This window comes from Hippichthys cyanospilos, chromosome 7 (assembly GCF_059441005.1).
Source record: "Hippichthys cyanospilos isolate Australia breed blue-spotted pipefish chromosome 7, RoL_Hcya_1.0, whole genome shotgun sequence".
NCBI classification, from domain to species: Eukaryota; Metazoa; Chordata; class Actinopteri; order Syngnathiformes; family Syngnathidae; genus Hippichthys; species Hippichthys cyanospilos.
This window is the reverse complement of record NC_142375.1, coordinates 11465866-11610044: the sequence shown is the minus strand read 5'-3', so window position 1 is coordinate 11610044 and position 144179 is coordinate 11465866. Positions and strand designations below refer to the sequence as shown.

General features: G+C 39.6%; 4 protein-coding genes across 5 annotated transcripts in view; 1 reads left to right on the top strand and 3 right to left on the bottom strand.

Annotated features, from left to right (window-relative positions):
- Positions 1-27404, bottom strand: part of adgrl3.1 (adhesion G protein-coupled receptor L3.1) — a 168895-nt gene extending 141491 nt beyond the window's left edge. The window contains exons 1-2 of the mRNA XM_088419286.1: positions 26817-27404; positions 4701-4781 (exon numbers count right to left, since the gene is read on the bottom strand). The gene's annotated coding sequence lies outside the window, so the exon portion shown is untranslated. The remainder of the gene's footprint in view (positions 1-4700; positions 4782-26816) is intronic.
- Positions 27405-31040: 3636 nt separating this feature from the next.
- On the top strand, positions 31041-83398 carry LOC148421061 (multiple PDZ domain protein). Of its 2 annotated transcripts, XM_088419459.1 has the most exons (43): positions 31041-31231; positions 32154-32251; positions 33258-33424; positions 35088-35309; positions 35534-35602; positions 35737-35859; positions 37957-38040; positions 38229-38333; positions 38807-38909; positions 39001-39092; positions 43133-43346; positions 43714-43788; positions 44296-44375; positions 44744-44890; positions 47482-47667; positions 47772-47933; positions 48362-48571; positions 50063-50224; positions 54001-54124; positions 58491-58689; positions 62297-62530; positions 64943-65110; positions 67086-67263; positions 67535-67645; positions 67737-67802; positions 68127-68198; positions 68664-68763; positions 72142-72350; positions 73140-73231; positions 73313-73442; positions 74554-74628; positions 74718-75002; positions 75131-75214; positions 75451-75644; positions 78485-78632; positions 78713-78784; positions 79670-79793; positions 79917-79960; positions 80120-80242; positions 80527-80631; positions 81675-81769; positions 81917-82040; positions 82441-83398. In XM_088419459.1, exons 2-43 carry the CDS (start codon positions 32239-32241, stop codon positions 82585-82587), a joined length of 5517 nt encoding a protein of 1838 aa, XP_088275585.1. In that variant the 5' UTR covers positions 31041-31231; positions 32154-32238; the 3' UTR covers positions 82588-83398. The 2 variants fall into 2 exon arrangements, with proteins under 2 accessions (XP_088275585.1, XP_088275586.1); XM_088419460.1 differs by lacking the exon at positions 68127-68198.
- A 4019-nt stretch (positions 83399-87417) lies between these two features.
- Positions 87418-95666, bottom strand: tyrp1b (tyrosinase-related protein 1b). Its single transcript, XM_088420148.1, has 9 exons — positions 95581-95666; positions 94161-94519; positions 93533-93641; positions 92623-92836; positions 92011-92215; positions 89418-89585; positions 88175-88354; positions 87816-87962; positions 87418-87733 (listed from the first exon to the last, which is right to left on the bottom strand). The coding sequence occupies exons 1-9, from the start codon at positions 95592-95594 to the stop codon at positions 87528-87530; spliced, it is 1602 nt and encodes a 533-aa protein (XP_088276274.1). The 5' UTR covers positions 95595-95666; the 3' UTR covers positions 87418-87527.
- A 2063-nt stretch (positions 95667-97729) lies between these two features.
- Positions 97730-103385, bottom strand: LOC148421059 (uncharacterized). Its single transcript, XM_088419175.1, has 7 exons — positions 103322-103385; positions 101957-103009; positions 100581-100874; positions 100112-100226; positions 99674-99784; positions 98794-98807; positions 97730-97875 (listed from the first exon to the last, which is right to left on the bottom strand). The coding sequence occupies exons 1-7, from the start codon at positions 103383-103385 to the stop codon at positions 97730-97732; spliced, it is 1797 nt and encodes a 598-aa protein (XP_088275301.1).
- Between the last annotated feature and the right edge of the window lie 40794 nt (positions 103386-144179).

Sequence of the window (144179 nt, the reverse complement as noted above, 5' to 3'; positions counted from 1 at the left end):
CACACACACACACACACACACACACACACACAAATATATGCACACACGCATACACTGACTTCAGTTCTTTCCTCCAAGCCTTCAACTTGGACCCTGCACAATCTGAACCATTCCTCTAGCAGCTGGAGGGACCGCATTGACTGGCAGGGTTTTCAATATGGACCCCATTGTTTTAGGACAAAGGCCTCTCTACTCAAGGCAAAGGTCATATTCTTGAACAATAAGCTTGCATTAATGGGGACTGATGGCGGGGGAGCAAAAAAGCATTTACATGTCTGTGAGAGTGATCCAATAAACTGAATGTAAGGGCTGATAGAGCTGGCCTTTGAATTATAATGGAATATAAATGCTAATATACAGTGCACTCACCGACCAAAACATTAGCCTAATTAGAAAGCCTTCTCGGTATGAAGCGGAGCGACACTACAAACCACAATAATAAACTAATTGTTAATTAATATCTTGCTGTCAGTGTTAGTAAAAAAAAAAAACTGAACATCATCTCGTGGCAGAATTTCTTTTGTCTTTTGATTGTCAGGGGCTATTTCAGTTGTATGGTAAACTGAAGGCCACACTAACTACTTTGTATATACATTTTGGATTTAGATTATTATATGCAGTATTAAGGACATTTGTGTAGAAGATGATATTTTTTATAACAGGTGTTACCTGTTGCATTTTGAATCACAAGGGGAATATGTTTAAATGGCATCAATTTATGTATTAGTCATCTGTGTCTATCAAGGTCAGATTTGGACTCATGAGAATTCTCATACTTACTGAAAAAAACGGATGGTGTCAAAAAGTGGGTTCTGACTGATAAAGTATCAAATAAAGTTCTCATGCTTGTGCATGCCGAACAGGAAGCACATGCCTCATATCCCAACATGACGACAGATATGTCCCCTTTCCTGTTGTTCTTTCTCTGCTTCATTGTCTTGGTGAGATGAAGCATTTGTATCTCAGAATTAGATTTCAAAAGAAGCATGCCGACTCATGTGAGAGCCAGGAAGGGAAACATTAGGGGTGACGCACTGAACAGGAAGTTCATTAAGCCATGCGCCGATGCAAACCCACTCATACTCAATATTAGGACACCACCATAATACCTAATAACAAGCCACAATAAAATATTTTCACAAATACTCAGTTTTGATTGGCACTATCTGTGGTATTGCATTAATATTATTAACGTTAAGCTAGAAATTTGAAAACATTTCAGTAATTCAAAGTATAAGTTGTCAAATGCTGTGCATATAACCTATGAAACCTGTCTTTAACTCAGTTATAAAAATTCTAATAACCTTGAACAAAAAACTAAACACATGAAATGAACTTTTCTTTAAATTCATGAATGGTCACACATATTCCTTTTGTTCGAACAAAAGATGTTAATAAGGATGTTAAGGCTGCCTGCCGATACCCAGGAACAGCAGCATCCTCTGCCATCAATAAATTGAATGTACAATTCATCAGGCCGACTCTAGAAGACAGTATTTCTAATTAAAAAGGCGCTCGTAAATCCGACATTTTACAGCCCTCGCTCAGCTTGTAAATGCACTGTAAATAAGTTGCACTGAGTGGCTTCATGGACAGATGAAGGCCCCCTTTTTGCGCTTTTAACTCCTCTTGATGCCGTCAAGCCACTGCAGGTTGACTGAAATGAAACCGATATCCATCCATCCATTTTCTAGAGCCGCTTGTCCTCACAAGGGTCGAAGGCTTGCTGATGCATATCTCAGCCGACTTTGGGCAGCCGGCGGGGGACACCCAGAACTGGTTGCCAGCCAAATGCAGGGCACACAGACACAACCAACCATTCACATCGAAGGAAATGTTTTTGTTTCTAATACACCTCACATGCATGTTTTTGGAGTGAGGGATGAAGCTGAATTGCCTGGAGAGAGCACACAGGCTCAGGGGGAACATGCAAACTCATGTAATTCCACTGGACTTGAACTGGGGTCCCTGAAGTGTGAGGCAGACCACTGCGCCACTGAGCCGCGATGAAACCATTACCGATGCAGTTTTGTGTTCTGTAAATCTGTGTCTTTCGCACTGGGCCACTGTGACCAAGCGACAGCCACTTGATGATGATCATCCTCTCCACGCCACGTGACCAAACTCGGTAATGTGGCCTTTACATTGGACGTGAAAAGCGTGGCGATTCCTAATCCAGCATAACAACATCTGCAAACAGGCGCCTCAAACATCTGTCACCAATTATCATATTGGCTGAGTCGCTTCTAAAAAGTTAACAACTAATGAACATTTATTGCTTGGCTGTCTGTGCTACACATGGCGCAGCTTCTGTGTTGTTTTGCTGTTAAACTTGTTCAACTCAATTTGTTTCTTGCTGTACTTTCATCATACTTTGTTAAAGTTGCTTTATTTAGATGTTGAAAAACACTTCCGTTTCCAAACAGAGGGAAAAATAGAAAATCGAGACTGTTCTATTGTATGTAACGAGCTCTGCACATTGCATGCTATTTTGTGTACTCTCACATCACACTGTCACATCTGATTGCATTACCAGTCTGAGAGGGCACATTTGTCGGGCCAATTAGTGCACTTTCTGCACAGATGGAGCCCAGAGATCTCCAGAGAGAACAATGGGTCAAATTCGGGTCCTTAAAAAAATATCATCATCATGCATACAGTAGCTTCAGCAAAATAAAAAAAAAAAAAGTATACCAGGTGCGTGGGTAGATTCTCGTGACTATGCCCCCAGCCAATGCTGTGTGTGGAAAAACCATTGTGACTCATTCTCTCAGTAGAGTTTAAAATTATGATGGATAGACATATTGTGAGTTTGGCCTGCTGTCTCAAGAAATACGATTTTGGATTATTTTTGTACTTAAAATGATGTCATTTCATGTAAATTGAATTTTTGTTTTCAATTATGTGTTTTTTTACGATTGCTTATGATTTTAACCTTTAAAGATTAATGCCAAAATGAATATTGATGAGCATCTGTGACACAAATTATTGTAAAATTACAATAGGGTTTACAGAGTTTGGTTAACTTAGGTTGGTAATGGTTAACTTTGATATTTCTGACTTGATAATATTAAAATGCTATTTTGAAACTTTGCCTGCACAGTAAAAAAGATGCAAGTATCTGTAGTGATCCATTGCTGATTCATCGCATCTTGAAAATGGAGTATGTTATTTGATTGTACAGAAATGCTCTTTTAACTCAGTGTTGTTTTTTTTCCCCCCAAATTTGCCAAAAACTCAGCAAGATCGGAGAAAAATCCAGAGCAAAATGTTTATTTCTACCAGTATGTACTTTTATTAGTATCTATTACAGCAGGGATGAGTGTAGTGTAGCAGCAGCAGTAGACAGGTTGAATATGGACAATACGCACGCAAGATGGGAAAACGTCCATTAATTTCAGATCGTCAGAGATAAAGACAAGAAGAATATAGTTAGGAACACTTTGTGTGTGACATCTAAAGAGCTGTCCACTTCGCGAAATAGTATGGGTAATTTGACAAACCGTTTAGAGAGGAGCCATAATAATGTGAAGTTAGCGAAAAGACAACACACGGAGGATTGAGAGCGGGAATAAAACAAAGCAGGCAAAATTATCGTTCTCTCGCTCAGGGATGCCACGTCTACCTCAAAGGGTTAGGCGACTCGTGGCGGGCTTTGTCGTACGTAGAAGATATGCTGTGATTTTCCACTGCAGATTGGCCAGCGTTTAGAAATCTTTTCAGCGGGATCCTATCGATAATAGTCTTTGAATTGTTCTGATCAATGTGTATCAAGATGAAGCATAGAAAAACAGTACGTTTAACATAACGATGATGTAGGCTAGTGGCTAACGTTAACCTCCCCACCGAAAACATCTATTCTTGAATTTTCTGACCCCAATCTAGTCAAGTGAATTTGATTTTGACTATTAACATTGAAATTGTGAAACGGATTGTTTCTGCCTAAAGCATGAATAATGCATCACTAATGCTGTGAAACTAAGATAATCAAGGGATTAAAATACAAAAAACAAGCTTCTGTACCTTCTCGTTAAATGTTTACAATACAATACAGATTAGATTATTTGTACTGTTTTTAGGCTTAAACCAAACTTCCACTAGATGTGTACTGAGCATAATGAGCTACATTTAAAATGTTAAATCCACATTTTTAGTTATGTTGTTGAGAGTAAAAGTAATGCAATAGTAGTGTAATGGCTTACATTTGAAATACAGTAGTGGAGTAATGTAACAAAATTACTGTACTTTGGAATGACAGTAATAAGTAAGAATATATATATATACAGTATATATATATATATATATATATATATATATATATATATATATATATATATATATATATATATATATATATATATATATATATATATATATATATATATATATGATTTTGTATAAAATACTAGAAGAACGACACACGATTCTAATAATATGCTAACAGTATTAGCAAAATTGCTGTGACACAATAAAATCATAGCATAACTTGTAGCTCAATCATTGGAGCATGTCCTGTTTGTGTTGTGATAGGAAATGTTAGCAATATTTGTGATGCATCGACTGATCATTCAGCTGCTAATTAAACCAGTAGTGCTTATATTTCTATACAACTTCCTTTCAAATTCTCAAAAAAAAAAAAAAAAACACACACTCACACAAAATGATCAATCCCATGGTCACACACACTGTCGCATTCCTACCTGTTATAGCACACTTTGCTTTGTCAAAGTGATATAAATGCCCAGGGAATCACATCTCACTGGCAGCTGGACGTCCAAGTCCTGTAGAGTGAGAGAGAGAGAGAAAGAACAATGATAAAGCAAAGAGATAGTGGGAGGTAGAGGAGGTTATTGGAGCTCACTGAAGTTAAGCTCAAGTCATTTTTCACAACAGAGACAGAAAGCCATAATGTGAAGTGAATATGGTGTGCACTGTGAGAATAATGGCACCCTCCAGATTGTTTGAATAGCCATAAGCCACTCAAAGTCAAGAAGCACAAGGCCATTTTCTCTACCGATTGCTTGTTTAGGGTTTGCAGAGATGCGTGTGCACAAGGTCCTTGTGTGTCGGCATTCCCTGCCATTAGCGACGCCTTAAGTGACAGGGTATCAAAGTCCATAACGACGTAATAGCCTATCGCCACGCTGATGCTTTATCTCTTGCTGGGACAATTGAGTTAAATGAGTGCCGTTTCTCTGACAAACACCAGAGTCCATTTTTCAGTCAGTCAAACTGTCAGTTCTTTTCTGAGCACACAAAGTAGCATTTATTCAGTTAGGCTTCTTTCACATCTGTCGCTTGCTTTCTCCAATACAAATCATTTTCTGGGTTCAAGTCCACCTTTGTTCGGCACGTGATCATGCAGTCGACATTTCAAGGGAAACCACACAATGCTCTATTCTCTATTTGGTCACAAGACTGTAAACAGGAATGTTTGCTTTATTCACTAGTGAGTGATAAGCAAAGAAAGCAACACAAAATGGAACCAAACGGATGTTTGCTGATAAATGTGAACAAGATAGCAGCGTACAATACACCGACAAATTGCCGAGTGCACTTAAAAAGCACGACTCAAAACACATTATGGTCATTTGTGTGGTGATAAATGTGCTGCTATCAGACCTTTAAAACAAAGAATGGAGCAAATGTTGATATGCTCCAGCAGACACATACATCTAATCAGTATTCTATTCTGATTTTTTTTTTTTTAATGTTATCTGAAGTGCAGAGCTGTTGATGCAATTGTGAATGTTGTGCACCAATGCCTACATTCTGCATCAGGGATTCAAGGAGATACTAGCTACAAAGCCGATAATGGCAAAAATGTATAAAATTATAAGCAGGCTAGAGCTGACTGAGGTCAAATGGCTTTAGACATGGGATGATACAGTATATTGCGATTTAAGAAGTTACGGTTATTTAAAATCGTCCAAGTCTCTCCAAACCTGTACGTTTTTTTTTTTCTGTTCCGTGTCATCTGCCTGAAAGGGCAACTTTTCCTGGTTTGTCATCTTCATTACCATATTAAGTTTGTTACTCTGGCTAACTACAGCAAGTAACATGGCTAACAGGTTGTCATACGCTACTTTCACACAGCCTTTTATGTGCTATCGCAAGAGGTAGGACGCGAGCAGTCTGTCAAGCTAAAGTGTGGGTCAGGAAGGCGGACGAATTCCTTTGCCCTCCTCCAAGCAAACAAAGTCAGCTGTCTGTGAAGTTTTCGCCTTTCAAAAATGAGCAAGCAACACTGGGAGTGAGCTATGAGCTTGTAGTAAGCGAGCGAAAGCGAGACTGAGAGGTTGTTTTTGTGAGTTTGAGTGAGTAGGGTAAATAGTCAGTGTAAAATGACAGAAATACACAATGTACTAGTAATCGATACACATAGTAGTTAAATGACTGATTTGATCTTTTTTAAAATATTGTTATTTTTATTCTAGGTGCACATATTTCAGTAAAAATGATGTGTTAAATCTGGATTGTGTTAAAACTGGATGTGTTCAATCAGAGAAGTCAGAGCAAAGCCACTGTTACTCATTGAAGCCTTGTTTTGATTTTTATGTACATATATTTGACAATTATTTTAATTAAGCATGGTTAATGTTTGTTATAACAAATCTTGTACTATATATTTTGTTTAAAAGTAAAACCGTTTTTATACTGTATAAAAATGGCAATTTGACAAAAATACTTTAAAATTATGTATTTTAAAGCTGTATTTTGAATACAGTACCGTGATACCGCAATACCGTGATATTTTTGCCCAATTTACCTTACCCTTAGAATGTAAAGTCCCTTGCCTAGATGAGTTTCACATTATATGCAAAAGTCACTTAAATGTTTTTGGAACTGTACCGAGAACACCTCTCACTTGCCGATTTGATCTGCACTAGAGTTTGTGTGTTGTGTTCACATCTGTCCATCTGAATTGCACAGGGTGGGAAAATAAGACGGAGATTGAATAAAATGAATGTGAGGATAGCCGTGAACTCGTGGTGTCGTTGATGTATTAAATCGATCAACGACATCCACCTTCCTATTCAATAGATTTTACTTACTACTGAATAGACAACATTTAGTAGGAAGGCAGCAAAAAGATTTACCACGGCTTCAACATGATGGGAGTAAAGAATAGCCATGATTAATGCCTAAACTCCTTTCATTAACAGCGAAGTGAAACGTTGCAGTCACATTTGCGGCCATGCGGCGTTCGTTTGCAAAATGCGACAAGACTGCTTACAATGAGGACAGGCCGGTTGAATTCCCTCGATTGTTTGTTATTGTGCGCCATGCGCGCCGGCTTGGCATTCCAGAGCGGATTGCGTGGTGACGTCATGGCACAGCACGAAGTGACAGGGAGCGGTTACATTTTATTTTATACGTAATATCAATTTAGGGACATATTATATAGATTTAAATCATAGTAAATGAGAATCTTGATTCTGATGAGAATAGATTTTTTTGGCCCACCCCTCATACCTACCCTTTCATAGCAATCATTATACAAACCTTCTAAATATAACCCATAGGAGCTGTGACCAGAATAGAGATGACATCAGAGCATTGATTGAACCATTAGTGATTGAGGTAATTTTGAGGCAATGCCGTGACGTCGCTGCTATTATTCTGTGAGCCGTGAGCTTCTCTGAGCTCAACTTTGACCATCTTGCAGGAAATGTCAAATTTAGAACTGCATCTCTAAAACAATTGAGCCTCAGAACACAAATAGCAAACACGCACACACACACTAATGATCCACCCTTTATCTTGTTTTGATTGATAGTAAATTATCTTTCACAGGTGGCCATATTCATATTACCGCAATACTAGCCAATTTGCATTGGCTTATGATGCAATTTTAAGGTCTTGTTAATCACTTACAAACTATCACATTGCTTAGCACCCTCCAGCCTTGTTGATTTAGTGTTACTGTATGTTCCATCCCAAAACCTTCTGTCACAAGATTCCTCTTTATTGGTGATTCTGAGAGCCAAAAATAAGTACGCAGGTTCTGTAGCATTTTCTATTCGGGCTCCAGTGTGAATGCCCTACTCAGTGAGAGAGGCACTACGTCGAGAGAAATGTTTAAAACCCGATTAAAGACTGACTTTTATACACTTACAAATGTTTGACTGCCATTTCATATTTTTCTTCTCCCGGCTTGGTCAAACCCAAATTGGATGCCGCTACATGGACGGGCATCAAATGACCAGAGCAATATATGAGATGGGCTACATGCACAAAGTTGATGCTATCTAGATGGACAAACCACGGCTGGTTTTGAGAAGGACCTTCTTCTCTAAAGGTGTCATCCTGCAATGTTTCATCTTCATAAGGGACTCTTATTATTCTTGTGTACGTTGTTTAGTACTGCACTGTTACCTTACCAAGGCATCCACTGCAGCCAGTTGAGCCTTGGAAGGTGATCTTCTCCCACCTGCAGCCCCTTCACAAACCTTCTTATTTTTCCCCATGAGTTTTGTTGTTGTTGTTGTTTGTCTTTGCCCTTGTGCAGATTGTTGTGGACTTGTGACCATATCCTGTTATTTACATTTTGCACATTTGTCCATGGAGCGTTTTGAAATGTTTAAGATGGGTCTTGCCTCATAAAAGCTTTACTGACAGATGGTTCCTAAAAGGATATGTTGACACAAAGTGCATTATAAAATCATGTTGTATAAATTAAAATTTGCATACATTTTAATTCAATTAAACTTAATAGTGAAAATACCCACCCATTTTGACATGTGCTCTAATCAGAATTGATTCAGCACTTTCTCAGTCATTACCTTTTTGTCCATCACTAACTCAAAACACCATTATTCAACAGAAGAGCGAGCCAATTAAGACAGGCTTTCATTGATCGTTTAGAAATTGCCGGCTAACACCAAGATTCACATTCCATTAAACCACACAACGGCACATACTTTGACATCGGGCAGGGACAGTATAATTACGGTGGTGTATCAATACAGTGCTGTGAGAGATAACAATGTGATATATTGCCAAATCGATGTTTTGTCCCATTCTTAATAAAAACATTTTTATTGCATACAATGTGAAAGCTTATCTCTCAGCATCTTAACAGATGTGAATATCCACACAGCATCACTGCCGCAACCTTCATGGAGCTTTCCAGCAGGGCTGTGCAGTAATTGTGTCTATTAGGCAGTACAAGAGGCCATGAGCAATACCTTTCTGGTTGAGTGGCCAGAGACTGCAACAAAGGTTGCCTTCACTGTCCACAGTTTGCGCAAATGCACACATAGCCCTAAATACACATGTCTTGTACGCCCCATGATTGTATGCATGAACTTGATGATGGAGAAAGTGCCAGGAGCAAGAAATCAGTGAAAGAAATGAGTAAGGCGTGAAACCCCCAACCCTCCTCCATCCTCACCGCCCGCCCATGCAGCATCTTAATTTGTGTCTGGCCTCTCTCAGAACACAGAATGCATTATTCACACTGAGCTGGTCAACAATGCTGGGATCAATGAATGACGAATGGAGGAACAGAGGTGGAAAGAAAGTGATCTAAATGCGTAGGTGCGAAAGGAACAGGTTGGTACAAGGCATGAAATGAGATTTTTCATTAGGACTCGTTTGCATGGGGGGCTCGAATGACTAGATTAAAGCTGCAGCCACTGCAAAAGTTCATGCATACATTAGTTGAGCACTGTTGCTTGGTTTGCTGCCAGAAGAGAAACACTTTAAAACAGTAGTACTGTACTTCAAATTTCTAAACAGAGATGTCCTTAAACCTTTCACAATTGCTTAGTTTCAAGACACGCCTCTTTGTCTTTGTCATCCACACTACTGTTGGTGATTGTTGATGGCAGATGGGTTTGTTGTCCGCCATTTGCTACTGCACACTTGCAGTCAATATACCCTAACTTTAAAAACAATGTATTTTTCCATAACCACAACCTTGCCCTAACCTTAACCCCATTGCACAGTTTCTTTAGAAAGAAAGATTAAAACATACATTTCTCCAGGGTTTCTCAATAATAAATCTAAAGGTCAGTTTTTTTTAATCAAACCAATGTGAGGATGATACATCGTCTCAATTTTCCCATTGGTCCCATTTGCTTTCCCAAAGGTCAAAGTCTTGTGGTCCAGAAAAAATAAATAAGTCACAGGGTTGAACACTTTCTTCGATTACAGGTCAGACAGCATGTGAGGATGGAAAACGTCTAAAAACACACTCACCTTTTCATTTACCAGAAAACAAGGGCACCGGGACTTTAGCTCAAGTGACACCATTTAGATTTTTCACTCTCAAGTGGCAACAATCTGGATATGGGTCATGGAAGCGTGAAGAGAATAAAATGCCTGGATCAAATCCATCTTTTCAATGTACACCTCAAATAAATGGAAAATAACAATGACTGGGCTTTTCTCAAAGTAAAAAAAAAAAATCTGTTACTAGAGGCAGTGGTTGTTCTAAAATTCCATACAACCCTCATTACTCACAAGTTCACTATTTGTAATTACGATAACTGTACAGCACGTGATACTGTTTCATGCACAACACCCTTTGGAATTATGCCTTCGACAACGGATTCCGCTATAAGATACCGAAAACTGTGTGGATGACGACTGCACACATGTGTCACACTCTTTTAAAGGGTGCGGTCATGTTTATTATGAGGCCACCACATTTTCCCTTTGCTTGAAGAGCTAACATACACAAGGGATAAGCAATATGGACCAGTAATGCGTATATGTGGCAAAGTCAAGCGTAAAATTAAAGACTTGTCAGTGTGTCCCAAATTAATATGTGAAAGAGTGAAAGAGCAAGGGAGGGTAGTGGTGTGATTAAACTAAAAAGGCTTGATTTGTCCAGTGATTGTGACTCAGTGAACTGTAATCAACAGCACTCAGCACCAATACAATGAGACTTTTCAATACATACCCACACACAATCAAATCAATCCCACTCCGGCAATAAATTTTACAGACAGCGGTATTGGACTATACTTTTTTTTTTTTTTTTTTTTTTAATCAATTAATGAATTTATCAGGGGTCAGGCAAGACCTGAATCTTAACTATCCAGCTTCACAAGGCATTTTGGACAATTATTGGTTCCAACTTAGCATAGTTACAAGACACATTTGAAATAAAGTGCCATTACCTTCAAGTTTTTGAACAGTGAATCACCAATTTGACACCCCATCACCACTGCCATTTTCTCTGAATTTGTACTAATATGAGCACCTGAAGGCACCATGTCATACCAATCCTTTAAAAATCCCAATTTAATTTAAAAAAATATATAGCTGTTGGGGTCCAATATAAAGTACAGTGAAAAAGTATTTGTCCCCGTCTGACCGTGACAACCCAAAGATATATGGAAAGCAGTTTTTAAACCAATGAAAGTGATGATTGGGGAGGGTTCAGACCTATCTGACCCTGTGTGAAAAAGTGATTACCACCTGAACAACTTGTGCCGCCTTCTGCAGCAATAACTGAAGTCAAACATTTGTGATAATTGGTGATCTTGTTTCAGGCATGTGTGGAGGAATTTGGGACCACTCTTTTTACTCTTTTTTTATTTTGCACGTATTGAGATGAGAATCCTGACTTCAATCTGAACAAACAATATTTTTGAGAGTCCTGACTTCAATCTGAAGAAATGACATTTGTGACATTTTGATTTGATTGGTTGAAAATTGACAACCACATGTAACGGATGCCGTGTCATCTAGCATACATCTGGGCAAAAAGCCAATCAGGAGGCTCGGCGTGTAAACCAATTTCTCACATGTTTAGAATGTGTGTTGGTCCTAGAGAGGTACTGCTACAAGCCTGCAGGCCACAGCGGTGCCCATCCGTCTTGGTGTGACACTATCAGCCCCGTTGCAAAAAAACACTCAGGTGGCGTAAATGATGATATTACACAAGGCAGAAGATACGTCAGGGGGACTGTGACGGGCACGGGCACATCCCATGTAAAGGGCCATGTTTGATTTTATCTCGCATGACCGACTTGTCCTCAGTTAAGACTAGAACACTGTGCTTATTTTAACATCACCTGCTGCTAAGTGTTCTAAAAGTAACATCGCTAATTTCATCACAAATCTCTTATTTATTAGTTAGTCAAAGGCGATTTAACCTTAGGCCCAACAACGTGCTATATTTATACTTCAGACAAGCACAGGAGCTTGAGTGGCCAAAGCCAAACAACGCAAATGAATATCAAAGCATTGATCATGACTGCATCTGATAATATCTTTGTTCCATCGTGCATGACCGCCTCGCCATCCTCCTCATCCTCAACCAATCACAGCGCACCATCAAGTAAGCTCCCAATCAATACTCCCTGGCATATGTTCTCCCTCTCAAAAAGCAGGGAATGAAAATGCCACCGTGTCGATTTCCATCTCAGGCGTGCCACCATCCACCAGCACGTAAATGACATTTATTGTTATTTTCTCCAATTCACTTTTAAATGACATAAACATAAGTTTTATTTTGGATCTTGGTTAAGACTAAAAAGAACCAGATGTACAGATAGAAAGAAGATGTATGTAATGCAGTTAGAATAAAAGCCCAGTAAGCAGGAAATTTAAGAGGGGCCTGGGGATGATGGTATTACATCAGGTCCTGATTGTGGACTATTTGCTGAAGAAGGAAAAAGACACGGAAAATATCAGAGGATGCATTTGGGTGGATACACAAGAGGCAACACAAAAAAAAAAAATGGCATTGCAGCACTTTGTAATAAAGGTAGCATTACAACTGCAGCAGTGTAATTATGCTGAGCATGAGAACTGCAGTACATTTTAAAACATGTTTACGTGTAAAAAATGAATGAAAGCAACAAATATATTCAATCTGATTCAATTCTGTTCGATTGAGTGGGATTGCAATTCAATATGATCTGACTCAGTTTGAAACAAAACGATGTATCGCAGTGTTTCCTCTACGTTCATTGGAGCTACGCCTCGCCGCTCCTAAATCGTACCCACCGCTGCAAGGGTTGAACGATATATCGTTTTGAGACTAAAAGTGTGACCTTAGACGGTGCCATTACAAGATCCTTTTATTTTTTTGGGAAACTCATCAATAAGTTCCATATTGCCAGAAATCAGTTCTTCAACGCTTGGCGCTAACCTAGAGTGTTTCACTGCAGCAAGAACTTCTCATAAGTTATATATTAGTCCAAGGCCAGCAGCAGTAAACAAGCTGTGTCGTCCGTACGCATTTCACAGTGAAGACAAATAAAATACCCTAGAACCAAGTAACGCTTTTAACCAAAGGCAAATGAGGGTAATTGCTCATGTAAAAGGCAGGGTCAGGAAATAAGCCAGATCAGTGCTTTGGTATACTGTAGCTTTTCCACCAAAGTACGGCTTTGGGGCAGAGCGCCAGTAGCTTTGAACAGTAAATTTGTAACAATATTAATAAATAGCTCATTGTTAAAATTATACTGGCTACTATGATGACTACATTAGCAATTTAGCATTGCACGAAGAGCAAAGGCCAGCCATGACAAAAAGTCTGAGGACAAAACTAAATTAAACATCATATAAATCACACTTAAAATCATTTATTTTCTCAAAAATTACAGTGCGGCTTTTGACAAGGTGTGTCTTTTATATGGCTGTCCAGATGGGAAGTTCTTGTACTGTTCTTGTACTGTATCTTTTAGAGGTTTGATTCCCTTCATGTGCATCTAATAGAGGGATAAATATGTTTGTGACTTTTCTTTTGTTTTGTCTCTTTACACATATTTGAATAAACTTGTCGGTACTGTAATTGTGCAATTTCCCCAAACTCTATCTCTCCGACAAAAAAAAAACAAAAAACGATTTGATACATATCTCGATATTTCAAAGTGGGACAGGTTCTTTTCTGACTCTTGTTTCCCTCATTGATAAGAGACGCTGCTTTATAACGCGGCAGAGAGAGATTTATGCCCACAGCCCTGTCGTGACCTCATTGTTCATTGCCCCATAATTCAAATCTGCTCTGCTGCGTTGCATCACATTGTGGATGACTCATTTCCAAGCTAAACAAGGGGGCCCTCCTAAGCATGCGATTGTTGAACGGTCGAGCGACGCAGCTCGGAATTTCCCCCATCAATACTGTGGCGATGGCCCAAAGTCACGTGTTAAACACACCCTCACGCGCGCACACACACTAGAGTGTGTGTATTGTAAATGAGTAAATGACTACCATCAAAGACAAAAATAATCATCAGACCTTTTGAGTTATCTTCTGACAATCACTCCAGTCTTGAAAACTCATTCTACATACAGCTCCCACATGGACCTGTGAGCATATGTGTCTATGTGTGTATGCGTCACTATGCACAGCTGCTCACCATGTCTCAAAGGGTGTTTTTTTTCTTTCCTCTGCTTTTCAATGTCTTACATTCCTTTGTTTGTAAACGTGTTTAAACATTGGATTTTCAGCTATTGTGAAGCACAGCGTTACCTTGTGCATGAAATGCACCACACAAATAAAGCTGCCTTTTCTTGTCTTGTTAAGAGAGAAGGCACCTGATCTATACCACAATGATGAGCATATAGAGTCTCTAAGAGGAAAGGTATGTGTTTGTGTAATTCTACTGAGCGGTGACAGTTTAGAAAGAGAACGATCAAGATGAAGGGCAGACAGAAGAGTGGTTTGAATTGGTGAGCGTGAGTGAGTGAGTGTGAGTGAGTGAGTGAGTGAGTGAGTGAGTGAGTGAGTGAGTGAGTGAGTGAGTGAGTGAGTGAGTGAGATGGATTATAACATGCTTTTTATTCCTGAAAATTTACAGAAAAGCTCACAATTGTTGTTTTGGGAACTTCTGAGACATGGTAATAACGTCAGATCCAATTTTTTGAATAAAACAGGATTATCACAAAAAATAAAAGGATGTTGACCACTTATTCGAATATACCATAATTTAACTTTTTAAAAGTCATCAAGACTGCATACTAGCCATCTTTCCTCCATTACTCCCTACAGCCACTGCATGAAAAAAGAAAAGATCTTCACATTACAAAGAAATATTTTGAGGACAGAATTTTAATTTTACTTACTCATACAATGAAAACAACCTTGTCACATATAATGATGGATGTGAAATATTGATAAGCTTGACAATTTCAGTTCAATAACAATAAAAATGTGGACATTCTCACCAAAATGATTTAAGACTGATGTGGTGTGGTAAAACTGATGATCACAAAAATAAATAAATAAATAAATAAATAAATAAATAAATACATAAATAAATAAAAGCACAATAACATTGTCAATTTCAAATATTATATTTGGATCATAAACTATACCCATTAAATTTGCTATCCCTTGAAATAAAAGTTAAAGGAAAATAGCTGTATATGGCTTTGAACTAGGGATGGACGATTGATCATGATTTTCATTTTGGCTTCTCAAAATAATTAAAACACTACATTTGAAGAAAAACAATTAACGTGCTGAACCGTAGGTTATCCGTTTGCAAGTTACAACTTTAAGAAAGCACCTTGAACATGGTGCGTGTCCAAGTGTGTGACGACCGTTATTCTACCCTCCCTGAGCGTCCTTTAAAGTGTTTAATGACTCCCCACTTGGAGTTAACACTAAAACAAAATGCACAACAAAAACATTTACACAGACATTATATATTTAAATACAAAACATACTTTGTTTTAAAACATCATGTTTGCAGTCAATTTAAAATCCCATGGACAGGTTTATGCGCAATTAGCATTAAGTTCAGGAATTGATATTCCTCCAAACGCCAAATATTTCCATACAAATGATGTAGGAACATTTACAGAGGAGTAACATGACAATACTTAAAGGTAAATATTGTTCCTAATATATGGAAAAAGATAGCTCAATAAAAATGACTCTACTATTCTTATCTAAATGGAAGTATTAGGGACGGGTTGCGATCTCATACCATGAGATCTCACAAGACTAAAACGCCACAAGATTTGTCCTCGCTGCACTGCCCCATTTTTTTTTTTTTTTTTTACTGGCTTGTTGGACCACCGGTGGTCCAAAGGTGCTTAGGCGTATCAGCTCTTCACTCACCAAATTGGTGCTTCCTTTACATCTCATAGAATAGAATAGAATCAAAGAATTCTATAATGATCTATTCCATTCTATTCTTATACATTAGACTTACAAAAAACATGACACGGTTGCTGTTGCTACTGAACACTACAGTATTGACCATATCAGGCTGTGTCAAATGCGTTTTCTGTACTGTATGTCTGATGTCACTTGCAATTAATAAAATTTTAAAAAGAGAAGAAAGTTGTCTAAAATTTAAGTTTAAAAAATGTTGTTCATCAAAAATTTATAAAATGTGGTCCTTCTTTATTAAGTAGAAATGTGTTATTTAATCTTATTTGTTAAGTGTTAAAATATATATATTTTATTTTTATCTGACTACCACAATACTCAATAGAAATTTCTCTTTCATCTGATCCAAAAAGTTTATCACCCTTTGGCCTCGGCCCGCGACGCCCACAGCAGACATGCAGTAAAAAAAAAAAAAAAACGGTTTGAAAAATCTCTAGTTCTAAAAGAGTTCGATGACTGTGCAATATGGAGATCAGCTTTAAAATAATGCTTTATCTTCTTTATGTCATTTTTTTTTACATAATTATTCAGTATTATTAGTAGATTGAAATCAGTGTCATTGGGCTGAATATAGTCTTTTGTTTATCCAAACATCAATGCTTGTAGTTGATTGGGCAATGCATCCCCACAGATGTTGTTTAACAGTGTGATTACAGTTTCCTGTTGAACAATACAACCATTGAGCAGGATTACGACATGTATCACAAGCAGTTGTGCACACACAAAGACACACGCAGACACACACAAAACACACAGACATACTTGTACACAGCTCGGTGAGGAGAGAGCAAGCGTCTGGCCAACAGTTTACATTCCCTCCAAACATCTCAAAAGATGGAGTGTTTTTCCAGGATTCCCAACAGTTGAACACTTTATGCTGACTAAGACATCTTTCACTTCAGGGTCAGTCTTGTCAAGGCCATCGGTTCGGTCCATTGAAGTCAGAGTCCTGAGATTATAAAGCCGGCTACCGAGTCGTGCGCCCCTCTTTATCCAGCCAGGAGTCTCTTCTGGTTGCAAAGTAATGGCGTCATGCGCTCACACTGAGTGAAACCTTAATGGGGTTGAATTATGGACGTGGCCAGCTTCACACGTGCGAAGAAAAGTGAGTTGTCACTAGAGTTCTCTGAGGGGTAATGGATGCTCGAAGGAAGAATGTGTTAATACATGACCGAGTGCTTTCGCTGGGTGAAGAAGACCATCGAGGATCTGTCCTCATTAATTCAATACGGCATAGAGATGTCGCTCATGGCTTGAAAAGGAAGCTTTTGAATTAGGTTAAAGTGGGGTTCAGACTGTGAATCGGAACCATCATCGCATTAGGGCGGTAAGGCTTTGAAATCCAGCCTCCCTTTTTCTCATTGGCATTTTATATTATAATCGCAGCATGAAGTTAGTATTTTGCAGTTTAAGCCAAGGGTGACTATTTATTTATGCGGGAAGGTTTGTTGTCTCAATGAGCAAAAAATCAACCTTCGCCTTTTTGTCTCTCAGGCTCAAACATTTATCTCGACGCGCATAAATTAGCTGAATAAAGCACCGGAGCCGAGGAAGAGCAGATTCTTTAAGAGATTCTTGATAAAAGTGATTTTGTGGAAATCAGCCCCTCGGTTCTTTGTCAACATATTGAACTTTGCAGCTCTACTAACCCTTGACTAATAAAAATAAAGCTTGGCAGGCATTGAGATAGGACTCTTATCTTCTCATTGATTTATTTTATCTTTTCAAGCTCACAATCCCATTGTGCTTTTTGCATCTGTCACTCATAGCCATCAATCTTGTGTTGAGCTTTTTTTTTAACTTAGTGAGTATAATGAAAATAATTTGCCCTTGCCCAAAATACTTCTCTGCAAAAAATAAACAAATAAATGCTGTAAATAAAGGACTACTATTGCAGTGCTCGTATACGAATGCAGAACAACCTCTCAGACTTAACGCGATCCATTTCCTGACGCTGATTGTCCAGATTTACCCATAGGAAATAATGGTAATTGAATTACTCCAGTCAAACGTTTAGCTTCATTAAACCTTTAATAACCTACAGGCCTGGTTTTTGAGTTACGTTTAACTACTGCAAAAGGGTAGAGATGTAGCTATGGAATAATATCTTTTTATTTGTCGATCCTTCAAAAAGTTCAAGTAGAATTTCGAGTATGTATTTGGCTAAAAATAAAAAAAAAACAGTTTTTGCTTAGTGAAAAAAGTTTTCACAGAAGATCAAGTCCAATCCATTTCCAATTAGTTTTCCAACATTTTTTTTTTTAATGTGCTTAGCATCACACTACTTTTTTGCGCCTCCTTCTCCTCCTCTCCCCATGAATTTTGGTCTATTAGACAAATTTGCCTGCCAAAACAGCACATCTGAGTCAGTATGGTTTGTTAAAATGTGATCAGTAGGAAGAGCGACTGTGTCAAGGTGTCAGCATCCAAGCCGTCATTTATGTCTATCATGCCAGCCCATAAGGAGCACTCAAGCATTGCTAGCCAGGGGCTCATTTATGCTAGATGTCGCTATAACTGAAGCCTGAGCCAGCAGATAGCACTGGTAACATGTTCGATATGTCAATGTAGGTGTACTGAAGTCATTGTTTTAGTTGCATTATGAACCTGATTTAATAAGAGCCGATCGGAGGCAACAGTCGCAGTGGAAAAACAAGTCAAGCTCTTATGCAGCAACACGCTGCCGGAAACAACTTCAAAATATAAGCGCATCATATTTTTTCGTGAACTAATTTCTATTTTTAAGTTGACATTATCATCGTGTTTTGAGTGTGTTTAGCAATACTGAGGTGTACACTAATAAGTGAGTTAGTTTAAATGCCTCAAGCATTTTGTAAACCGGGGTACTCGAATTACTTGATGACTCGTTTCAACCCGACACATGTAATAATAAATTAACCGCAGGAAGAGTGCAGACCCTTTCAAAGATCTTCAGTGTGTTATTGTGAAAATCAGCTCCAAGGTTTTTGGTCAACTCAAGCACCCCCTGAATCATAAAATAAAGTTCAGGAGAGGCTTAGAGAAGTCTCTTTAGCATCTTATTGATTTGTTTACACTTCTTAAGATGAGAAACATTACAATGTGAAAAATCACTGCTTTTCCAGACTTTCCTATAGGGAACAATGTATATCAAATGCTCCACTCTATTGTCAAACAGTTGCTCTCAATAGATACATCTTAATACAACTAGAGTGGTTTAAATAAAGTACCTGTGATAGAACTGTAAAAATAATTTCATTTTGCTACTATCTAATCTAAAAACAGTAGGACCCTAGAGCCCATGTGTTTGATAACATCTCATTGCACAGAGATCCTGTGTACTGTTGTGTGGTGTCATCTATGAAAACACATTTGAACATTACCTGCTTTTTTCCCCTAAAATACAGTATGTTACGCCGCATGGTTTGAGAATAAGTTTTGCATCGCATTTCGGCAAAATGCGACTGCCATCTTGCCACGTGTTTTATATAAGGCCACCATATGTTTGCAGTAAGTGACTCCCGCACTTTCCACATATGGAGACTCTGTGCACTAATGTTGCTGGGGGTGGGAATTGGTTCTGAATTCCATATATGCATTAACAATATTTTACTACTTACATGAGTTTTCATAGACTTTTGATGCCTGATTTTATACCTCTTAAACATCACAACTACTTTGTTTATTATAGACTATTCACGGGCCACTTATGTATAATGTCTACCTAACATTCCGCTGACAGTTTCCGCTCTTGTCACATTCAGTTTGTGTTACAGGCAGCATCTATAGGAGGACTCAAGAGCAAGACAGGCAGTTCAAAAATATATGCAATATATCCAGCCAGTCTGTGCATTATTGGTTCCACTGTGGGGCTGTTGTGACGCACACAATACCAGAATGATGTTATGATCTAGCGGCGGCATCAAGCACATCCTAAATCCCAGACTCTGTACTGTGGCGACAATGTGGAGAGAAGAAAAGAAGCAGAAGGGGAGAGGAAAATGGAGCATGACAAACTGCACTGCAGCAACTCGCTCACTTCACTCTTAGTTACTGTAATAATGAGTTGTAGCTTTGACGCACTCCCCTAGTATGTCAAGATTGAAAGCCGTCACCAAATTATTGCGTCAGGGTGAGATTCTGGTCCAGGGTAAGGCCCCACCCAACACTTTTTACGGTTCCTGCGGTTAGAAAACATATGGCGAATGCAGAACGCCTAAATATGGTCGACAAGCTCTTGTGCTTACTTCATGCCTCTTCGTGTTTATTTTCATGCTTCCGAGCTTGAGCCGTTACTCCAGTATTCAGTCTCATTAATAATACTCAACAATCAGCACCAGACTCAGTCCCAAAACCTCTCAACTGTGAGACCCTGCTGCTTTTTATTCCAATTAGAACTGGTATTGGAAATTTTTCATTAAACCTGCTTGCTTTTTCCCCTTCACATATTATCTTGACCACTAACCAAAATCTATTGACTGCTGAAAACATGGTTTTATAGAATGCGGCACAGCTAAACGGCTTTCTACTGGAGTTCACGACTGACTTGCTTTTGGAGTGAGTCATACTTTTTTTCGCTTCCATTGGCCGGGAAGCAAGTGAGCTGTGTTCACACCCACAGCGGCGCAAACATAAACTAAAACGTTAAGAGAAAGAACTGTCCGCCCATGCTCACAGTAGGATACTTTGTGCTAGACCTGAACTTGCCATGAAAAGTGGAAAGATCAAATTAGTGCCAGCATTTCTCTTGTTTGAATTTTGCCATGCCAATTAGGCGATGGTTACAGCAGATCATTGTGTTAATCAATTGATAAATACATCTATAATAGATAAGTAATGAGACATAAATTCTGCCTGATTTTGAAATGCGCAAATGAATTTTAATGTTCCTCATGTCTTGTTCGCTTAGGGACATGTCAACAATACTGCTAGGAGCTAGCCACTAATGCCAAAGACTTGTGCCATAGCCCCACAATGACAGTGTAACGAATTTGCTCGTTCAGTGGACCCCCGGGTTAAGGCAACCCTGTCTTACATTTTTTTTCATGTTAGATGTGGAATACTGAGTTTTTTCATCCTCTCTTCAAGGCATTCATCCCGCTTTACGATTAACATCAACAACTGTCACTCAAAGGTAAATGAATCCTCCATATATTTTTTATTTAAGATGTTATTTTATTGTATGCATGTATACTACACATAAGTAGCACTTATTATACTATTTTGATACTAATTTTTAATATGTATATACCAGTTTTATGCTTTTACCTGGGGTTTTACACACATTAGCTAATTCACATAGGTTTGGATTGCCCGCCATACAGTGAATTTGCTTTACGATCCCAAATGTAGAACGGATTAATCTTGTAAACCGGCGGCTCACTGTATTTAGTTTTTTAGATTCACTATTTTTTTCTTTTTTTTTTTTTTTTTTGGGGGGGGGGGTGGGGGGGCTCTGAAGGAGTCATATGAGTATCACAAAGTGTAAGTGAGAAATGTAAAGAAAGGATATTATGTGGGCTCAAGTGACATCACGGTACGTCGTAAAAAGTCCTGTTAAGAGGCTGAGATTGACTGTACCGTTGCATACCAGCCAACTTAGAGCACTGTTTACAATTACTAAAATATACAAAGCAAGCTTGGCATATAATTGGTATATAATTATGTACACAGTACACAACAGGCTAAAGATGCCCAGTTATCATACTGATCACCCGATGTTGTCCATGTCCAAACAACAAAAGCTAATCTCATCTTTTTCACAGAGGACTTTGACTTTGAACGCCATTCCTCTCTGAGTTTCGCCGTTGGATAAATCTGGTTGAAAGTGAGTCATCAGAAATGCTCCAAATGAGCTGAATTTACGCAAGAGCATCATCAAATCAATGTGTATCTATACGTATAAATACATGTTAATGCCGTCGACAAAGATTTACTTTGGGTTTCAATGAGACCACAAGGCAAATGACTATGAATCTTTGATTCAAATCACAGGATGCTTCTATTACCAGATATAATATTGTTATATCACTCTCCACACTCCTAACCAAATATTGTGCAGCATTAACAGCGCTGAAACAAACAAAGCCATTAGCCAATGAAGTGGAACACTCTGAATGTGCGCAACCATCATAATTTGCACAGTTTCCCTCAACACACGGCTCCATCTGCATTGTGAATCACAGCAAGTGAAATGAGTTAGTGACCTAATTAAAAAAAAGACATTAAGACCAACAGGAAGAAGAGCAGTCCTTGCTTACTGTACTTGGTTGCAGTCATTTCTAGTGCATTGGCCAGTATTTTATAGAGAATGCTACACATGCAGTACATCACTAATAGAAACATTGCTGCTGCAGTCCATGACCTAAGATGCTCGCTGACACGCCTTCACAGTGTAATATGGCAAAGACAGTTGTCATTCTGTATTCAGTCAATAATAATCAGAACCGCTGCTATTTTAAGGTGTGGTAAACAATGTAAATATACACTATACATGACATGAGGAAAGATATAAATAGCTTGTCAAAGAAAACAAAGAGTTTCTGGATTAGCATGGCAAAATTACAACAACAAAAAAAAAAACTCAGATGAACAGATGAACCAACACTTTTGATTGATCGCTAACTTATTTAGACATGTAATAATGAATTAAATATTTGACAAAAAATTGATTATGAAATTAATCTCCAGCTATTTTAATATTTGAGTCAAAAGACCAATTGTTTAACTTAAAATTGTCCAAATCCTGTGATTCTTCATCTCAACAGAAATTAAACTTTAAAAGCAGAAAAAAAAAAACACGTTTGCAAGCCTCTGCTTCCATTTATGAAAACAACAACCAAACCAGTACCTTAATAACTATCAAACCAGTTAGTGAGTACAAATATTATCTTTCTCAAGTGAAATCGCTTTGCTGTTGTACACGGTAGTTTTATGTCTACTTTTTCAATTAATCAATAAAATAACCAATGGAATTATCTATTCTAAATTTGAAAATGATAGCCCATTCAAAAACTAAGCATTTATTTATTCTTTTATTTGTTCTTTTATTTCAATGAAAGAAAGGACTGTTGAGATATTTTCAGATGCAACTAAACCAAAAAATAATAATGTCAAAGTCACTGTTGTGCAGAAAAAAAACATCTTTTCACAAAAAAAAAAAAACATCTTTTCTCCTTTAGTCCACCATAGCTTAGTGTCACTCAAATGACCTATTTTCAATGAGCGATTACTAGAGAACAGAATAAAGTAGAACCTTACTTTCTTTTTCTCGGTAAAGAATGGGATCCAATCTTTCATATGATGCCACCTATGTGTACAGAGTCAAACAATACAATATTCTATCGGCCTTGAAATCTGTGTCAAAATGCTCAAAATCGGCAGGGGCTGCCTTTTTGGATAACTCCTGGCACTGAAAGTGTTAAAAGGACTTTATGCAAAAAGCTTTGCACTGTAATTATTAGAAATCAGAGAAATGAAGGACTTTACACGATCAGCTCACTCGCCAGGAATGGGCATGATAATTGATGAATTCATTAATTGATCATGTGTCAGTTGTGTGAGCTGTAATGCTGTTTAATCATGGCTTGGATCAACTGAGGCAAAATGGAGTAGAGATGTGTGGTTTATTCTGTCTCATCGAATATGGTGTCAAGAGATGATGCTGTATCTACCACTGACCGGGATAATTCTGCTCCATGTCACAATGGGATGGTAACTGGAGTCCAGCACATTTAGTAAAAGCAATGTTTAAAAATAACAGCATTGAAATTATTTTGTCAAATGTTCCACCAAATCGATGACCTCTTCCAAATCGATGACACCAAATGATTTTGAACGGCTTTATTTTGTATTTTTTTATTTGAGCAGCTATATGAATATAACTCTTTATCATGTCTTAGTTACACATATGTGGTTCTAATCACATGAAAATACAATTACAATTTTGTATCAAGTAAGCAAATCAACATAGGCTAACCTTGAACAAAGGGGTTTTAGAAATGTTAGATTTTACTTGATTTTGAAGATATGTATTCGGTTCTCTAGATAAGAAACCAAACTGGGTGGGACGTGACATCCTGCTATAATGTGAAATAATGCTTCTTTCCCTCACGAGAATGGGCTACTGGCAACGTAATCCCCATCAATGCAAAAATGCAACTCAGTCATTTGCTATTTTGAAAAAAATGCATTATTCTACACGCTGTGCTTACGGGACTTATGCAAACTAACCCTCCTCCAAAGTACTGAGCAAAAAATTAGAGAAGGTCTTTTAAAAGAATTGTTGTTAAATTAGATCTCGATTATCATTATGCAAATAAACAATCTCAGTCGGTTACAGAATATTTGACTTTCTAGATCTCTTTCTTAAACAAGTGTATCTCTTTTTTTTATTATTTCATGTTTTCTAGCATTGTGAGGTTGAACAAAGCATGCTCTGTGACAATACACATAATTATGAGTGGATTAAACATTTCAGGGGAATATGTGTTTTCTTAAAATGCCATTAAGTTTGGATGATGATGTGCACTTTGGAACAAAAAAGGGCTCACGCTTTGTATTGCTTTTGGAATGGATGGAAAATATATCTTTTTGAAGGATAATATCTGGCCGCTGCAGTTGGTGAAACTGGTACTAAATTGTATTAATTGCAATGGTAATGACATCATGATGCTACGCGGAAACAGATTTAATGCAAAAAAAAAAAAAAAGCATTATAATGGGTAAATGAAATAGAAATGAAAGAGACGCACTTTAAGATCATTTACCATACAAGTTTAGTGTTTCTTTTTTTTCCTGAGGTATGACATCATGCTGCACTGTTATGCTGTCAAAGAGACGTTTGTACAAAGAAAGATAATAGAAAAGGTGACCTTTGTTGGGCCACTTTTTTTCATATTTTTCTGTTCGTTAGAATGATTTTGTGGCATGTATTAGTTTTTCTATGAATAAATATGAGATGTAATTTAGATGTGACATCATAGGGCCTCCTCTTGGCTAAGGTAAAATTAATGGAATCCTAAATTTAATTCAGTTATTAATTTGTAATTTTGTTTTCGTACAAATTAAGGCAAAGTACTGTGAGTTCACTTTAAAGTCAGGCAATTCAACGATGACAGATGACTAATCAATAATTAGGTGCTCTTTTAGGTACAATTTATGACATTATGAAGTGGGTAATTGCTTGTATTTTAGTTTGGATGGTTTTACAGATTTAAGCAAACAAGCTATCGGAGTTGACATCTCATGAGAGCAATTTTGACATAGAACTCTCCTCAATGTAGCTTACAACAATTTTGTAAAACAAGCAAAGCGGTGTGATTAAAAGAAATTATTTTTTGGGGGGATTGAATGACTGATGATCATTTTATGAATTACTGTATAAAAATGAAATTGGCTCTAAATGCAACATAGAATCATGCTGCTATGAGGTATCATATCATTGTATGTTAAATGTAATAACATTACATATGAAATACAACACTGGAATTAGAGAGGTAGGGACAAACGAATGTGATGCATGGTAAGATCCCTTTGACTTTAACAGATGTGCTCTTGACAGATGTTTTAGTGATATTTATGTCATCCACAAACATAATGATGTCCTCTGAGATGTACAGGCATGCGCTTCAACAGATGCTGCCAAAATGGCAATGAAGCAAATCTACATAATGACAAAAAAGAAGAAGAAAAAAAATAACAAAGAAGCTGTAGCATGTAAAAGCCAAAGCAGAAGATATTCACAAGCACTGACCATTTGCCCGCCGGGGTTGCTCACCTGCCACATTTATTCCTTTTAAGCTGTTGCAATGACAGACGAGTCAACACATTGTCACCTACTCTAGGCTTCGCACCTTGTAACACACACAAATAATTTGCACACCAAGTCCAAGCTGAGAGTCATTTGAATGCTGAGTGTGGATGGTCAGTGACTCACAAGGGTCAGTGCAAAAAAAAAAAAAAAAAAAATCAAGCACACACTCAGGACAAATTTCCATTGAGGGTCATACAAGGGTGTGTTTGCTTTCCAATCAACATTTTCATACAGAAAGGACTCTGATAACACAGGTTGTTATGTGCTGACGATAAAGAGCTGTGAAAAAGGAAGGGACTGTGCACCTTTGATAGTTTTCATCAAGGTCATTTACAACCCAGGGTGCCTCCTCAGTAAATAACAGGCATAGCTTTCACTCATGAACCCACATGATTGACACGCTGGCCTGCTGGTTACTCCTTTTGATTACAAAGTATCTGCATTGACTTATGATTTTAAGACTCGCGTGTTCACCAAAAACAGCCTTACAACATTCCAATATATCCAAATGACAGCCCGCAAACATGGGAGAAATGCTGAGAAGATGAAGACTGTCTGTCATCCATCACAGCCACAGAGCCGTGCATATGCACCCTGCAGTGAGGCAGACACATGCGGAACAGAATAATAATCTGCAGGCTCCATCCTCCACTGGAATACTGTATTGTGATTACATTGTTTAGTTTTGAGCATGGTGGTATCACCATCTGACATTAATACAAGCTCCTGGGTGGCTATATCATAGCTACTTTAGATTATACTCTCCTACCCCTCCACCCCCACCCCCTCCAATCTAATGGGGGACCGGTCAAGTCTTGCCTTGCAGGCCACATTCCCATAAGCAAGTCAGGGTTGTCATGCCATTCTCATTGAGAGCTGCGCACAGGTTGATATGAAGAGCCGCATATTGAACCGAGGAAATGAAAAGCTTACCGTGTCACCAACAGGAGCACATACATACACATCCAGTGCACAACTAGAGGGGAAACGCAGCCCTCTCTCGTACAGTCCTTTGATGCAAAAAGGTGAGAAATGACTGCACTTGACTCCGGCTCTTCTAATAAAATGGGGGGTAAAGAAGGGATTTTTTTCTTGTCTTTTTCTTTTTTTTTGCAACGCAGCAGTGTGGTAGCGTGCTTGGTATCCCGAGGCACGCGAGAGGAGGGATGGATGGAAGTCCGCTGGAGTGTGCAGAAGAAGGAGGATAGAGGCGTATTTCTTTCCGCCTGTCTCCTCCCGTCCTCCCTCCCTCGCTTTCTCTCTCCTCTCTATCCCTCGTTATCTTCCCTAGACGCCTTTATCGCCTGCGCCGACTTTGCTCCACGAGCGCCAAAACAGTGCGGTCGGGTCAAGTCACTTGCGGAGGGTCATCTATGACAAACCAGTTGGGTTTGTGTTTTTTTTATTTTCCGAGGAGCCAAGTGGACGTTCGGTGGATGAGAGCGTGTAGCCCGGCGACGTGATGCTCGTGCGGCAAGGCGGGCGGGGGTAAGCTTGACGATGGGTGGGTGGCTTGTTTTAGGAGGGATGGGGAGGTGGTGATGATTTCTGCCAAGGGGATGCACACGGAAAGAAAAAGCGAGAAGGAAAGAGCGGCGCGATCAAGTAGGCTATCTTGTGGAAAACACGGAACTGGATCAGACTCCGAGATGTCTAGAGTTAGGGCTCCACCTACCGTGTGTGGACACACAAACGCACAGGGAAGGAGGAGTTGAAAAACCAGAACAAGAAAAAAATCTTCCTCCCTCCGCAAAACTCGAATGACCTGGTATGAAGAAGTCTGGTTCGTTTGTGTAGTACTTTCGTTTGGAAAAAAAAATAATGATAATAATAATTAAGAGGAATTCAACCTCCAAAAGTTCTTTTCCACTAGTCTAAACAGCGAATACTGTTTACTACTGCAATAAAGACTGAAATATCCCTCAAAGGTCCACTTGATTGGGTTGAACATAGGCACTCCTGTAATAGGTCTGTATGTAATTGTTTGTTTGTTTTGTCGTATTGTCGGATACCACAAAATTGGGAGGAGTCAGCGTGATTCCAGACAACGTCAGTGAGTGCAGAAATAAAGCACGTTTGTCGCATTAATATCTCATCTAAAACATTGAGCAATTGCCACCAAAATTCATATTCCTACTCTGGCCCACTTCAAACTGTGATCATTTTTATAAAAGATCTACATAATACTTGGGACTTTTGGAACTGCAATTGTGAGCTCAGCTGAGGAAATACATTAATTTAGGTGACAAAATAAAAAAAAAAATAAAAAAAAGATGTTTACACATTGAAGAGGATAGGTGAAGGAATGAGTGTGTGGACTTTGGTGTCGATTGGTTGTAATTTCCAAACATTTAGGGACGATATTGTTTTCCCTACAGCCTGACAGCAGTTCTCCGGCCTGTATGCTAACTCCTGCAACTGACTAGCTAGCACTTGAACATTCCACTGCCATGGTTGCCCAGGCAACTATCAAGCGCAGGTACAACCAATGTTATCGGGATTAAATTATCTTCTTACCAAAGAGGTAAGCGCCCATGCAGCTGCTGCTCATTGGAGCCTTGAGTGGAGGCTTCTCCCCTCTAAAGAAGTGCACCCTTGTAGCGAGAGCTGATGCCGCCTGTTAAGTCGATGTTTCAGTGTGGCCGAGTCTGGTTAGCAAGCTGTGACATGCCTCAGTGGTCTTTGTAAGATTTTACTGCTGGTGAAAAATCTATAATCCAGCACGTATGCAGGGATGCAGGGAAGGACTTATGAAAATATGGACCACCAGACCGATAGCAACGGGGCCGACTTGACAGCCAAGTGTGGCCGCTGTGAAGGCACTATTTTTGGCTGGTGCTGCTCATTTCCACTGTCTGAAAATATTTCGACTGATATCTTTACTCTATGTACATTCTCTCCGCTAATAGCGAAGAAGCAATGTGTGAATTGGTGCATCCTCCCCGTCTGGATATATGGATCTTAACCTGTCTGCCTACTCACCTTCACATTTTCTCATTGTCATAAAAGTCAGCAATAGGTAGGCAGATCACTGCGATATTTTAAGAGGTTGAAGAGGCCTTTATTAGGGATATCGGCATATGTTTTTACGGCTAATTCAGCATAGATTTTGGACAATATATGCAATTTAAGTATAATGATTTCCATTGGAGAAATTTCATCAGGTCCCTGCTCTGACTATAATGGCTTTAGGGGACATTTTGGAAGTCATCTGTTATTACTGACTTTACCTAAACATCTGTCCATCTAGTCATTATCTAAACCGCGTATGCTCCCCTGAGACGCCGGCGTGCTGGAGCCTATCCCAGTTGCCTTCGGGCTGTGGGTGCAGCATCTGATTGCTGATTAAAAAATTATATAAACTGAGCTTGTTAGTGAAAGAGGGACAATCTCGGCCAAAGTGGCCATTTTGAGAAGAAATATGAATGAAAAAACTTGAACTTCAATTGTTTTTTTTTTTTTATTCTTGTCAGGAGTCAACCATTTTGCCATTTACTGTCAACTGAAAATAAGAGAAAAGTTGCTGAGGGCTCAGGTGATGTTTGAAACCTGAGCCATGATATGTAAGCCCTGAGCAATTGTGATGCAATTTTCAGTCAACAGCAAGAGGAATAATAGCCATGCTTGAGATAATTAAAAACGGCTGGATTTTGCTGCTTGATCTCAATTCCACAAATGCATTATTAATCAGATTGCCGTGTTTCGACAAGTCAGACCATGTAGCAAATAGTAAATAAAAATAATAACGTATATCCTTACAGCAATGTTTGGCTTAGTAAAACCAGGAGAGTATTTTGTACAGTCAAACTTTTTTCCTTCTAATCTAAAAACCTTGATTTTACTGCAGAAATACTTGATCAATGTACAGTATGTCAGTCAATGTCTTACAATGCAGATCAAGAAATCTGATTATTTCCAGCTTGTGCTTTGTTGCCTGCAGCTAATTTGAAAACAGCCTGTGTGTGTGCAGTGTAGTCCCCCCTCCCTCTTTCCTTTTAACACACATTATTGAACAAACTGGAACTAAATTAAGACTGAGACTGTCCTGTATAAAACAACCAAAGAGCTTGTTTTTACATGCCCCAAATCACAACCAATCACTATGTTTTGGATGTAAGTTAATCCTGTCTTCATACCAGTGGAAAATATCGCTCCCGAAGCCCAAACCTTAACCGTATATCTATGTATTATCTTTGTCACTTATCCTCACGAGGGTCAGAGGTGCTCTGGTGTTTGTTCCTGCTCTCTGCGGGCAGTAGGCGGGGTACACCTGGACTGCTTGCCAGGCAATCACAGGGCACACTAATACAAACAACCATTCACACTCACAATCAAACCTAAGGACAATTCAGAGTCCAATACAGCTTCCATGTATGCTATTGGAGTGTGGGAGGAAGATGGAGTGCCGGGACAGAACCCACACAGGCATGCGGAGAACATATAAAATCCACACAAGAAGGCCAGGGCTGTGATTAAACCCTCACCTCTGAGGCATACATGCTACATATACATACATGATTCATATTTCTGTTACACTAAGCTACATTGCATTTTGCTACTTTGCAATTTTTTAAAAAAGTTTTGTTTTGTTTGAACTGAGAAACTGGCTCCATTTCACCAACTGAACACTTTCTGTGGCTCCACACAGTCAAGTTTCCAAAGTGACTCATTTATGTGGAGCAATGCAGAGTGATACTCTTTTGTTATATAACTATTAGGTGATACCGTTGGTCAATATCAAAACCTGCACAAACGTTTATTATATTTTATTTGATGTTCATTATCTTATTTACGGAAAGAGTAGCTACATCTGAAATTCCTCACTATTACTCAGAAAATGAGAGTCCTTTCACTTAATATTTATTCTCATTCAAGTAATTATTTGCAGGTCTCCTCTATAGAATAGAATGGAATAGAATAGAATGTTGATGAGCGTATGACGGACAACAATGTCTTTATTGTCGTTGTATGCAACGAAATGGGTTAGGGGTTGGGGTTAGGTGCCAAAATGCTTAATATATTTAGGCAGCGCTCCTCTCAGCTGTGCAAGTGTACCTAATGCTGTGTCCGATGAGTGTCAGGGCAGAGGATCAGTGGCCGACATGCGCACTGGTGTCCTGTCAACAAGGCTGCAAAATTTAAAAAAAAAACAAACGGTTTCTTCTTAGATAGTGGTCACGTGCATTGCGTTGTCATCAATTGTTTGAGGGAACTTTGATGATTTATTTCTTCCCTGGTGTCTCACAGCGGAGTGGAGAAACAGCGAACGTCCGGGACCTGTTGCGCTTCCCCCGACGTGTCTCCATGAATCTTTACGGAGCGTCCATGATGACCGTCTGCTCGTCACGGTAATGGACGGAACTAGATGCTGTCTGTATTTGTCATGTCAAATTATTAGCTACCGCGCGTATTTAATTAGTGTAAATGATTTTCATATTGATGTTGTCTAGTCTGCATCGCCTTGTTAAGAGAAAATAAGTTGGAAATAAGCCGTGAAGGACATATACGCTGCGACGTTTTTATCTGCTGCCCTATGATTAGCTTTTCAATGAGACGTTGTCATTGCCGACTGAACCCATTAGTGCACACTCAATGGTCACTTCATTAGGTACACACCCATTCAAATCCAATACAAGAACTGTGTCACAAATTCTAGATTTTTAAAGCTGAAAATCATGCAACACAACATACTGTATGCCTGTAAGTGTGGGAGGTGTTAATGTAACACATCATTATTTGATTTATTTATCATTGATCCAACTAGTGTTTCTAATCTTTATTTCAAACACTACAAACAACTGATTCCATAAAATCAGACACAATGGAGTACTACAACCTTTTGTAGTTATAATTCAAACATACAATTCATTCTGTCTGTACTAGTGTCCAAACTGAGCGTGACTCGGACATATTTGTACTGTGCAAATCTACCTGATATCGTGACCACCCCAGTGAATATATAATTATATACAGAAGACTGATGGGAAGGCAGTATGTCGCAGTTAATTACCATCGAGGGCTGGTAAACCCTATTGGAGATTTAAATCCCGCTAAAGAGCATTAGTTCACAAGCCATTCGCTTGTTAAAAAATGATAATGGCAAAGGAAATGAAGTGTGTTGAAGAACAGATGTGGAATGCATATTGGACGCATTCTTTTAATTATGAGGGGAAGATGCTTCTACGTGTACTTGCAATTAATTGCAATATAGTTCTGAAATATACTGGCACGTTTGGCACATCACGTGACAAAAGTATGTATTCTTTTTAGGTCTTAAAATCTTAGATGCCAGGCAGGAAATGGCATTTGACTGAGACTGGGTCACCAAGAAAGCGCTCAACGAAGCAGATCTATAATGGAGATCATGGGTAAGAACATTAAAGTCTTCCAGACAAGACACACATGCTCAATATAAACATATTTACAAGCTAAGGGGTCAGACAAGGATGCATTAGTGAAAAGTTCCATGTGCAGGTGGCATAGGGCTCAGTGTCAAGATGCTCTCAACTTTGGTGTGAAAAGTTTATAGTGTCTTAAATCTCTGCCATGTGCAATTGCTGAATTTGTGGCTTATGCGCATTAGCTACTCCTTCACTGAATACACTAGGCCAACTTGACCCCATACAACCTTTCAACAAAAGCCTGTTAGATTTTGCCAAATTTTACAACTTGAGAGGTTCTATTCTTTCTTGAGTATAAGGCGGCTTACGTAATTGAAAAAAGTCAGAAAATATTTTTTAATCATTATACAGAAAAACAGCACTGCAAAAACAATTTACTGACTAATGCAACGATCTAAATTAAGACAGTAACATATTACTTTTACATAACAGAATACATAACACAAGTGACAGAAAAGAGTTTGTCAACCAGCACATTATTTCATTAACATATCATGTAATTTTAGCAAAAGAACAACCCCCCCCTTAAAAATATATATAAAATATATATATAAAATATTTATTAAAAATGTATATATATATATATATATATATATATATATATATATATATATATATATATATATATATATATATATATATATATATATATATATATATATAAACACACACACACACACACACACACACACACACACACACACATAGTGAGGCGAAGTCTTGCACGTTTTGAGGCTAAGATTTCTATATCCCTTTGGTCAGTTTCACTATTGTACCTTTGGAGTGTTTCTATTTCAAGGTCACACTGTATAATCCTGATAAATACAAAGCTGGGCTTCCATTTTTGCTATTCAAATATGCCTGATATTGGTATTAAGGACACAGTGCAGCTCTATGGCTAACTGCAAAGTCACCCAGGAAAAACCTTGTAGCTGAATGACAGACAAATTAATGATGTACAATTTCTGTGCAGATACTCAGCGTGCCTTGGAGGCTGTGGAGCGACTCCAAGCCAAACTGAAAGAGCGAGGGGAGGCCCCTGCTCAGGAGAAACTCAGCCTGCTAAAGACGGTCCTTCGGAGCCCCCTCTTCCTTCATATTCTCAGCTTACAGAAGGCTCAGCGGAAGCCCCCAGCCAAGGTACGGCGCGAGCTTGAGCGTGTGGGTGTGTTTGGTGTACATTGAACGGTATAGAAGGAGCTGGAATCATTCCCAAAATACTGAATGCAGGAAGCAAACCGGATGAGTAATCAGCTTACCTTGGCTTACCACTAAAGCCTGAAGACAGAGAGAGGGAGTGAGAAGGAGGGGCAAAGGAAGAAGTGCTTATACTGTATGAGATGTCAAGGAGTTTGAAATAATCACATAGAAGTTTCCGTTTGCTGTTTGTGAGTGGGATGTGACCCTTGGTGCAAGTGGTACTTGAAGATAGTTTGCATCCTATATACTGCCTTGTAGCATGTGAAAGACACAACATAATCAAGGTTATGTTGCTTGGCAGTGTATCAAGGTTTGGCAAGTGTGATTAAGCCTTAGAAGACTAACACTATAAGACCAACACAAGCATTATTACGTTACGTCAGTACATTATTTATAAGGTTTGGTGTCTTGAACAGGAGTCCCTTGTCAGAGCTCAAAAATAAATTTGATCAATATCAGTTCCAAATTTTATAGCAATAATTCAACCCTTAATCCACGTCTATTCCCCTGTGGCCAAGCTTTTGCTGCCACCCAGTTTCCAAGTGTGAATCTGTCTGTGTGCGGGCTTTTTTGTCTGTCCTTTGCATTGGCAAAGTCACCTGTGAGGAGCTTCAGCCTCTGGGGACACTTCAGTGCGAAGACATGGAAATAAAACTAATTCAAAATTAAACATCATACAACCATTAATAGTGAATTTAACTATCCAAAATGAACATTTTGTGGGGAACTTTATTTGGGAAAATGTTGACTTTTTGGCAGTTCAGAATTTTTGTCACGCAAATATAATAAGCAGAATGATTTGATTTTCAAATGGGGACAATGTGAATCTGTTTTGTTGGAAGTGTGTGAAAAATGGGGATTTGGGGCGGTATTGTAATGATAGAATTGTAGAGGTTGTGATCAGTGGGATTTTTTCTTAAGTAAGGTGAATCAAAATGGCTGAATGATATGTTTAGGGGAAACTTGGCTTCATTGGGAATGAACAGGAAATTTTGGGGTGAAAAATTTTAGTAAAACGCTGACTATTCGGAACGAGAAAAATACTAGCATCCATGGCGTGAATTTTTGTAAAATGTTGAAATTGGAGTGGTGTTTTGGATGAATTATGTGAAAGGAGATGCTTTTCAAAAAATGTCAAGTGTGTAAACAGGAATAACATAAAATTTCATTTTAATGCTTGCAAAACTCCACAAAAGTGACTCCAAATGATAAAGACTGCTGTAAAACATGTAAAGTGTGTATTTTTGGGCAGGTAAGATTGTACATTGTACCTTGTTGTGGCTACTTCAGCGGGCCTTACTTGACCACAATAAACCGCTTCTTTGTTTTCTTGTTGACTGACACTTTAATTTTCAAGGATACCTTACTCCAGAATGGCTAAATAAATAAAGATTTCTCCTGTGGTTCATTCTGAATGATTCTACCCTTCAGTTTCACCCCACTCATCCTATTCCTCCCTGTCTTTCTCTGTGTGTTCTACAATTAATGTGTCAGTTTCCCATTCTCCCTTGCATTGATCAATTCTCTTGTTTATCCGTTCTTTCAAATTTACTCCCTATACCTTTAAAATCTATCTCACTTTCCCCTCCTCTTTCCAAACCAGGGGAAGGGTCTTTCCAAGTCGGTGTCTATGAACTGTGGCAAGTGCCAGGGTGTAGCGATGGATGCCACAACGCTAATCCACAGCGACTCCTACACATGGGCCATGGAGAACCAAAGAACTAGCAGGTCGCTCCACAGGGACGGAAGCATTTCCTCCCTGGACTCACAGGATTTGCCCTTCTTAGACATCTATCCAAACAACTGCATTCACACTGAATCCCAGGTACCTCAAGTGTGCGTCATAAGCATGAGTTTATTCATAATAATGGGGAGCAACTTACTCCCAAGGTGCTCTCTCAATGAGAAGATGAAATGCATCGCCTTTCAAAAATGTCAATTTGTTAGAGAATATCACTTCAAATGACACAAGCATTGCTGGGTATAAAGCTTTGTGATGGTGCTCGGCTTGCTCGATGTCACTTCAGGTTTATTTATTGTTTCTTTTAGTACTGCACACCACCTCGAATATCCCGATCCATGTCTATGGGGAGGAATCTAGCAGCAATTGCGCATGAGGTAAATCTCTCTCTCTCTTGCTTGCTCCTCTCTTTTTCACTTTCTGTCTCTCTCTATCTTTATATACACACAATGTTCTGAGATTTTTTTTTTTTAATATCTTCAAATGTTTTACATTTCTATTCTTTTATTAGAGGCGTCACCTGGAGATCATAGAGCTGGCCAATGATGGAAAGGGGCTTGGCTTTGGTATTATTGGCGGACGGAGTACAGGGGTCATGGTCAAGACCATCCTGCCTGGTGGAGCAGCTGGTCAGGTAAATGGAAAATAACTGAAAAGTGTGATTTGCAAATTTGCCAGCTGTGTTGGAACCTAGAGTCAATGATACGATCGTAAGTATAGCTCAATGTAGGTTCTCGGTCACAGCACAAAGATAGAATGAAAGACATCTACTTGGTTATCTCACATATTCAATCATTGATTGTCAGAAAAGCACCAGGACTGGTGTCAAAGAAGATATACTGTATTTCATAATCAAACTGTCTTCCCCTTCGAAATGATCCCACTGACGTTTAATCCAGATTTAGAGCCTTTTCTACCACATCTTCATTCATTCCTGAAAGGATTCTTACAACATTCACCACATTTTTTTTTTTTCATGGCCATCTTCAAGTTGTCCTCATTTTCAAAGTGGGTAACTTTGATGCCGTCCTCTGGCTTGGGAGAGGAGAACAAATCACACTGATCAAGGTAGTTGAGCAGGGTGATGTTTTACTCGGCCAGGAACTGTGCGATGCTCAAGGCATTGTAAGCAGGCATGTTGTCATGTTAGCGAGTCCTGACCTCTTGGAAAGAACGTGGTCAATAACTTTGAAGATGAACTTCAACTGTCTTGCGTTCATTGACCTTAACTGCGTCGTTCATGTTCCTAGCTCAATCAGTGCTGTAGATGCATATTTGCAGAAGGCATTATACTCGATGATTCATTCCGACGCAACACTTGGATATCATTCACATGTTCTGTGGTTTCAAATGGTATGGGGTGAGTGTAAAGACAACAAATAGAAGACTTTGCAAGGAACGGAAGGAAAGAGTAAGCACTTGTCGACTCCACTACATTGGGACACTCGTTCATGCTCGAAATCTCCTCTTTTGTTTTTGTAATTGTTAAATTGTAAAATTATTGACCGGACCGAATTATTGTTATATTTACACCATCACAGAATGGTCTGGCCCATCTGTCCATTTTCGAGATCAAATATGGTCTTTCAGTACTGAGCCCCTGCTCTAAACCACTAAACCCTGCTACAGTATTGCTGCTGCTACAGTATTTATTACACTGCCTCAAACTCAGGCTTTTATGGCTGCAAGGATATTTAGCCTATATTTATACAACAGACTCATGTTCTATCGTGTTCTATCATGTTCTATCATGTTCTCTATCGACACAAATATTCAAGTCATGGTCAATTAAAGGAAGTATTAGTAGCTAAATGACTCATTCATCAGTGGTGAGTCATTTTCATTCATTAAATTTAAATGTAATTTAAAGGAGCGATTTGATTATATGGCGTTTCTGTCTCATACTAACTAGACAGACATATAGATTTTCTATAATTACAAAAAAAGCCACATCCGAGCAAGCTTCATAATGCTCTTATAATGCAGCATTTGAAGTGATAGCCTGCTTGTGTTTATTTGATGACATTTTCAACATTTTGTAAACGGTTTCAGCACTTTCATTCGGAATGTGCTACTTTTTTTTGGACATTCAGGCATTTCTGTTTGAACCCTATTCATTTTGAGTAGTAACATGCATACATATAATGCGATATGATGCAAATACTCTATACACTAGTTAAATTATGGATACTGGGTACGCCATACAGATTTGTTCTTCAGTAGAGGAGCCACTGATCATTATACATACAGTATGTGTCATCAGTCATCATAGAGTCACTGATCATTATTACTCTTACAATTCACAAAATTAGCAGGAGAACGAAAATATAATCTAAAAAAAGCTGATGAGAAAGTAATAGAGATGACTGTAGGTTTGCCACTATAGCGTGCAGCCAGGATAATTGCTTCGAGCCCCACCATTTTCTATTCTCATGAAAGACTCACTAAAACAGTTTCCATGCTGTGGGGTGACAGTGCTAAGTACTGTCCCACTGTGCCAGTAAAAAGCCTCTCAAGCTCACCAATTAAGACCAGGCAAATGAATCTAAGGTTTTGATGTAGCTAGTTGCGATGGTGTTTGAGCTCATTTAAGCCAATATTCCACCACTTCCTCCTTGCCGTTGAATACAAATTTTCTCACTTAATATTCAGCGCTATACAAATTAACTGAAGCACCAGCACCTTTAATGAATTAAAAAAAAAACTTTGTTGTGATTTTTGGCACCCCAAGGATAAACGTTTGCGCAGTGGGGATCAAATCTTGCGCATTGGAGACACCGATCTGGCAGGCATGAACAGTGAGCAGGTGGCCCAAGTGAGTTGATGGATGGATGGATGGATGGATGGATGGATGGATGGATGGATGGATGGATGGATGGATGGATAGATAGATAGATAGATAGATAGATAGATAGATAGATAGATAGATAGATAGATAGATAGATAGATAGATAGATAGATAGATAGATAGATTAATTATTCACCACCCATTTTCTGGCACAGGTACTACGAAATGCTGGTAGCAAGGTAAAACTCCTCATCGCCAGGGACATCAACAAGGACAACCTTTCCTCTCCTGTCCTTAGCCAGGAGTCCTTGGATGGTGAGGTGTGTTAATTCCAAAATGTACTCAATATAAAAGTCTGCCCCAGGATAATAATACCAAGGTTTGATTGTGTAAGCAATGCACTTTATATTGTTGTTGTTTGGAAGTAATCGGGAGAGCTTTGTCTTATATTTTAATGTCTTTATTTGGTTTCTCAAAGAACACTAGAACAATTTTGAGAAATTTAATGTTGATTGGACACAACGTTTGAATTCCTGTTATCTCACATTCAACCTTACTCGACTTTCAGTGTTGTCTCATTTAGCATGTGAGCGTTTTGACACTACCTAAGTGGGGCAAATAAACACCTCAATACAATACATTACAGTTTAAAATTAGCGGTGTTTTAATTACCATATTGTTATAACAGTACCTTTTAAATGATGTTAAAACTGTTTGCTATGATTATTATCTAATTAGACTGTGTAGGTGTTGTGGTGGGTGTATACAATGGTGTCTTTCTGCTTCTCACCAGCTCTTTGACTTGAATGATGACTATGAGTTCAGTGTGCAGTTCACTAAAAACAGCCGGGGGCTGGGATTCACCATTTCCAGCTATATAGGCGACTTAAACTCAAGTAATAAAAGTTGTTTCGCATTTGAAAATAAATATAAACACAGCCAATAAAGGTGGTTTTGTGTTAAGCTTTTTTTTATTTTTCTGCTCAGTTTACAGTGCTGGTGTGACAGTGAAGACCATTTTGAAGGGCAGCAGTGTCGACCAAGATGGGCACATACACATTGGCGATATCATCCTGTCTGTAAGTTTCGGGAAAAAAAAATCTCTTTTTTAAAAATTGTTATGCACAGTAAAGTTACATAGAGTTTCCCTGTTTTAATTGAATGAGTTCAGATTCTTTGGGATTGATAACTAAAGTTTCGCCTACTAATAATAATAAAAGTAAACAAACTGAAAGACGCTTGTACCTCTTCACCAGTTTGCGATAAGTTCCTTCTCTTATTTTCATGATGGTTGGTCCCCATTCAATAGTAGAAAAGATCAACTTTTTTATTTTAATGTCCAGAATTAACCAGTGCAAATGAAGTCACAAGTTCAGCTTGTTATTTGTTACAGACCAGGATGGTGCCTTAAAGAGAGTATGTCTTGGGAAATTGACTTTTCAACTGTTTGTATACAAATAGTTATGTCTCTGGAGTGCCCTCTCACCCTTCAAGTGTGAAATTAAACAACCAAGTAAATCTTTTGTCAGCTGTCATTTATGAAAAACGTCTCCTGACCTTGAATGAAATGGTATTGTGACAATAATTAAATTAGCTAGTCGTGCAATTCATTTGCAGTTATTATGCATACGGCTGAGCCTTGAGGGAATCTCAGACTCTTCAGTCTTCCAATAACACTACAAAAAAGTGAGTACATTTGCGACTTCCTTTTTATGAGATACTGTATCGCCATCAGGGAGGTTGGAAAAGTTGCTGCATTGTATTTAGATGTCATTCTGTTGGACTGGTTATCATGGTAACAAAAGTAATCAAAAGGTTTGCCTCCCCTAAACTAAAAGATAGATTTAAGTGTCACTACTGCATGCTAATTGTGGTTTATTTATTTTTTTCAGTGAGTATTTTAATGGAACAATGTCAGAGACCTTTTTTAAGATACATTGGTAAAAAAGACAACATAACACAATGTGTCTCTTATGGGTAGTTTATTTCTGGCAGTACTTGGGTCTGCTTTGAGTGCTTGTACACACTTCTCCAAAAGAGATTTTGCATAGTCTATATAGAGGAATAAGAATGGGGAAAACAATTAAATGTTCTTATGGGCTCTCATTTTTGTTAGGGCCCTTTTGAATGTGATATTCGTGTGTGTGGCACGAACATCAAGAGGGAGTATAAAACATTGATAGGTTGGATGAAAAATGTAATGGGTCCTGCAGCGGGCTGACTGATATGGAACTAGAGCCGATCAACTGGGAATGTGAGAATATTGTTTGAAAGCTTTAACAATGTGGGTTGTGGTATAAAGGATCAAGAGTAACTGGTCCTACCACAAGTCTCGGGTGGCCGCAATTCTTTGAGTGTGCACCACTAAAAGTATTCACACTGCTTCATTTTCTTGTCTTTCGCTTGGGACAGCAGTAGGTTCATTTGGAAAGACTTTTACCACAGGGACTAAGCCTGGGGAATAGAGTGTCACTAGTTCAAGATTAAATCATGGAAGTTGGAACCTGCTGCTGAGATGCAGGTTCATTTCCAATGGGTCTGCATGAGAACTTTATGAAACCCAGTCATTGTCATTAATTTTAACCCGAGTCATAAGTTGCCTGTGTGCAAGTTGCAAGTAAGTCATATCCTTTAAGGCTGTATATCGTGGTATTTTAAACTTTCCATTGTATATGCATACAAATGATGGCATCTTACCTTTGGCACATTGCCAATTTAATTTCTTATGAAATATAAGAGTTTTTTTTTTTTGGTAGTGTCTTTTTTTAACCCGAAAGTGAAACATCTCATTGACTGAAACCGCACCTCAAAAAACTAAAATAACATAGGGGTATGTAAACATATGTGTGCAACTGTGATTTTACAATCTCAAAAAACTCAAAAGTAGACAGTATTTCACATTGAGAAATGTAAGAAGTTAGTAGCAAAAGAAAATAGCCCCAATGCAAAAATGCTTAATTTCTATACAGGATCTGGCCTCTCCAAGGGGCGCAATTGTGGGAATAGATAACTTTCATTTGTGCTTTTAGTGAAAATCCACACTTGTGTTGGTGAAGGTTCACGATGCATTGCCAAACTGCTTTGCATTGCAAAATGCTTTCAGCCAAAACTGCATATTTGCGACTTTTACATTTTCTACAGAAAAACCTTGAACTAATTAATGATTGGTTGTTTACTTGGCCAAGTAGGTGCACAATCTCTTCTCCACAACACTGGTGTGAGAGTAAAAGATAATGTAGGCTTGTGTTTATTCAGCAGTCTACACGGATGGTATTGGGGCAATGTAGAGCTGGTGCGAGGACATTTCAATCAATTCATCAATTTAGAGTCACAAAACAACACTTTGTACACTTTGAAGATTTAGGTTGAGTAACATTGCAAAATAGTTAAAATCACCAAAAAGCTAAATTTTCAGGATAGTTAGTTTAAAGTTATGAGCAAGGCCAAAATCAAGGAAGGGAGGTGGAAGTGGCAGTAGTGTTTGCAAGACACTGTACTGTACTTCATCTTGCACAACGCCAAACGAGTCGTGCGCTTCTCATGTTCAATGCAACTGAGGGATAATGGCAGGATTGGCCGGGACTTGGCAGTTTTTGTCCCACTATAGCATGCAATGAATGGCACAAGGGCCCCATTACACACAAAGTAAAGTATCAAAAGACATCCATTATTAACCACAAAGCAAAAGACTGAAGCCAAATTTCTCAAAATGAAATTAGGAAAACATGTATAATGTGTTTTGACAAAACAAGGCCTATGTCGGGTATATTAGTTTTGAGATATTGACAAAAAATACCTTATGGACAGACTGACGCGCAACATTTTTTAATCGACAAGCTAGCAAGAGTGTCCCTGTGAAGCTGTCAACAAAAAACCCACACCTTGAACGTTTCACCAGTAACTTATATACGCAGTGTATGATGTGACCCACCGGCACAACATTGAACAGAAGCCACACAGACTTAGAGCCGTGTGAATTTTATATACTGTATCAACACAAACATACATGCAATATGCAACATAACTGCACATGCACTTCCTTACATTGAAGTAGATCACCACGTCATCCAAACATCAGCGAAAAATTCAAATGTAATTATTCATAGGTCCAAGGCCTCCTTCTTGAGCAAGTCTGTGAGTCTCTAGTTTTAATTAAATGATTTAAAAGATGCATTAAAGATGCATTGCAGTGAATTTAGAGTTGCCGTTTGCTGGTGTTACATGAATGCAGCACATGCACTATGGTGTCACAGAAGGACCATACTTTGGACACATACACCAAGCGAGCGAGAGAGCCTGCAAATACAAATACAATTTGCCTTTGGTTTCAGTGCAGAATAGCATGAAACCTACAAAAAGCAAATATGTCAACACTGGTTAGATACCTTAGGCTTCCTCGAACATAAAGAAAATGAAAACATACCTCACACCAGTCAAGTAGAATGCAGGACAGTGATCTAAGCACACAAGGATTAGCAAAAGGCACCAGCATAATGCATTCAGTGGACCATCCGCTATAGAAGGAAGCCACAGGCAAAGGTAAACTCTCGTTGTATCGCAATGTCTTTGCTGGCGTTTTCTTTTGTAATGGTAGGTGAACTCAAATGTATAGAATAACTTGTCATCCTAACTCCAAACCGATAGGTGTGCACCGTCATGAAACTTGAGCTGCGTTGTGCTGTGTTTTTTTTTTTTTTTTTTTTTACTATTCATGTCAAGCGATGTCATCCAAACTACCAATGCTACCTTCCCGATCGAGTCGTTGGCCGTGATTGACACACTGAGCACCCCTGCTTCATGTCACCACATTCACAATTGCATCATTTTTTAATAGTCTGTGTAATCTCTATCTTGTTTAGCATTTTATTGTCCTACCTTTTTACCAAACACCTGGAATGTACCTTCATAGTATGCCTTTGCTGTTACAGTAAAGTGAAGTCTTGAGTGGTTTCATTTTTTTCATGATTTAGGTATGATATTTTTATATACTTTTTACATAAAACCTAGTTTGACCCTGAAAGTGACTTATTTTATTTTTTTAATAGGAAGAGTTACTGTCTTTTTCCTTGAATTGTTTCATTGTTAATTTCAGTCTCATCTCTGTGTGTCCGTTTCCCAGGTGGATGGGGTGAGCCTGCAGGGCTGCAGCGAGCAGCGTGCAATGGAGGTGCTTAGGCGTACAGGCCCTGTCGTCAGACTGAGACTGCTGAGGAAGGCTGTCCGTCTGAGTCACATCTTGCCCCCGGCCCCGCCGCTGCAGCCTCTCCGACACTCCCACAGCTTCCACGAGGGCAATCCCTACAGAGTGGGACTAAACAAGATTTATGAGACAGGTGAAATGTGGGAAAAGCATCACATACTTGGTTTATTTTTCACATTATTGATTTTATTTGATGGTGACGCATGGCCTACTGGCAATTTCTAGTTATTCCTGCATTCCTTTTAAGCTTATGAGGTTCGGTAAAGGAAAAAAGGCCACTTGCTATTATTGAACATGTACAATATACAGTACCGACATCCAATCTAATCTTTACTCGTTTAGTCATGCTAAGTTTTGCTTCATCCTGTCAGGGTGATTTTTGTACATCCGTTGCATATAATGCATTTCATCAAAAAATATGGGTGTTTATTAAGTGTAAATTTGAGTTCATACATTGTGTGTTTACATGCATGTTTACTAAACTCCTTGCTTGCTCCCAGGAATATGCTCACTGCGTGAAATCTCCCGGCGTGCAGCCTACGCCAATAGACGACCCCGACATGATTCAAGAAACGGTAAGCTCTCGCTTCCTTCTGCTGCACTGCAGTCTGGAAGTGGATGATGAGACTCGCTCTGATACTCTTAAGTAGGCTTGTTGAAGAACGATGTGGCGGCAAAGCATGCTCTTTGATGAGAGTCTATTTATAGTGTTGTGCAATCATGTGTTTATCCAACTTATTCAGCTCCTTCCAGATGATTTGCCTCTTAGCCTGCCTTCATACACGGTTTTATTTAGACAGCGATCTTTGGGTTTGATTGGGGAGCTCTGTTAAATAGGCCTTGATTGCTGTGAGGCATTCAAAGTTCAAGTACAAGAGAATATTTGTTGGAGAGAAATCTGATAGTGGTTGTGATAATGCACACTTCAGTGGCTTTTGTGTGTTGACATGCATTGCCCCAAGGTCAGATATTGTCTTTCCTGTATTAAACAGTAATGACAGTGATTTCTTTCCCAACTGATGTGAATACGTGGTCCTGTATATTTAACTGTTTTAAATATTGGCTTGTGTCTGTGATTATAGGAGTGCCCTTGACACCAGCAGAGGAAGAAGACCTTAGGATGAGGTGGCAACGTGCAGTTGGACCAAGATATGAAGTCATAGTATGTCTCAGTATTCAGTAATCAAGTTCAGTTAAGAAGAAGAAGACACTACAATATAAAAGTATTGATTTTGAGTTTGAACAGCAATTTTACTCTCCAGTGCTCTGTCAGTGTTATGGTGAAAACACGTTGGTGCTGCTAAACATAAAGGCATGGCCATTCTATTGATTATAGGATAGTTACTGTAAGTAGGCACTAAAAAAACTTCCATAACATTCAAATTTCCATCTTTCTGCGTACATATCTAGTATTACAATGTGCGGCTTAGAGTCTGTGACATTTTTGTTTTCTTCTCAATTTTTGCTCCTGCAGTTTATATGCAAAGTTATTATAAACATTTTAATTTTTTTTTACTATTGCTGTGTTAGGTTTGTCAGTTGGAGCGCTTCAGCGAAACCAGTGGCCTGGGCATCAGTCTGGAGGCTCGGGCCGGGCACCATTACTTGTGCTCAGTTTTACCCGAGGGTCCAATTGGACAAAGTGGCAAGATCTTTACTGGAGATCAAATACTTGAGGTGAGGAACTTTAACTTGAAACTAGACTAATAATTCATTTACTGGCCGTCCTGCTGGACGTGAATGTTTAAAAACTGGATTTGTGGATGATAGATTGATTAGCTTGCCTGGTTCCAGGCACTGAGGTCAAGGTCAAGGCCAATGAAAGTTGTCAGCCTCAAACTCAATTGGGATGTGTTTCTCTCAGAGTTCCTGACATTACGATTGCAAGTTTTTTTTTTTAATTTATTATTTTTATTACTATGAGCATTTCATTTAGGTCAGCTTTAAAGAGCACAGTGCAACAACCAACATAGTTTCGCTTAAGGCGGCCAAGTGGTAATAAGAAGGTGGGTGTGAGAGTGCCCTGCATTTCTGCACTCAAGGGGTGGAGTATTCTCTCCTGCGGCTGCTCTGAGCAAGTTCATGAACCCACACATATTACTCGTCCTTCATGAAGAGAGGTTTGCTTGTTAAATTTGTAAGGAACTTCCGGTCTCCAAAACCATGTGAATACTACAGCTCTGCAGTCCAAGTACAGTGATGCTTTGCTACAACATAGCAAAGCTGACTTTGTTCTCCAATTTATGAAACCAACCCTGCAATTTTTGTGGACTAGGATTTTAAAGAGAGCAACTCTACTCTCTTGCCCCAAGTATGCTGATTTTTACACTAGATATAACTCTTTAGTTTCAGTTTTGATTGCACATGTAAACATTGCTTAGCATTTGACAATTAACCATATTACCTATGACATTTTGATGTGCCTCTCGTTCACATATATAAAGGTACAGTCTCCAAGAGGTTGAACACATTCTATGAAATATGTCAAGACAGGTTCCAGGACTGCTATCATTAAAAAAATATATGATAATAATAATATCCAAACTACAGACTGCAAGTTTTGCCTTTAAAGTAATCCTCCTTAAGTCTATCACACTTTTCCGTCCTTCTTTATTACGCCTTTGTGCAGTCTTGAAAGGATTTTTCTATTGTTAACTTCTTGATGTTGTCTGAGGGTTCCAAAAAGGGCCCCCCGGTGACACCCTTGAGCTTTGGAAATAGAAGACAAAAATCACAGTGCCAGTTCTGGTGAATAGGATGTTCCAGCATGGCAGTGTTCTTCTCAGCTACTATAACTGGGACACTCAGGACATTTTAAGATTGTGCTTTATCATGGTGAAGCAGCCATGAGTTGCTGTGTCGCAACTTTTGTATCTTCTTGAGCACTCAGCTAAGTAAATGTAGCAGGATCTCTTTGCAGAAATGTTGTTTAATTATCTGGCAATGTAGCAAGAATACACAGGAAATGCACCTTCACATCGAAGACCACCATCAACATAACTTTGACATCATGTTTTCTTCAGCCTCGTATACGAAGATTCATGACTCATCAGCAGTGTTGACTTTCCCTGGAGTCTGGTGGTATCATCCCTCAAACCTTTCCTTGCTAGACAAAATGACATATATAGGCATGTATACGGGTGTGTGAGGTGATGGCTGCACAGTTATACAGATATATGCTTATAATTCAATTACATATTCCAGTGCTCATTTTACCTCAGGAAACTGTTGAGTCCCCAGGACCCACAATACAAATAAGCTATGGGTCCCAACAGAAAGGTGATGGAAAATCGCAGGACGAGAAAGTACAACCAAAAAATTAAAACAGTACATACATACAAGACTAATTACTCGGGCTGGAATACAAGACCGGGAACATGTGGAATGGCGAGGAATAACCCGGCCCCCGGCTGGTGACTCCAGCCCCTCAAGATGTTTCCATCTTGAGGGCGTGGCGTCACCGGTTGCACACCTGTCTCCCATCTGTCATGAGGGGCCTTTTAAGTGTGGTCGGAGCAGGAGACGACACCGGGTTATTCCTCACCATTCCGCATGTTCTCTTTCTAGTCCCGAGATTTTTCCCTCACTGTGTTACTATTATTACTTTTGTACGAGTCGTGCTGCTGGCTCCACCCCCTTTATTTGTACTTTGCACCTTGGCTGAGTTTTTGGTTCACCACTAAAAGCAAAACAAAGAGACAATTAGTTGGGAGACATAACAAAAATATGTTTAAAACTAGCAAAACAGAACATACCCATATAGATACAAACATTCTTCCATCCCTCCATCCATCTGTTTTCTTAGCCGCTTATCCTCATAAGGTTCGCAGGCTCGCTGGTGTCAATCCCAGCTGCCTTCTGGCAGCAGGCAGGGGTATATCCTTACCTGGTTGGCAGCCAACCGCAGGGCACACAGAAACGGATGCTCATTCAAATACAAACACTGCTAAATACAATTTGTAGTGACCACTATACCTACCATGCATGTTTTTGGGAATGTGGTAGGAGAAAGCCCGCACAGGCTCGGAGAACACAGGGAGAACTCCACAGAGGAAGGCCGGAGCCGGAATCGAACACATGACAACTGTATGTGAGGCGGGCTTGCTAACCAGTTCTCCACGTGCTGCCCATCGATACGACCATAGAAATTGTTTTGACCAAATAAATCAGATTTCCTTCACCTGTAATGCAGTTTGTGTGTGAGCATGAAGTAAGAAAAAAAATACTCTATCTGTGGGAAGATGCACATATTCTGATCTTCCTTCCAGGTGAACGGCATCCCTCTCATTGGAGAGACACATAAAGAGGTTGTCAACATCCTCAAGGAGCTGCCCATGCATGTTTACTTGGTGTGTTCTCGCATCGTACCCCCTGCCATCCCTGACAGCGATGAGGAAGAAGAGGATGATGGCCAACTCACCCTGAAAGAGCTGCTGGCTGAGTTCAATGACAAGGTGAATGCAGGAATGGGCAGGCGTGTGTTTGAGGCAGATGAAAACAGAGAGACTGCTTTTTATTCCTGCAGCAGGATCATTATGTTTTCCTCTTCCTCTCACAGTTGGACCAGGGCTGCGTCATTCCCTGTCCTACGGCTGAGGACATCACAAAGCGCGGCGTGCCCCCTATGTCACCTCCTCTGGCCATGTGGGAGAGAGAGGCGCAGGTGGTCGAGCTGGAGAAAGGGGAGTCAGGATTGGGCTTCAGCATCCTGGACTACCAGGTAATAGACAAGGCCTTTAGCCTTTCTAAAAATAGATCAGACAGTAATAAGCTGCAGTCTCACAACAGAGTCACCTCAGTGAAGAAAAGTGAGAAGGCAATCTAGTTTGCATGTGGAAGTCCAAAAGAGAGTTCATCTGATATGTGGGGTAGAACTTTTTAATAAAAATAAATCTTAAACCCCAATTGTACAGTTTTAAAAAAATTGCGTGAGAGACTTTAAAACTATGATCAAAACAACCCAACCCAAGTTAGCTATTCCCATGATTGCCCCCACACATAACGCAATTAAAAATAAAGATACATTGGGAGAAGTTCCTTTTGCAGTTCCTTTTATTATGTCTGTGTTTGTATAAAGAACATCAGAGAGAAGTCGTCTGTCTTACATTTTAAATCCATTGTATGGTCATCCATATGCTTGTCTTCCAGGATCCGGAGGATGCTACTAAAACAGTGCTGGTAATCCGCTCCTTGGTACCGGGGGGTGTCGCTGATCAAGATGGCCGCCTGCTCCCAGGAGATCGCCTAATGTTTGTAAATGAGACCGACTTGGAAGGTTCCAGTCTGGATTATGCAGTGCATGTCCTCAAGTCCACTGGTTATGGCCCTGTGCACATTGGTGTTGCCAAACCGCTGCCGGTAAGTCCAAATATACAGTCCATGTACTGTATATTCGAAAATAAAGTTAGATGATGTTTCTTTTTTTGACACCATTTCACAAAGTTGTCCTATTATCCACTGGATTACAAGTATCGTTGTTCCTCAAATATGAGGTGCACTTGTGTACAGGGTGCACCCTAAATTTTAGGGTATATTCTGGTCGTGGTAATTTACCGTGTATAGTATGTTCGAAGAGTTTGGCAATAATGAGAAATCATGAACAACAAGGCAAACCATCAATAGCAATTGGAATAAACTGAAATGCACACTCACATTGTCATTGACTGCAGCACCACTAAAAGCTGAATGAGAATGAAGAACGTAAAACAGGAAACAGAAATACAGCGTGGCCTTCCGGAAAGTGTCCGTTTCACAATACGTTATAAGTAAACATTATAAAGTAAAGTAAAATAAATCTCATCTTTGTAGTTTCTTCACACTGGTATTTTCTCTCTATTTATATCCGTAAGTTACATGTTAAGTGTCATAAGCAGTCTTTACCTACCTTCTCTCTTGCACCAGTCTGTTCACTTTTCAGGATATTATTATACATTCATTCACATTACACTTTACAGCAGCCTTGTTGTTTCCATCCTGCTCTGCTACAAGAATGTTTCTTTTTGAAACCTAATGTAATGTCACTGCGTGAACAAGGATGTTAACACGGATGCTTCTTTTAGTGAAAAAATAGTGTTTTAACAACCTTGGCTAACATAAGTACACAAGCTCTCTCACACACACACATTGCAAAAATGCATTGCAAAAATCTACATAGTTTATGGTTATAGACCATGGATTTAACAATCAGGCCCATTTGGGAATCAGTTTTTCTGCATGTGGCCTCTCAACTTTAAATAATTTGACACCCCTGCTCTGATCAAATGATGGCAATAAAAAGAAGGATTTGAAGGAGCTTTCAGAATGATGTAGAATGCTCTTATCTCAGGTGTTATATGTGATTAATTTTTTGTGGAAAATATCTTTAGATTGTGCAGCTGTCCAAATGATGTGGTTAATAAGTATACACATATACATAACATCTTTTTTTTTTGGTGCCCGACTTTGACAAATATTGTCGTTCAAATAGACAAGACATATGCCACTCCACTTAGCGAATAGCCCAATAGGACGCGCACAACATTTGACATTTTATTATCCAAGATAAGTTAATTATGGAGTGTACTCTCAAAGAGTTCTCTTTTGTTGTGGACTGTGGCCTAGTAACAAGGACCACGGGGTCCATTTACAGACCGTCTGAATATTTAATGTCCCTTTGAGGTGAACACAAAGCTCAGCCGCACTAGAAACGGAGAGGCAAGTTGAGGAGGAGTGACGGGTGTCTAATTTACTGCTACCTTCTCAAGCTTACTTGCCTCATACATTGTAATTTTGGCACTTTTCAGCACAACAATACATGGATATACTTATAATAAGCTGTCACATTTCAGATTGGTATTTGTGTGTTGTCAGTTGGAACTTTGCGGTGGCTTGACGCCCATCTTGGAAAGAAGCACACGAGCATCCTGCGATGACAGCGAGAGCCACTCTCAGATCAGCCTACTAGCTGAGGCAGCTGAGGCCAACGCTTGCAACCTGGCGGATAACAACATCCAAACATATTACAACAACTCGGTAAGATCTGTGTGCGACGCTTAAGACAAAATAAGCCAAAATGACCAAATGTCTTTTATTCATGCTTCTTTGGCACTTTTGACTGCAGGGGTCATCAACCTTTTTGAAACGGAAAACTAATTCTTTGTGACTGATGAATGTGAAGAGGTTGCAATTTGACATTCTTGCCCACTATGTGTTATTATAATAAATAACCCTATCTTGATGCACCCTTACACAATCTTAGAATCATGGCAGAACATGGATGGATGGATGGATGGATGGATGGATGGATGGATGGATGGATGGATGGATATTCATCTACAGGATATGAATGCACTGATAATTTTAAATATTTCTCAGTGTCTATTTTAAGAATTGGATAAGGTTAAACATATCAATATTCAATTCAATTTCCATAAATCTCAGTAACCATAAACATTTTTAAATGATCACTTCTACTACATTCTTAAGAAATCACAGATGTCCTGTCACTGGTCAGCTATTTTTAAGATGGGCCCACGGACTGCTCACGTGGTCCTTGGGGTAAATCGGGTATTTAAAATAGCCCGATAGACTATGCTATGATTCATGTATTGGGAAGGGCATCTGAGGGTTTTTCATTGAATGGTAAAATTGACCATAGGTCGCGTGATTTGCATTCTTTGTAGGAAGGAACTTGCTTGCCACAAAAGCAGATCAAGTTTAGCCTACCGTATAAATGCAAAGCACCCTGCTGCGACTGTAGCAACAGCTGATGATAGTAACAAAAACAGCAACTCAAAAAGAACTGTGTTTGAGCAAGTCTGGAGTGGACAATTTAATTTTGATGTTAATTTCAAATGATTTAGTGCTTGGCAAAAAATGAATAACAGCATCACTACTGATCAAATCTAGCTGAAGGTAAAAGCTTACAACTGTATCTGTTAATCTTTCCCGGAATATAAATGCTTGAAAACTTATTTGTTGTTGTTTCATTATCAATTGTTCAATCTGCCACAATAACAATGAATCTTAATTGGAAAAAATAACTGGTCAGGTAGTTTTCTCAGAAATGTTTAGGTGAGGTTTAAAACAGATTAACTAGCTCAATTAATTACAACGTCATTAATCCCTCGTTTTTTTTTTTTTTTTTATAAGTCTCATGAAAGTGCTATTAAAGTCAGAGTGATTCTTATTGAAGTCATACATTCGGTCACATGTATTTCTTACACTTTGGCTTTAGTATTGCTTACTAGCTGTACATAAATCTGCCATTGTTTATTAAAAACAAATTGAATGTGGCTAATCATTCACTGAATTTTAGAAGTAGCCTGCCGATCCTGCAAGGTACCACTATAACGAGAAATTGCATTTATTTAGTGCCAGTAATAATATTGTGGGTGTTCACAGTATCATGTCTCGAGACCCAGCAATATTCCTTCCGAAAAGTACACATTTCATGTCTAAAAGTAGATCATCGTTTGTTATGGAGTCTTCAGTGTAGAAAGCTTAAAGCAGGGTGTATCGGTATCAGTCAGGTGTGGAGAAAGTGCTCCATGTCAAAGACCTGTTTCTCTTTTGTCGCGGCCTTTTGTGCTGGACTTTGCTTAATTGCCTGCAACTGTGTCTTGCTGTAAGTGTATGCCCCGTGTACGGTGATGGCACCCGGCGGAGCATAAGAACATGATCCACCCTTGTTTCGCACGTAGCTAGTTGCACACGCTGAGGTTTCTCATCAAAGATTTTGCAAAGGTAGCGTCTGAACTTCAGTGCTGCCTGTGAAGGTTCAAAGAAGTTCTCCTCACTGAACCTTTCTCTTTATGGAAGCATCCACCGGGACCGGAGTAGTCGAACTTTGTTGGTGTGCTCCATCCTAGAAGCAATCCCGAGGCCTTCAGCCTGCAAAGTTATTACTCTTTAAATTATTTTTTGTCATGCCGCACTTCCTGTGCTTCTGAGGATACTGTTGGAGTTAAAATCTCAAAGCGAACATGTTTGTCTACAGGAGCAGCAGTATTCCTATTACATTTTTTTTTTCTGTACTATTGTTTCTCATGAGACCTCCTATTTGCCAAGTAAGCATAACTGGAATAAAACACTGGCTGGGTTATTAATGGTACTGACAAAGTCCTCAGATATCCCGTGTAAGCTCTCTACAGTTTCCATTTTTCTTAGAACACTTAAGATTCAATGTTTAACCCTTTATATGGCACTCATTAAAAACACAATGAGACTGTGAAGTTTGAATAGCTTCTCCGTAATTCTGTTCTATATCCACTGAGTTTATACTCATTAATGATAATTTGAGCTTAATTAAAATCTTGTAAGTATAATTGTATAGTTAGAAACCCTGTAAAGTAGCAAAAATGATGTTGTAAATTTCACACACCACAGATAAGTGTATATTTACAAGCCTACCGAATCTCAATGATATAAAAAAAATACAATATAATGAAAAATAGAAAAATAAATAGCTTTTTGTCTGTTACACTGTACCTGCAGCAGTAATAGAAAAGAGCCAAACTCACTTTGAAAGTGATAATTGTGCCTAAAGTCACACTGGTAAAGGGTCCACTCATGTTAATATCTCAGTACTGTAAATCAGTAGCTTATTACCCTCTCTCTTGCAAATGCTTTCAGCACTTAACTTTAAACCCATGTACTACATTCAGAGACCAGGCAAAAATAACTCACACAAAGGAAATAACATGTTTCATCATAAGATTTCAAAGCGGTAGAGCACTAATCTTAGGACATGCACCTTTAAAGTAGGGCACAACGATTACAGAAAAGAACCTCAAGAACCACATTCAGTTTTATTAAGTGTTTTTTTTTTGGCTCCATGCCTTTGTGAGTTTTTAAGAAATCGTCAAGAGCTATGTTTTTCTTCAGACTATTAGTTTTGTTTCATGTTGTATTTGATCTTGTTCGTTATTTGGGTATTTTTTTTTTTTTGGGAGGAAGGAGCTCTGCTTGTATTTATTACCCTGGTTTATTTCAATCATTGCACTGTGATGTTGTCGTATCCTCAACTCATGTCAGTGTTTACCTTTTTTTTTTAACTTTTGTTAACTTAGATTACTCCAAGTTTTTATGTGTTTCTTTCATGTGTGTGTGTGTGTGTCTGTTTTTAATCAATTCATGTATTTCTTTTTAGAACACCCCAGCCCTTCCTCTCCGACTCCTTGCATTGGGGTTTCTCAAAATCTACTACACATAACACATTCAATATTTTTCTCTGACATATAATTTCTTCCTTCTAATAGGTCAGGCTGAGGCAAAGATAATGAAGTACCAATTTATATGAAAGAGATACCCAACACCATTTCCCCTGACTGTTTTAGGTCAAAATGAGACTATGACCACAGACCAGTATTAGTAATATTGAAGACTGTGCTATGACATAGTTTAAATTTGACATTATGCCTTTTATGAGGGCTCATAGAATATGCTATTGTCAAGAAATGTTAACTCTGACTTGACTTGTAAAAGCTGCTTTGAAATGATTTCTTATTCCAAAACAGTTTATCTTCACACATTTTCAGACAAAAAAAAAAAAACGATGTCGATCGATCTTCCTAATATGAAATATGAAGGGTGTCAGTTAAAGTAAAGGCACAGGTACCAGATATTATTACTTTATGTATTCATTTTTTAATGACCATCAAAATACCATAAGTCAATTGTGCCATTTGTACAGGAAGATTGCCCCTGTCACAGTGCTGAACATTTTCATACTAATGTCAGTCACCCCTTTTGAAAGGTTGTCAGAACAAAAACGGACTTAATCTTTAATTCTGTTTACATCCCTTCAGGAAATTCATCCGCATCTGCGATTTGGCATCAAGGAAGACAACGACATGCAGCCCGCCCCGCCTCTGCCCCCGCGCACCAGCTTTGAAAAGACAATCACAGTTGTCCGGGGCAACCGTAGCCTTGGTATGTCCTCCGTCTTACTCATGGTGATGGTGTCTTGGTGTGTGTACATCGCAGGCATGGCCATAATGGCGATGATAGGCAGTGGTGATGATGACCACCCTGAAGAGGAATGGTGAAGCGATGTAGTTGTTATGTTCAAATGTAACTAAGAACTACACGGCATGTACTGTATATCGTCAATAGAATAGGGAAATAGGCACATTTCCTCACTTAACCATTTTGAGCATTCAAAAGCATTGGATATTTATTTCAAAACTGTTTTCACACCACTTCAAATATTGTGTGAAAATAACAGACAACGTGGGGAAAGACACGTAAACTACCGTAGGGAAGTGGACATCTTCTCAGTCTGTCGTAGCAGTAGCGGACATAAATGTACATTTTCCATCATCTGCTGAAAACCACCAGAGAGCAAGCCTAAAACCAATGTTCAGCCAATTCTATAACTCTTTACTATTCGGGAAACCCACTTACATCTATCGTGTTTCTCAGAGTACAAGTCCAGTTTTTACTTCCTCATTGCCCATATTGGGGGGGTTGACTTATAACTGCATAACTCAAAACACGTTTTCCACATATCTGTGTTGAATAACATTAATTTGACTACAAAATAAGTAATATGTTATTTAGAAGGCTTAAACTAACTGGAATCGTATAGGTGGAGCCTACCTTAGGACTTTTGGCCTCGGGTGCATTGGGTCAACCACCCAATCTTCTTAAAAAAAACCTCAAATGTTTACGGAAACATAGCTAGAAGCAACTATCTCTGCCCTATGCCTCACCCTGAGGAAAAGTGGAACTACGGCTACTATTAATTTGATATGGTACGCATCAGTTTTAGAGCGTTTGCACGGAGCATTGCAAAAATTCACTATTGTCAAGCGTCGCCTAACTGCCTCTTTGTTGTCAACAACGAGGTTGCGTGGATCAATTTTTCGACGGACATTGACACATTATAAAAAGGGAAATGGGAGGAACTAAATGGCATGTCAGATAGTGATGATGACTTTTAGAGCTTTTCAACAAATTATTCAGCTGTGTCAAAAAAATAAAACATTGAAATTTCACATAATTTTATTGTTGCAACAATTGGGTGTACTTTCACATTGCCTCACATTTGTCTCGTTTGCACCTCCCCTCCCAACTGCAACAGTTTATTATTCGATATATGATGAAGAAATTGCGTCCATAAGTACTGTCATTTCGTCGTTTTAATAACACACACCATGTGTTATATTTGGACAGTCATGATCTATTTATCCACTAAAGTCAGGGGTAGATTTGGAATCTTTTTTCTAAAATTCACCCAATTTGAAGGAAAAAAAAAAAAGGGGTGGGGGGGGTGACTTATAAGCGAGGTCGACTTGTACTCGGAAAAATACGGAAAATGGCTCATTATCGTTCCACACTGACGTTTCTGAAGCCCACCTTCCTCTTTTTTGGCTGATTAGAAAAATATTGTGTTTCAATCCATCAGCCACTGGCATGCCTTCAGATAGCAGTCTCATTAATTTCTCGAGGTATCTCTCACCATTATACATGTTTTTAAATGCGTTTGTAGTATTTTAATGTGTTGAAAACCCCTTTAAAAACCAAGTGCCAAAAATACTGTCAAAACATGCTTCGTATTAGTAGTAGAAGTATTTCAAGGGTGGTTTTCTGTATTGCAGATTTCATGGAAAGTAACCCAGACAATTTGGGAGAGTTACTGTACATTTTTTTTGACACTATGGCAAGGCCTGTTTACATTGTCCAAATACTGTTCAAATAGTATAATAAATTTCACTATTTGGGCACAGACAAACAGCCCAGCAAATTAATCCTGCCACATGTTCAGAAATAAAACAAAGTCCAAGGTTTCCAGTGCTTGTGATCCTGCAATACAGTTAATGGTACAAGTGTTTGTAATATACTCTAACTACAAATATTAAACATGCAATTTTATCATTATTATTGATTTTTTTTTTGCCAGAGCTTTATATTACTGACTAAGCGAAATATGTGTGTACAGTTTTCCAACATTGCATAAAGTTCCCCTTGCAATTCTGTGGTCATCATCCCATTTCTTTTGTAATCATTACTCATACTCTTTTTGGTGGCATAACAAAAACATGTAATATTCAATACTGCATAATTTTGCCTCATGTTATACATTAAGAGTATTTAAGAAACACATGCTCCTTGAGATTAATAAATGGCAGAGCAGTCAATATTAGACATTATATGCAGGTTTTCATTGTTAAGTAGGGATGGGACGAGAGACAAATCCCACGAGATGTCTCACAAGATTTATTTGACGAAAAAGACGAGACTTTCGCAAAATTTGTAATATTAAATATTGCCTAATATTAAATGATGTTTATTTTACTAAGCAGATTGCGAGAAAATCAAATGATTTAGTGTGCAGATATACACATAATTCAGGCTGGATTTCTTTTGGAGTCTTTTGGTATTAATATGAAATTAAAAAAATATTTTATTTTGCTTGCTGGAAAGCAAATATGAACACAGAAGACCAACTTTTATCGTTTTTATATTCAATATGTTTTAAATCAAATCAAAAACTCAAAAACCCCAATTTGGGAAAAATCTGAAACCTTCAGAAGGGACCATAGGTGGGAGGAGCCCCCTTCCAGGCTCAACATGGTTGAAGTGGATGTTGCGTGTACCAAATACAGAGGTTTTCGATAAATTCTCTATAAACTGTGAGGTTGTAGACAACTATCTCAACATAAATTTTGGCCAGTCAGCCAGAGTGACGTCAGAACCAGAGAAGACAAAGCTGATTTAGACCACTTGAGCGCTGTTAGCTATCATCTAATTTGTGCTAGAAGCTTCGCTGACCAGTAGCAACTAGCGCTATACAATAAAATGTCAATGTAATTGAGTCGTTCATTTATCGCCCTTAGTTGGCGATTGAATGTAATTTCAGAACAGCGCAATATTGCTTCTATCGAGAGTCATGACCGGTGACACACTGCATGAGTAACAGTTTATAGAGTGGAAAAAGTCAGGCCAGCTCTTGTTGCAACATGCTTCCGGGAACAACTTTAAGATAAAAGCATTTACAGTACTTGCAAAGCAAAAGCCTTCATGTTTATACATTATTTGATATGGTGAGGTTTAATTGAAGTTTGGCGGAGTGTTTTACTGTCATGTAGCTAAGCAATGCAGCGCATTAACAAGCAGCACAGACTCTTGTGAAATCCATTGCCACAAAATTCAGCCAAAAGAAAAAAGACCTTGTGCTTTGCAGGGGCGAGAAACCTTGTGGCGTTCTAATCTCGTCCCATCCTTATTGTTAAGATAAATGCATTTATTGTATCAGTTTACAAGACGTTACACTTACAGGATGTTTATTTTCTTATCTAGCGGGAGGGTTGCAAGGTTTGATTATTGCGGCTTCTCTTTAAACACTGTCGTTTTTTGTGATATATGTCGTTATAAGGGGCCCTTCACGACAAAACCTGTTTGTTAGCGATGTCAGTTTGTCCAATGTTAAAGATCAGACTTACAGTGCAATAATATTTGAACATTATATTATGGTTTTGAGTAGACGGTTAAACTTGGCTTTGTATTAACTTCACCTTGCTCATTACAGAGACATATAAAGTTTTTGTTTAGTTGCATTTGGTCTTGGGTGGTGTAACCACATCAGCCCTGTTGTAAATTTCAGATTTTAACAGCAGCATCATTTTGGGGATCGAATACCTTCTGTCTATGTTTCAACTCATTATGTTTTTGAAACAATCATCAGTATGTCTTTTACTGTTTGAAATGTGTCATGTTTTGTGTCCTGTCGACTTTGCTTGCTGTTCATTGTAATCCCATGCACTATGATTGTATTGTAATTTGAATGCAAATGAATAAAACGTTTATTTGACCGAAAGTAAGCAGTCATTTCTTTGCTTCAAATTATGTACGACCATAGTGTGATGGTTGTGTCTTTTGCTAGACAGTGATGTGTATGCGTGCGCATGTGAGTACGTGTGCCCATGATTTACCTACTCCTGTAATCAGCCTAGCACACCAACTGATAAAGCCAAAGTCAAGTGTTTGTGCAAACCGGCATGTGTTACCCGTCTGGTCACCTGTGACCTATGATCCCTGTGGGTGTTTGCGTGGGTATTCTTGATGCGGGTGCAAGTTCGAGGGGTGATGCTGTGTGAATGTTAAGCATGCGTAACCGTGTTTGTGTGCTAATCTGCCTAGTGTCTGTCTTGATTATGCTGATAATGCCACTGTCGGGTGTCTGTTTGGACAACTGTCTGTCTGTTTGGAATGTATTCAACGACGCCTTATAAAACCCTGCACTTACCTGTGTGTTTCTGCATGTGTGCGTGTGTGTGTACATGCACGTTGGCAGGGATGTCGGTGAGTGCTATCAAGGACGGTTCAGGCATGCTGGTGCGCAGTGTGGCCCCCGGGGGCTCTGTCAGTCAAGATGGCAGGCTCGGGGTGGGTGACGCAATCTTGGCGATCAACGGCGAACCTACGTCAAATCTAACCAACACCATGGCCCGGTCAATGTTACGAAGACACTCTGTCATTGGGCCGGAGCTCAGGTGAAGCATGCATTAAAAAATGGATTTCATACTCACACTGCACCAAGAGTAGGATTTACCGCCAAGGCCACTTAGTATTCACACTGACATTTTTATCAGTCATAAGTTCAGCAAATAACATATGCATCTAAAAAAAGAGGACTTTTCAGCCTAAAATTGGTTTTTACTTGGTAGTTGAAGGCACACTATAGACCTTTAAAGAAGCAGATTTTTGCTCAAAAGGAAGTGCCTTCAACAATTTGAGGTGAGGGTTCAAATGTGAGAAATATTTTCAAAGTGGAAACAGCAGGAACAGTTAACAGTGCCAATATGTTCCTCAAAAAAACATGATTGACCTCAAGGTTCATACTCTCAACACAAGAGAAGCCTCTTCTGTTTCCATTACACACTTCCCTTGAGTCACAGGAACTTTCTTTTAATGCTCGGGTTTCATGGTCATTGTAAGAAAGGAGCAGGTGCTAACTTCCATCCTGACATTCATCAGTGGACACAATAAAATGACCTCATACCTATTGGTCCATTAGGGAGGTTTGTCTGTACGTGTATTAACAAGGTGGCTATAATAAACTTATAATGGGGTCTTCCACCACAGGCTCGATGTAGAGTCCTCACAAACAGCTGTAAAATTATACAGTAGCACAATATCATAAAAACACAACTATATTAAAAAGGTTATTTTTATTGTAAGTTCACCAACATAGTGGTCATAATAGTATGCAGCAGATAGCAGCACTTTAATTTCACATGTGTTGATTTGGCCGGTGAGTATTAAAGCTGAGAAATATTATACAATTAATGGTAGGAGCTACAGTAAATCTGTGTCTCCACTTGTTACCATTTAGACAAAAAAAAAGCACGGCTTCTTAAAATTTTGTATTGAACTAAACGGGTTCAAATTTCACGCACAGTATGTCGAGTTATGATTTGCGACGAGCATCATTTGTCATGAATACATTGGGACATTTTTTATACATTGTGTTAGTGTCTCATTTAAAATGGATGCATTAGCTATTTGTCGATAAAATTTGGAACACACTGTATTAGAGAGTGTTAAATAGTTTAGCATAAAGACTTTATAGTTATTGCTAGCAGAATACGAAAACATGGAAACAATGTGGAGTATGGCAAACTACGGTAATTCGAACATAATTACATAATACATTCAAACATTTTTAACAAAATGCATTTGATTTATTTACAAATATGTTCATATACTTTTGAACATACTTCCAAATGTGTTTGAGTTTACCTGTAAGCTAAATGCTAAAAATATAGCATTTTTTCCATTATGCTACAGAGTACGGTCATCAACGTCCCATGATATGAGTTCTGGCTCAATAATTATCCCCACAATCCTGCATTTTGCAATTGATGGTTCATCTGTTGCATTAAAAAGAATACATCAAACATGTATTAGCCTTAAAGAGTAGAGAGATGTTTCTATATTATGTATGTATAAATATTTTGCCCCTCTAAACTAGTTCCATTGGTTTAGATAATTATCTATTTTCTTTCCAACATTGCAATCATAATTTGCCAGGGGACCAGGATCATATTTGATGAGATCAGTCAATGGCATTTTAAGTATATCAGCAGCACTTAAAAGCATATTTGGTATGTTCTTACTTGCACTCGCAGTTTTTGTAGGTCTGATTGAAGATGTCCCTCATCCCCATTGCACTATGGACCTGCAAAACACCCACTCACTCGCTCCCTTCAACCTCTTTCATTCACGCTTGCTTGTACACACATGTGCAGCCTTTTAATGGGCTCACCTCCCAAAACACCTTTTTCCTGCAATGAAGGGGGAGAAAAAATCTCTGAATAATTCATCTCTCATCTCACCTTGAACACCACTCTTCGGAATAAAGGAATGTTTTAAATAGCGACCCATAGATGCGCACGAATGTTTAGCACGCACGGACACACACACGCACACAGGCTCACACTGCCTCCTCCTGACAACACTGCAGACAAACTTTGCAGGCAGTTGAAGCAGACGAGGCATCTATTAAGACAGACATGAAAGGGTGAGGTCTCGTCATTATTAGAAGCGCTTCTGCTGAGACAAGCCAGGCTGTCCACATGGCTCAGTCACAACAGTTTAGGAGCCACATATTCAATCTGCCATTATGAGTGGAAGCAGGAAATTGGCCCGTTCAGCCAATTCAAACAGCGTGTTTGCTGGCAGAAGGGTGGAGAGTGGGAGGGGACATTTAATGTGTCCTTGACAAACATGATACATGTTTGTACAAATTAAGCTTTAAAAACATTTTGAAATCTCCCCCAACTTTGACATAATTATGAAGTGTCAGTTAAGCAGCCAGGATTTGTTGCATCAGAATATATGGAGATTGTCTCTCATTAACTCATTCAGTGCCATGGACGAGAATTCTCACCTTTTAAAATAGTAATAACCATAAATAATAAAATTCTGTTCAAACACCTTTTTTTTTTATGAAGAAAAGCTGACACCCTTGACTAATGCTTACCTAACATAAGCCAATTGAGCACTGTAGTGCCAGCTGTGACCATTGGATAGCAGTGTTTCCTCACTTTCAACACAGCTATTATCTACATCAATTCTAACTGAAGAATGAAAGTCAATTTTTCATACGGCAGCACCCATATTTACATAGACATAGCACACAATATTCTGTTGGCCTTGAAAGGTGAGTGAATATGTTAAATATAACTAGCCCTCTAGAGGTTTCTTTTTCCAATAATGCTCGGCACTGAAAAAGTTAAAGGGAAACTTATTCACCCATTTTCAGTAACAATTAAAGTTATTTTGACAAATGTCACAGCAAAGTTATTTTTCCTTTACAAAAAATACTTTAAAAACACATTTTTCCACTTGCTGTCAACTGAAAATGGTGTTAAAATGGCTGCCCCTTAAGATGAAAAAAAGAGTGGATTCTACCATAGTTTTTAAAGACATTAAATATGAATCTTTCCTGCTGAATATGGCTAGATAAATTCAGTATGCCTTTAAAGGGAAAGTCAACCCAAACAATTTGTTTACAATATGTTTTATGCACACCCACAATTCTAAACACTGCACAATGTTTTAAACAACAGAGTCATCTCAGGGCAGGCCATTTTGGAAGTTTCTGTAAACTGAAAATGATGTTAAAAGTTCCTTGATTTGCAGGTAATATTCAATCACGGCTAAGCTTGGTAATGTCACATGAGCAAACTCAGAAAATAGGTAAGCTGTGATTGGTTTTACCGAAGCCGTGACCAAATAATAAAATGTGCTATCAAAAATATTTTTTTTCTTCAAGTAAGACACCCCCTAAGCAACCCATGCACAATGTACACCACCTGTATCAAAAAAATCAAGTCTGAACTTTAAACAAAGATAAGCTCCTAATTTTTACAATCAACATTTGCTCCGAAAGAAAAAAAAGCAGTAAATGGCTTCCCTCTTTTACCTCATTAACTCATTGTCCAAATACTTCTGTCTACGACTGCATTTGCTCCATTACCATTTGTAGAGACCTTTCATGTTTTGCTGTTGCGCTTTTAAGTAAGTTGTCCATCCGTGTATCGTATGTTCCTGTTTGTAACTGTTTTGTGATTTCCTCCCATCCTCCATTCCTAGTATAAATTATGTGCCAGCACATCAGGTGGATGAGCACCGTAGCCGACTGTGTTTGCCCCCACTGGCATCCATCCTAGAAGACCCACCGTCCTCCCCCACACCACCAGAACATTTGTTGGCCAGATCCCCCGTCCAATGTAAAAGCCCAGGTCCAGATGTGACCGCAGGCAGAACATCGTTGCCATTAGACGACACAGCCATAGTCCCTAGTGTGAGTCCGGATCCAGATTCGAGGTAATGTAAGCTCCGCGGCACCCAGCCTATTATTCATGCTCACCTAATCCCGACCCAGTGCAAGATAAACCTGTCTCAGCTTTATGACTTTATTGGACCGCAAGGCTGCTGTTCTATCACATATTGATATGTTTGCTGCAGAGAGGCTATGAAATGTGCCGCTATACATTATGGGGAATGTAAATGCTTTAATGTGTTCACCTTAGGAATTTATGAGTGTAACACATCACACATCTTCACTTTCCCAGCAGCCTCACTCGTGCTAATGCGCTGAGTTATTATCTGACATTTTAATTACCCCTATCCATGAGTATGCTCGGTGCCAGTCTCCACTCCATATTTTCTCCTTTCCATCCTTTGTGGCTGCTGTGTGTGCATGCGTGTGTGTGTCTCTCTCTGTCTTTCTTCCCCCCTCACTCTTTGCCTGCATGTTGAATCTCTTGAGTTATATTTAGCTCTTCGCTTATGGATCTCATTGCTGACTGTCAGCGAAAATGAATTGTTTCGCTTCTGTCTGTCCCCGCTTTCACTCCGTCTCCCTGACTCGTCCTCTCTCTCCCTCACCATCTGACAGCCCTCACCGCCTCACCACCCCTGCCTCGCTCCCATTTTTTTCTGCGGCCTTTTCTTCACTGCCATATTTCAATACTTTGTCTCTGTGCATTTTCTATCTCTTCCTCTCGCTCGACTGTATGTCCCTCTCTCGCCTCTTTTTTCCCCTTTCCTTCCTGCCTTCATCCTTTCCTCACGCTCTCTCTTTTGGGTGCCCCCCGTCTCCCTCCCTTTCAGCCCATTTGGAACTATTTGTTCAGCCTACTTCAGTGTAAGCTAACGGGGCTATAGGCTCATGGTGTGCGTATAGCAACACCATCACTCAGCTCAACAGGCTTAATACAACCCTCAACCGTTAAATATATTCATGAAAAAAATCTGTCTCACACACACAAATACACTACCTCACTGTGACCTCACTGGCTGAAAATTGAGTATTTAAGGACTGTTTGAACCTAAAGTACTGTGCCCGCCAAAGAGAATTTTTGGCAGGACTTATTTGCTGCTGCAGTTTCATTTTTCTTTCATAATCTTCTTTTTTTCATCAATAAATCAAAAAGAGCAGCAACCCAGCAAAGTCTACTGCAAAAATAATTCTGTTTATGATCAGTATCCAGATATACACCTGCTGCCTATGCTTACATTTTGGTTTTCAATCAATGTGTTTTTTATTTTTCACTCCAGTTATGTCTCATTTTTTTTGTAAAGTTTTCATGTTCATCTTTTAAACTGCTTCTGTGTTGTTGTAATGAGCAATTAGAATTATCATTTAATGACGCACATGCCTTAATGAATTGTTTTTTTTTCCCCCAAAGAAATCTGAATACAAAGTATTAGGAATTATTGTTTTTCACTTTCCGTGGGCAGGAATATTGATTTACAAATGAATTCACTGTGACCGATGGACCAACGTTGTGCAGACGGACCATCGAATGACGAAACTGTTTTAAAAATGATGGACTAAGACTAACGGAACAGTAGATTTGGACCATCGTATTAACCCTTCATTGTAATCGTCACCAGCTGTGTGGATAACTGGCTGCGTATTAGTATGTATCAGTTACTGTTAAGAAAGAAAGTGTCCTTAATATTTTGCACTAAGCAACACTTTTTTTCTCTTGGCTTGATCTGAATTTTTGCACTACGTTTCAAAGACAGAAAAAAAAGACCTTTACGAGGAGCTGATGTGACAGACAATATTAATCACGTGTGATTTCTGTTTTATTAACATAAAAAAAAAATCTAAAAAAATGTCATCAGAAAGCTCAATCTGCCTGAATCATAACGATGTGTGTATGCTTCCTAGTGGACGTGATTGCAGTCTAGGTCACACACACTCGGCGTGGTGTATGATTAGGTTATTCTGTCATGAACTTGTTTGCAAAGTTTAGGTGACTGAAGTGAAGGCTGAAATGCTTATTACAGAAGTTTAATTACATTTTTTTAGTAGGATGATGGAGGTTCAATATTTAGGGGGGACGGGCAATGATGATGACGGGCGAGTGACGACTTGACTATCTGAAGGAGAGATGAACCAGTGACTCCAATTTTTGCCTTAAAAAATGATAGATTGATGACTGACGGACCAAAAAACCCAAAATAATCAAATATGCCAACCACTGATATTGAAGGTGTGCGGCACCCTTAATGTCTGCCTATATTGGCTAATGGGTGCGCCAGCCCAAATCATAGAAACAGAATACATTGTTGAGACATTGAATCACAAAATTAGACTGAATTGTAGTGAAGGTCAACTTTTAGTTTTCACAATACAGTAATTTAATTTCCTTTGAATTTTCTTCATAAACAGTGCAGCAAATAACTTTTGCAATATTAAAGAACCTGCTTGTTTCTTCTCAGTCATCAGGGTCCAGCATCTTTAACTCACAAAGAGGGAGCAGATGAACCAGAGGGTGATGAGAAAAAGGAGAATGGTGTGAATGACGAAGTACTGATAAAGGTGGATGGGAATGAAGACGCAGAAGATATTCCTTGTCGTATTCCTGTGTCTTGGGGTCAACCTAGAAGGTCAGTGAATCTTTGATGCATTTAATGTATCTCCCCCTTTAATATGTGTTCATATTAATACAGCACATATGATTTCTTTTTCTTCTCATTTCCTTACATTCAACCTTCTTGGGTTCTATCCTTCAGCATCGTAAGGTTATGTTCAAAGCAGGGTGCAGACTAAACACATATTCCTAACACCCATCTCAAGCTGTTCTTATGGTATTTATGACTGCATCCCATTTAGATAAACCACATAAGCTGCACTGCTCTTTGCAAAGAGCCGCTTTGTGCATAGCCCCACAGCAGGTATGATATTCTTTTGTTTTGACCTAATCTGTAAGATTCAGCCTGAGGTAGCAAATAAAGAAAACAGAGAGAAAATAAATAGCCCTGGATGAATCCCCTCTCCTGTAAATGTTCACTTTACTGTTTTAAGCCAAATAGGCCTCCATCAGGCAGACAAGAAAATTGCACTGAGAGCAAGCCCACGTATGTTTGGAATTCTTGAGTGATGTCTTCTCTATGTTTAACAACTGCTTTAATGTTTTCTAAAGAGCTGGAAATGTAAAAAAATAAAATGCTTCTCCAGTTACTTGCTATCTAACTTTGTTATTATGATGCAGGGACAAAATCATAGATATGAGTCAGTCTGTCAAAAAAAAATACTACATTGCTTTACCATGTAATAAAGTGATCGCAATATTTTGTACTTTTTTGTAAATTGGACATTAAATTAAACTACAAATAGCAATTTATTGGAAGAACATCATTTTATTTCTTTACTGCTAATTGAATATGAACGAAATAAAATGAATATTGAATATGAACGAAAAAACATGTTAAAAATGAAAAAATAAATCAAGTGGTTAACTCACCAAAACGACTGTTCTCCACTTATTTAAATACAAAATCCATTCTCTCTTCAGTCATTGTGGATGAAAAAAAAGCGAGTAGATTCACTTCACTGTATGCTACATTTTTAATGATGATCAGCCAAGCAACACAGTGTAGCTGGATTGAGCAACTCTTTTTTTTTTTTTTTTTTTTAAATATAACTTCATTTAACAACTTCAATTTTTCAATGTTAAACACGGTTGCTCAACATAGCAACACCTCGCTGCAGTGAGCATCCAATCATGTCGCGTTCAAGGTGAGGCTTCGAGATGGCCACCTTATGAGTCGATTGGCTATGGCAACTGTCCATTAACCCTATGGGCCCGTTCACATATGCCTTTGCACACTGCACAAGTCTTTGCACACTGCACAGAAGCCCCCAACTGTCAATTGTGAATGCGTTCAAATGGGTCTGATTGCAGGCAGATTTCATACAGCCTGGCGAAACAAGTTAGTTGAATTCTAACTGGCTAGAAACGCTAAACTAAAACTACTACGCAGGAGCGTAACCAAATGGATATAATATGACACGAAAACAACAGAAGATGGAGATTAATTTTACATATAAAATATATATTTTTAATAAAATTAAGTGTAACATGAAATTGACTTTTATTATTACTATTATAATGATTATAGTTTATTATAGTTATGATAATGATGTCAGGTTGTGTTAGATCAGCAGAGAAGGCCTTGCTGGCCCTGACGGCCCACCACTGCATCACTCTCATGCGCACTCGTGTGGCATGTCCGCCGTGCCTCCCCCCGCCTACACACACACATAAAAGCCATGATGACCACTTATGATTATATTGTGAATGCAAAAATAATGAAGAGTTTACATACTGTTATAAAACTAGAGCACCCGAAAATAAAATGTACATTTTCTTTTTGTGCAACACCATTCCTTCAACCTGGGCTATTACAAATCTTAATTTTAGCATTAGAGAAAATTACTACTAGTAAAGTGTGAAATAAAAATGTGATTTCCTATTCATGGAGTTCTGCATGGATTTCCCACCATGAGTCGAGCGCTATACTCTTGATGGATCTCACACTTAACTATACTGTTGGGCATCTGTATTTTTCTGTGGTCTAGTGTTCGGCTTACTCGAGCTCCAGGTCAGTCTCTTGGTATCAGCATTATGGGTGGCAAAGGCATGGGCCAGAGGCTGAGTGGTGGCGAGATGATGAGGGGCATCTTTATTAAGCACATCAGCTCTGATAGCCCGGCAGCACATAACAGCACCCTCCACGTTGGAGACAGGATATTGGAGGTATGTTTGTGTAAGCTTGCGTGTGTGTGTGTGTGTGTGTTTGTGTCTGCTGACTTGCAGGAAGCAACAAATACTCTAATGGAAAGGAGAAAATAGACTTAGCTCGATGTATGGCTTATACTTTGAAACCAAGCTATGCTGATCAAACTTCAACTATTAATGAACAGATTCTTTGTTTAACGACATGATTATTAGAATGTGTTGCATGTATTAATGTTGTGACCATTAAGTGAAAGTGAGTGACAGCAATGCTATGTGTTGATGTCTAAAGGTGTGCGGTGTGGACCTGAGCGATGCCAGCCATGAGCAGGCGGTGGAGGCTATTCGTAGGGCAGGGGACTGTGTGGACTTGCTGGTTCAGTCCAGACAACGGGACGCACAGGTAATCTGTCTGCAAGAAAACCATCCATCCATATATCCATCCATCCATTATATCCTAATATAACGATACTTGTGTGTGTTTTTTGTCATAGTCCCCCTTGATTCCCAATCATGAAAGACCAACTCCAACCTTGGCGTCCAACTCAAACAGGAGCCAGGTAAAAATCTCATGTTGTCAGAGCTGTGATCATTTGCCTTGTCTTTGAGATTTTATTGAAAACAAAAGTTTGAAAAAAAAGCTATTTTTATCTGCCGTTAAGTTCTCTACCATAGTTTTTGAGGCAAGCTGTGATGTATTGTTTTTCCTCCCACACCTTTGTGGGACTGTGGTGTTTTGGGACTGTTGTATATAGTGATGAGTCATTCACTCCTACGTGGCGTTTCTAACAAATGAAAATTCTTTGACAGGATGTTGTGCTTTTTTTAAAATGGTGATGATGCATTTAGAGTTGGCATCTATGTGTCTCCCCTCATGATCATAGGAATCGCAGCATCTTACCGGTTTGTTCCTTAGTCTGTCCCCTACAAACCCATTCACTCCTACTCCATTTAAGGTTAGTACCTTGTTTTGTGTGCACATCAGTGGGGATGATCAAGAGACTAAATAAAAACAGCTCTGCATTAGCATCTGCGCCAAGTCAATTTTCCCCCAAATTTTAATTAACGTATGTATTTGTGGATAGAGCCCTTGTTGTTCAAAGTCCCTCATAGCTACCTTGTTTGTTCGAACCCTTTGTTTTCACTCTTTGATGGAGATTCATAACTCGCTAGAATAAACAGCGTGCTCTTTTGAAGTTTGCATGCATTTGTAAACGGCGTTCAAAAAGTGATGCATGATTTTGGTCATCTTTCATGTTATTTATAGACCACATTGAAATAGCACACATTAATGCATCCTGGGCGTCAGTTCTTCTCCCGCAAGCTTGCTGAACAAGCCTCAGGGGTAGTCCGACTCATGCCTCAAGGATCCCCTGAGGCATCTCCAACAGCCTGTTCAATAATGCAAACCCTCTCCCAAGGTGCCTCAGCAGACTTCCAATAGAGCGGGTCGGCAAAGCCCCATGACTGTCAACACTCCGAACACTGCGGCCTCTGATGATCGCGAGAACACAGGCAGAGGTAAGCAAACTTTGCTAAGATCTTCGTCTGAAGATGTACAGAACTAGAACCTAACACTCATACGCACATTACATGAACAGAAGTATTGGGACACGTGGCCGTTACAAAAATCCGGAGCTGCTTTGTAAATGCAGCAGCTGTTTATCTTCTGGGAATATTTTTCTCCAGATTTTTAAATGGCCTTTTTTTGCACTTTTTGTCCAGTCATTCAGGTCTGTATCAAGACTTTTTTTTCATGTTTCTAAGAAGTTCACATTCATGACAATGCTGTCAGAATTTGGATGACAAATCGATATTTTACCCATCCCAAGTCACATTCCAGTTAGCCATAATGCTTCATGTTACATCACGGCTAACCTGGATACTGCGCATCTGTGTCAAGGACAGAAAAACAGACAAGACAGAGGAAGTGCAGAAATAGGCAAAGGTAGAGAAGGATAAAAATTAAATTAGAGAAAAAAAAAAACCTATGATTAAAATATTTGTTGGCAACTATGATCATCATTGTTATTTCAGTTACTCGATTAACCTTGACAGACCGAGCCATTACAAGCCCTCTTCACATTTACTTGCAAAAAAGACAGGGAGGAGGGCATGTAATTTACAGCAGTGTTTTTCAACCTTTTTTGAGCCATGGCACATTTCTTTTATTGAATAAAATCCCACGGCACATATGAACAATATAGGGGTTATAATGTTAATATAAGCTTTTTTTGTACATTATTTTATCATAATATCTTGAATCAAACAAATACCAAGAAAAAAGTAATCTTTCACATTTTTACTCGCAGTGTGAAATGTGGGCCTGTGTGGATGAACACAGAGCTGATATACTAGCAGGAATCAATGAAAGACACACACGAAGCTCTTCTTCCACCAATCTCAGACTTTGTGTCCCTAGTTTTTACTGCAGTCAGGCTCGAACAGCTCACCTTACATTGATATGCTGTGGAAAATGAGAGTAATGTCAAAATAGCTTTGTTTGCCAGCATGGGGAACTTCTTGGCAGCTGCCAACCAAAAACTGTCCAAAGGTAGATCATCAAAGCTTAGCTCGAGACCATGATCTTGTCTCAGTTCAGTTAGTCCCTCCTGTTCCTGTAAAGTCATGTTCTTTCCAACAGCTGATGCTGAGTTGAATGGGTCCCTGACCCAGTCAAGGTACTCCGTGGAGGCGGAAAAAAATAAAATGACATATTCTTCTTAAGAGTTTTCAAATGTTTAACCATTCTCTCACACAGTGCAGCAGTATTAACATCTTGCCATTTATTGGTGGGAACATTTCAAAGTTGACACTTTCCACATGCTGCTGCTAGAGTTGCACCTTTAAACTAAATCCATTTATATCATCTGTATTTGTAAACAGGTTTTCATTTGGCCTTACATTTGTGTGTTCAGTTCTTTCAGATGATGAAGATTATCTGCCAGGTTTGCACACTACTCTCCCTCCCACTACCCTCAATTGTCAGAAACCCTTTAACTTCCTCTTGCAGCTCATACACACGCCAGAACCTTGCTAAACGACAACCATCGGACCTCCTTGTGAAACAGCGAGACTTTATGTTCCGCTCCCATTTCCTCACACAAAGCCGCAAATATGCGACTTTTCATAAGTCGTGACTTTACAAAGTTGCAGAGATGGGAAATGCATGTCCAGAAAGTAAAAAACCTGCCACAGTTTGGCTTTCGCCACAGATGCTTCTTATCAACTTGCTGTCGCTGAGCTTGTTATCTTACTTGTTAAGTGAAAGCACATGTGGCTAAAGCCAAACCAAGGCACGTTTTTTTTTTTTTTCGGGACCTGATTTTCCCATCTCTGCAAAGTTTCAAACTAGAAAGTTATCTCTGATCGCATCTCCATCCTCAACACGTTGGCCAAGAGCTGAGCATGCCCTCTTTCAGTATATCACAAGACCTATCAAGTTAGAATGCAAATGTATTACTGATACGGAGCTTGTTCAAAACCATACTTTTGATCATCACTACATTTGGAAATTGTGTTACCTGTGAGAGGGACTTTGGCTATTTCTTTAGCCACTTTGGTTTTGAGCATCTCATTTACATTGGCTTTGAAGGTGGGAAGGATTAATTTCTCTGCCACAGTGCCACCTTTTTTTATTTAGCTTCAAGTTCAGCAAAGTGGTAGCTATCTTTAAGGGTTCTCCTGTTTTTCTTTGCAGTTTTTCTCATAAAAGTTGCTCTCTTCGCCGTGTGCTCACACAGGCAAACAATATTCTCCACATGTTTGTTTTGAAGTGAAGAATATTCCATTTTGAGATAGAGTTTAAGCTTACTTGGGACCATAGCGCTGTTGGAGAGCTTTTCACCATATACCAAGCACAACGGAGTCGGTGCCGTTGCATTTCCGGTAAATCCAAATACAACATAGCTTTCGTTGTATTACCTCGAGGCAGAAACTTTGCTGGACGTCGCCATCTTTGCTTTCATTTGACCTCCACTCATACTAGGGCCTTCATCTGGGCCTGGATTTTTTCCAGGCTCCAGATTAGAGTCAGCAATTTTACTATTCAAAAAGTTATCCATCCCATTTACTGTTGTCCTGCTGTCCATGATCAACGCTATATGTTGCTTAATTGATTTGTCACTAGTTCACTTGTCTCCAAGCACAAGGTAATTAGCTTCTAGCAACTAGCTGCAGCTGCTGTCACCTACTGGTTTGGAAGAATATTACACGATTACTCTGCCAGGCCAGGAACATGCGGGCATACAAATAGGATCATTTCCTAGGGCACACCTGACAATATCTTCCGCGGCACACCGGTTAAAAAAAATCTATCTACAGTCTAGATGCATGCGCACCAACTGGTTAACCTCCTGGACAACGCTGTCTTTTGGTACGGAAATGCCAGTTTTCAAAACTAGCAAAGTTTTCAGGTTACTCTTTTTAATTGTAGAAAGGGTTCAAATAGCATCTCCTTTTGCTTGTTAGCATCTCAAGCAACAAATCACGCAGTTAGTTGAACTTTGTAAATTGTATTCATTAAACCGTCATAAAACCTCAATAAATCTACGAATAAATGACCATCCACTCTCATGCGTCTCGTATGTGACTATGATTACAGTGATGAAGTGGACATGCACATCTCTCACACACACATTTGTCATCCCGGATATATGCGTTCTGTATTGAACACAGTCATCTTTCAACATTCTGACAGCACGTCTGACATCATTCCAACCAGACAAATTGCTGCAGCTCACACCCACGCAAGCCCCTCTGGAGTGCGCCGCTTGCTCTCCACATGAAGTGTCACTCATTACCTCCAGCATGCTATACTTTTTGAGATTCACCATTGTCTACTCTTCTCCTAACAATCACTTTTTTTTTTTTTGCTAACGCTGTCTCTCCACTCTTCAGAAAAGATGCTGCAGCGATATGGCAGCCTGTCAGGGAAACTCCATATGATTGAGTTGGAGAAGCGCACAGCAGAACATGGATTGGGAATCCGCCTTGCAGGCAATAAGGATGGCTCCAGGGCCCGCATGAGCGTCTACGTTTCGGATATAGACCCTCAAGGACCTGCTGGCTTAGATGGACGAATACGAGTGGGAGATGAGTTACTAGAGGTAAGAAGGATAGTAGGATAAAAACAGAACACAAATATACTGGAATATCTTGGGTGGAACACACACCCCTTTCTCAGCTCTAATGCTCAAATTTCAGTATGGCTGACATTTTGCATAAACTGTCGTCATGGAAGGCATCAATCAGTCTTTTGTGATATGTTTTGACTAAAAACCAAAGAACAAGCAAAGCGCGTACATTATTCAAGCAACCTGACCTGACATGAGATTCTGAGGCTGTACATGATATGCAGACATCTCACATAATGTCATTTGTTAAGAAACCTAAAACAGCAACATTTGTAATCGGACAAAATCTGTGATTTGTAGACCCTTTAAGTGGATGTAGAGTCAAAAAATGGATGTCATTTCAGAGATGACAGCAAGTGGCAAAATGGCTGCCCCCTGAGTTGGCCAAAAATGGGCAGAATTTCCTGCTTAATTTATATTCCACAAACAAATACAATATTAATTAGAATGCCGACTTCAAGGGATGCATAGACTATTAATGAAAAGAAATCTTTCGACTTGCCTTCCCTTTTAAAGACCTGTTCACATCTCATATGAGGAGCAAAAATGGATACAGGATTTATGAAGGGAAAACGACCTCTTGAAGGATTGTGCCATTTGGAATTCTTAAAATGAGTGATGGAGGAACAGATCTGAGTTGGGCAGAGATGTGTTGGAAGGGAATGATTGACAGGAAACGAGAAGAAGATGACAGAAAGTAGATTCATGCGGTGATGGATGTTAAAAAGTACACCACTGCTTGTTTTGATTCACCCGATATAGATCAACGGTCAGATCTTGTATGGACGCAGTCATCAGAATGCCTCCACCATCATTGATAATGCACCTTCTCGAGTCAAGATCATTCTCATAAGGTGACCCCTCGGAAACCTTTTCCGATCGGCATACATTATAAATACCGGTGACCGTATTGGTACAGTTTGTTGTTTTCACAGAAATAAGACAGCGGCTGAAATGTCACGTAGCTGCTCCACAGCGCTGGGTGACAATCCTCCAAGCAACAAGATTGATCCGCAAGTTCTTAAAGAAATCTCTACAGATGTCCTGAAAGTCATTCCATCACAGGTATGGTTATGTAATCATTGCTCTTTAATGGATAATTCACATAAACTGTATATGCCATCTGCAATAGTAAAAAGTAGTTTTGTCTTTACTTAACACGATAACTTCATTATTTTTCATGTACATTTAATAACTTCCAAAACATCTATAAAAATAATAAAGCTTGCCGGCATGTTTATTCATGATGCATCGCAAGAGAACCATCAAATGTGTCATCGTTGGACGAGACTGCACAATGGTGTCACAATGGTATCGACGCACACAGCTACGCCAAGCAGAATGCATTAATACTTGAAAGGATGAAGCCATATCAATTCCAGCCAATGCCATGAAATAAGTTCCTCTTTTGATGTGAAAAATCCATCTTCAATGGAATGGCGAAGTAAAACGAGTAATAGAGAAAAAACAATTGGGACGATGTAGCAGAAAAAACTAAAGTACAGTTATTCTTTTTGAAATTGTAAATGTGCATTTGAGTTTAACATCAATTTAAACTTCTCTTTATCTAAATCATTATTTATTAATTAAACTGATGGCACATAGTGCCTTTTTCACTCAGATTAAGCTATAATTGCTAGTACAGGGACAGATGAAGTGAAACACCTCTTTGCCTATTAACACATGAATTACCATTTGGTAATTAGTCCTTGTCTTTTCCAGGATGAGCACTTTCCAAGATGAAATAGTCAGGGACTTTAAGGCAGCTCCTCTCTGAGGTCCCACATCAGTGACCTCAGACCTCACAAATGAACAAAGATTCCCACAGACACAACAGTCTTGTTGGAAGAAGCTTTTATTGCCATATCCATAATTTAACTTGCTGTAGGGTGTCCCAATACAATAATGAGTCATGTCAGTGTATAATGTAAAGGTTCTTCTGATGTGTATTCTCCCTTGCGATTTCTTTTCCTAATTCAACTTTATTAACCTTGAGTTTGTGGCTTCCATGCCCCACTTATGATGTCATCATACACTAATAAGCTTTCATGTTGAGCCCAAGGCTACAGCTATTGAGATATTTGGCCAGAGGGTGCCTGAATTTTAATCTCACTCCTGTGTGGCATGAATTCTCATTCATGTTACTTGTCTTCATTGCTTTAACTCTTGTTTGCAGGACAGCATGGGAAAGGCCGGGGACAGTGTCAAAGCATTGAATGACGAGCCCTTGGCCCAAGTGAATGCGGAGGAGGTACAACGCTTCTCTCATTGGAGGATTTCATCAACTGTTTTCAATTAACTTCAAAATAAAGTACTCTTCTTCTTATACTCTAACACCAGCCTACTGTCAAAGTGTCTGTCAGCTGCCCCGAGGCTACCTCATCTGCTTCATACGCCTCGTCAAAGTCTCATCAAGTAGCATCGCCCCTTCTGGACTCCTCCACCTCCGTGGCCCTCAGTGTGAAGCAAAGCGCTCCGAAGGAGCGTTCTGATTGGCGGGCATCCACTTCAGCGTCTGACCCTCTGCACTGTCCTGTGGTGGCTGGCAAAGAAACCACCATTGAGATTTTGAAAGGAAACGTGGGCCTGGGTCTCAGCATTGTTGGAGGATGTGACACTCTGCTGGTGAGAGGGATGATTAATAATTAAGATGACACCTCTTTTAAAGTGTTCCATTTTTCTCTTAAGTAAGAAACACTGAAGTCTGCTTCCAAACAGCGGAGATGACTGTATTTTTTACTATTATCCACTAGGGGTCAGTAATCATCCACGAGGTGAATGATGGAGGAGCGGCACAAAGAGATGGAAGGCTGCAGGCTGGAGATCAGATATTTGAGGTAAAACCGACACATTTTTTTTATAGATGCCTGACCCTGTTGAGGGCAAAACTCAGAAAGTATATAAAATTTTTGTCTGTTATGTCTTTTTAGAAATTTTAAATTGTCATTAGCTTTAATATGTGTACTGTTTTTACAATATTTTACAGTTTTTTTGTAGGGCAAAACGCTACAAAAAGTCTTAGTATTTTACACTGGCATCAATTCTTTGCGGCATCTGTCTCCCTTCGCTTCAGGTCAACGGTATCGACTTGAGGCAGGCCACTCACGATGAGGCCATTAGTGTGCTAAGACTCACCACCCAGCGAGTTCAACTGCGTGTCTTCAGGCACCAGGTGGCTTACAGGGAGGAAGACCTCTGGGATGTCTTCAGTCTTGTCCTGAGGCCTCATCCTGTCAAAGGCCTTGGTTTCACCACTGTGGGTAAAAGGTGAGCCTATCACTATCACAACTGTGGGTAAAAGGCGAGCCCATCACTATCACACTGGCTCAATCAACTTTAAACAATGTACAATATAATCTTCTATATCTGTATCTGTGATGGATCAATTAATTCAACACCATTCAAAAGGCAGGAATCTATATTGGAATATGAGATTTAATTTAATACATATTATGGAACAAATAGAGCTATCAAAAATCAATTAGTTACGATCATGTAATCTTTAATCTCTTACAATGTTGTCCATATGTTGATTAGATCCATTTTTGTGCATGGGCTTCTTCTGTTGTTGGGAGTTGAAAAACTAAAGTCAATCACACACTGAAGTGGGCACTGATTGGTTGTCATTGTGTTTGACTGAACATGATAAGCTCCTCTTGTGGGTGGGAAAGCAAGAATGAAGTTGTAAAAATGGAAGACCATGTGAGGGTTGTCATTCCAGTGAGTGGTAAATTTTAATTGAAAAAAAAAAATGCCCCGAAGTTACCTTTGAAAAAGGTAGTGATATACATTCTTTCTGAAAAAAAAGGAGCTTGCTTACCACAGAAGCAGCTCAAGTTTAGCATACCATATAAATGCAAAGCACCAAGCTGCAACTACAGCTGCAGCTAAATCTAGCAACAATCTTACTGATACACGAGCAATTTGTAAGCTCCTTCCCAAACTCAACCCAAGAACACCCTACATTTGAGCAATCTTATGTTAATTTCAAAATATTTGACGATTGACAAAATAAAGAAGCACCAATCATTTGAATTGTCCAAACTAAACCTTGCAGCCAGCACTTGGGACTCATCCTTTTTATTATTTTGTGAGATTTTTTTTTCATCTGCCACAAAAAAAGAAAACTCTGGTTGAGGGTTTTTCTCAGAATATTTAGGTTGGATTGAAAATAAATAGATCAATTAATGACAGATTTTACCATCACATTTTTTTAATCTTTTGACTGGGTTCGGTGCAATATGCATAAAGGCTATCATACACACTGGAAGGATACTAAATGGAATACATATTGTCATTAACGACCATACATTTCTATTCTGAAATGGCATTTCTTCATGATGGCTTGACAGGATTTCTCTGTCTGAAACAGTTTCTCAACTATGGCTGCATTTATTGATCCATGATGGCAGGTAGAGGAAGTTTTCATGTTGATTCTTTCAGTTGATTGATGGTGTTATTTTTTTTCATTTATGAGTTTCTCGATTGTCGCATGCAATGTGATGAATGATGGCTCTGACCCAAGAGCAGTATTGATAAAGGTGCCATCCTGTGGAACTGATCCATGTCTGTCAGTTTGTAGCCTCACATTCTCGTTTTTACGACTGTACTGACATCTGGCTTCCTTCATATTTATTAACAATTTATTTGAATTTGACCAAAGATGCCTGTGCTACATCTTTTTCGGTGATAACATTGTAAAAGAAGACAACAAATAAACTTAAGTATACTCTATTCACAACTCCAGATAACATGAATTTGTGTGGTGTGGGCTTGAGAAAAATGCAAAGTTTTTATTTATTTTTTTCCACCAATAGTTTACCTATCCTGTGAGCTCCAATTTCAGGTCTGACATTAAAGCAGAATGAAGTTTGTTTAGAGGAATGATCCAAACAGAAGATAAATCTGCTTGATAGCTATGTGATCATTTCTGCAGAGAGAATGCTTAAGTTAATAGTTTATACAAAAGTATGCAAACCCTTTGGAATGGCCTGGATTTGTGATCTTGATAAAAATAGATAACCGCAGTCTACATCAACTAACACCACACAAAAAAATATACCTTTTTTAATTTTATTTCCAGACATGTACAGTTGTGCTGATAAGTTTGCATACCCCTATGGTAAGTAAACTTATGACCACAATTGCATGCACCACGTGAGACGGAAAAGAAGAAGAGGGTGATGCAACAGGTCAACGCCCCAAAAGATAGAAGCAAATTAAGGACTGAATGGCTTCAACAGAAGAAAATACTTCTTCTGAAGTGGCCTAGTCAGAGTTCTGACCTCAAACAGATTGAGATATTGCAGCATGACCTCAAGAAAGTGATTCACATTAGACAGCTGAAGAATATTGCGCAAGGTCACAAGCAATGATCCACAATTCCTCCTGACCATTTCACTGGTATGATCTGCAATGGCAGGATGTTTTTGTTGTCCAAACTGAGACTAACCAATTATTTAATACAAAGGATTAGTCTTTTTTGTGTGACATTTACATGTTGTGTTTAGTAAAAAAGGATGGCAAGATTTTTTCATTTAATAAAACAATGTTGGTCTTTTTTATTACTTTATTGCACATGACATTTAAATCCATGTAGTTCCAAGTTGTTTGCATACTTTCTTTTATATCATTTGTAATATATATGCTATTATTCGGACTCCCAGTGAGGTTTTGTGTCACAATGTCAGATCAATACCACTCCAAATCCAAAGCTCACTTTATATATATATATATATATATATATATATATATATATATATATATATATATATATATATATATATATATATATATATATATATATATATATATATATATATATATATATATATATATATATATGTATGTATGTATGTATACTGTAGACATAATGAAATCACACAGTTGCAGCATCCTCTAATAATCTTTGTAGCAGTTAGAAAGGCAATTTGTAGCGACACTGCATGGCTGACTTGTGATAAATTATTCTTGATGAGTGGTAATATTTTATGGTGTTTCATGTTCTATAAGTGTGACGTTATGCAAAACAGTTCGCTTTCAGGTCCCATCTTGTATTCTCGTTACGTGCGACAGCCACAGCTTTGACCTCTGCTTTCTTCCAACAGTAATGACACCGGCGTCTTTGTGTCAGATATCATCAAAGGAGGCGTAACGGATTTGGATGGCAGGTTGTTGCTAGGTGACCAGATTCTGTCAATCAACGGGGAGGACGTTCGAGCAGAATCACAAGACCTTGCAGAGAGGCTTCTGCAGGTAAGGCAAATTTCAACTTGCACACGTCTTTACTCCAATGTCACAACAAAACTTTTTGGGTGCATCCTTTTATGTAACAGGATTGCAGTGGCGTGTTCCACCTGGAGGTGGCTCGTTTTAAAGCTGGCCTGCAGTACCCAGAGGGAAACCAGGTAAACGGTTCGCATACACAACTTTCTCCGAAGATACTCATTGAATGAAATCGCTTTTCTTTTATTGCGTGATGGTTGAAGGCCTTCACACATAGGCCGTTCTACAATTTCAAATTCAGCTTTATTATAAATACAGTATGTTATTATATAAGTTAAAGTATTAACTATGAAGATGAAAATACATTTTATAAAGTGTTAAAAAATGCTTTTGATGGACTCAGTTCTGCTTCCTTTGGAAGTTAAACTCTGCCAACTTGCAACCAAATTTTGAAAAGAGCAGACAATGTCCGTCTGCATGGTTTTACTCTTAAAAAGTTGCTAGTTCAACTCACCTTGGAATGGGAATCTCAACATGATAAAAAAAAAATGTACACACAAAGAATACCTTATTCACCGTCCCATCCAAAAAATCCCCTACAAGTCATTTTCTACATTAGTCGCACCTTCCTCAACATTACTTGACCAATTCAAACCATTACAACTTGACCATGTCCACATCATTCAAGCTGTATGAGTCATTATTCATAGTCACAAAATTCACACTTTCTAAATCCCCAAATTAAAAATTATGTTTTTTGCATATTCTACATATTCTCCGTACTGTATTTTCACATACAGTATATTGATGATTCAGAACCATTCCAACTTCAGCATATTTAACTAATTCATGCTCATGCTACTCCACATCATTAGAACTAATTCCACATCGTTCCACATGCTTTGATGTTCTTTTGCGTTTTTGATTTTTTTCAACCTATCAGCCTTCACAAAATTGTTTTATCTAGTTAAGGGTAGGTGTTAATCAACTTTGTAATTTGAAACATGCCTATGTATTCATTATCCTCATGCGATATTTTAACAATACCTATTACTTTGTGAATGCAGGAGTACTTTAAGTTGTGTTTTATCCAGAGTGAAGACTCAGACCGTTCCTTCCTGACACACTCAAGTGTCTTCAATGCCTCTCTTGGCCAACAGAGGGCAACAGAGCACAGAACAGGGAGCCATGGTGTGTTGTCAGATTTTCTATTTTCAGATACTACATACTTGTATGGTAAAAATTTCTTTGAGGGGTTTACTCCAAAAAATTCAGGCGCACACTGATAACTTTGCTCATGTTCTGCTCCAATAGCATTTGAAGACTTCCCCGACTACAGAAAAGTGTTTATTAAAAAGGTTAGCGACTCTTTGAATACATTATTTGCATGCTCTCCATAGGGTGGCAAATGTTGGGTCTTTTGAATGTACAGTATAAGAGTATATTAGAGTCATATAATGTACTCAATTAAATGATTCCAACATTATGCGCATAATGTGTGTGTGGCATCATCACAGGGTCCACGTGACTCCCTCGGCATCACTTTAGCAGGAGGTGTGGGCAGTCCCCATGGCAACGTACCTCTTTTTATTGCAACCATGGATACCAGTGGATCAGCTGCCAAAACACAGCAATTAAAGGTGTGTGTATTTCTGTGCCTTTGCACACGCGTGTCAAAAGTACATAGCGGGATAGGCATCTGTCATTTCCATGGCGACGTATCTGCCATCTTTATTTCTCACAAGACCTGCTCATCATACATATTTATCAGACTATTGACTGATATTCCAAACAACACTAGATGTATTCACAGTTGAAAAATTGCTCGAAGGAAACTGTTAAAATAGTTTAAATGTAGTAAAATGTCCTGACAAAAACGGAAGGGACCAATTTATTCACCTATTGTATACTGTTTTTTCATCAGCTAGGAGACAGAATCCTGAGTATAAACGACGTGTCGATGGAGGGAATGACTCACATCCAGGCTGGAGCCTTGCTTAAGAATGCCATCGGCGCTGTCACCCTGCAGGTAATGTCACACTTTATTGAGCCACAATGTCAAAACATGTTGGAGTAACCAACATGATAACATATTTTTTGATGAGGATAGAATTGAGTAACTCCATAAATTTTCAGTAGGCTTTATTACGTGGGTGATTGATACGACTGACTTAAAATGACTTTTACTTCACACATGTGCGTTATCAATAGATACTAGCTTGAATATCTTGAACTGTTCATGCGTTGGGGACCATTTGAATTTGAAGGTGTTTCCAGGCTTTTGAATGCTTCTCTATAATCTATTTGCAAATGAAAGCAAGAACCATTGAAACTTTAAGAAAGGCAAAGGGTCAAATTCATGAATATTGCAGTAACCATGCAACTGATACTTCCCTTGACATCCAGTCTGATAAAAGTGTGTGCGATAAGCTTTGCCATTCAGCATCATTCCTCCCTTGATGCCAGCCTACTATTGAGGCTCATTTGCCTGAATTCCCTAGAAAAAGTTCATAAAGTACAAGCCTGGGAATTTGTCCAAAATGGCATTTTTCTTTCTGTTTAATTTCGGGTATCCTTGGCGCATTTTGTGTGTCCTTTTATGCTCACCTAATTTTGTGCGACTCTGTAAATCCGATGTGAGCGACTACAACTTTCTGGAGGCAAATGTGTTCTGTGTGAACAGCTCCTTCCGTCTATATGTGTTTGCAAATATTTGTGAGTTTTTGATCATGATGGGCAGATGAAGCTTCATGAAGCACTTGTGACATTTTTTTGACACCTCTAGATAGCACGTTAAAGATACTGTGGAAATTTGAAAAGCAATATCATCGCACACAAGCCCTTATAATTGAATCAAGTGCATCACCAAGCAAACTACAAAAAAAATATCAAGTGCTTCATGAGGTTCCCTTTTCCCCATCTTTGGACATATTGAGGCCTCTAAAACGGTGCTTGAAATGCCAGGCCAATAACAACAAGTAGCAAGTCCAAGATAGCCTTTTCACCACGAGGCGCACGGGCCCTAATGCAGTAAATGTAAATAAAGAGAAACCTTTTGTGTTTATAATGTAGGTGGCAGCTGGACGCAACCCGCAGGATCCCAGAGTTGTACATGAGCGACCATCAGGCCAGCCCAGTAGTCTGCAGTGCTTTCACAACAACCTCTGGTAGGAAGATTGTTTCTACAGTTACGCTTTTGTAGAGAATTGATATCCCATTCCTTAAATATATGTTATGACTTGTTTGTGTGTAGAGCTTAAGAGAACCAAAGTATGAACGCGGTACGTAGTATGTTTTCCATTGTATGCCCGCAGCCCTCGGACATACAAGACTGTCAGTCTGGATCGAGGCTCCTCGGGCCTGGGCTTCAGCATTGTGGGTGGCTTCGGAAGCCCACACGGCGACCTGCCAATCTACATCAAAACTATCTTTAACAAGGTGGTCAGACAGTTCATGTACACACATGATGAAGCATTAGCATCACGCTTATCCAGCCTATTTTTTAGAAATGCCAACCGTTTGGGCCTAATTGTTGTTGTTGTTGTTGTTGTTGTCAGAACAATCTAACCCCCATTTTAAAATACGCATGATTGTATTAGATTAGTTTTTAATCACAATGAAAGCGGAAAGAAATCACTAATTTGGTTGTACACCCATGCAATGACGATGAGATTTCTATTCCATTCTGCTCTATTGTAATTCCATACCCTTGAACGCTTGAATGAAATAATACTTGGGAGGCCTGATGAAATTCCTTATGATTAGCACTAATAATATTCATTTTAGGCAATTACTCACGGACACAGCGTGTAGCGTGTGACGTCATTGTGCTCCGCAGGGAGCGGCCATTGAGGATGGAAGGTTAAAACGAGGCGATCAGATCATCGCCGTGAATGGGCACTGTCTGGAGGGGGTGACGCATGCCGAAGCTGTGGACCTCCTTAAGAAGACCAAAGGAACTGTGATTCTCACTGTCCTATCATGAGTTCCTCCTGACATTTTAGCAAAGTCCATAATTCATGTAGAACAGCCATGTCATCAGATTTAAATACTGTACCTTGTAATCTTGAAAAAAGAACCTGGATAATCTACCTCTTTCACATCTAGCAGAGTCTGTGTATTTTAAATGTACCCCAAAACGCCAATGTCAAATTTATAATTGTATATACATTCATTATATGATTATTCAATTAATGCCCCATCTAATATATTACGACACAGACTTCAGTATTATGATGGTGAAGTCTTTGATTATGAACAGTTTTTGTATTAACAAAAAAATAAAAACTAAGTTCATCCATCCATTCATTATCCGTAGCCGCATATGCTCACTAGGGTCGCCAGTCTTTGCTATTAAAACAGCACTCACGTGATCTTCAATTTAAGTAAGAGCGCTTTTAGTTTTGGGTGAGGTCCATCACAGAATGTCCAAGTTCTCGAATGTTATTTCCCTACATCTGAAATGTTTGCCAAGTGCTTTATGCCAATATTTTCTATGGCATCAAGGTGTAAGGACAGTTGTGTTACAAAGATAAATATGTTATGTGTTATTTATTGATAGTAATGGCCAATGAGCAACGCTAACACCTGATTTTATGCATATTTAGTGTTCATGCTAAATTTGTTTTGTTTGGTATTATTGCGCAGTGTGTATCATTTAATGATGAGTGATTGTTTTGTAACAACCGTTTTTATTATTTTCTGAGTTCATGAGCGTCATCGACACGCATGACTCAGAGTTCTCCAACAATTCAACATGTATAAGTGGTCTTATTAAATGATCTTTTGTTCGTAAACTGCTTCATCTGTTGCACACCTTTGTGTCGTGAGAAACAGTTTTGTTACGATTTTAAATTGCAGTGCAGTGGGTAATTGCTTAGCCATTTGTTTTTTTTCTTCCTCGCACTAGAAAAATATCAACCAAACACATAGGGTTTTTTTTTTTTCACGCCTCAAGGTCAAATATGTGACTAACAATTCATGTTCATTGTTGTGCTTTGTTTTGTTGGTTGTTTTTTCAAACTAAGTTGGCTTTAATAGATAGATTGACAGTCTTGATTTCCTACCTCAACTCTGGACTTGGACTAGCCATTGATGCACACATTGACTTGTAAAGGTCACCCTTTAATTCTCAAGGTCAAATGTGTTAAAAGTAAACAAAACAAAACGTTTAAACCAGTTACCAAAACCTTTGTGAGAGAATGAAACATTTCAAAAGCTTAGACACATGTTCATTTGTTATTCAGAAAAAATATGCATGAATACAAGCACTATAGATTAAAAATGGCTGGAATGGATTTGTTAGGTTCACCTGCTTATCTTTTCTGAATGAGAAGGCATTTTAGGTGCCACAAGAAAGCCTTTCTGAGCCTCAACTTTAAACAGATGTTGACAAGAGCAAGTCACAGAAATATAAAATAGGCCAAGTGAACCTGGGCTGAATGTTTTTTTTTTTTTTTTTAATTGCACAGAACTTTACATTTAATTACTGGAGTTGCTGGTGACAACTTGACATGCAATCCATTTGCACACAAATGTCTCATTTAGGAAGCAGAAAGCACCAGGGAGATTCTGTCTGGAGCTCTCTGCATTCATCAACACCATCTGCTTGCCTCGGCTGTTTTATTGAAAGGCAGCCATGACAGTCTGCTTCATCCCTCTCCACATGAACAATTGACTATGAAGAGCCTTTTAAAGGGAATGAATGCCAACATGCTTTATGCATTTAAATGTGGTATTATTTGATGCGTTAGAAAGACTCCCAAGACCAAAATTGGGAAAGAATATTGTGTGTATGTCTGAAGTATCGCATGCAATTTTGATTATGTTTAGTCATGTCCATCCAAATCTTTCCTCCAGTCATTAGACAACTATTTATGATGGATAGACTAGCAGAGCACAAACAACAGATTCATTTGATGCCTTTTAAGCCCCATGGCTTTTCAGTTCTCAGAAACTGTCTGCTGTCTCACTGTCTCATAGCGATGCATTTTTTTCTCACAAGACCTCTACTGATATGAAGGTTGAGCTCATGTGACTCACATTCGTATGTTCAAGAATGCATACAATGGGAGGTGGCTACAGCTGTGATATACTTGCGCTCACATTGCATCCTGCAGCAGAAAAGTTCTTCACCCCCCCAACCTTACCACACTTTCCACACTTAAACTTATAAATATAAATGATGTTTGGCCCATTAGCGTTTTAATTTCTTATAAAACATAAGTTTTACGGAAGCAACATTTCTACCTGGAAGTGAAACGTCTTGTTTACTGAAGCAGCAGCTCTCACCCTGTAGCTGCCTCGCCTCCTTCATGATGACATCATTCAATACCGGCCAGCCACAAAATATCCATCCATCATCTTGAATGCTTATCTTTACAAAGAATCACGGAGCGCTGCAGCCTACCCCAGCTAAAGGAGTGAAAACAGGCGTTTTACTGACATTCAAACGCAGTAAATGAAACGTTGCTTTTTATTTGACCATATCAGTGCAAAATCTCTCCTTGTCAACCCCGGGACAAAGCGAAAGTATAAGACGTGGACAAGGTCAGTGTTTATTTACTCTTGTACGGGTCACATGAAGTCTTACTGTGGTCATCAGTTCTCTTGCACGTCATGTTTATCTGCTCGGGCGGGGTCGTAGCTGAGAGTGCAGAATGAGCAAGGAATGCTCTGAAATGAAGGAAACTATGAGTTTAGGGTAAGGAATCAACATTGTACCATGGTTAACATCTCTAAAAAGTTGAATTATGATACATGCTGGAAAGTCATTGTACTTGATTAAACAGCATTAAGAATCTGAGAGTCAAATTATTTTACCTGCATCTGTAAAGAGATTAATTTTATCCTTTCATTGATTGTCCTATGACATAACTCTGCATCTATATTTAAGATATTTGTGTGAGCCTTTGGTCATGTCCCTTTTAGATGTGACTGATTACTTAGTTTTTGAAGTTGTTGTCATGTTGTAGTTTACATTATTTAATGCTACTATTTTTTCACTTTATTGTGTTTTGAAATATTCTATTAGTATCAGGGAATTTTAATTTGTTTTAAGATCATTCTGCAAAAAAAAAAATCAGCACTCTCATATGATCAAACTAGGAGTCAAAGTTTATTACAGGAAATATATTAATTTATTAACATATTGTATGTATTGGTATGACATGTTGCAGACATATGTGAGAAATTTTGCATGACATATATGGAGACTGTTGGTCTGCATATAGTCCAAATGAAAATTAATTGAAAATGGTCATGTTCTTTATAAAATATGATACATTATACAACTTGGTTTGAACTTGGCACTAAAATGGCTTAATTACACATGTTTCATTCTTGTTTAGAATATTAATATGCAAGAAAAAATATGAGGTGAACAAGTGAACTTATTAATTTGAATTTTACACTCGGTTCCCCCATATAACAACATCCTGAATGTTGCACCTAGGTAGTAGTACCATTAATAATGTGCTATGACCACACGAGGGCAGTGTTTGCGCTCTTTCAGTGAGATGGAACTGGCTGTGCTTCCCCATGACACATTATACAGAATCTGTTGAAACAAAATTTCGTCTAAATGCTCTGATTTGCCTCAGGCCTAACAAGCAATTTAGTGCCTGCAGCTTTATCTCGTATTCACTTACGGACTGTGTTCATACAGAGTACATCCTATTACTCAATTAAGTGTCATTTGGTCACCGTGCAGTCATTTTAAATTAGCTGCTCATAACAGAAAAAATACAGGCTACAGTATTTGCATTGTTTTTTTTTTCTTTCTCTCCTTCTCCCTCTCCCTCTCTCTCTTTCTGTCTCTCTCGTTCTTTTTTTAAGCTAGATTAGACCAGAAACTTGCGGTTTTTAGATACACAGCACATATGGCGCACAGAACATTCTTGCAGCTGTCAACACCAAGCAGTCAAAAAAAACGTATATACTGTCTATATATATATATATATATATATATAGCCCTTGCCTATTGTCATGATCTTTCTATTTGATTTTAGCAATGTCTTCTACTCGTTTTGTTATTGCAGCACATCTCAATTGTATTTTGCAAAGCTCCCGCAGGAAAAAGAACCCCCCCCCACCACCACCAATACATAAGATATATATAAAAATTGTAGAAGTATACCTAAAACTGTATCCTTTTTCAATATTAACAACAAAAAAAGCAATATAAATCAACTTTCAATACCTGTTTATACCCAAAGGGGGCCCGCCCCACTATTTGAAAAGGACTGGGTTATTGTGTCAACCTGTGCTGTCATCCCAGTCCCTTGTGTCAACCAATCAACTCTCTCAATCAAACGTGTCTTGTCCAAGTGTTTCTGATTGTTTGACCAAATGGTTTGTCTTTAATTCCGTGCTTTTTTTCAGTCCTTGTCAGTTCGATGTCTATCTTGTTTGCCCGAGTACTTTTATGTTTTGTATTTTCAACAAGTTCATCTCTGGGTTTTCTTTGAAATTTGTTTTTCTGTTAGACATGAATAAATTGTTTCAGTTTGATGGCACACCTGCCTCACCTCGCTCCTTTTCAGCATTTAGGTACTCTCCCCCCCTTTTGTACATTTTGTATGTCATGTCAGCATTGGTGGAGAACTGGCGATTGAAAGAGGTAACGAGCCCGATTTGTCAAAGTAGAAAATATAGTAGTCTGAGGAAAAGTAATGTGGTCAAAGGAATAAACACGCAAGTAAACTAAAATGTTTGTTTCAAAATGTTTGTTTTTGCTTTCCACCACTAAGTGTTGCTAACCCAAAATCCACCACCCTCCAATATACAGTCAAACAAGGATATAGACAATCGAAAATGAAGTTTTAACACAGTGACACTTTATTAAGAGAAATTGTGGGGCTTTCTTAAAAAAAAAGAAAAAGAAGATGCTTAAACATGTTAAGGCCGCTTTATAAATGCGTTAATTCAGACAACAGACTGTGATTTGTCCAACCTCCGGTCATCCTCCGAGTATCTCCGGAAGGTCTCCCCCAGCAAAGGCTCCAAGTCTTCAGCCGAGCGGTACGATCGGGCACGTACCGCGCAGGCGATGACTCCGCCCACCACCGCCACGACCAGCACTGCCGCAACGATGGCGATGGTGATGATCTCAGACAGTGTGTAGGCACGCACTATGGTAAAAGAAAAGGTCAAGGTTGGGGGGGGGGGGGTTCACTAGATTGTCACGTGTATGTTTGTTTGTATGTATCCCACCTGGCCACTGGACCTCGTAGGAGTAGCCCAGGTTTTCCGGGGCGACCACAAACATCTCTGCGTTTGTCACAGGAGGCCAAAAGGGAACCATGTTGAACTGTCGGTTGTGGCCAATTGGAGCATTCTCCTCAGGATAGACTATCTCACCTAGGAACCCCCAAAAAAAGATGGATTAACCCAGTTGCTCATTCTAAGATGAACTTTTGTGCTCACAAGCCACTTTCATTTAGTAAGTAATTTTAGAAGGAAAAAGATGAACTGAATGAACTAATTTTGGACACTGTTAATATACTTGCCGGGTGGAACTGTTAAAGAAAATGGTGTGAGCCCGTCACGAGATGTGCCGGATTGAAAATTACCTGGTTGGTGCCTACTGAGCCATTCATCAAAGATAGCATCGGTGAAAGTGTGCAGCAGGACAAAGATGGGATCATTAGGCGAGAGGTGAGTCTGTCCTCCTGTGCCGTTGAGGAAGAGGTGGGCCAGGTTGTGGAGGCTGCGGATCACCGGATCATACATTCCCTGGGGAGCACTGTAGCCTTAAAAAATTGAAATAGAAAAATATAATGACTTCCAAAAGCTACTTCACTATTACTCAGGCTTTATGTCAGTAAAGTTAAAAAAACAACAACTAATGCTAACACTTTTACAGGCTTGTTTGGAAGAGCTCTGAAAGCACGGTCATTCAATCAAGTATGATTTATGGTCAATTTATGGTCGGTCCAAAGAAGGTAAATCAAAATCGAGGTTATATTCAAAATTTCCTCAGAATGTAGAGACAACTCACAATATACGACTTGGTGCTGAGCTCTTAACACATTCCTATTTTTCTTCTCTGGATGCATCCAAGTCTGTAACTTTAAATGCAGTTAGTAGCTTTCTGTGATGATTTTGTGCATTCCTCCAATGCTTGTTCCGAAATCACACACAATTGTTTGGTTGATTGATTTATGCTAATACTATATGTGAATATGAGTACTGTAGTTATTTCTTGTCGTAAGTTTCTTCTCAATTTTGTATTTTCACTTCCTATGTGTTTTCTTTAATTGCTTTTTAGTCCAATAAACTGCCAATGTAAAGAAAAGTTAGGTCAATCTGGATCAGTACTACAATGCAGAGCCTTTCTTAACTTGTTCTGGACCAGAAAAGCAAATGAGTGTGAACACAGCATTATTTATATTATGTTTTGTTTGTGTATTTCTAGTTCCGTTTTTTTTTTCTCCTGTAATGTTGATTAATACTTGACATCCGTTCATATGAAATTCAAATTGGGTCCACAGAAAATGACTGCACGTTCAAATGAATTTAGTGTCTTTTTTTTAGTCTTGAAACAATATTGTTTTGCACTTCTCATTCTTTTAGATTCATAAGATTCAGAATGAAACCTTGGATGAAACGTCTGCCCTTTTTATAATTAATGTCTTCCCTGGCATTATATTTTTGACCTTTACGCTCAATAAGTACATGACTCTTGCCTTGAAATATTACTTTTGTCTGACATGTTTTATGTATTTGAAAGTTGCAATGCAAATAAAGTTCACTCTTTTTTTTTTTTTTTGTGCTCAGAGGTTGGATGAGGAGTCGTAACGCATCACTGCGCACCTTCAATGGAGTTCCTGAAGCTCTCGGAGGAGGTGGAGTAGTAAGGGGGCGTGTCAAAGGTGTTGAGCTGCAGACAGTCCAACACGTCCTGGGGCTCGGGCAGCCTCTGCACCATGGGCCGTGCCACATTGCCCGCCGGGTTCCTCCTGATGGGACTGGTCTCGGTATCTGGGTGTGTAGGACGCAAAGGTCAGAGTTAGTGTTTTCACTTGTGTGTTAACAAGCACAGTACAAGAAAAGGGATGACTACCATCTAGCTGGGAGCAATAATTGCATTCAAGGATTTTTTTTTTTTTTTACAAGGGAGGCGGTGGTTCACATCCAGGTCAGTTGTCCCCATGGAAATGGAGAGGAAGGAGATGTGATGAGTTATGCTGTATTATTCAAGAACTCTCTAATTCTATGTGGGAGACTAGACTTAGTTTGATCAGTCTTAAACATGACAGCATGGTAATTGTTCGCTAAATTCCAACAACAGTGAGTGGGAGCCCTGTGAAGTCTCTTTACAAGTATGGCCTCCTTCTTGTGGTGCTTTTTTTCCTGTTCTTCCCCTCCATCACACACACAAGGGTGCAATCAGTCAGCTACATAACAAAGTTGTCGATGTGAAGATGATTCCCCCAGATCAAAGTCTGCCAGATTCCTGTCTCTGACAAGTGCATGCAGAAATGAGACGGCCTCCCGTAACCCAGTTAAGGAGAAGTTGCTTGTTGACGCAGGAAATACCGAGCCTGTCGTGACTCTCCAAAGGGATTAACCTGACACATCACTCACACCTCAGCCTCTCATGCCTCACATTTTTGACCCGCCTCCAAATCTCTGAGTGGAAAATGTACATTTGGCATTAACCTGAAAGGATGAATTATGTTCAAAGTTAAATAATAGCGAGAATCCTTCCACACTTTGACATGAATAGAAATACTTTAAATATTTTAAAAGAAAAAGCCTCGGTGGTGACGGGGCTTTTGAATCTCGTGCCAGTGCGAGGCAAGTTCCGTTCCATCTAAATCTGATTGCCTAAATCAGATTTATTTCAGTGTCTCGCACTCTTGCGCTAATTGCAGTCTGTAATTCCACAAACTATTCAGAATATTTGGCGATAAACAAAATATGAAGCAATGTGCACTAATCAACATGAAATTGTTTCCCTTCTGGATGGGCTTTCCTCTGGGTTAAGGATTCTGAAATATTTGATAAAAAAGAGACTGGACTGCAACTTATTGCTGCAAATGTTAAATCTGAAAAAGTCTTTGAATGTGAATGTGAATTACTTTTCAAGAAAAAGTCTAATACCCTCCTCTACTATTGTACACGATCCCTTACAAAATAAAAAACTCGGGTTTATTTTCCTAACCCAATCACCAAGTAGCTGGATTTTGAGGAGATGCACTTTCCATTATCCCAGTGTGAAATGGTGATTGCCTGGATTAAAAAGGGTAAAAATGGCTTGCGGTGTAAAAATTGCCAAGGTATAATGCGAGTGACTCAATGTGGCAACCTGACTGTGGAACATAATCCACATCCATATTCTTTTTAATACTGAACATCTCTGGTAACCATTTCCTTGGTAAGTATCCATCAGTATCGGGTTTTTACTCCTTGTTGGCTCAAATCCTGAACCCGGTGCACTGGCCAATAAGCCAGCACTGACTTTGTCCCTTTTGGACCCAGTATTGTGTTCGCTAGCTTACCCAACCCAGACATTTTAGGAACAGTTATCTTGGAGTCCAATCATTAGTTTCCTATTGGTTTATTAGTACGTTGCAGATCATGAATAATGTTTGAAATCGATTTTTGGATCAATTTGCACTCAGTGACTGCATGTATGAATGTGAGAGGAATTTGTTATCGGTCTCTAATCGAACCTCGTGATTGACTGATTGATCAATCCACATTGTAGTCTGCTTATCACTCCTTTTCAATTTCCCCGCAACTCTGAACAGATTCGGTTCTAGAAAATGGACGGATGCAGGGGTCAAAGGGACAAGGTACAAGTGAGTGAGGAAAATTGTTTTTCCTTTGCAAGGCATCTGGGCTCTCACCCTTCGAGAATGGGCAAAGAGCTCTGTCATTCAAAAGAGACTCCATGGGAAGAGAGGCGCCAGCAAAGGTGGTTCTTTTTCAGATGCTGCGCTGGGGAGCTGTTCCGGGCATTTCCCATAGGAACAAAACCTTGGGTCAGTATTAAGACACGCTCGAGGGAGTACAGTATGTCTCATAGCACCTCTGCGGTGGCGTGAAATGAGAAAGTCTAGGCATTTCTGCTCTGACTCTTGCTCCCGTGACCCAATAAACAGAGAAAAAAGTTGGAGGGTGATGTATTTTTAAAAGTTTCGGTCCCAGAGAGAAATAACCCGGGATTTGAGCTGAAAACTTTGGGAAACCCTGTTCAAGAAAAACTTAACAAATTGAGTTTCTGACAGACTGTAGCAATTGTGAGCAATTTCAAACAGTGGAGCAACTAGGGGGTAATATTTATAGCAGCCTGTGTCGTACATGCTCTATTTATGAGGTGGATGCCCTCATTTTGCACGCGTCAACATAACTCCGTTATGTGCCGAGGTATCACGAGCAGGCAGAAGCTACTCCTTACTATTGCAGATGGTGCCAAAAGTGTCGTAGTCTTCCACGCTCTCGCAGACCACTCTCCACTGGGAGAACACCGAGTTGGCGCTGATGGAGTTCATGTCGAAGGAGCTCCTGGCTCCCAAGAGGTCGTCCGTGCAAATGTCGCAATCGCTGCCTCCGATGGCAAAGTTCCAGTAGGGAAGTGCAAAGGATGAATCACCAAGCATGTCCTGAGTAATTTATGCCAAACAAAGACAATAGTCAATATATCAATATTATGAAAGGATTTTTAAAGATATATTAAATAGGACAAATAAACACAACTTTTGTATAGTTCTCCACTGTAGTGACCACTGTCCCGGAAAGGGTTAATTTGCAGGTATGCTTTTCTTTTTTTAGATGACCAAAAATAGTATCATAAACGATAAGAGGATACCGTGTGGTCTACATTTTGTTGATCTATGACCACGTGCTCCTACTTGTATGCCGAATGTTTAATTTTTCATACAGCTCTTGTATTAGGTCTCATTTGATCACATTTGATCGATCATCTTAACGTTGTGGTACTGGTGTGGGTTTCCCTTTACCTTTGCCTGTCTCATGTATTAGCTTTCTCTGTCGTCTACAGTCTACCCACTTGCATATCCCTTTCGAGTTGCAGCAGATGAAAGCGGTGCCAGGTGACGAAACCGGGGCCCTCGTGGGAAAAGTCGACTCCTCCGAAGCTGGCCTGGCCCGCGCCCAGGAAGGTCTTACTGACTGAGTAGTAATGGCTCCAGACAAAGTAGTTGTAAATGGTGATGTTCTCAAACTGGGGCGTGTTGCCATCTGGTCCAAATATTTCCTGGTACCTAAAAATGAGTATAGTAAATCACATTTTTACTCTCTAACAACATATCGTATTTTTCGCACAATAAGGCGCACCGAAAAGCCTTAATTTTTTGAAAAAGCTGATGGCGCGCCTTATAATCAGGTGCGCCTTATATATGGATCAATATTGAGATTGGGATTTGTGGATGGGGAATGAAGTGATAAAGTAAGCTTTACTTGTTTCTTTTGTGTATTTACAGTATACATATTGACATTGGCTTATTATGCTGTTGAGAGTTTAGAGTTATTATTTGAGTTATTGTTGTTATTACTTTGAGTATTACTATATTGTGATTGAAAAAGTTTTAAAATATGTCATTAATTGAGGGTGCGCTTTATAACCCGGTGCGCCTTATGCATGGAAAAGGTTTTAAATTATGTCATTAATTGAGGGTGCGCCTTATAATCCGGTGCGCCTTATAATGCGGAAAATGCGGTACTTTGATATGTTGTTTTTGGCCAAATAGCTAGATTGTTGGTCATAGCTCAATAGATTCTAGATATCTATTTTTTAATCCCCACAGTGGCTGGCAATGGTACAACAGGTGTTAAAAGCCTTTCTTGGTTGAGCAGAAATATTTTTTGACAAGGAAGTCAAAAGGGTTGCACTTTCCGCACTTGAGAACAGCTTCAAATATTTATGTACTGTTGCTTTGCATCAATAGAAGCATAAATACCGTCTTGTACAGATGACAAGGTCAGGGTGAATCGTCCTCTTTGCTTGGTCCAGGGCATTGATAAATGCTCGCTTCTCAGTTGCACTCATTTGCATCAAATTTCTCCTCACTGTTAAGATATAACATAATAGAAGTAAAAAGGTTGTAATTGCTTGCCACAAATACTGTATTCATCCCTTTGGCTTTTAGCACGGAGGTGCTATGAGACATAATGTATTCCCTCTGATGAATATACAGCGAGAGAACTTATCAGGTTGGGAAAGGAAAACAGTCCAAAAATAATTTATTTACGACATGTGACTTATCTCTGTTCAATTATCCATTATTTATGCCAGCAATGTAATGTTAAAGATGGCAGTCTGGTGGTGATCAGTGAAAATGTCATTTATAATTGACAATCGGTGTGCCTCGGCTCAATGACACGAGAGTATGGCAGGCATTTATTGGGCACCAAAGGACTCGAATCAAACAAATCTCCTATGAGATCCGTCAAAAACATCAACTTCACAGATACCATGCTGTGTGTTGCGATAAAGACATTTATTAGAGCGATGGTATCAGATGTCACAGTAACTCTTTAAGGAAATGCGGTGTGATAGTAACTACAAAATGTTCTCCTCTTTCTTACCCACAGAGATTCTCTGGTCACAGTTTGGTCCAGTGAGTCCATGTCGACATCGTCCACAGTTGTAGCCGCTGAAATTCCCGTTACACTGACAAGAGCGGTTGAAGAATCGCAGAGGCCACCTCTCCCGATCATCTCGTCCCGCATAGGGGTACTGGGGTCCATGACGCCGGTTGTCTGCAGCAATGGACACGCACTGACCCCGTCCCGTGCTGGAGCCGCACTCATCACCCGCCAGGCCCGACACAGAGGGGCAGCACTGGCCACTGCGGAGCCCTTCTGGGGTGACGCACTCCCGAGGAAACTGGGCCACTGTCAGAGTGACAAACAAGGTCGCCACCAGGAGACTTGCTCTCCAGACGCTTGATAGGTGAGAGAAAAGACTCATCATGTCATTGCGATCGGAGAACGTTGTCAAACGGGATTAACACTAAGTAGAATGCAGACCTTGATGAAGATAGAACAGTTAACAAAGGTGGAAAAGAAAAGAAAAATCAATATTCTCGGAAGCAGCCTGATGGCCTTCATACACGTTTTGTTCCTATGTTTTATTCCTCACATATTTTTGATATAATCCATCCAAATCACATCGTTGCAACTTTCACTTAATCCAAAACATCATGCCATACGAGATGGAATTTTTGGCATTCCAAATTCTATATTTTTGCTTAAAATTGAGACCATGTTTACACCGTGGGTTGTTTATTATTCATTCCAGTGACAGATTACAACATCATTAACATAATTCCCTTTTGAAACATTCAATTGACCAATTTTCCTCATTTGGTATATTTCAATATCATTTCATATTGCTTAATTATCATTCCATATCTTTTAAAATCTTTCTGCATTACAATAATTTTTCATTCAGTATTTTAGCCTTCATATGCAATTCCTCCGGAAACTTTAATTGTTGAGTTTTTATTTCACATGCCCAGACAATAGATGCCTTTTATGGTCTTTATGAGGGCCATTTGTCGATTTCAAGATTCACTGTATGCTGTTATTATTTTTACATGTGAAATGCATGTTGCATTACAGACCAATAAAGATACTCAGGCTCCGTTTACGTAATTCTTTGACAAACCATTATTGTCTCAATTCGGAAGCTTCTTATTGCCGGCGATTTGAGCCATTATTCATAATTCAAGGGGCAATTAGCTTCCAACTCTCACAAGATCAGAAGCACTTAGAAATGATTTATTTTTTAATTCAGAGGATCTTTCATAAGAAATGAGCAACTAATAGATCTATTATCTAAAGTCTTTTCTTTTAAGTAATGAGAAATATCATTCAGGAAAAATAATAAAAGGAATAGACCATTGAAAACTGTAATGCCTTATATATTTATATATATTTATTTATATATTTATAACTTATATATTACTATGTTGTATATCATTGTGTATGTTTTTTCCCTTACCCGTAAGTGTGCATCTTGCTCCTCTTGTTTTGACCAGCGGTAGCCCCCAAAGAATTAGTTCATCCTACTTCTTTGTCTTAAATAGCTAAGGAGCGCATGACTAATTCCTTTTGGAGCAAGTATTAGCACCCACCACCCTCCTCACCTCCGCCCACAAGTCACACACACACACGCACACACACACACACACACACACGCACACACACTGAAACAGAGTACAAATAGATGGGCAGAAGGATTGAAGCTTGTGATCGTAACTTTGAAACAGACTGCTTATCCCCTTCTGTAATGGTCCAGTTGCCAGTTTGATTCATGAAATGAAATGGCACATTTTCTAAAAATGACCTTGAATTATGTTAAATACAGTATATTTATCACTGTGAAGTCACTATGTTAATAATTTCTCATAATACTTACTGTATCAACAAAGATTTCACATAGTAGGAAACAGATCAGAATTACCAATTTCAAACATTATTATAAATACTATTATAAAGCTCTGCAAAAAGTTATCTTTACAATCAATCAGTAATCACTTCACAGAGTTATTTTTAGTACAAGCGCAGGGGCTACTTATGTGATCTTATGTGATGCGGGCGACAAGTCTGTGACCGCCGCTGTAAATATATGTGTATGAGTTCACAACAGTTGCCATCTATTTATAAAGCAGTGCATATTTATTCATCCTAATTAGATATACTATTTAACCGTTATTGCAGGTTCACTTTTCATTAGAGGGGCTGTAACATGATATTTAAATAATTTCTTCAGTTAATATGTCCATTAAAAATATGTTTGGCAAATTGGTGATTTAATTTCGTTTTAAATAGGAGTTGTATGGTACTGATATTTGTAACCAGGAAGTAAAACGACTCGTTTGCAGGGACCACAACTTACCGTGTAGCTGCCTCGCCCCCTTCAGACTTGATGCTCAATGCGACCAGCCAGCCCATGGGTGCATCCATCCATCATCTTGACCGCTTATCACAGATGATGGAGACTATTCCAACAGTGTGAATAACAGTCTCCAAAAAAGGTGTTTCACAGACATTAGAATGCAAAACAGCACCTCTTTTAGTCACAGGTGTTCCCCCTATCAAATAAGTCCCTGTGGGAAACCAGTATTCATAACAATAGTTACGCCCACGAGTGCATGATTTACTTCTGCCATTGTCTGGATGTGTGCTCCCAGACAGTTTGGCCACTTCAGAATTTTCTACAGTACAACGTTGTAGCTAATGAATGAAACATTGCTGTTTACTTGGCTGAAAATGTCAACAATGCATAGTCCTATCCTTTTCACGGTATGGCAAGTCAAAATGTTCATTCTCATGTGCACAGTGTAGAGACAACTTTCTTTGTACAATGAAGTTTTTACTATTATCAATCGATTATCAACAATACACCTAAAACGTCCTCCAAAGCCCATACAGTGCAATCATACAGTGCAGATTTCCCGACCTCTGATGTTAGATTTGTTTATGTTGGCCCATAGTTTAATACATTGTTACTCAATAATTGGTTTATGTTTTTACTGCAAAAAGATGAACCGCTTAGATAAAAGTGACTATGAAGTTGAATATGAATGTGTGAAGCCCGATGCATACCCCGCATTATCATACCCTATTGTAATGTGGAATTTTTCAAGCAATTATTGAACTATTTGACAAAAAAAAAGAACAGGAAAAAGTGTTTTAATTGGCACAACACTTAGGGTGATAGAAATGTCAACAGTTATGAACAATATAAATCTGCCTTTTCTATGTTATACTTTGTGGCCTTGAGGCTCTGTTGTCCATGACAAAGAGTACACTGGAACGGAAATGCTCACATAACAGCAAAAATGCATCTTTTCTTTTTGGAGACATTCAGACCTCAGCTCAAGTCATACCATCGTCACATTGTAGTACTTACAACGCATAATAAATCACACATGTAAAATATGTTCAGGCTCACACAGACACAAGCATTCACAAGCATTTGCTCAAAGTCGCACTGCATAGGCTATAAACAAAAGTGATAATACTGTATATCAGTATCTGTCTACTTTGATTACAGACGGACAAAACACTGCATGAGGTGTCTATGGTATCGAACAAGAGCTTAAGGGGCTTTTTATCACTTTAAGAACATCAAAAAATCGACCACCCTAGAGCCTGGAAGTCCTGGCTTCTTTTGAAGAATCTGGTCCCGGTCCAGCATAGGCCAATTTCGCTGTGGCGCCATCTGGAAGGTTTGACATGCTGATCACATGCTCCCCTTTGTGCCCATGGGTGTTTTGTGCCAGTGTCGTGGCTGCATCACATAGGTCCATTGCTGTAATCCTGTCAGTGACAAAACAACCATTTTTGAAAACAGATCAGTGTGTACAATATAAAGATTCTGAGTGGACCCAGACTTTTTGGCACATTTGCAAAATCTCTATTCAGTGGAACCTCTGGGGAAAATGGATGCATAAATGGATTTGTTTTGGAAATGGTACCACAAAATGTATCATCATTGTATTCTTATTAAACAATTAGTTGGCCTAGTTCGTCCACAACAGCACTATCAGTCCTTCTCTATGACCCAGAGAAACAGACTTTGTCTTTGCTTTGTGAAGTGTAATTGCCCATCCACAGCACTAGGTGGTGCTCTCATGGTCAATGCTTAGGCAGGAATTTCACATTTTTGAATTTCTCTCAACAAGGCACCATGGAGAAAGATTTAACAGTAACAGAAGCACAGCTCATTGTCAATGTGCTCGTTGTAGCCATTAATGGTTACTTCATTAACGTGATTAAGAAAAAATCTGCATGATATTTTGCACTTCATACATGTTAAAGTGTTTAAGATATTGGTGCCACTGTGTTAATGTTCTAGATCAATTTAAATATATTATTGTTCATTAATTTCTTTTTTTTTCAGCACCAAACAGTTGAGTTCTGTATAAGTAAAGCTAAGATTTATTGAAAGTTCATTTTTACTTTTGTCTATGTGAAAAAAGAAGAGAATTGTAGGTACAACTCTACTATTTAGTCACCTTGGCGGATCTGGGGGTAGCACAAAATCTTTTGTCTTTCCTCGGGATGATTTGCAAAAAATAATTGAGACGCACTGAACTAAAATTGGTATATGGGAAATTGACTAGCTTTTTTTGTGTGTAATAACTTTTTCCTCCTTTCTAAAAGATATTAGTCCAACACACCGAGTTCCTGTCAAAAATACAGTTACGTTTTGAATCGTGCCTATTGAGTAGAACGACACAACAAAACAAAACTAACTGTGAGACTATTTACAAAATATTGTCTATAAGTTTCTTCATTTTACATTGAAGAAAAAAAAACGATGCCAGAAGGTTTAACAAGTACTGTACTGAGTAAGCTGGTTTAACCGATAACCAGCATGTGTGCAGTCCTCCTGAGTTTTATTTTCCTCTGGCAGTCATTCCCCAAGCTTTCATATCTTTGACCCATTCATCCAAGACGTCAAAGCATCACATGTGTGGCACACTGAGTAGCCTTTGGAGTGTCTGACCTTACAAAACAGCTTGAAGGGGAATCAGCTGAGAGGTCCATAATTGGACCTCTGTAAAGTTAAATGGACAGTTGTGCGCACTCAACGGGCAATGAAAGATGTATTAAGGCAACATCATAAAAATAAAATTCAATGTGGTCCATGTGAGATTATTATATAGAAATGCAAATTAAAATATGTAGTGATACTTAAACTTGTAAAAAAAAAAAAAAAATGTTTTTGTCTCTTGATGGGGCTAAATGCATTTGAGATATGTCCATGACATTGTCACATGCCACACCAAACAGAACTCCATTGACACAAACATGTTCAATCAAATTTTTCATTGTTATACAATGACATTAAAAAAAAAAATCACAAATATCAACAATAAAACAACCAAACGTTGGCAGATGAGGCCAAATCATATTATTTGCCCAAATTCATCCGTTGAGATGTCCGACTTCCTCAAACTGTTCAAATCTCAAATGATGACCTGCTATTGAAATTGATTTTCCAGTGGTCAACGCTTACTGAAAGTTTGAAGTCAATAAGTAAACAAATTAAAAAAAAAACAACAACAAAGTTAGTAACGTACTGTTGCGCTTCCCCATTTTCTGCATGGAGCGTGTCATCACTGCTGTCACCTCCGGTGGTCACCTCTGGTTCGACACACCCATCCTCACATGATTGTTGTGTAGCCAGGCTGCTGCATCAAAGTGCATTAAAATAATATTGTTTACAAGGTGGCCTCACACTGAGGTCATTTCAGTCTTTTATCAATCCTTTAGCAACTCATAGACCACACTGCACTGAGGCACTGTGGTATCATACAAACTACAAGAAAAAAACTTTGATGTAGTTTGAATGTGGGTTATTATCTTTTTCCTTATTCATAACTCATGTCATATCATTATAAAACGCATGCAGATGAGACAAGCTAGACTGAAATACTGTTCTAAAGTAGGAGGTAGCCAAAAATCTTATTGTGTACGGTGAACTTAAAACAACTTAGAAGGAATAGGGCAAGTGTGACCTGTTTTTGTTTCGTTTATAGATATAGACGATAATGACAACCGTCTCCAAAACCAGGAACACTGCAGCGATTGTTGCCCCGATCTTCCAAGCTTCCAGGCCCATTTCCGTTGTATCTTAATACACCCATTCAAAAACAATAGAGAAGAGAACACAAAGTCAATTTGCATTTATCATGCAGTCAGCAGTTCTAATGTCTGTGCAATGCTTGTAAGGAATACTAAATATGCTCAAACTGAAAGAGGCAGAAAGAGTTACTGAATGGTCCTTAACGTTGAAGACTTTTTCAGTTTTTTGTTCCGTCTAAAAATGGCATCCCACTGCTCAATAAATTAGTCATTAATTTCAGACCCGCCAAATTATTTAGGGTTATACCTGCCTCCCTAATGCATTTTCATAAAGAAAGATGCAAAAAGCACTGGCAAATAGCCCAATATAACTATATAGAATAATATAAAGATAATAATCACCTGGTGCCCCAGCTGTATTTTCAACCTGGTCTCCTTTTGCCTGTGGCGGAACTTCCAAGACGTCCTTGACAAAATAGACTAGCGTCGCTTGGGCCACATTGGAGTCAGGGGCCGAAAGTTCATTGGTCGGGGAGAGGATTTCATTGCCGCGGTCAGTGAAGATGCTCTCTGCAAGCCCAATGAGGGCTGTGCTCGAGGCGTTAGCATCCTGATTTTCGGACGTCTGCTCAACAGAGTCTTCCACATCATCCTCAGGCTCTGGGGCAGAGATCACTGTTGTTTCTAGAATGGTGGCTTGGTATGTAACACACAAATGAAAATGAAGCCCAGAGGCCAGTGTTTAATGTTCGTTGAGCGGACCTATGGAATGTAGAAGAATGTAGTTATGTGTTACAAGGCTTGGAAGCCTCTAAGAAAATAGCCATGTCATTTGCATCTTTTCACTGCCTATGTTGATATTTGGACATCACACACTGATTCCTTGTCAAAATACTCAGAAGACATCTAGACAATAAACGTCTGGGAAATACTTACTGGAAATACTTTGCGTCAATGTAAATTCCAGACAATGCATTAAAGGCTTAATCCAGGGCATATTCTGTGTTTGTTGACCCAGCGCTCAGAATAAAATGATTTTTTGTCGTTTTTTTTTTTCATATAGCCATCGTGTACATTCTGTTATCTAACTTTGTGTCATATCAGGGGCTTGAGTCTCTCCTAGGTGATTTTCAGCAGGGTTGCCTAAACCTTTTGCCCCAAAATCTGCTCCCGGGCACTACAGAATCTAGAGAGCTAGTGTTGATATCTCAAAAAACAGTGATCCAAATACACCAGAATATTAAAGTAAGAAATCTTTTTTCGCAGTGATATGACCAAACAACATTGAGTAATATTACAGTTTAGTAAACCACATGGATGAAAATACACATCTGGGCTGTGTCATTCACATTTTCAGATTCAACCAACTGCAGTAAGAGGCAGAGTCTGACTCACTCATCATACCTAGACTTGCAATAATCAGCATTAGGGTTTTTTTTTTTTCGCATTGTGAGACGTCATGCGGGCGACTAACATTGGCTGGGTGGGCAAAAGGTCAACCGCAATCGACACACTGGGCACCCCTGATTTAGAGCGTACTACATGCAGAATGGCTTGACAATCAATCAAAGGGTGATTGTAATAAGGCCAATACAGCATGGAAGCTGTACTTGATGTGAGCTATTACACTTTCAATGGTCCTGAAAAATTGAATGCATTCCTAAATGTTTGCTCATGATGTGTGGGTACGAGGAGAACAGAATTCCACTTTTTTTCTCATGATATTTTGTAGTTTGCTGTATTTTATTTTAAAGTGTTACAATCAGTTCCTGACTTACCTTGGTCTTCGTTGAGGTCTTTTAAAGTCTGCAAAGTGACTGCTTCTCTTCCAGGTTGTTGCCCGTCACCACCATTGGCCAACACTACATATTCTTGCTCAGTGATATCTTGGTGGCTTTCTTCAGACTTTGAATCCATTTCCCAACCTTCCATCTTAATAAGCTCCCCTTCTTCCTCTATATGACTTTGCTCCAAATCATCTAGTTGTTTTGGGTCCTTCAAAGTATAGTTGTCTATACTAGATGCTGGCTCATCTGTCACAGGTTGTGTTGCCTCCCTGTCAGAATTATCAGATGGTAGAGAGATCACCTTGTCTTCTATCTCACTGACTGCAGCATGTTCCACCATATGCTTTTCTGTCACTATTTGTTCAGAAGCTAGAGCAGAGTTTAAACCAGTCTCCTGCTTTGGCTCCCCATCTAAGTCAAACTCGAGGAAAGTTGGTGTTGTCTCTGGTTTAACTCTGCCCGGTAACAAAACATCCTGCTTGTTGCTGTCCTCTACCTGTCCAATGTCTACTGCTATATCTTTGCCTATCTCCTCTAAAGTAGCTACCGTTTCCTCTACCACTTCCTGAATAACTTCCCCATCTAGAGATTTTTCAAAATCAAAATCAGTTGCAACAGTGTCTCCACCAACTGTGGTCTTCATAACATCAGCAATTGTTTCTCCCTCTACTTCTTCAGTCTCCTGTACCTCTTCACCACCACCATCCATCCCCAGCACCACCTGCTCTGACAGTTCTACTTGAGTCTCCGTTTCAATTCCCACTGCATCCTCCCCTGCCCCCTCCTCCACTGCCGGCTCATCTTGTATTCCTTCCACTTGTCCCAGAGCTGCTTCCACCACCCTCTCTAGAAGCTCTTTCAGGACATCTTCAGCTGTGCCACCCTTCACCTTCTCTGAGGCCTCCTGTACTGCTTGTTGCACCTCTTCTAGGTTTGGTGGGGCAACTACTGGTACAATTTCAGCTGCACCCCACTCTGGTTCATGACGTGAGGTGTGTGCATCCTCAAAAGTGACCGTGGAAGATAGGACTGAGGTAGGAAGGGCTACAGACATTGAAAACACAAGGTCATAGGGGATTCAATGAAAACCTGTCTTATCCTTAATGCATTCATCATTTTCTATTTAATGTTTTATACGATGTATTTGCTAGTTTCAAAGGATCAATGTTGACATTCTAGCATCCGAGCATACTGTCCCATGTATTTGTTCTTGGGACCAACAGCGGACATCTCCAATGGCAATGAGTTTGGGTTCCATAAAATGCTGCAACGTATACCACTACATTGCCAGTGCATATGGAAGAAAGACATTCAATGCATATCTTATGATTGCAAAGCGCCGTTGTGCCAACCTACCGTCAGATGTACAGTGTTTAGTAAACAGCAGAACCAAAAATCCTTTTAAATAGAAATACTCCATAGTTTCCTGAAAACGGTATAGAAAAAAAAAATAATCCCAGTCTGTTATCATTGAAAAAAATCTTCACCCTCTTATGATTCCTTCAAAAGTCAAGAGAGTCACAAAACATGTACTGGCTGTTGACGCATGGACAGTAGATCTGGTCTGGGCAGGGAGGGTGATATTAGCAGGTGATGCTGAAATGAGGGTGGGCGCAAAAACAAGCTGCGCCAAGTTAAATGTCACTTTCAGCTGCCTTTGAACCTACAGGTGTGTCAGTGAGAGATGGGGTTGTGCGGGTTTGAAGATAGTAAAGTCTCACCTCATTGTTAAAAGCAACCGCGACTCTGACATGGGCTGTGGTGAGGCCTTGGCGGTATGTCGCACACAGAGTGAACTCTGCTAGGGCAATTATAGGTGGGCTGTGAGTTTGTCCATGAGTGATGCTGCCATGCCGACAGCGCACTCGTGAAAGTCTCTGGGTGCAGCATCGAAAATCAAATCACCGAATGTAAAAAAAATATCATTTCATGGTGTCTTTTTTGGACTCTCCAGCACAGTTGACCAGTGAGTTAGATAGCGTTAAAAATAATGGTGTTATTACACTGCTGTCTGGTTTTATAATGCAGAGTATACTCATGGATGTTAAGCATGTACTGGTTTTGTTTGCCCATATTACTGTGGGAATAAACAGGAATAAGTGAAAACTATTTAAGTCGTTGGAAATCCAGTGTCCACTGTTTGTCTTGCCAGAGGCATCGATAATTCCCTAGACAGGTTTTACAGAAGCAGATTATTTACATTCACTTCCAGGTTAGCATCAAGGAGATTCCCTTAGTGAACACAGGCATATGCTCTGATAGAAATGTTGAAATGATAGAAAAACTACTACTGTATGGCATACACTAATGCCAATAATGTATATTAGAAACTAAAATTAATACTAAAACTAAATAAATTGATTTCTATTTTTTGCATTAACATTTTTTTTATCATTTTGTTAGTTTTTGTAACCCTTTGTACTCACCAGCTGATGGAGAGGCAGACAGTGATAAACACAGACAGAGTGCTTCAATAAAGGTATGGAACTTTTTCCTTTATAACTGTTTATTTTGCTTCATTATTCCCATTGTTGTTTTAGACATTGTATTACTGAGCAGCCTTGACACAGAAGCTGTCAGTGTATGGGTGTACACTATATATATATATATATATATATATATATATATATATATATATATATATATATATATATATATATATATATATATATATATATATATATATATATATATATTGATTGTGATATAGACTTTTTTTACTTAGCATGGCTTAACACAGGAAACACTGAAATTAATAAAACTATAGCCCTACAAACAGCTATCACCCAAATAATGGTTTTGCCTGTTTCCCAAAGACGGCATGATATTAGGAAATGTATTTATCTATTTATTTAATTATTTACATGTGGGAGGGGGGGGTCTTTATTTCCTTGGAATGCTAAAGGTTCTGTCCAACATGAGACACTTTTTGCCTCTTATATCATTGCCCTGTGATGTGTCTCAAGAAACCATCTGGGGGAGTTATTGTAGAATCAGGAGCCACTAACCAAAGGCTCCATTGATTCTTATGTCAAAAGACCAGTGTGATGAAACGGTAAGCTCATGTCAAGGAACATGGGAGCTGCTAGCCTAAAGATGTTTTATTTGGGGCTCATCTGGAGGAATTGTTCCATTCTTCTTACAACTCTCTGTTGTAATACAGTTCACTGATTTCCTTTTCTTTGTGGTCTTAATGTGGTTTATGTAATTAGTCATGGGCAGAAAAAAGTGAAACCTACTTCAAATCGAACGCATGACTGAAACTAGTGCCAAATTTTCTGAAAACCAAACACTGTTGGGAAAAAATCTATCTGCAACATTCGTTATCTGCTCAGTCTTAGCAATTCCCCTTCAAATATATTTGATAACTACTGATCCCTCTGGCTTTCTTTCATTCGTGACTGCCAAGGATTAGATGGAGAAGGTTAATACAGTCACATGAGCTTCACATTGTGCTTTGTGCTACCAGGCAGTAGCCCTACATACAAAGCTTGTGACTGAGTTGGAGCACAGGATTATCTCAATGAAGCTCATTGTGCACATACACATACCTCACACACTTTAGCTTCATATCTCAATACGCACGAATGGTCATGCACAGGCTTAAGAATGCTTACACACTGTGTATACGGGGGGAGGTGATTGCAGAGTAAGTTTTGGTACGATATCATTGATTCATAGTATTTGTGATAGTAATGTGGCTCTTGATATAAAAAAAATAAAAATATGACGGATCACGGTACGAAGCGTATTTCTTGACGACAAAATATTGTTCAGAGCAACTGGTTTTAATGTAATGTCTGTGTCAGGTGTGTCAAATTCATTGTTATCATTTACAGTTTCATCATTTCCAATTTCATAATTAGAATTTTGTGGGCCACTTTAGCTTCATTTACAATTTCATAATTAGAATTATGTGGCGGGCTGGGTCTGGCCTTGATCCAGGCCTTGAGTTTGATACCTGTGGTCTATGCGATAACTACCTATTTGGTTCATGTTGATTTTTACAAATTTCAGGTCCTTGAATACTGGACTGTGTTTTTTACACTAAAAATCCTTTGCATTATGCTTTCAATGGCCAAAATAAAATGGCAATTAAGATAAAGCCCTATGACCTTTGCTAACCAAGAAATGAGTGGAAAACACATCTTAGACATTTATGAGACGTTTCATTTGAATCCCAAGAAACCCAAACTTAACATAAAGAAGAGTGGAGAGTACCGAATATTTGCCTAAAAAGCTAAGTGTCTGGTTCTCTCCACCTTTTCTCTATCATGAGCCACTGGGTGATTTTAAAGTGTAATTTAATTATTTTAAATGAAACGTTTCCTCAAAGGCAGCGCACCAATTAAATGGAGGTGATTACATTATATAAAAGCAAAGTTACCTTTGGGCAAGTAAAAATGTGTGTGAGAGCAATGTTACAGGTTCCTAGAGTAAATGAAGGAAGCAGCTTGTGAAGTGACAGGAAGGTTATAGGAGTTGCTGTCTGTATTTCACATGTTACTGATGGAATTTCATATGTGCTCTCCATGATTGAGGAGTGACATTAACCTAGTCCATTGCCTACTAGCAAATACAAGCATCACAACCTTCAGTATTTCAATACTTTGATGCGTCTGCGGCGTTTCGGAAACAATCCACAAATGTTTGTTTTTTTTCATTTCCCCAGAAGTCAAACCTATGGGTCAGTCCACAAATGTTGGTGTTATTTTGGCTAACTGCGGATCCATCTCGTGCTGAAAAAAGCTTGCTCTCTTTCATCAAGCAAAGTTAATGGATGAACAAACTCGCCATTTCTAAGGTCTATTAAGTGATCGTTTTTGAGATACTGGGATTCTGCCTGACACCAGCGATATGTGCACGTATCTCAGCTTTCAGATTTGTAGAAATGGGACAAGGTATCAGTCAAGAAATACCATGGACTACCTCTATAATACTGTCATTTCAGATAGTCATAATTAATTAATTATAATGAATAATTCATCATTATAACTCTCAGTTTGATATCTAATTATGTGGTCTGGATAAAATGTTACCACTTCAACTACTGCCATGTAGCTAATGACGACATTTCTACATCCAACCAATCACACCTAGAATAGAATAGAATAGAATAGAATAGAATAGAATAGAATAGAATAGAATAGAATACCTATATTGTCATTGTACAAAAGAATACAATCGCATTGGGAGAGCTGCTCCAAGTGGAGCGTCCTATTAAATTTAAAAATAAATAGAATTAATGACATATATAATAAAAGATTAAACAGAATAAAAATCAGAGTTTCACAGGGGTGCAATTGTTTGTGTTGACTATAATTTGAGCTAATTCAATGCAGCATAATTTTCAGTGCATGTATTTTATTTTTTTTTTTTAAGTCACTGTGACCAAAGGTTGACCTTAGCCTGACCACAAATGACTGTTCCTTTCACCCTGGACCTGCAACATTGTGCCAACTGTAGTGGAGCTGCTGACGGGACAGGAGCCATCAAAGGGAACATTCTATGCAGGTTGGTGCAAATGGGAATACAGTATTTGGAGTAAAGCCCAAAGCAGTGTGACCTGCTGACCTGCTGATCCAAGAGCACGTGCTCTCCTGAGTAAGCTTATACACGTTCCCGCTGGTGAATCCATCTCATTTTCACACTTTTTAACTGTATATATTAAATTCACTGTCCATGAACTGCACATTTTAGATGAGCTTTGCTTCTTGAAAGAAAGCACTCACAGTTTAATCTCTTGTCCACACAGTCACAAGAAAGGTCACTTTGGCTTTTGGAACAATGGAACAAGGACTTTTCTTGAGGGGGCATGACTCAGTGGCTTCCCCAGTTAAATTCCAAGTTGTGGAAGTAAGTCACTGAGGCCAAATGGCTTTGGGTTGAGGTCATTATGAATGACACACCACCAGAGGGGGCTATCCCCTTTAAATTCGTAGCAAAGCTGACGTATTGCCTGGTCTTGGTCAGTGGGATCCTGATTCTATCACCACCAGCGTTGGCTGACCTCTTGAGCCTGCAGCTGCAACGCTATAAAAGACTATTATTATTAGGATAATAGAAAACACGCTCTAACACAAAAACTTTAAATAAATACGTGTAAATAAAAACGTTCTGTGCAATTATTTGTCCAAAAAAAACAAAAAAAAAAACTATTGCATTTATAATTAGACAACGGACAAACTACAGTCGTATCTGCTTTTTGTACTTCACTATCCATCTTTGTATCAGTAGTTTCAGGAATATTTAAATATGATCTCCGCAAATATCTGGGCCATCTTTTTGGGTCATAGTTAAAACTTGTGAAGTTACACCTTTTTTTTTCTTTGCGCACATGGAGATCTGAGACTTCCTGTTGACACAAACAACAACAACATCAACCAGTGCCAAGCAAGAGAAATAATGTATGCTCTCATTATTATTCCTATTTAGACTTCTAATTTATTCGGCCTTAGTGGGAAACTGCCTTTTCAAAGGAAAAGTGGCATGTTGATAAGGCATGGAAGTTAGGTCGAATTATTCAGTCCTCCCCTCATTTTCTCTCGCCCATAAAAACATGAACCCGTAGCTCAACTTGTGTGCATCACTCACACATTGCAAGCCTTGACAATTTACAATTAATTAGAAAGAATTCATATTTCTGGGCATGATTATGCTTCTGCAAAGGCTCTGTGATCAGTAGCTCAAAGCAGAGCTGTAAGCAAAGGAACTTAAATCAGCTCATTGAATGAGGAACTGCAGAATTAAACAACTGTGCTAAACTACGCTATAGATGTGCAGGAAATCTTGGGGGTGAAACACAAAGACAAAGGGCATATTTGTCAAATAAAAACACACTTTTTGGTAACATACAAAAAGGATCCTCTTTTTGTAATGCTATGCAACAAAAAGAGAAGAAACAATACCTCCATGCCATGCCTTGTAAATGGAACAATTATATAAAGGCACTGTAGTGGATTACATAAATGTTTCAACGATATCAATATTTTATTCTCGGTGCATTTCGTGTGTCTGGTAATTGGATTTTTATGTTGTGGGCTCCCACATAGAAAGATGCACGTATGTTGTATGTACTGCATGTGCATGTATGGTGATTGTGTGTGATTATGTATATTTTACGTACATTCATGCTTATATACGTCACAGTATTGTCAAGGAGAGTCATCACAGGATGACGTGTGTCTTTCTGGTGCTAATATATGTTTTTTAACACTTGTGCAGTATTTTGGGTAGTTTTCTTCCACATCACAATCCTGGTAGTGTGATAGCTGAGTATTAATGCCATGTTGAACTTGGACATGATGTCACCATCTGGGTGGAATTTCAGCTCCCCAGTGTTTTCTTTTAATGCTTTCCCTTTGACGTGAAATGCCTTTGATGTAAAGATCAGAGGACTGGACAAAATGTCAAACAAGGGTTATATTTCTCAAGGAGATTGGGATGCATTGTAAGAGAGAGAGTTTGAAGGTTTGTCTAGCAGTTTGTTGTGTTGTCTCTCAGGCACTTACGGTGCGGATCGTGCTTTGATGAAGATGGAGAACATGGGAGGAAAGGAAGAGGAGGAGCTCTAGTTTAGAACTCCTCAGTGGGGAAGCCTAATAAATGTTTCATGTGTCTGCGTTGTTGTGACACAGGAATTGTCTCAAAAGTATCTTGACAAAAAACCTCAACAATAGAACTCTTTGAAAACATCCATCCTTGTGTAAATCCAACTCCATTACACTTCTGCTATATGAACTGGCTAAGTTAGGAGAACCTTGCCCTGTAAATGTATTGTTCGGAATCTGCAGTGCACACAAATGTTCTCCCACACAATAGAGTGTCGAGCATAGACAAAATAGGAACGTTTCACACAGCTCACTTAAAGCTTTCCTCAAATGTAACTTCTAAACTTTTAAATCCACCGATCAATAAATGTTTCTGCACTTTTCCACAACTTGCTGTTCTATATTATAGAGCTGAATGGCAAAATTCACAAAGGATAAGCATGTTTGACTGGATCAATGCCTGCCATGCTTCAGTGAGAATCCATTTTTAAACGATCCTCTGCATCATGCGGTTTACATTTGACATTGTGAGCCAAATAATTGATCCACAGAGCAACAAAGAGTTTGGAAGAATCAAAAAGTAGCACCTGTTATGATTGTTATCTCCCTGTTACAGCAAGAGGTTGAAAGAGCAAAAATCAATGTATTTTACCTGTAAATGTTATAAATAAATGAATCTAGTTTCATCCTGACATGTCCAGAAGTCTTAAAACATGTTATGAGTAGCTGCTCCTTTGTACAAAAGGATCACAAGAAACTTTACAGCTTCACTTGTCGCAAGTCACTTGGACTGTCCAGAGGCTGACGGACACTCTGATCCAAATATTTCAGGCCACACTTTGTCACAATGACAGTATGACCAGGCACTGTAGATACTGCATACACAAAACTGAGGGATGAGCCAGTGATGTTATTTTTCCAAGCGGTATGATTTTAAATCCAATCCACGGGTTAACCAATTTGGTCTTACATTTGTAATTGTGTGTGAGGGGGCACCATGGTAGCAGAATGCTTAGCACATCTGCTTCACCGTTCAGAGAGCCAGAGTTCCTGTGTGGAGTTTGCATGTTTCCCTCTTGCCCATGTGAGTTTTATTGGGGGCTCTTCTCCCACATTCCTAAAAACATGCATGGTAGGTGCATGGGACACTCTAGTCTAAATTGTCCTTAGGTGTGGTTGTGAGTGAATGATTGTTTGTCTATGTGTGCCCTGCAATTGGTTGGCAACCAGTCCAAATTGTATGCCGCCTACTGCCCAAAGAGAGCTGGGATAGGCATGCCAGTGCCTAAATTGATTGATTTTTCTGCTGTGTTTTCCTGTTAATTTCTGCATTTATGGCATATATGTCACTGTGTGCGGCGTACAGTTGTACCAGTAAACCTGTAAGTCGATCAGGCCTTTTGATCGAATCAACAAAGTGACACTTCATCTTTTTTTAATTTATTTTTTGAAAGCGTTAAAAACATTTTGTTGTCTTTCATGAAAAAAAAGTTCAACAGCATAATTTAAATCAATGATATTAATTAATTATTATTGCCCTTTGTTACAAGAGCATTACTGATGACATCATACAGTAATAAATACAAATAACATTTGACAGGAGACCGGTACATCAGCAATTGATTAATTGGTCCATCTCTTTTTTCTTTTTTTTTCCACGTTGAGTAATTTCTCAGTGAACAAAACACCAAGGACATACAGTAGTAAGGCTAAATGCAGAAAACATGTCTTGTCATTTAATCTATGTTGTAAAATAGATATATAATCACAATCCCAATTGTATTATGCTGCTATCTTAAATTTAAATGTCGTGACATAAGTGAGGACAGAGGAGTGAGTTTTACCAATTTCAATTTATTAATTGAGAGAGTGTATGCCATGGACAGTATATATAGGCCTCTACTTGGTTGCATGTATAAATAGGAGCAAATTATGAATCAGCCCCAAAAGGCAAACTTGTGATTACGGTGTATTTCTAGAAATGGTGTGAAATGTCACAGTGTTTTATAGGCATTAGTTTATAGTTGGACAGTAATTCGGTCTCCAAACTGTCAGCAGTTAGAACGAGGTTCGAATGCATACATGTTGTGATGATACTATAAAAACCTTCTCACCAAATATTTCCCAATTTATTATATAGGGTCTACACCCTGGCTCGGCTCCAGTAATGTAATCATCAGCAAACCTTCCACAAATCCCCTCAACGGAGGCTGTTCAGCATACCAAATTAGGGAAGACATAGACTACTTTTGCTTTGCACTGCTACCTTCCAAAGGAGGGTACAATGACGTTGGTATGTTGTGGCCCCAAGTCAGTGGTTCATAGTCTTTTGTGGCTTATGTACCCCAAAATATTTTGTCAAAGCATGAGAACCCCCTCATTGTTGTTTTGATGATTTTCCATAAAACATTCTATTATGAAATTAAAATCGTTTTTTTTAATAATCAAAGCACTATTTGGCATATGCAATTTCGGAAAAAAAGGTTGGCCTCAAAAATCAATAAAATAATAATAAAAAAATGTAAATAAAAAAAGAATACTCTAAATGTGCCCCTTTTTTCACGTTTAGCACGCGATCCTCCAAAGAAGCCCATGCCCCTGCCTGGTTCCATTTTTTTTTTTTTTTTTACACGCTTCATGATATAGTGTTGAACAAAAGATGACAGAAGTGTTCCCTGAATTTTAAAAGATGCAGTTCTCCTTTCTGGCCATTCAAAGACGCTGTTGAGTTTCATTGCAATGCTCCCAGAGGATTTGAAGCCTGCCAAAGACAAAAAGAGAAGCTGAGATGACAAAGGAGGAAGTGAGAGTGAACCGGCAACAAGGGAGAAAAGTGAGGAGGAGGAAGGAGCGAAAATAAAGAGTCTGACTTGTACCTTCACAAACCATTACATCACCTCCTCTTGGTAGAATACTCCTCTCGGGCTTACGTCAGTGGGAAAGACTCCAAATGCATGGTTCAGAAAAGCAACACTTTCATGCGCGCATCAACAAACACAGTCCTCCAGCTTTGAGCTTTGTGTGAGACGTAGAATACTTTCTTTGTCTCCAATCAGACTTGGACGATGTGTGACATCCCAGTTCACACTGATGTCGAGCATAAAGAGAATGCTGAGAGGCGCAAGGCTCTTCATAGCAACTGCAGACAGCTTTACTGCTCATCAAACTAACAACACCTTTGCCCCTCTGATGCTGATGTGTCTGCTTACCTGCTTGCCTCCTCAGCACAAAGTAGTGGGAAAGTACACAAGAGAAGGAGGCGGTGCACAAGAGGGTTTTTTTTTGGGCACTCATGGGAAATTCGGAATATTTAGCTCGGGCCGACGTGCGTGCGGGGGGGCCTAATGGTCCCGAACACTCCTTCTTCACCATGCGAAAAGCAGCTCAGTGCCTGCAGGTCCCAGATAACCTGTTTGGGCCATTTCTGCTGCGGATGCGAATATTGCGGCCTCATCATCAATCATTACTTTTCTCATTGGCTCTTTGAATCAGGTTGAGCTGGCTGTGAAGACATTTAGTGTAACAGGATCTGTGTGGGCGTGCGTGTGGGTTTGTGCGAGGGTACGCATGTGTGCAGGGCCCTCTGTGAACGCACATGCAGCAACACTCGGCACCGGACACCAGAGTGAGAATGTGCAGAAGGATGATGATTAGAGAGGAGAATGGATTGAGGGTAGCTACAGCAAAAGGAGACTTTTGGAGGAGGGGGGGTCATTGTGAACATGGACAAAGCGCTTTTACATACAACTATATGATCACACACATAGTTGTGCATCATCCAGGTGCAGTGGGAAGTGTCTGCTTGTGATGAAGCAGCAACTCCAGGGCAAAAATAGGTCAGAGAGCCTCAGGGTCTCGAGAGTCAGCTGGTCCTCTGCTTTGTTTTTGCTTTCAGTATGCAGATTTGTAATGTTGCTTTCAAGTGGTGCTGGATAAATTCATTTGTTACGTCTTTAGGCACACCTGCACGATTTAATGAGTGTCCAATTCAAAGGCTGCAGCAACAAATCTGATGATTCATTTTTTAATGAAGCTGGTGATAAAAATAAAGATGACATTGATTACAATAAATTAAAGTTAAAGTACTGCCTTTGAGGGACCTGTGGACACATTCAGTATACATGCAGACATTACTCCAACTAGAATTCACTGTGTCCGCCCTGCGATTTACTGTCAACCAATCCAAGATGTTGTCTACCTTTTTTCCAAAATCAACAAAACATCTCAAGCTACGTGTAAGATAGACAGACAGACAGACAGACAGACAGACAGACAGATAGATAGATAGATAGATAGATAGATAGATAGATAGATAGATAGATAGATAGATAGATAGATAGATAGATAGATAGATAGATAGATAGATAGATAGATAGATAGACCTGTTTAACGCAAAACAACAATGGCAGTAGGTGGATATTCAGGTTCATTAGCACCTCCTGCTGTCTAATGGAATATAGTTTAATTGTTCTGCCTGTCGGTATACAGTACATTGCTGTCATAGACAAACTTAATTATTAACAAGCATAATTAAGTATTCATTCATTTTGGAGGATGATGAACCACACTTGTTGGGACCCACTGTAACAAGGTACTGATATAATGAGAAATCACGCAAAATAAAACTCGAATTATGAAATCAAGGTTTCTGAATTGGTTTTCAAACGGATCAATCGATGAGGGGTTCAAATTAGATGTGAATGTAAAAGTTGCACGCACCAAATGGTGTATCAGATAGAGGGAAAATCCATCCATCCATCCTTCCATCCATCTTCTGTGGTCACTTATCCTCATTAGGGTAGCAGGCCTGCTGGTGCCTATGTCAGCTGTCTATGGGGGGTGGGTAAGTAACCCGGAACTGGGCATTGTGCAGGAAACACTGAGATGATCAACCATACACGCACCTAATCACTCCTAAGGACAATTTGGAATGTCCAAATCACCTGCCATGCATATTTTTGGAAGGTGGGAGTAAGCCGGCGTGCTCGGAGAGAACATGCAAACTCCACACACAAAGGCCGGGGCAAGGACAATTCAAACTCGGGTCCCTGAACTGTGAGGCGGACATGCCAACCACTGCGCCGCCCATAGGAGAAATATATTTTATGATGTTTAAAATTGCCTCCTCCAGAAACTTGTTTTCATTATGTGTTCTTGTAAAACATTTGATGACAATGTGAGTTTATCTAGAAATAGAATGGATGGGTGCTCTTTTACAGCAATTAAAGGCCGTGGAGGCTTTGTAGCTATAGTAAATGGATGGCTGACATCTGGAGCATTATTAGCTTTTCTACTAGATAAACAATGGACTTATTTGGCAACAAGACACATGAAAATGCATCTGTTAGGGTAGCAGGTCAATTTTATTGTCACGTTTACACAAAATTAAATGCCAGGCGTACATGTACAGTACATTTTTTTACTACCTGTTGAGATTCTGAGAGGATCAAAGACATGGGAGTCGGGGTGTTCTTTACAACGTCCTTTCTGATCCTGCAGGCCACATACCTGCCGCTAAAGCACAATGATGATGATGAGCACCGGATTGGATTTAGGTATATTAGAAACTCCTGACTAGCAGCCTCATTTGCAAACAGGAGACTCCTGTGGTTTTATTTCATAAAGCTCAGGATGTACTAGAACGAGAGCGCCATTGTCCCCCGGAATCCATAGGCAACAAATCATCGGATCCCTTTCATTTGCTATGCGCTCTGCGTCTTCACAATCACACCGCGGGGATGCAGAAAAAGGGGTTTTCCTCCATCTTGTTTTCCAAAGGAACATTTTGCAGCCGATGAAAGTACACATCAGTGCTACCACGGGAGCCGGTGGACACTCTCTTTTGCCTTACAGCAGAGAGCAGAAAGAAGTACTGGCAGGACAAATAAACAATGTGCTGCTCTTTTTCACGCATTCTGTTCCTGTTATGGCCATGAAACCTTGGACTCACTTCCCAGAACCACAAACGAATATCAGGAAAGCTACGCTGGTTACCACTAAAGGTGGAGCCCAAAAAATGATGGCAGCCAATAGTGTGGAGCAATATTTCACTTCGCAGAAACCAGCCGGTGTAAATCAGAGCCAAGCCGCAGGATGATTCTGCAGCATTGGAGCACTTTTTTAGATCTCAGTCCGGAGTGAGTGAATCAAAATAGTTAATAATCCAAATAGTTAATTATCTGAATAGAGTGTCGAATGTTTTTTTTGTTTTTTTTGTTTTTTTTTTTATTGTTACAGTTTACTAGCATTAGTGGGGCAAGTGGGGCAGTGTATTTAGCTGATCCATATGTTTACCTACCATTTTAGTCGCCCATTTTCCAAACATCTGACTTACATTTAATACATGAAGGGACCTACCACAAATGTACTTAGAGTTGAGTTACCGCCACTTGAGTTATCACCTGCTGACGGAAGGCTTTGATTTGACTCCCCATGTTTTATGCGCGTGCCATATAACCAGGTCCAAACAAAATAAAAACAAGCACAAGAAGTCTGCCGTCTTCTCTTTCTCTCTTTCCATTTCCTTCTACATTCCTAATCTGTATCTGGATACCGGCTTAGCCGGCATGGCCAAGGTGTGGGAATGGGGTTTACCTGCAAGTGGAAACCTCGTCCTGAGTCCCTTAGCGGAGGAGGAGAAGAGGATATATACGCTATCAAGGATTAATGGATGCATGTAATGTTGGATTAATGGAAGCATGTATATTTATATGGTTGTATGTGCTTTAAAAAGAAAGCTTCTTAAAGATTCCTTAAAGAGAAGTTGCTGTGAACTGCATGGAAATTGACTGAATGAAGATTAGTTGGCAAATCAAAACGCAGTGGAACCCTAAAGGCTGAAATAATCTTTTTTTTTCAGGGTTGTGTACGTCTTCATTCACACGTTTCTTTTTTTTGTGTGTGTATGTTTTTTGGGTGACCAGATTTTAAACAATAAAAACAATAAAACACAAGATGTTCTCTGAAAATCAAAGAGAAAATCAATTTTCCAGCCTTGCAAAATGTAATTGAAAAGCACTGCTTTAGCCTATGTGAAGCGCTATCTTAGGCAACAGATCAACAGAGCTAAACAAGTCAATGCACCCACTGTTATTGAACCCTTTTTACAATACTTGGTGTTGTGCCAATAAAGTCAAATTTAAACCCTTTCCCTTCAACCTGAACATGATGATGTTCTGATTTTGGGTCGTCAAATATTCTGCAATATCAAATGTTCCCATGTACCCCCTACAACGTGCTCGCTGACCAGTCATTGTTGTTTAATTCATTGAATATTTTTATGTATGTTTGATTTGTCATTGAATGCAATGTGAGTCAACTTTCCAGTGCGAGTGAATACATAACTTGCTTTCTTGTTCTTATAAATGCTGCTGTCAATCATCATCATATGTTTTTATAAAACACCTTGTTCAGAACACTAAAACTCTTATTGTGACAATTGACACAATATTTCACTAGTCACAGTCTGGGACCGAATCTCCACCAATAGCAGGGCTCAACAGTGATTATACTGCATTAAGAGGGAAAAAAAAAAAAAAGAAAGAAAAAAAACCCTTTAATTTTCAGTTCACAAAATGCATTGCATATCACAACTAACAAAGTTAGATGGGCATTAATTTAAGTCATGTGCATTTATGTTGAATGGGTGTCATATTTAATGCAAGCATGCTTAAATTATGCTGATGTGAACTCTGCACTTTATTTCTTTTTCTTTTTTAACAAACAGTGACTATAGTTTGTGTGTATAAAAAGTGGCTTTCAGGTTATTTTTACCCAAAATTCGAATTTCATCATATATATATATATATATATATATATATATATATATATATATATATATATATATATATATATATATATATATATATATATATATATATATATATATATATATATATATATATATATTTGGTCATAAAGTTATGGTATACTTTATGTGTAATAAACGTTGACACAATTGTTACTTAAATATAATATCTGTAATTTACATAAAGGTAAATAGTGAACCTATCCAGCAAATTTCAGCCGTTTGGCTAATTATTTTTGAAGGGCCATAATTGGCCAATTAAATCCAGCGATTAAAATCATTTTAATCGGTCAGGCACTAGCAGGAAGATACATGAATGTTAGGCTATGTTTCCCTCCACTTTGGGATTCATGTCTTGTTGTTTACACACACCAACGTCAGTCAGTTGGTGGCTATTTGTTTTCGCCAATCAATATTGGTATTTTTATTCTGTTTACCTGCAGGTTTGTCCAGTCAGTAAGTTGGCAGCTCTTTGTTTGTCCCAAATCAATATTTTTGTTGCATCCTCACCTGTTAAGCAAAATAGCTGCCATTGCCGGAAAATAAAACAAGAAAAAAAACTGCTTATATAACAGTGCACACAGTCCGCCAAAACGAGCCCCTGACTTATTGTGCCAGACAAAAAAAAACTGTTTCGTACACATATATGTGCTGCGTTTGCATACACACTGCTCAGGTTTGTTTTCATTCTCGTGGAAGCTAACTCAGGGAAGGACATTGATTCGTTGTGCCTCATTTGAAGAGCAACTTGGAGACGTAATTGGTCTCCTGACACATGAAGTCGCTCAAAGACACAAACACACTCACGCACGCACACACGCACTGGCACACATACACACATCCCCTCGCTCGTCTCACGTTCTCATTCCATGTTTCCCAGGCCTTTGAACCCATCAGAATGCATTACACAGAGAACAAAGACTGTGTACACTGGATGATGTTGATTAGCTCACCATACACGAGATGATAAGAAAACGCTTATAGAGCGCAGCTCATGAATATAATACCTCATTATGGCCCACGACTCACTTCTTTTCAAAGGGGTCTTCCTCTATTTAGAGCACCACATATAAATAAAACACTTTGCTTTCGCAAGCGTCAATCATGTAACTACTTTGAGCAAATGATTTATTTGTCACAGTCATCATATATATTGGGAACAATTATTAAATTATGTCATGAAGCAATGAGCAAATGATGTGTTGACATTTTTTGAGAAGTATTCCCTGGGATCAGCCCGGAAATTAAAAAACTCACAAATGATTTGCAAAACTGCTCTGCAAAAATCAAAAATATTTCAAGGATCATGTTTTATGTGATGAATGTGATTACTACACTTTGAAAACTCAAGATTACTAAAAAGCAGGGTGTACATACATGTTTTTTTTTTTTTTAATACAATGATGATTGTACGCATTAGTTCACCACTGGTGGAAAAATCCTAAGAACCACATCCTTACTTAACTCAATTGCAGAAGCTCCAAACGCGTTCCGCTTATCGGGTTGGTCGAAAGGCGTTATCCCCGTCACCTGCGCAGCCTCAAGGGATGAATTTAGCTGATTCAGCTAAGCCGGCAGGTGGACCTCTTATAGACTCATAAATGACTTTGCTGGCCACAACGACTGCAAGATGAGCTTCTAATGAGCGAGTACATCTTTTTTTTGTGTGTGTGTGTTATGAAGAGTGTGATTTAAAGCTTATATGGCACAGAACTGTTTCTTTTTAGTGCAGCAACAAGGCTTTAGCATAAATTCAAACAGATTAAATGCCGTAAAACAGAATGCAATATATTGGAACATTTTTGTGGAAATGTTGAATATAAAATTCACAAAATTAAAACTGGAGGTCTTGCAGAAATCTTTAGTGATTAAAAAAAAGTTCTGAAGTGGCTGTGCATGTGTTTTGTGTACTTTTTGTTTGGGCTAGAGGTCTGGGGGCATAAGAAAAGATTGTACCAAAGTAATGCGCTTTTTTCTACATGACAGGAAAAGAAAAGAAGAAATCTGTGGTGAGTGACCATTGCAACCTTTGAGTTTTCTGGAAGTGGGATTTGAGTGGATGGCCCTAATCTAGAGGTCCTAAATTCAAATCTTTTCATAAACCCTTCTTTGTGGCGTTTCCCTCTTTCTTGCCAATATTTCAAAAACATGTATTTTATGTGCTTTCATTTAAGATATTAATGAGATGTTTAGGTCACTGAATCGACCGGACTTGATGACCCCTGCGAGGCTGTATAATCCACCGGTTAAACTGTCAGTGGCTTTCCTGATGACAAAAAGAGAGGGAAACCCTATTTAAACTAAAATCTCACACAAACTCCCAAATTCCTAAATAAGGTCATCTTTCCCATGAATCTTGGCTTTGTTCCCACTTGTCTTTTTGGGCTGTCAAATATTAGGTCAGAGATTTAAGAGGAAACTTCTTATATTGGGGTTGAGGGGGGCATGAAGGAACTTCTTGTGGTCGCTGCAGAATTCAAAGCTGCATTACAGCAGCAACGTGCACAAACAAAGCTTGTTTCATCTGCACTTTTAAGAGAACCTACTTCCTATTTATAACCCATCGCCAGCAGAGGAGGGATGACATCTTTCTCGCCTTTCGCTTGCTCTCCCACTAGCATTCCTCTGAAGAAATTAAGCAATCACTCACTTTTCTTCCACCATTGTTGAACACTGACACCGGTTTTGTTCATGTATGCGTGAGTATGTCACCATCACCAAATGTGTTGTTTGACTTGTATGTTCCCCACACTTCGTCTATATATAAAAAGTGAAGAACCAGTTAATTTGCAGTCATCGCTACCTGTCGGTTCCTGAATAGCAAAGCATGTCACACGCTTGTTTCTTTTTAAAAAACACAAATGCATTTGACATAAAAAGTCTTGAATTGAAGAACAAAGAAAAATAATGATGACGTGAGGAATCCCAAATGCAAAAAAGGATATCAAGATCAAGATTTTCTATGCTGCGCATAAAACAACATGCATTATAAACATATTCATTGATGTATAATTTTAGACCTCATCTTATCTGATTAATTAGACCAATAATATTGTTTTATGTACCATTTTGCATTGTGACAGCGAGTGATCAGTGTCAAGCGAATGATACGATGCCAATCAAACACATTGACAGAAACGTTCCCTCCATATACACCCTGTGCTGGTTAGCTGGCTAACAACACTGTGGAGTTAAGAGATGCAAATGATAACCCTTTTTCTGGCGAAACGAACATGCAGCAACACATCCACTCGCCAAGTCAAAGTATTGACCATCTTCTTTTAAGATGGAATGGCTGTCGAAGTATTTGCAAAGACATAGAAGCATAAGCTGTGAAACTGAGCGAGATTCTTGTTTTCTTTATCACAATTTATGGCTTGTTTATTACCATGGTGATAAGTGTAATACATTGTACATTGTCATGTCTATAACACGTTTTGCTCAGGATATTAAAACAATAATAATAAAGAACTTGTGGACAACGAACAAAAATAGTTGTGATTTATTTGGCAACATGTCAATCACCGATGCATCATTCTCCCATATTGGTGCTGGACGACGCTTGTCACCTCAGGTATCCCTTCATAAATGACGGGGTAAGTAGCCAGAAGCACATTAATGGTCCACGCATATGTTTAAAAGTCATCATGTTGTGCTGTTCACATGAATTCTTGGAGCTCTGAGGTGACAGGCGTCATCATAGCACGAGTCACGAATGAGCCCACTGGCTCAATCTAAGGCCACAGGTAGGCCCCTGAATATACTCAGAGCCCCCCTCCTTCCTTGCACAATAATGACAAAATATGAGTTGTGTGATAGATGTCATTTTAGGAGCGATTTCAGATATGCACACGGTGACTCACTGTGTGCATGTCTGAAGTTGCTCACCGTGGTCCAAAGGCTGCTCAGGGAGTTTGTGCGAATGCTCAGACGCATTGACAATTAGAGGAAACCTTGGAAGTGACACAGTTACAGATAAGGCATCCCGTAAGTTGTTCTAATAAATCAACTGCAGCAGAGACCCTGTGTTGCTACGTTCATATGGAACGCGAAAAATCACGTCGCAACACTCATGCAGTAGGCTTTCGGTTGACGGGTGTTAGCAGCAGGCATTTAGCTTGCTCACATATTCGCGCAAAGAGTTGGGCGTGAGCTAGTGCACTTTACAGTGGATCCAGAAAGGAGAGTCACGCTGAGAAGTTTCACATTTTTGGAATGCAGCAGAGTCGATGTTTTCTCCAACGGCACTTTTATTCTTAGTTTTTGAAGTTGTGTGTCCCTCACGTTGCAGCAATACCCGTCCAACAGAAGAAAAAAAAAGTTTCAATGTCGCAATCAATTGGCTGATACTGTGCTAAATAATGTGCTAAATATTGTGCTACATAGCCCTATAGCTGTCTTAGCACAGTAATGTCAATAGCTGTTAATAAGAAAGTACCGGTAAGTGCTGCACAAACCAGTTATCTCAACTTCCCCCTCTGCCATTCTACAAGCCAGGTGAGTGCTCTTGCTCGGCTCCATTTTTGTATTGAAAGCGCAACTGGCCGTGTTGGATAGCTTCGGATGACCGCACACTGGGCGCCATGATTCATTCCTGCCCCTGCTGAGACGTTGAACGTCCCCAAAGTTGATTGGCTGTCACGACGCAAAGCATGACCAAAGTAAAAAAAAAAATTCTTCAGTTAAAGATAAGATACATATCGCATTACAGTGTTCTCTCGCTACTTCGCACTTTATCTTTCAGTGTTTTTCAGTGTTTCATGCTTGTTTTTTTTTTTTTTTTTTAATTAGAAAAAAGCTACATTGCAAAGGGATGTCCTGTCAACGTTTTCTGCATGCCAAACAGACATCTTGACAGTAATCACACATGCCACGGGCATGACAACAGGGAAGCAGATCTTACATTCATAATTCTAATTTATTACAACAGTATTCCCAAAGCTCTCTTTTATCCTCACCTTATTCCTTGAGCCGCTCGCTGTCACTCAAGTGTGAGATTCACTCAGAGGTAACTACTGGAGGTACTGTATTTAACAGTCAACAGCTTGGACAAGACTGACGAGACACCCAGTCAATCAGCTCACGGAACTCCTACACAACACGTGATTGGCTCCCGGCATGACATCGACAAATTAGGGCAGGAGTGGATTACAATTTCTGGGCAGGACCAGATTACAATTTGGAATACAAAGATTTGGGAAGATGTTACAAATGCTGTTCTAATTCATTGGAATTTCAAGCGTTATCTCTGCGTCCCTGTTTGTATGTTTGGTCAGCGAGAGGCACCACTTTACGTTGACGTCCTTTACTCCGAGGGCAACTCCAGTCCTCCCAACTACAGCCAAGAGATGGAAGCAGGACAGGATAACAGAGGCTTAATCATTAAAGATTTAAGTAAATATGTATATTGCAATCCTCTTGGTCTCAAATAAGGAGAAATACTTTTCACTTTCTAAAAATGTTGGTTCCCACATACACATGTATGAAAATTCCTGAAGAGTGGGTGGGGATCCCACTTCGTGGATTTCACTTTTCGTGGGGGGGTTTCAGTTCCCATTATCCGCTAAAAAGAAGGGAACACTGTATTTCAAAGTGGAGTAATTTGTTTCGATTTCATGCTCTTATTTAAATATATAGATAGATAAAACAGAAATACATCCCTGTTATTTCGTCTTATTCATGAAGTATTTTGACCAAAGTTTCCACTGACATTGGTCAAAACTCGATAAAAAAACATGCAAAAGTGTTTCAACAAAATAATAATACATAGATAATGGTATATTTGTGCCAGTTATTACAATTTCTGTCTGGCAAGTGAAATACAGTGCATTCTAATCTAATGCGATTCATCTTAATTGCACTACTTTCTGCTTGTTGTCTTGCCTCGAGTATCGAGTCCTCACATTCTTTCTTGCCTCCAGAAGCCCTGTGGATGTAACGTTTAGAGAACCTGAGGAACATTTTAATGGGTGCCCAAACGAGCATCTCTTCAGGCAACAGCTCAAATTTCTCCCGCTTTCAAACTGTCCTGGAGCATCATGGTCTACATACCAAGCAATTGCTATTTCTGTTCAACTGTTGATCCTTTTCACCTGTATGTGTGAAATTTGTCTTTCCAAACAAAATTGTACCATGAAGTGGAATTACATGTCAGTAAACTATCTCCATCGATTTTCTGTACTGCTTATCCTCATTAAGGCCATCACAGGTAACACCTTCTGATACGATCACCAGGGTTAAAATGGACGCCCATCTCCCTTTTGACGCAAGAATTAAAATCCTCAGCAAAACTACATTCTACTATCTCATTATCATAGCAAAAACACACTATTCAAAACAGATGCACAGAACTCGTCCACAGTTTGTCTCCTCCAGGCTAGACCATTGCAACACACCACTCATTCGGATACCTGAAAAAAAAATTCGATTCTGCAAGTAGAAACATCCTCCAAGGCTCAGAAATAAACTCTGCACTGGGGTCCATCCCGCCTTCTAGTCTGTGGTTCCGAGGTTGTGTAACATTCTCCCCAAGTTCTCCCCAAGTGCTCCACAGACTGCTGACACCTTCAGATCTGACATTTACTTTTACAAAACACTTCTACTTGGTCCTGTCTTTTTTTTTTTAATTGTTTTACTGTAGTACTCTAATGAATACATTTTCTTTTCAAACAATCGGAAAAACTTTACATACTATGTCAGAAGACTAGCCCAGTATTGTTTCCAGTCATTCCAGGACTTTTTGGCAAGTTTAAGGTGAAGCCGAATGGTGGGCATGTCAGTAAACGTTGTCATTACCAAGCAATCATTATTTCAACTTGAACCAAATTGTCATTGTCAGCCCATCATGGTTATTTTAACCACTCTTCTGTCATCGCTTCAATCAATAAAATTCACTGGTCCGCCAGTCCATCCCAAAAAAAGAAAAAAGTCGTAGTCCATTGGATGAACGATCCAAATGGATTTGAAAATGGTAAATAGAGTGCACCAACACTGTATTTACATCATACAAGGGTGCCCAAAGAGCTTTAAATAGCCTTACATATATTCATTAGCCAAATTGATCTATTGAACTGTTAAGTACTATAGCAGAATCACGCTTGTGGTTCCCTACTGCTGTTTTAATGATCTGTCAGAATGAAAGCAAGCTTTTTTGTGCCTCTCCTCCTCCTTCTGCCATTTGGCAGTTGGGAAACATCGTTTGGTGTTTCACTGCCACCCTCTAAAAGTTAATGTGGGTCTGGACAACACTGTTTCTCTGGTATTCAATGCTAATTTCTGACCTCTTGTCTCATTAATTAGTGCTATCTTGACTTTACTTGACACACGCTAATTTCTTTCTATTTGCTCTTACAAATTGTTTGGATTTATCATTATTCATCCCCAAAACTGACAGACATACTGCCAGTACTCAGGGAATCCCCACGCTTGCTGGTACGTATGTAGAAAAAGGTGCATTAGCCATTGGTGCCTGTCAATGTTTGTGTGCACAGACAAATGAGACAGTTCTGGGCCAAAACTGAGTGGTGAAATTCATGCATGTGATCTGTAGAGGCTTAATGCACCAGTTTAATTCCCTCGTGAAATTTGGAGTTTTTTTTTTTTTTTAAAGGTAAAATTTGGCAGATTGTTCACTTGACATTACAAATTCTTGACAGTTTTCTGATCAGAAAGCTGTAACATCAATTATTGACTCATCATCCAATTAGTTTTTCATTTTAATAAGCAGAGATTATTGCAGAACCTGTTTTTGTGCTAAATTTAACATTAATTTTTTGACTTTTTCATTTAATGCAGCAGATCAAGATAAGGTGCTGGCCAATTTTAAAAATGTCAACTTTCTCCTATGCTAATGTCAGCATGATTACTTCGATGCAGCCTAGTGACAGTTGAAACGACATCAGAAACTCCTAAAGTGCTAACTTAGCAGTCTATTCACTTTGCACTAGTCCGTGTCTACAGTACACACCATTCTATTAACAGTTAAATTTCAAGTGAAATTCCAATTGTAATGTTCAGTGAAAACAATTTAATTCTATGCTGTTTGAAACCACATGTCACTCTTTTAAAACTGTTACTGTCACGGGGGAGTACGGCGGCTGAGGAGGCCGGCATGGTTGCAGAGGAGGAGGACCCAAAAGCAGGGGAGCGTCGGGACAGGGGGTTGATTAAATCCATTTATTTATAAACGAACGGGAACAAAAGCGAGAAAAACAGGACGGCAAAAAACTCGAACTAAGGGCGCAGGCAGGCTGGCAAAACAGAAAGCAAAACACTATGGACAGGCTGGCAGGAAAACACGGAGCTGAGGGACTCGGGGCAAGACGGGACTACGAGACAACAATACGATAGAGACAATAAGACATGACGTGACAGAGACAATGATCCGACACGGGCTGTAACATACACTAGGCTTAAATACATTCACAAACTAATCAAACTAACACATGGCAGCTGGGCAGGGACAACAGGCAAAGGGAGCAGATTGGAGGACACGAGGCGCAGGTAACAGACAGGTGGACTAAATCAAAACTAACGCAGGCAGACGCGACAGGGGCAGAAACCGGAACTATAAACGTAAACAGAAACAGAACCCCTCAAAATAAACCCACAACCCAACAAACCATGACAGAACCCCCCTCTCAAGGGACGGATCCCAGACGTCCCAAAACAAACCGACAAGCAAACAAAACCGAGGCAGGGTGGGCGGAAGGGGGACCGGAGGAGGGCACAGGAGAAAAACAAAAACAGTCCAAAGGCACCCCTGGTGCCAAACGGGATGCACCCGAGGGGGAAAGTCCAGAGGACGACCCGGTCGCCAGAGCGAGTCAGGCGGGCGACCCGGTCGCCAGACGAAAGGTGCCCTGCGGGGCGAATCAGGTGGGCGGCCCGGACGCCAGACAAGAGGCGCCCGGCGAGGCGAATCAGGCGGGCGGCCAGGACGCCAGAGCAGATGTGCCCGGCGGGCCGAGTCAGGTGGGCGGCCCGGACGCCAGACAAGAGGCGCCCGGCGAGGCGAATCAGGCGGGCGGCCAGGACGCCAGAGCAGATGTGCCCGGCGGGCCGAGTCAGGCGGGCGACCTGGGCGCCCGATGGCGAACAGCAAGCCACCCCAGGTAGGCTTGTATCCCGGTTGCCCCTGAAGATCGGCAGGCGGGGCGTCAGGCGAGAGCGGAGACGTCAGCAGGGCGGCGTCAGGCGAGAGCGGAGACGTCGGCTGGACGCCGTCAGGCGAGAGCGGAGACGTCGGCTGGACGCCGTCAGGCGAGAGCGGAGGCGTCGGCTGGACGCCGTCAGGCGAGAGCGGAGGCGTCGGCTGGACGCAGTCAGGCCAGAGCGGAGGCGTCGGCTGGACGCAGTCAGGCCAGAGCGGAGGCGTCGGCTGGACGCAGTCAGGCCAGAGCGGAGGCGTCGGCTGGACGCAGTCAGGCCCGAGCGGAGGCGTCGGCTGGACGCCGTCAGGCCGGTGCGGAGGCGTCGGCTGGACGCCGTCAGGCCGGTGCGGAGGCGTCGGCTGGACGCCGTCAGGCCGGTGCGGAGGCGTCGGCTGGACGCCGTCAGGCAGGTGCGGAGGCGTCGGCTGGACGCCGTCAGGGAACAGCCACTGGGTGCAGACCACAGACACGAGTGAGAGCACAAGACTGACCTGGGACAGGGGCGACCACAGGGAACCGTCTGGCATCTCTGTCGTCTGCGGCAATGGTGGCATGGCTGACAGCTCAGGCGACTGCGGCTGCCGCGCCGAGGCTGGCGGCTCAGGAGGCTGTGGCAGCGGCGCAGAGGCTGGCGGCTCAGGAGGCTGAGGCGCCGTGGCTGGTGGCTCAACAGGCTGAGGCTGCGGCGCCGTGGCTGGTGGCTCAGGAGGCTGAGGCAGCGGCGCAGAGGCTGGCGGCTCAGGAGGCTGAGGCGCCGTGGCTGGTGGCTCAACAGGCTGAGGCTGCGGCACCGTGGCTGGCAGCACTGGGAACGGCAGGCTGGACAGAGACAGCCACTGGGGGCCAATCAGAAACGGCGGGGATGCCAGGAGACTGACTTGGGATGACTGAGGCAGACGGGCGACTGGCTTTGGAGTCAGACGGGCGACTGGCTTGGGAGTCAGACGGGCGACTGGCTTGGGAGGCAGACGGGCGACTGGCTTGGGAGGCAGACGGGCGACTGGCTTGGGAGGCAGACGGGCGACTGGCTTGGGAGGCAGACGGGCGACTGGCTTGGGAGGCAGACGGGCGACTGGCTTGGGAGGCAGACGGGCGACTGGCTTGGGAGGCAGACGGGCAGGGTTCACAGAGCCTGGGGTCCGGCTCGCAGGGTGCACAGAGCCTGGGGTCCGGCTCGCAGGGTGCACAGAGGCCGGGGTCCGGCTCGCAGGGTGCACAGAGGCCGGGGTCCGGCTCGCAGGGTGCACAGAGGCCGGGGTCCGGCTCGCAGGGTGCACAGAGGCCGGGGTCCGGCTCGCAGGGTGCACAGAGGCCGGGGTCCGGCTCGCAGGGTGCACAGAGGCCGGGGTCCGGCTCGCAGGGTGCACAGAGGCCGGGGTCCGGCTCGCAGGGTGCACAGAGACCGGGCGCTGGCTCGCAGGGTGCACAGAGACCGGGGTCCGGCTCGCAGGGGTCACAGAGGCCGGGGTCCGGCTCGCAGGGGTCACAGAGGCCGGGGTCCGGCTCGCAGGGGTCACAGAGGCCGGGGTCCGGCTCGCAGGGGTCACAGAGGCCGGGGTCCGGCTCGCAGGGGTCACAGAGGCCGGGGTCCGGCTCGCAGGGGTCACAGAGGCCGGGGTCCGGCTCGCAGGGGTCACAGAGGCCGGGGACCGGCTCGCAGGGGTCACAGAGGCCGGGCGCCGGCTCGCAGGGGTCACAGAGGCCGGGCGCCGGCTCGCAGGGTTCACAGAGGCCGGGGACCGGCTCGCAGGGTTCGCAGAGACCGGGGACCGGCTCGCAGGGTTCGCAGAGGCCGGGCGCCGGCTCGCTGGGACAGGGGCGGTCTGCCGCCTTGGCGCTGGGACAGGGGCGGTCTGCCGCCTTGGCGCTGGGACAGGGGCGGTCTGCCGCCTTGGCGCAGGGACAGGGGCGGGTAACCGCCTTGGCGCTGGGACAGGGGCGGGTAGCCGCCTTGGCGCTGGAACAGGGGCGGGTGCCGCTTCAGCCCGCCGGCAGGAAGTTTGGGGAACAGAGACCGGTGGTACAGACGCGACAGGAGCTTGGGACAGGGTGCAAGAAGAGGGTGGTACAGGACAGGAGGAAGTAGGCAGGGCGCGGCAAGAGGGGGACACCGAGACAGGAGGGAACGGATCGGAAGGCTGAACAGATGGGTCCTGGTGGTCACTGGGGCGGTGGCCTTTTCGCGGGCCCCTCCACCGGCGGCCACGAAATGCCAACCGGGAGCCCACGAAAAGGTCACGGTCAAATAGGGGCTCTGAATCGGAGTCTTCGGACGAACTGTAAAAGGACTGGCCGGACTGATAGTCAAAATCTGAATCAAAATCATAATCAGAGGTGCACGGGCTCGAATACGGAATATGATAAAAAGTGTCGAAGGAAGAGGGACGCGGGTAAACAAAATCCGGACCGGTACTGGAACGAAACGTGACGAAAGGAGGGCAATCCTCGATATCGGAAAAATCTGAGTCCAACGTACAGTAAGGTGCGCGAACAGGAGAGGAAGGGTGATCGGGTGTGCGGACAGAAGGTGAACTACGCAAATCAGAAAAATCGGAACTACAAAAAACGTGCGGGGACAGAATCGTGTCGTATGGGAGGTCGGAGGAACACGAGGGAAACGCGGAAGTAACAGACGCGGGGGGCGGATCAGAAGCGGGGACAGACGCGGACTCGGAGGGGAGAAACACGGAAGAAAAAACAAGAGGTCTCACACTGGGGGAACGGGGCTGACCGGCGGGCTGAGAACGGATGCGGGCGGGGCGGCGGCGTCGAGTCCGCCGACGCGGACTTCCCGCTGGGTCCTGTGCTGGTCGGAACATTCTGTCACGGGGGAGTACGGCGGCTGAGGAGGCCGGCATGGTTGCAGAGGAGGAGGACCCAAAAGCAGGGGAGCGTCGGGACAGGGGGTTGATTAAATCCATTTATTTATAAACGAACGGGAACAAAAGCGAGAAAAACAGGACGGCAAAAAACTCGAACTAAGGGCGCAGGCAGGCTGGCAAAACAGAAAGCAAAACACTATGGACAGGCTGGCAGGAAAACACGGAGCTGAGGGACTCGGGGCAAGACGGGACTACGAGACAACAATACGATAGAGACAATAAGACATGACGTGACAGAGACAATGATCCGACACGGGCTGTAACAGACACTAGGCTTAAATACATTCACAAACTAATCAAACTAACACATGGCAGCTGGGCAGGGACAACAGGCAAAGGGAGCAGATTGGAGGACACGAGGCGCAGGTAACAGACAGGTGGACTAAATCAAAACTAACGCAGGCAGACGCGACAGGGGCAGAAACCGGAACTATAAACGTAAACAGAAACAGAACCCCTCAAAATAAACCCACAACCCAACAAACCATGACAGTTACATTGTAATTGTATACAATTTTTTGCAAACCCACCATTTAATAAAATTGTTGTTTTCCCTTTCCTTGGAGTAGGATACAAAGCTATGTTAAATGTGACCACTCGTGCATTCGGCACATGAATCTCAAGAGCTGCTTCATCTTTAGATATGACAGAAACTGTTGTGCTCCCTTTTTCCTTGAAAGTTTGGAGGTTTTCATTATTTTGATGAACAGAGCTGAAAAGAGAACTTTAGTCAAAGTCTTGAAAGGTTATGACCATTCATTTAAAGTGACTGCTAGTCATTGCAATGTTGTTCCAAAATCTTTTTTAGATACCATTATTTTCACCAAGAAGACTTTTTAGTGGCTTTGTATGTTTTACACAGAATTTTTTTCCATGAGAAAAAGATGCAAATACATTTTTGAGTTCATAATCATGGTTCGTGGTTTTCGCTTGCAAATAAAGTGTATGTGAAAGTTAATAGATTTTGGAGATGCACACTTCATATCAAATGCTATCAGATTCAGAAAATTACCTTTTTCCCAGCATTGAAATCATATTTCATATGATTGAATTCGATGCACCAGACATAACACACTGCCTCGTTGATGAGGTTTCCATTAACAATCCGACTATAATGTAACCACAATATCGGTACTGCTGTCAATGTATTAACATATTTATAGAAGGCTGCAACCTTGATGGAAGAGTTCTTCATGAAGTCATGGTAAATAAATTCTTACAGTTCTTCTTGCATTTATCGAAACATAACTTTGGAACACCATTCACTTTACATTGAAATATTCAAGAACATTCTGTATATTGTGCACTCACAACAATTACACCGACATTTGATAAAATCAGTCAAGACTACTTCAGTCATCAGTTATAATTTAGACGTTTAACATGAAGCTGTGGGGCGGCTCGGTGGATGAGCAATTAGCACGTCCCCCTCACAGGTATGGGACCCAGTTAAATTCCAGCTGACTCCTTTGAGGAGTTTGCTTGTTATCCTCCAGGCCGTGTGGCTGCCTCCTAAACTCCAAAAACATGCATGGCAGGTTTATTGGACACACTAAATTGTCCTTATGTGTGATTGGGTGAGTGAAGGTTTGTTCATCCCGATGTGTCCTGCAATTGACTGGCAACCAGCTCAGGGTGTCCCCCACACACTGGCTGAAGTTAACGGGGATAAGCACCAGCAAGAGGATAAGACAGATGGATGAATGGAACATAAAGCTGCAGTACAAGTTATTGCATTGTTTAATGTACTATACATGATATGCTAAAGCAATAAGAATAAAACTTTGTAGATTGTGTGCACCTTACACTGCGTTACCATCAGAGGCATAGTACCAAATTCTGAACCACAATACTGTATTTAAGCCTCCACATGAAAGCTCCACCCCCAATTCTAAACCAGCCTGCTGTACCACACCATTGACACACTTCTGACCAGTATAAAAAATGTAGGAGGACCAATAAAGCAGGTTATTTGCATAATGACCCCATCAGCTTCACTTGTTTGTTTTTTTTAATTATCATCATCAATATGATAAAGGATAACTAAAAACAGCGTGCTTTAAATGAAATAGGTTATTAATAATTAAAAGCAGGTTGAATAAAGAATGGACTGATTATAAGGGACTTGTTTCAATGGTTTCAGATAGAGACCTAAAAATCACCTCACATTAGAATCAAGACTGATGATGATTACGATTCTGAATTGATAAATAACAGGTTTACAAAATAAAAAAAAATTATATGTAAATCAAATCCACTTTCTGTCAGCTTCTGTATATATTCTACAAACATGTAATAAGGAAGGGGCAACAAACATCCCATCAAATGTCTATGGCGTGCTGTGAAGGAAACGTCATCAACTATAGTGCGCTACTACTGTATTCTGAAGTTGACAGTGGAGGCTGCTACCAGCTAGCTACCAGCTACTGTGACTCCGCTTTTATTACCATTACATCACATCTCCACTAACATCAACATATTGCCATTAAAAAGACATACATGTATTCAGTACTCTAAGAAACCGCTAGTCAATTACGTGTCATACAGCGTTAGCGCTAACCGCAAAATGACGTGGTATACTCAAATATAGTCGAACATTTCAAACTCAGATAGAAAAACAACCATCCATGCATGTAATGTTAATAATTACAAATATCTAAACAATGTGGACTTTCCATTAATCTATAAAAGCTGACTTCGGTCAAGAAGAATGATGCTAGTGAAATTACATTGACATTATGCTTAATTACAGTAAATGGCCCATCAAGGCCCCTAATGTGGATGGAAATTTCAATACCTAATCGAAAAGTAGCCTGCTCCGTTGTAATAATCAAAGAACTGAAAAAAAAATAAAAAATAAATAAAAAAATAGAGTCAAAGATTCCAAACAGTCAAAGATTCCCATCCCAGGTTCCAGACCTTTCAATCCTCACCCAGATGAATGCATTTCAAGGATGCACACCCAAACAATATAATGGGTCAACAACAGCTGTCTTCAAATTTTAGAAAAAGTTCTATTATTCAGATTTCTTGTGTCTATTATTTATGTTACCACACATCCGTTTATTATTGTTTTCTTTTTCAAATGTCTGATTATTAATACAAATCATCTTAAATACGAACTGCGATTTAAATGAAATTTAAGATTTTTTTTAACTGCACAGACAATAACATAAAGGTGTGATTGGATACTCATGTTGCATATTACTGAAGAGGTGAAATAAAAGATCTGCTTTGTCAGGGTTACATGAGTCAGTCATCAGTTGCCACCTCGTTTGCAATGCTGACCATTTCTGCACGCAGTGATACATCCTGCAACTACGGATGCTCTTATGGATTTGAACATTTGCATAGTGAGTGGCAGACACAACTCAAGATTGTAGAGTATAAAGTATCGCTGTCATCGTTTATCAACAAGAGGGAGGTGAGACCCACTAAAACAGGTCTGGCTTTATTTCCTGAATTTGAGTTCATATTATGCCATTCGTTGTTACTTTGAATTGCAATGAGAATGATGTGTAAAGTTTGATTGTGTTTATCTTCAAAACGTGATAGCTCTCCTTTTTAGGATGAACAACACCACTGTTGGAGGCTGCGTTTGTTTGACTGCCTATGATTGTCTCTTCTCACTGCTGATCCCCAATATGGTCAGTCTGACGGTGAGGTTGCCCATGCATGGCTACATCCTGCTTGTGCTCCTTTCGAGACGCTGGGTCGCATCCAAATTGTTCCAATTCAACGAGACTCTGTCAGAGCTCTTCATCTGCCTCTATGATGTTTCCAGCATCGTTACCTTCTACTCTGAGATCTGTTTTATGGGGACGCTCACAATGTTTTTCCAGACCTTCAGTCTCACTCAACCTTTTTTTATGGTGCTAATTTGCGCGGAACGTTACGTAGCAGTGGCAAGACCTTTGCTGTATTACAGGTTCAAATCACTGAGTTTCAATCTGGCCTTGTCTGGACTGTCTTGGCTGTCCTCGCTTGCCTGCTGCTTGGGATTGCTTTTTTTCGAAGCTACGGGCTACGTTTTGATGTCTTTGGTCTTGATATGCTCTTGGATGAAGCTTTACTTTTGTGTTGCCACGCTTATGGTGCTGAAAGAACCCGGGCCAGGAGACGGGGTCTGCCAGAGAGAGGAGATGAACCCCGTGAAGCTGAAAGCCTTTAAGATAATATTGGTCATCTCAGTATCAGTCCTTGTGGTGTACATACCACTGGCCACTCTTGTCAGTCTGGAAGGATACATCAACATGCTTTATTATAGTTACCTCTTCTGTGTGTTCTATGCAGCGACAGCCCTTTCTGCCTTTGTGCAGGCAATGATGTTCCTCATAAACTGTGGTGCGATACCTTGTGTCACATGCATAGAACGTTGCTCCTGTTGGCTCATATACAAAGGAAATGAAGAAAATTAAGAATATGTCTGCATGCACCCCCATCACGTTCACCAAAATTGTGTAGTCTACGTTGCCACCAAATTCTCAGTTGTGCCAGGGGCGTGAAAACAAAAGTGTCCTAGTGCTTGTTTTTATGCTGAGTAAACATGCCCTGTTTATGAAAATAGAATCTTTAATGTCAACTTATGAAATATATGGTTGTTTTTTTTTATTTAAATAATGCGGGTGCTGATCAGTAACCTGAAACTTATTTTACTTTGTTCCTATTGTAAATGTAGCATATGCTGGTGCTCAAATGCTTAGCATCATACTGAAAGGTGTTTTTCATATTTTGAGTGATAGAACTCGGATCTTGATACATTGGGTTTGTGATGTTAAAACCAGACAGAGGTTTTACAGGCTATGCACAGTTTTGTTTTGCTAAATAAAATACAAATGTGTATATTTGCATTTCACGTGACAACAGGTTTGCATCAGTAATGCATCATTCCTCCACTCCAGATGCCAACCGTCTCTTTGAAGCAGATCGCTAAAATTGTACTGTAAATGCTTGTTAATATTTATATGCGTTATTTTCCTGCCTAATGTTCTGTCCTTACTTGTTATTATTTTGATCCTGGTGCATCTGCACAGAAACTGTTTCATATATAGCTCTTGTATGGTACCTCATGATGTTATGCAAGTGTGTACTTCATTTTGTACATTGGCTGTTCAACATATTACCGGGCTTTCATCATTTTCTTTAATACATTTCTTGATGAAAAAAAAAAAATTCAAATTACTGTGTCTGAGTAATATTTTCATAACACTTTCATGCTTCCACATTACTTACTAGATATATGACCAAGTTTTCTACTTCTTGCAAGAATTTTTGCACGACCTTGTCTTACGCAAGGACGTATCGGACCTCCTTTGAGAGTTCACCACTATCACATATCCTAATGTTATTCACACTCAATCTGAGCTTGTTTGAAATCACAGGTGAACATTTGAATATGCAAATATTGTACCACACATTCAAAAGCCACATTGAAACCAATATAACTCTGTTATTACATTAAAACAATGAAAAATATTTGCTGCCTTGTCAGGTTCAACCATGATTTGTGATAAACTAAGAGCTGAACACATTAAAGATTATCCAACACGAAAGAAAATAACAAAACAATCTGCTGTTCATTTACAGTAAATTTGTATTGAACAATGAATAAGTTCTACTCATCTTTACAAGGTGTAGTAAGGTTAGGTGTAGTTTTTACCAAGTCTACGCTTTCATGTTTTGATGAGTGTTTTTTTTTTCTGCTTTGCAATTCAACTGTTGTCTGACAAAGTTTACAATGACAAGAAACATTTTAAATACAGCCACTGGTACAAAACAAAGAAACACAACTTGTATTTCTTTAGGCTAAAAGAGCAGATGGAGCCACTTTTAATTAACATGAAAAAGCAAGTAAGTTGTTTGCTCCATAACCTTTTGCTGAGTTATTTTTACTTTTATTGGTGACAGTACAGGGACAATTGGTTTTGCAATGGTTTATTTTTTTTTTTCTTGAACGTGTGGGAAAGCAAATTCTCACAAGCAAAAGCTTATAACATTAATTTGAATTTCTTAACCTCTAAAATTTATCTAAATTTTGTTTCCTTGATACTGTCAGTTCAGAAAAAATATGCAGCCTTTTACTTGACTAGTGGTGTTATTATATTATATTATATTATATTATATTATATTATATTATATTATATTATATTATATTATATTATATTATATTATATTATATTATATTATATTATATTATATTATATTATATTATGGTCAAACACAATGTGCCTGGATTGATTGCTTTATGGCATTTTATTACTCACGGTGTTCTTGACAGACAATTAGCAACACGCATGTAAAACCCAACATAAAGCCATGTCCTGACTTGTGTCTCGCTCCCTTCATCCGAGAGCCTGTTTAGCCACTAAAGGAGACTTTTCATTGCGACCCCATGCAAACACGGAACCCGCCACCCCCCGCAGCCACCTGCTTGCCATGAACGGAGTCTTTGTGATTGACACAACGACCTCATCGGCCTTCCTCTCACGATCAGCCAACACCGTGGCTAAAAAGCAATGACCCGGTGCGTTTGATGGAGAACACATCATAAAGTTGATTTTAAAGTGGTCCCGGAAACTGCATTTTAAGCTTGAGTGGAGTTTAACAATCACCTAGATGGAATTCGCCGCTTGACACAGAAAAGCTGAATGTGATGTTCTTGCCCTTGTCACCGTATTTAGAAGCCTAAAGTTATCTCACCATCCAGTAAATTTCTCTTTTACAAACAAATGGATGTTTTGTCTATCATTGCTGCAGAGCAAGGAAACTCAAATACAGGCCAAACAAGCCGCACATACTTTTTTCGATGAGGCATTGGTCCATTTATTGCATTCGGTCAGGTCACATTCGACAATACTGTAGCTTTTACATAATGTGTCACTTTCATTCTGGTATAAATTGAAATAAATAGTTGAATAAGACAAAACATGATTCCTTTCATGACTCCAAATCATATACGCCAACAGGAAGCAGAGAACAGTTTTCTTTTGAAATATGAACACAAAGAATTTCAGGAAAGTAGGAAATACGTTAATGGGACTTCACACTTTTCTCATCAAAATGCAAACAGGGCACTTCAAATATTGTAAACTTGTGGTGACAACTAACTTGATCCTTGACACACATAGCTTAATTAAATCTATTATCTGGTACACATGCTACAGACTGCTTCTCGGCACCGTAACATAAATTCAAATACCTTGGGAAATAGATTACTTTGAATAACAAATACAGTACACAAATAAACACAAAAGTAATGAATGCTGAAGGAAAATAAAATACATTATGTTGATAAACATATTTTCCCAAGCATTGAATGACATTAGGTATATAGGCTATTTCTGTATTGTTGGCATGGGGACCATCCATCCCTCCATCCATCTTTTTTTCTTGCGCCACTTATCCTCATTAGGGTCACTGACTTGTTGGTTCCTATCGTTGCAATCTTGAGTCCAAAATCCTACAAGACGGGATGTTCAAATATGCTGTAAAATAATGCTTTGTATAATTTTTCCGGTTTTCAATTCAAATGATTTTTCTTTTTATCAAGAAGACAACGGAAATCAAGCTAGTGTGATAATGTAAGCATAACCTAGCATTCCAATGTAAACAAAAATGAAACAATTTGTCTTTGTCCTATCCGTATCAATATTTTACCACACTTTTCTTAAACTGTAAAACAAAAATATCACTACACTTGTGATTTGAAAGTAATCAGAGCATCCTGTATTTCTCCTTTAAAGCTGCAGCCTTTGACTATGTTGGTCTTTGGATAAAAAGAAAAGAAAGATCCTTTTTTTTCGCTTGGTGAATAGATATAAACACAGAAGACCAAATAACACATTTTACACCAAGTTTTAATGTCCAAAGCAACGGCCAAAATAAAATAATGCTCGGAAGAAAAAAATCTTGTGTTTTTCCAATCTTGCAAGAGCTCGTCCCAATCAATATACTGTAGATACAGTGGTCCCCCACCATAAGAAATGAATCCGTTCAGGACTTGGGATCGTAAGGTGAAATCGCCGTATGGTGGACAACAGAAACCTATGGTAATTGGCTAATGCGTCTCAACCCCAGGATAAAACACCAAAATTATTAAAAATGAGAAACAAAATAGTATGGTAAGCGCTACTGATATATAATACGCAAGTATATGTTCAAATAACATAAAAAATAAAAAAATATACATAAAGGAAAAATGACATGTTAGTTACCTTTGAGTGTTATTGACTTGAGCTTCTTACGGCCATAAGCCCGAGTGAGGGTAGCCTAGCCTAGCCTAGCCTTCGTCGTTATCTTGATTATATCCAGCTTAATTTCTATACTAATCATCGTCTTACTTCTCCCTTAAACATCACTAGCAATCTTGGGACCCGTGGCAAACCAAATAAAATTTGAATTAAGCACTAAAATGCACAATCTTTCTCTGAAAAATTCAACTGTATTTTAAACCCCCGGGAACCTGAGCTGCGGATGAAGTGATGCATAACTTCACCGCCTCCCACCATCTTCAGCTAACCCTCACCACCACCTGGTCTGATTCTTCTCCCTTCATTTGCCCTCTTTCCACTCTTTGAAACCTTCAAGTCCATCTCCACTTTTACTTCCTTTCTTGTGGAAATTCCGCCTTTATCTCCTTCCCTCCCTGTCGACTTTTGTGTCTTTCTCTATCTTTTCTGCCCCCCTCCACATGTAGAATGTGTGAAATGTAAATGTGCAGACAGCTGCTCTCATTCGCCAAGTTTTTATTCAGCCATTGGCTTAATTAACGCCTGCAAACTGTGACTCATCTCCAACTAGGTGAGAGCATCTCTGTGGGCCAATGGGCGCTCTCATTCTTCTCTCTCTATGGTTCCTTGAGTGTCAAACACTAAGGCTCTAAGTAACTCATCAAATGCAGCCAGGTTCTGAGTTAATGCTGAAACAAGAGGTGAGCTCCCAGTGGCCACCCTGTGAATTGTTTTTCATTTCACTGTTGTTTTTAAGACATCGTTCCATGTTTTAGCCTTCTCTTTTATTTATTGGTTGCGGTTGTAACAACTTGCAACTTGCTCAGCAATTCATCCCAGTCTTTCTTCCTCAAGCATACTTAGCTTCCTTAATTGGAATATCAATAAACTGGCAGAACTAGTATCACACGATCATTTTGAGAATTTGCAAATATCATACAAAACATTCAAAATCAAATAAAATGGCCTTATGCGACCAGTCACTCTTAGTGCTGCTCATCCTGTATATTCTAACATTGTGCTTGCATCTTGTCTTGTAATTGTTTTTCATGTATGTATGAATTCAAGTTGTGCGCCAAATTTTAAAGACCTTCAAATTTGTTTCACAGAAAATTTGTACAGTGGACTTCTTTGTCCTTACAAAGATTCTGGGATCTGTTTTTTTTTTTTTTTTTAACCCCCCATTCCAAGAACGAGCTATCTTTGGCCCAAAACAACATTTTTGTATAAGTGACAAATCAAATAATACACAAATCAGGTAACAATGAGCCAGAAAGTAAAGACGCAAAAACTAAAAGCTCGATAAGAGGAACAAAACAGAGCTGGTAAAATAAAACAAACACTCACTCAAACTAAATAGTAGATATTTCTATAAAAATGAACTTTTATATGCAGTATAAAGAAGATGATAACAAATGCTACATATAAGTTAATTCTATTTTAATCCATTTTACTGTGACATTTGTTATTATTTGTTAGTAGGTTTTGCTCACATCTTGTAACTGCAGTTTGAACCTTCGACTTACTTTGTCATTTTTACTGTGCGATTTTTGGGACCCCAAACATTTCTGTCAGGACCCATAGTTTTTTAATATTGCAAATCCCGGTGACCCAACAGTTTTTGTGGGTAAAATGAGCACTGATCGTATGTCTTATTATCTATATGTTGTGTTTCGAATGTATTTTTTATTTTATTGGTACGTTTTAATGTTTTTTTTAATGTTTTTTCAATTTTTTTCTTATTATTTTAATGTGACATTTACCATCTATCTAGGGACTGAAGGTGAAAATAACTTTTGTGCTAACTGGCACATTTACAGAAATGTGTATTGATATGTACTGTCCCTGATATAAATTCCAGCCATTCATTATCCTGACCTTTCCTGACCGGTTATCCTCACAAGGACCGTCAGGGTGCTGGAGCCTATGCCAGTTGTCTTTGGGTAATTGGATTAAATTGAACTACCAATCGCAAGGCATACATACGGTAGACAAACAACCATTCACACTCACAACCACACCTGAGGGCAATATATAATGTCCAATATGCCTACCGTGCATGTTTTGGCGAATGTGGGAGGAAACCGTCAGAAAAAAACCCATGTATGCACGGGGAGAACAGCCAAACTCTGCATAGAAAGACCATTGAGGCATATGAAACGGGCTAACCACTCTGTAAAGGTGCCACTTCCTAATATTAATTAATTAAATAAAAGAAAAAAAAAAACCTACTCTACATTGTTCTTTTTTGTTTTTATTATTTTTACTTTATGTTCTTTTTAGTTATTGTTGTTTATATATATTGTTAGGGCAACAAGTTGGCAGAGGTCATAGAGTTTGCGTATTCTACCTGAGTGGATTTTCTCCAGGTACTCCCGAATTGTTTATATTTATTGTTTTATGTTGTTAACTGTTTTCACCATTTGTTATTCCCAATTTTACCTTATGCACAGCACTTTCTACACTGCAATGATTGTTTTAAAATGCTATATAAATAACATTGAATTGAATAAATATGGTCCAGCATTCAGAGGCTCACCTTTTTATCTCATATGTACAGAGGAGCAATGCAGGACTTATGAGTGAGGCTTTCTGACAATGGAGACGTTGATTAAACCAAACTTTTGTGAAGCTTTTGTTGAAATCCCAATAATCAGTGATGCAAATACAGATCAGCACCAAAATGTCTTAATATCTCCCCTTTTGCAGTTATATCGCAGTTTAGTAAACAGCAGACGAATGAAAATACACATCTAGGCTTGTCACACACGTGTGTGGATTCGACAAACTATTATGAGAGACAGTCTGACTTGCACAGCTTACTTAGGCTTGCAGTAGTTATCACTTCTCATTTCAGGAAGGGAAGGATAAAACGACCCAGGCAGGATAGACACCTTTACCTGGCAAGTGACTATAGGATGAGATCTTATTTTTTTATTTGTTTGGTCCAGAAGTGCAATGGGACTTGAAGAGAATGCTCTACGCTGTAAGGAAGCTAGCCAATGTTTCAAAATATCAAGTATCAATACTTGATATCAATGTGTGAAACGAATGACGTACCTATGCTTTTACTTTAAAGTTTCTACAGGAAGCAAGTTCGTGACGACGGTCAGCTACTTGATAACTTGACCTCCAGCGTGACCAGCATTCGTTGTAAAAAACACTGTGTTCTTTCTTTCTCGTTTTGACATTCTTTGTTTGGCTGAGATTTTTTTCCATGTCGTGTGATGTCATGCAGACAAACAATTTCTGAGCGGGCCTCCGGTCGACCGCGATTGACTCAATGAGCACCCCTGATTTATTATCCTTCTCTTTGATGTGTGTTTCCAAGGTATCCAGGTCAAGTGGATAGTTTACAATAATTTATGAACTGATATGGCTCAAGCCCATTTTTTGTACGTTTTGGACTTACAAGTAATGCAAAAAAAGCCGTTGAAGTTGATCATTTTATAACATCAATTTTTCAGAGGTTTTTTTTTTTTTAAAGAGAAATATAAATTCATTATTACATTAATTTGTTTAATAGCTGTTTTTTTTGGGTTGTTTTAAATTCCTGTGGAAAATAAACTTTCAATTTCCAGAATAAGGAATTGCTCTGTAGAATCGTATCTCTACAGAATCCCGGGGAAAATAAGGAGAGCCATAAAGTCACTCCATTCACTATATAATACCTTAAATGTTCACCACGTTAAAAATAACTGTGACTTCAAGAAGTAATGAGAGAATATGTGTGGATTTATTTTTCCACTTTGCTAGCTTGAAAAGCATTCATCAAGTTTCCATTCAATCCATCCAAGTTCATTTCTGTCATTAAATGGGTGTGGTAATGGTTTCACTGTAATGTACATGTACAGTACCTGGTCATTTGAACCATTGGTAAGAGAAATGCCCTATTTGTGCTTGAAGTAATCATAAACTGCTTTTATGAAAATTGCTTTTCCATTAAAATCATCTCATGAATGTATATGGTAGAACAAGAAAGTTCATGCAAAAATACATTTGTAAAATGTTCACGGACAGCATTTAATTGGGCTCTCTGCAATAAGCACTCTTTCAGGACAATTTAATAAAATGTAAAGTATGATAAATACCTTTGGATTTTGCAGTTATATGCTTATGCAGTGTAGAACGGATAAAACAGCAACACTTGTTTACACTAAAAAGCCACTAAAAAAAAGATTGCTAATTTGAGTGAAAAGATCTAGTTACGATAGTGATGCCATTGCGATTTATGATGTTGTATCATGGTGTAAAAAAGAAAATGATTTGTCTTATCTGTGAAATAAAGAACAGAGAGCAAGAAAAAGCAAGCCAGTCGAGACAACAATTCAGACAATTAGTGCATTTCAGGAACCCTGCATTTCCACATGTTTTCTCAGCACATAAATGACATAATGATAAGTGTAATAAGGTGGCTCAGAGGAAAAGTTGGCTCAGTTCAGAGTCCGGAGTTAAATCCCACACTCCAAAACTCAATGCATGGCAGGTCTATTGGACACTAAATTGTCATACATATATACACAATGTGGAATACTGAGTTTTGTCATCCCCTCTTTAAGGGATTTATCCCGCTTTAAGATTAACATCAGCAACTGTTATAACCTGTGGGGTTGGTTGTGTTTGTTGTTTTGCCTCCCTCTTGAGGCGTTTTTAGGTAATTGTTCTAATTTTCTGTTGGCGTCAAACTACCTCCTCTGCAAAGCGTCACTACAATAACTGTCTGCTATTGGTCGGCGTCTCGACTCCCTAAGATGCTGGTCTACTATTGGTCAGTGTGATGGGGTTACGAAGATGCTAGTCTGATATTGGTCGGCGCTCGGGGTCACAAAGATGGCTGCCTAAAGACTTGATCTTGTGTGTGAGTGCTTTCAGTGTCATATTTATTATGCATTTTAGCGCTTAATTCAAACTTGAATTGGTTATCCATGCGTCCCAAGATTACTAGTGATGTTAAAGAGAAAAGTAAGAAGGCAATGTATATGGAAATGAAGCTGGAAACTGGAAATAATCAAGAAATACGAAGAAAGCTAAGCTAGCCTAGCTCAGGATACCCTTACTAGGGACTATGGCCATAACAAGCGTCACTCAAAGGTAAAAAAATCCTGCATATATTTTTCATTTATGATGTTATTTAATACTATGCATGTATATTATATATGAGTAGCACCTACTATACTATTTTGATACCAATTTTTAATATGTATATACAATTTTAATGTTTTTACCTGGGCTTTTACACGCATTAGCTTATTATCATGGGATTGGATTGGATTGGGTTGGGTTTGGATTGTACATTGTTTGATGCATTTGTTTTGTTTTGTCTTTTGTGTAACTTTCAGTCAGTTCATTGAAGCCACTGCCAAGGCATTGTTAATTGTGTGTGGAGCTGACCAGTGCACTTTATGTTTACATATTACATACTATCAGCAACACAATGTAGAGGCCAGGACATTAGCATATATATATATATATATATATATATATATATATATATATATATATATATATATATATATATATATATATATATATATATATATATATATATATATATATATATATATATATATATATATATATATGTGTATATTTACATACACTCTCAAACACAAAATCCACACCCTAAATTTCGCTATGTTTTTTGTTTTTTGTTTTTTTTACTCAGAGCTATGATTTGCAGCTCGCACTGAAAGTGATTAAATAAGTTAGCACCTCTGACGTGTTTACCTGTGTGAGTGTAACTGTCGTCTCTGTGATCAAATTAAAAGCAACCGGAGCCGATCCCATTCGTATCCATTATACTTTGAAATGGATCAATGGCGAGATGGTGTGGGGCTCATTGCTCTGGGCCTGTCAGCGAGGCGAGCCGTGAGCTAGAAGAAAATGAGCGAGCGGGCACCAGCAGAAGCGGGCCGAACATCGTGTACACGAAATGTTGATGTTTATCAAGTCGGCAAAGAATTTATTATCACATGCGTGTGATGAAGTGTTTCTGGGAAATGATGCATTTAATGCATCAGATGGGAGTGTTGTCTTTGTGCACGCGTGTTGTCTTTTTTCACTCGTTCGGTTTTTCAAGCACTTTTCTCCCCTTTTTTAAACCATGTTGCCGCCGCACCCCCTGAGCCTTCAAACCCCTGGGTGGTCGGTTATGGCCTACTTTTTGAATTTCCTGCTGCATACAAACAAGCAACACACGCACAATGCACAGTCAGCCCAACTTACACACACAAACACACGCAATAGAGAGCTTGTAAGCACATCAACACAATGTGAATGAAAGCACATTTCCCTTCATCTCTTATTGAGGACAAGAAATAAGAGTAAGGATGACAGAAGGGAAAAGAATGATGAGGAGGATGTAGGAGGTATGTCGGGGACAAGAAAGCGGGTTAAAAAAAATTGACGTGCCCAGTGATGTCACGGTGTATGGTGCAGAGCCAAGGCACACACTGTGAATTATATGCAGTGCTTTTCTGCTGAGCTGGTTTGTCATAGCGTTAAAAATATAGCAGCAAACAAGTTCCACTGGCGAGCCTTAATGATGACAGCCCAAGGGATGGATAATTAAGACAGAGAGAAGAAGAATCAGCTT

Excerpts from the sequence above, each read along its gene's own strand:
- LOC148421061 (XM_088419459.1), top strand. Across the intron at positions 35,603-35,736 it reads TAGCAGCAATTGCGCATGAG|AGGCGTCACCTGGAGATCAT; the intron begins GTAAATCTCTCT and ends TTCTTTTATTAG. Across the intron at positions 73,232-73,312 it reads GTCAAGATCATTCTCATAAG|AAATAAGACAGCGGCTGAAA; the intron begins GTGACCCCTCGG and ends TTGTTTTCACAG.
- tyrp1b (XM_088420148.1), bottom strand. Across the intron at positions 92,837-93,532 it reads CTTGTCATCTGTACAAGACG|GTACCAGGAAATATTTGGAC; the intron begins GTATTTATGCTT and ends ACTCATTTTTAG. Across the intron at positions 89,586-92,010 it reads TTTTGGCACCATCTGCAATA|ATACCGAGACCAGTCCCATC; the intron begins GTAAGGAGTAGC and ends CTACACACCCAG.
- LOC148421059 (XM_088419175.1), bottom strand. The coding sequence starts at position 103,385 with ATGGAGTATTTCTATTTAAAAGGATTTTTGGTTCTGCTGTTTACTAAA. Across the intron at positions 103,010-103,321 it reads TAAACACTGTACATCTGACG|CCCTTCCTACCTCAGTCCTA; the intron begins GTAGGTTGGCAC and ends CAATGTCTGTAG. Across the intron at positions 100,227-100,580 it reads AAATACAGCTGGGGCACCAG|ATACAACGGAAATGGGCCTG; the intron begins GTGATTATTATC and ends GGGTGTATTAAG.